Source organism: Schistocerca serialis, chromosome 1 (assembly GCF_023864345.2).
Source record: "Schistocerca serialis cubense isolate TAMUIC-IGC-003099 chromosome 1, iqSchSeri2.2, whole genome shotgun sequence".
NCBI classification, from domain to species: domain Eukaryota; kingdom Metazoa; phylum Arthropoda; class Insecta; order Orthoptera; family Acrididae; genus Schistocerca; species Schistocerca serialis.
The window spans coordinates 833865460-834009638 of NC_064638.1; the positions used below are offsets into that span (position 1 = coordinate 833865460).

The 144179-nt window shown below is 42.8% G+C and overlaps 1 protein-coding gene across 1 annotated transcript; it reads right to left on the reverse strand.

Annotated features, from left to right (window-relative positions):
* Positions 1-14265: 14265 nt before the first annotated feature.
* Positions 14266-102742, reverse strand: LOC126458341 (pyrimidodiazepine synthase-like). Its single transcript, XM_050095309.1, has 5 exons — positions 102602-102742; positions 55906-56237; positions 31603-31735; positions 31125-31240; positions 14266-14634 (listed from the first exon to the last, which is right to left on the reverse strand). Exons 1-5 carry the CDS (start codon positions 102624-102626, stop codon positions 14512-14514), a joined length of 729 nt encoding a protein of 242 aa, XP_049951266.1. The 5' UTR covers positions 102627-102742; the 3' UTR covers positions 14266-14511.
* Between the last annotated feature and the right edge of the window lie 41437 nt (positions 102743-144179).

Here is a 144179-nt window from a genome sequence, read left to right on the forward strand (position 1 = left end):
ACTGTAGCTTACGATGTGCTCAATAGAATAGCCATTAAGACAACACGGCAATAAAGTTAAATGGGACACATTTTTTAGATGTTAAGTAAATTATTATTTATTTGATGACGAACAGGGTTTTTCTTCTTTGCCATCATGAGGGTACCACATACAAGGAGAATGCGGTAAGCGTCATAACTTGATTTTCCAGAAAGTTAACACGGTTGAAGAGTGGTCAATATTAGCTAACACGTGTCTTGGCTTATCCATAAATACTTGACCGTCTCTCAGAAAACGACAGTCAAAGTTCTCGAGGTACTTTATGTGTCTTTGCGTGCGCAACTAATGAGTGGATGGGCAAATATCTATTAGGTACATTACATATGTAGAATTGTGGACATTTGGGAATGTGGGTCTCAAGGGAAGCGTGCAAGGGATAAGTCCCTGCAGTCGCGCTATCCATCTGTGCCCTCGGTGGCTCGCATGCATGCCGGCACGGTAGCTCAGCGTGTTCGGCCAGAGAGCTGGTTAGCCTCTGTAATAAAAAAAAATGAGTGAAAGGATCAACAAACGAACTTGAACGCATGTCATTTGACGTCCGCAACGACCATACCCGACGATCAACAACGAAAAAATGCAAAAAAATTATAAAAAATGGATAGAGCGTCTGCCATGTAAGCAGGAGATCCCGGGTTCGAGTCCCGGTCGGAGCACACATTCTCAGCTGTCCCCATTGAGGTATATCAACAACACCTGTCGGCAGCTGAGGGTTTCAATTAATTATCATTTGTGTCTCTTTTACCAATTAAATAGTTGAACTTCAGCGGTGGCACAACGGTTAGCATTGCGACTTCACACTTCTGCGCCCCATGTTCGAAATCTGATTATTATTTTTTCCCTTCATTTACCTACCCACGCCCGTAGAAAATTACTATACGAATTTTTCCCAAGGTATATTGAAATAACTTTATCCTTATTCGTCTACTAATTCTATATCTGATGAATGCATGAAAAAAAAAAAAAAAACAGAAATAAATGAGAATTATTTGATATTGCTTTCGGTGGAATTCCTGTATTGTATCTTGATTCATAATCAACTATAACCGCCAGTGTTAGGAATAGTGGTCTGTTATGCGTGGTTTGCCGCGAAATTATTGCCAAAGCATGAATCTACAGCATTATTAACGAAGTTTCTTTCCCGAGTGAGATTAATACGAAGAAATATCACTGTGGCAAACCTGCGTTTGCGCGATGCTCGAGGTATGTTCGAAATTTCTATGGTTAGAATGTTTCTACGATTGGTATCATCCGAGGGACTGCACCAAATCTTCTTGAAGAATAAAGATAAGAATAAAATACAAGAATTAATAAAAGACTTGATGTAAGAATGAAATGTAAGAAAATCAGAACTTAAAAAGATTATAACCCCCGAAAACACCACGCACACATTACGTAATAAATGTATGATATTGTGAACATCAGTTGTAATTTTATAGATAAAGTAACGCACTTGGCGCCCGTAACTTATAAAATCATTCGTGCAGTAACCTACGGTCGACATGGGTAAAAAAAATGATGATAAAATAAAATTAAAAGCAATAATCGGGTTTCGAACATGGGGCTCAAAAGTGAGAGTCCACGACGCTGGCCACTGTGCCACCATTTCAATTGAAAAAAAAAGGCATTTAAATCACGACGAAAAATTTGACCGCTGTTTTCTCAGAAATGGTTGAGTATCTACACATAAGACGAAGCACGTTTTCGCCTATTTTGACTCCTCTTCCTCTGAGTGAGGTTTCTGAGAAATGGGGTTATGGCACTTGGTGTTCTTCTCTTGAGTGTCGCAACTACGGATAAAATGACTGATTTACACAGGTATGTTTGTCTCTGTTTACAATACATGGGACGCTATTTAGGAGCCGGTTTCTTGTAGCCTAACTGGACGAGCAGGCTATACGACTTTGTTATGCAACACAATTCGAATAAACAGAAGTTCAAAGAAGTAATCTCATCCAAGTCAAAAACCTGAACAACATTTTCCTATGCCATAAAGATGGGCATTTAGAATATTGTAATTGCACAGGCCAAAGCCAGTGACCAAAGCCATAGCCAGTGCGTCGAGCCCTAGACTGGGCTCTGCCCATAGCAGGTCAACGACCTCTGTTGACAGAAGCACCCTTCGTCAATGGGCCAATTCCACACCAGGCTGTTTACCGCGAGTCAACGACCAATGGCCAGAATACTGGCAAGCCTTTTGGAAGTTTCTGTGCCATTAAGAACGTTCGGCGAGACGAAGGTGTGGCACTAATATTCCTTGGGCACGGACAGCCGCCAGACCGCCATATTTGTAACTCCTGAGGCCAGCGAGTCATTATCCGGAGAGGTGGGTCATGTTAAGACGCTCAACCTGTGCTGTACGCTGCCCTGAAGTCAACGCCGTAACTGTGATCCGACTGCCAAGTCCGAGTCTCGAACCTCCGACTACTGCCTGACTACCCAACCACTTGGCAGCTCTGCCCACTGCCGTTTCCGCGGGTCTACGTCCGGGATTTTCCTGTCGCCTCACGGCTCGAGGCACGTAAGAAGGACCGCCCAGCTTCGTCCTGTTGGGGTCCGTCAATGCCAGACGCTGCACCGCAGCTAATTAATGGTTTAGGGTTGGCCTCCCTGGAGCAGCAATGCCGGCTGTTGCGTCACTGGAACACGAGGCCACAACGTAAGAAGTCTTTATTTGGCTGCCGCGGGCTGCCGAGCCTAGGCAAGTGCCGTACTCGATGCCGCCGCAGCAGCAACTAGCGGCGGCATTCGCCGAGTCAGCACGCTGCCTCGCTGCCGTAATATGTACGGTGCAGTGGCGCCCGCAGCGCCTGAGACGCCAACGTTGGAACGGGATGACGCCAGGCCGCAGTCAGGACGATGGCGCGTACATGTTATTGTCCGAGCCTAACGGAATAATGAAGATATGCTAAGTTCACAGACTGTTTTGTTGCAGCCACCCTCTTCTGACTGCTGTCCCCTCACCAGCATACGAACCCAGGAGGTGGTAGTGGAATGCCTTCCGACAAACACGAAGGCGCTCCCGTCACCCAGCACCGATCATTGCACCCTGGACCTCTTGCAATACACTACTTGAAAATTGCTAAGGAACAGAGACATCTTTGGACAGGAATAATGAAAAACAGTGATGGGCGATATGGAACACAGTACATACATAATAAAGATAGAGCGGTATATTTATAACGAAAAATGGTACAGATTTCACGACATGAGAAATCAGGATAAGAAAAATATTTCGTTATGTTAAAAAAAATTATAGCAAAATTTTTGAAAATCGGTATTCCAGTTCTCGGTTAGATATAAAGAAGTATTTGGTATGGGACGAAAGTTGCTATAGAGATATCTCTACAAGAACGCAAAAGGCATGATTAAGAAAAAATTTGGACTCCAGCCAACAGAATCGCTTTTTGGTTAGGAATACATTCAGAAAAGACCATGCTTATATGGCCTTAATTAGCATGAACAGTTTCGAAGGTCTTGCAGTTTGTGTACAACATAAAAATTCGATTAAACAAAAAAAAAAAAACATCTCTGCAGGCCACATAGTCTACGCGAGCGAAGGAGCGGCGCGAAGCTAGTCCGCAATAAATTATTGTGTGATGTTATCTTTACGCTGTGGACCATGTTACAGCAGAGAAATGTGAATTGTAAAATTGTTTCTGAACATAGCTGACGAAGAAATAGTCAAGTCAGCTATCTAACATTGTGCATCAAAGTGAATTATTCCCAGCAAAATGATTCAAATGGCTCTGAGCACTATGGGACTTAACATCTCAGGTCATCAGTCGCCTAGAACTTAGAACTACTTAAACCTAACTAACCTAAGGACATCACACACATCTATGTCCGATGCAGGATTGGAACCTGCGACCGTAGCGGTCGCGCGGTTCCAGACTGAAGCGCCTAGAACCGCTCGGCCACCAACGGCTATTCCCAGCACACTGGTCATTTAAGGAGATGGCAAAATAAACATTTCTGTTCTTAAACTATCAGGACGAAAAGAATTCTACCAATTTTCCTTATCAGTCAGTCGACCGAAACCCAAATTCAGAGACCAAATGCCACACATTTTTAAAACTATCTCCTTCATATGAGTTCTACTCCAGCAAAGCTTCTAGAACACAGCGTCCAATCCTTACCTAATATCCACTCTGAAACGTACAAATCAACACACTGATTTCAACACCATACTTCCTGAAACGTAGAACTATAGGACAACACTTGCTTCTGGCCTGATTCAATAGTTTCTGATAACAAAAAAAGAGGAAATCCGTCAGCTATCATAAGAGATTTCTCAGGACTTCCAAAGGTTATCATTAAATGGGCAGTTAGCAAATTCTCCTAGTTAACAATCCTGTCATCCCATCGGCACAACTTGTTTCCTCAATCGAGCTCTGTAACTGAAGTTTTTCTTCTGGTGTGACAGCTGTACTAACGGCTTGAACAACAACTGTAAATTGTACCAAACCTACGATACATCGTACAATTAAGGGCAGTTCAAGGAAATAAAAACAGCCATTAATCTTATACAGCCTACGCCGAGTGAAACAAGAAAGTAGTTTACAGAAAAGTTGTGTATTTTTTTCGGCCAAAGATATACAATCACACAGGGCTAGAGTTGCGCTCTAGTAAAAACTACGGTTCCATCGTTTTGGTACCTTAAGAAAATGAGTAAAAATGGCAGGATTACCGGTAGTACTGGTAGCATCGGTAGAGAAAGAAATCTAAATGAATATATGAGAGAGAAACTGGGAGCCGACCACTTCTCTTTGTTTGTTTTACACACAATTAGATCCCGCACATCGTTCAGTGTTAATGCATTGTGTATTTTATATCCTTGAAAAAATAAATTGCATTTTATAATTAATAAAAATTAGTTGCTAGCGTAACTTCTGTGCTTTTATGTAACCAAAGCAATTACTTTTGATGCAAGTACAGCTTGTATACACAAGCATAAAAGATATACAGAACTATTACTGCGCCAGCCGGGGTGGCCGAGCGGTCCCATAGTGCTCAGAGCCATTTGAACCATGTGAACTATTTCTGTTATTTTGTACTCGATAGAACGTTCATCATGATCAAAGGCAAGAGTTTCCAGTTATTATTGACAAGTGTGAAAATTGTTTATGAATAACAGAAACATATTCTTTATAAGTTCGACGAAGTATTGAAATTGTTTTTTATGCTTTTCTTTTATGTCTTTTTTATTTTACCTTTTTTTGAGAAAATTGGGTTTTCTAGTGCTATTTGATAAATCTGTATTGTTGTTTTTATTTTTCCTACAAATTCCCTGCATTTCTTGTTATAAACTAACAATTTGCGAATAAAACCGGAATTAAATATTGACAATTTCAATTTTGCTATAAATACTGTTTATTTTTAAGTAACAGGTAGGAGGATAACTATGTAGAACGAAAATGTTGTGCAGGCTACGTAACGAATTATACATATGCTCTCTGTTTCTAGACGATCCACAGCTTCCGGTTTCAAGAGGAATCTAGCAAAACTCTGATCGCATGCGCAAACAGACCGAGCGAAATAGGTAGCGCCAAATAGGAATACAACACCTGATGCTCAAGTATCATCGTTGCTATCTTATTTGACCAAGGCTACTAAAGGGGGGCTCTGAGCACTATGGGACTCAACTGCTGTGGTTATCAGTCCCCTAGAACTTAGAACTACTTAAACCTAACTAACCTAAGGACATCACACACATCCATGCCCGAGGCAGGATTCGAACCTGCGACCGTAGCAGTCGCACGGTTTCGGACTGCGCGCCTAGAACCGCGAGACCACCGCGGCCGGCCAAGGCTACTAATAAAACTACCATCTACGTCTGCTTATGATAGTTTACGGTAGCCTACAACTCTAAGCATGCCAGAATATCGTATTGCCTCGAATTAACGATAGCAGTACACTGGTTTATGTCCTACGTTTGTCAGAAAATACGACGCTCCCAATCTGCGACATCTAGCGGTCCCGCAGGCCTGCTTATATAAGCGACGCATTGATTTACGCATCGCTGCTAAACAAACATTTTTGACAGCCACGCCTTCCGGTAGCAAGAGTTTATCACAGCAGTCGACGCCTGCCTGGAACCAGTACAGGCTGTCTCTGCTAGCGATCGAATCTATAAGGTACACACACCAGTACTGTGCAGGCTCGTTTGATTCTTCCCCTCCCTCCCCTCTCACAACATCCGTTTGCAATTCAGTCACGATCAGGAACTCCTCCCTGCTGCACCTGGCTGTAGCCCGGCCATGGGTGGTACCGCGGTTCTCACCAACTTAACAAGCATCGTCACCCACTGCAGAACAAACGCTGCCATGGGTAGCATTTTCTTGGTCTATTCGCGTTGAGTTTCAGTTGGTACGCTCAGTCTCTCAATGGACTCACCATTGTCGAGGACAAAGCGTTAGGTTTAACACTATTTAATCAACTCTGGAAATCGGCACTAATACTCGCCCTCTATATGTATGCCGCTGTAACCCGCAGCAACGTACATTACCTTCCGTTTCCGAAGGAACACTGGGCTTAACAGCTCTATTTCATTTCAGAAAAGCACTTGTCCCACGTCAACGCTACTTGATCACATTCTTTTACATATAGTGCGGGACATCAGTAAGCGAATACTATGCAAACCAATTTTCGTTAGAGTGGCAACAAGCAGCAACTTCGTTATGATTATCTGATTTCAAGACACCGTTGGAGTTTCTTTTGGTTGTTGATTTCAATGTATGTCTTCGTTATATATCACGATGTGTCAACATAGTACGTCGTCCACGGAACAGTTGTTTCTTCTGCGTGAGCAGTGACCAGATTTCACGAAGAGTTTCTTCTTCTTACCCTTCTTCGTTTCACGACAGTCGAATATATCGTGCCAGCCATCGTTATCGATAATAATCGATAATATTCTAATACATTTCAGCACTTTCACAACAGCTGTAGAACAAACTGAGGGTATCTTTTAATTGAGATTAATTACAGAATAGGAGTAACTCATACAGGTGTAGATACAGGGCTTCGACAAAAATATGGAAACCCGTGAGAAATGCTTGCCAGAAAATAAATGCAGATGGTATCCAAGGTCGGCCGCTGTGACCGATCGGTTCTAGGCACTTCAGTCCGGAACTGCGCTGCTGCTACGGTCGCAGGTTCGAATCCTGCCTCGGGCATAGATGTGTGTGATGTCCTTAGGTTAGTTAGGTTTAACTAGTTCTAAGTCTAGGGGACTGATGGCCTGAGATGTTAGGTCCCATAGTGCTCAGAGCCATTTGAACAATTTTTTTTGCCAGCCAAGCCCTTAAATGATGGTGTTTCATTTGACTATAGCGGCACCTGTGCTATGACCTCAGTACATTACATGTGTCAGTCGTGGTCAGAAAATAGTTGTGAGTGCATTATGTCAGAGTCAAGTGCATTCGAACACGGGCAAATTGTTGGTGCTTTCTTAATCAAGGGAGCCGAAGTGGTTGGTGTTTCAAGTGTCACCATATCGACGAGTTGTACCGCACACAAAGAAAGCGTAAAACCATCCTCTAAGTTATAGCGCGGACGAAAGAGTGTGTTGAGTGATCGTGACAGACGCTCATTAAAAAGTACTATGATAAAAAATAAGAGGAAGACAGCTGCAAAGGCCACTGTAGAAGGGAATGTCACACTCGCGAGCTCTGTCAGTACCAAAACAACATGAAGTGATATCCGTAAGCCGTGAATTTCAGTGCGATCAGGAATTCGAAAATCACACATCAGTGATTCAAATGTCCGTAACAGGCAGGACACGGTGCCGAATCCATAAAAGCTGGACTGGGAGCAACGGAAGCAAGTCGTTTGGTCGAGTAAGTCTTGTTCCACACTCTCCCAACTTCTGGTTGAGTTCAGGAGCCAAAAGTGAAATATGGTGGGTGTTCGTTGATTTGGAAAGCTATATCATGGTATTCCATGGGACTCACGGGTACTCTGCAAGGTCGAATTACTGCCAAGGATTATGTAGCCAGTTTGATTTATCAAGTCTACCTCACAGTACGATGTTTATTCCCAGTGGTGAAGCCGTATTCCAGAATGTCAGGGCCCCTGTTCACACAGCTCCAGGACTACTTTTCTGAGCTCGACAATGCATTGTCGCATCTTCCCTGGCCACCACAATCACGAGATCACAGTATTGTTGAGGCCCTGCGGTGTACTTTGAGGAGAAAGGTGCGTCATCGCTATTCAGTCCCTTCATGGTTACCTGATCTTGCTACTATTTTGCAGGACTAATGGAGTAAGATTCCCTTGAAAACCATACAGTACATTATTTATCCGTATCGAGACGGCTGGAAGCTGTTTGGAATATCAACAGTTCTCTCAGACCATATTAGGCATGGTAATTTGTTGTTATTGTTGTTGGTGGTGGTGTTTCCACATTTTTGGCCAACCACCATAGCTGTCACACAGTTCGCCATCAATATGCTTTGCATATGACATCTAATTCCTGATTTTCTTTTTTCAGAACCTCTCAGTGACTCTAAACGGTTGCCTGCTCTTTATCTGAACCGCAGAGTACAAGTTATGGCTGCGCGGAGTGGCCGCGCGGTTAGAGGTGCCATGTTACTGATTGTGTGGCCGCTCCCGGGCATGGGTGTGTATGCTGTTCTTAGCATAATTTAGTTTAAGTAGCGTGTAAGTCTACGGACCGATGAACTCAGCAGTTTGGTCCCTTAGCAGTTCACACACATTTACTAGTTATGTCGAGAGGAAAGTTCTGTTAGTTGGCTATGTTATTTTGTTAGATGTACGATATTAATGATACTCAGTTCTCTTGTGTAAATAAAAGGCCTTGCTCCGAAATCTACCCAAGAAGCATATTTACATGAGTAGAATCGCTGGCAGTACAGAAAGTGAACGTTAAAAAATGTCAATTTAGCATTTAGATGCGTCAGTTTTTTCGGTGGGACACATGGATCCACATTTTCAGTTGTACACATGCAACAAATAAGTGATCATCATCGTGTCACTAGCTCTTTACCGTAAAATTCGCATGACTGTACTTTGTTCCGAGCCTGCATTTGATGCTATATGTTATACCTGATGATAGACGAACCCCCTTTTGTTTTTCTTACTAGTTTTAGCTTTTATTTGTACCTTGTATATCCCTATATTATTCTCGGTGCAAAGTTCCATTAAAGTTCTACTTTTCTTAAACTAGCCCGGAATTTGACTAACAGCTACGAACCTTATAATTAGCATCCTACCTGTTCTATTCGTAATTTTTGTATGTTAAATTTAATCAATTATTTTCTTCTTAAATAGTGTTTTATAGACGTTGTGAATATCTGCGTTAGTAATTCTTGGAAAATAAACCTACCTCTGCCACCACGTTTTTAATCCTTCTCGAAAACTGGAAGCGTTATTAACAAAAGGCATTGTGACAGAGATGGAATTTTATTTACCCCACTTAACCAATGGTGGTGAAAATTCCTGTCAGGTCTTGCTCGCTAACTTTTGCTACCCTATAGCCTCGCTGTTTTTGCCCTCACTTTTCGTGAATGCTCTGCCCCTCGGGGTGCCAACATAATTCGTTTATTCTACAGAATCATTTTATTAAGGTCATTTAGTTTTAAAATTCTTTCCACTAGTAAACTAGCGTCATAACTAACATCTGTGAAGAAGTACTGTTGATTAAGCACGCAGTATTTAACGTCGTTAAACCTGTTTAACGTTAACTCTGAAACATTAAAAAAGTCTGTAAATTGTGAATACTCAGTTTCCTCGTACTCACTAGTGTTTCTAAGATTATAGTATAGTGTAGAAGTCAGCGAAGCCGCGCGGGATTAGCCGAGCGGTCTCAGGCGCTGCAGTCATGGACCGTGCGGCTGGTGCCGGCGAGGTTCGAGTCCTCCCCCAGGCGTGTGTGTGTGTGTGTGTGTGTGTGTGTGTGTGTGTGTGTGTGTGTGTGTGTGTGTGTGTGTGTGTGTGTGTGTTTGTGTGTGTGTTTGTCCTTAGGATAATTTAGGTTAAGTAGTGTGTAAGGTTACGGACTGATGACCTTAGCAGTTAAGTCCCATAAGATTTCACACACATCTGAACATTTTTTGAAGTGAGCGATGCCTCTCGCTTTGGTTATTAATCGCACACTCCTACGAAAAACTGTCCTGTGGTAACTTTGAGAATTTGCAAGATGAAGTATGAAAACAAGTTTCGACAGCCCAGTCGATGGGCTGGCAATTTGCCAAAGACGACGTGTAAAATAATTTGTAATGCAGTGGAAAGATATAACTTATCAAGTTCAGTCCATGGAATGCTATCAGGGATGCAACTATGATGATACCGCACTCATATTTACCGCAGTTTACAGTACTTGAACCTGTGGCAAAGAGTTTAGTAGCCGCACGTTACGAATCTAATGTAGTGGAGGATTTATTACACTACCTAGTCACTGTAGCTAAATTATAGTTGGTTGTTGTAAGTAACGTATTCAAATGCAACGTTTTCAACCAATAACATGAAAGCTGCAGAAATGTAATTAAGTTCCACAACAATTAGTTATTATTAGAGCTGACTTTAGTTTATGGTCGTTATGTTTCACAATATTACTTGATACTTTGAAGAGTTTACACCACCGGAACAAACATCTTTCCACCACGTACGTGAATTAAGAATCACAATAAGTCGCTTCAATAAATATCAAGTCAATGTATTATTTTAAGAGAAACGTAACATTGTTAAACAGTCTTTACTGTTAACAATATGTGGCCGATGAATAGGTGCCGGTTGACTCTACTTTCACAATAACTGTATGACATAGTTGGTGGAGTCATATGTTATTTTCACAAGACCTTTAACAGCAAAACCATGTGTACGTCATATTTCAAATGGTTCAAATGGCTCTGAGCACTATGGGACTTAACTTCTAAGGTCATCAGTCCCCTAGAACTTAGAACTACTTAAACCTAACTAACCTAAGGACATCACACACATCCATGCCCGAGGGAGGATTCGAACCTGCGACCGTAACGGCCGCGCGGTTCCAGACTGTAGCGCCTTTAACCGCTTGGCCACCACGGCCGGCGTACGTCATGTTTATACACGTGACGTAAGTCTTGACAAATGCCCGGTACAGATTGAAGTGTGGGTAATAACAACATAGGCTACAGTACCAGTACATCAAAATATCTTCTTTTCCCTGGCAATCTGCGAAAGTTCGCCCTGGACAAATTCTCATGTTCGATTGGCCAGATCAGAGTATTCGTCTCACAAATCTAATCACTTGTTGGCCACTTTTGTTGCTCTTGAGTAACGTCCTCTTCTCATGCTACAAATACACACTGGCAAAATATTGTTCCGTCTAAAAGTATTCAATGGTGACAAAATTTTCGTTTCAGACTATATGTTCCAATGCGTCAAACATATTATGCTCCTCAAACTGATTCATTGTACAAAATCAAAGCCTCTGCAGACCAAATGGAAGAACCCTTAAACTACAAAGGCATTATGGGATGCCTGCCTTAGACATTTTCTGGCGAAACACTTTCCAGTTCTTCGTTTTTCTCATATACTGAATAATTTAGTATTGGAGGGCAGCGTGGAGGTAAAAATCGTAGAGGGAGACCAAGAGATGAATACACTAAGCAGATTAAGAAGGATGTGGGTTGCAGTAGGTACTGGGAGATGAAGCATGCACAGGATAGAGTAGCTGCATCAAACCCGTCTCAGGGCTGAGGACCACAACAACAACAACAACAACAACAACAACAACAACTGGATAATTACATTTTCCTCGCCATAAATATTCTTACTGGTTTGGTGCACCCTGTCACGATTTCCTCTCCTGTGCCTCTTTGGCTCAGAGTAACATATCCAACGTCGTGAATTATATGCTGTGTTCATTTCACTCTGTTTGCCTGCACAATTTTTGTCCTGTGTAGCTCCCTCTACCACCATGAAAGTTAGTCCCTGACATCTTTCACAAAAGCCATTTCACTTTTTTTCCTTGTACTCCTCATTGATTTCATTTCCGACTGACATGTTGCTGCATTCCTTGCTTTCTCTGGATTTTTTTCTGTTTGATTCTTCCTGAATGAAATTCTGTTGCCTTCAATTTCTTCGAAGTTACCTTATGCCTCTGTGCGTGTCCAGTTCCTGTGACTAACCTTTTTACACATGTCCACCCTACTCAAGTGAACAACAGTAGGTACCTCAGGAGAAGTAACCATTAAATTTCGGTCGTGCAGCTGTATAAATTCTTTTCTCGTAATATTTTGGCCATTCACCTTTCGGAAATCTTCGGAGTGAGCAGACAGAAGTAGGTTATCAGTAGGCATACGTGCACATACCAATTTTGTGAGCTATATTCAAGATCATGATTTAACTCCATAGTCGACATATGACATAAAATTGGAGGGAAACCCCTCTCAGTCAATGGGACCAACAAGGATCAACCACCTCCTGCACTCCTTTTATAACTGAGACAATTGAGTGTGAAGGATTCACTCTGCAGCTGAGCAGCGCAGAGACAGGATCGGCCTGCGTCTATTTGTTAGTAACAGATTACGTTACATCACGTCACTTGAGTTGCACACCCTGGCATATATATATGTACTTATCTTTCCACAGTTTTACGTGTTTTCATATTTTCCAAATTTTACGTATGTTTCAGCCATTTTCGTTTTTTTTCAGATTTTCACACCTTTACGTATGTTTTCAGATTTCTCGTATTTTATGCAATTATGAAGTTTCTGACATCGGGCTAACGTCATGATGCTTTCAGGCAAGCACAATGCAGTATGTGCTTAAATTAGTTACCACTGCTATGGAACCACCCCTCCCCCAACTCCAACTCTTACAACTGGGGCAGACTGAAGCTGGGCAGCACGGGGAAAGCGTTTGGGCTGTGTCTATTGTTAATTACAAATTACGCTAAGTCATGTCACTCGAGGTCTATTTGTACTCATTTTTTCATATTTTTCACAGTTGCATACATTTTACCCAATTACTTGTGTGCTGCCCCGACCTCAACATCGCTTAGCGTCAACGTCATGACGACGTATCGCAGCATGATATCGCGTCACGACATCACGATAACGTCGCATCGCGACATCTCAACTTCATGATGCTTAAATAATGACGTCACGTCATATAGATGACTCCATAGCAAATTCTGTAAGCACTACCAATTTCTAACCGAAGATGCTTGGTGTACAGGGAACACCACACTGACAGACCAAACCCTCCCAAACCATCACTAATTTACTACATTTTGTGACATAGTAATTCTGATGCTTCCAAACAAAGATACAGCATTACACACCTAGAGAGGTGACCAGTAACTACAAAGACGTTTACCAGTTAGCCAGTTATTACCCTTTTTTTCTTAAGATGAAGCAACATTTCTTGTAAGTACACTTCCTATTCCATAATTCAGTAATTTCTTCACTTGTTTTCTGCTTCTCCATCCCATCAGTCAATGCTCAGTCTTGTGTCTTAAGGACAGGGGGCCATTGGCAACTTACAGTTTTACTACTTTTACTAGGAATGGGTCACAAAATGATGTCACTGAAATGTATTATTCAAAAAATGCTTAAAATACAGGATGTACATAAAGTCAAGGAACACAGTCGATTATTTGTTACACAAGAACCAAAAATTGTACAGCTATCTTACATATGTCATTTTGAAGAGAAACCTCGACAATTTTTTTCATGTGTACCGCCACAGCGTAGTTTGGTAATTTTCTGATAGAGCTAGTCGCAAACATGGCGAGTTCAAGTGCGGAGCGAGCTTTCTGTGTGTTGGAACTCGACAAAAAGAAGTGTGCTACAGCTGTTCGACGGACGTTTAGAACCAAGTGCGATAAGAAGACATCCACAAGGAAGGCCATTTACCACTGGCACAACAAATTCGTTACGACGGGCTGCTTGTGCCCGCCAAAGAAAGGTGGACGTCCCAGTGTGAGTGAAGGGAATGTGGAGTCCGCACGAGAAACGTTCGATTACCGTATTGACGTCTGTCGGGTCACTCATGGTTCACATACCGAATGCTTGTAAAACTTTCAGAGTTTCTCTTCAAAATGCAGCATGCATGATATCTGTACAGTGTTTAGTTCTTCTGCAATAAATAATTGAAAGTGTTCCCGCACTTTATGCACACCCAGTATTTTAATGCAGGCAAGCATACCATTAGCCAAGTAACTTAGTCGTTAGGCTACACTCCTGTTCGTACTATTAAATTGTAATTAATAATACGCATCAGAATTTTGCAATAATTTTATTCTTCCAAGCAGATGATACAGTTTCTATAAATATGTAAGAAAATCTAGATAAAGCGATATATCTATTACAAGTTGATTAGAATCATGCTGAAGCAGTTTGGTTCCCTCGTTGCAGTACTAGCTAGACAGAGCTTGCAGCCATCGCAGCGGCCACTACTGTCCCGCCGCCTTATTGTCATGTTCTTGTTCTTCTCGGGCGCCCTCCCGGTCAGGTAGACGGTCGAATTCTAGACGCTGTCGTAGTCGAGTGTGCCGTCTACGTAGGCGCTGCTGAAGCGCGCATGCCGCTCCGTGTCCACGGCCTGCGCCTTCACCGCTGCCTCTTCCTTCATGGCGTCGCGCCACGCCAGCTGAAACCGTACCAAGTAATTAACTGGAGGTACTTGCAGATGCGACTACTACGAGTCATCGGCAACTGTTGCTGCAAATGAGAGTCTAAAAGCTAAGCATTATGGACGATGAAATATTGTATTGTGTGTTACATAATTCTGAGAGAAAACACAGAATTTAACGTAGTGGATCAAATGCTATTTTAGTTCATTTTTAAACATCTGCTAGGCATTCTCAGAATCACAAATTAAGGCAAAATATACGAGAGGTGTTCGGTAAGTAACGCAACAAATTTTTTCTCTGCCAGTTTCGTTTGAAAAACTTCGGTATTTGCTGTGGGACATTTCTTGCTTCACCCCTTATAGTTTCGTGAAGTTCCGATAGCTGGCGGCGCTATATGTAACCTTCAAAATGGCGTCTATTACGGGGGTGCGTTCCAAGCAGAGGAATACCATTGTGTTTCTTTTGGTGGAAAACCAGAGCTTCACAGATATTCGGTGGCAGTTGCTAAATGTTTCCAGAGATCAGTGCAACGATAAATTAGTGTAGTGCACTAACCTCAAGAAATTGAAGGAACGACTTCAGTTCGCCACAAAAATACAAACGAACGTCTCTTCCTCCATTACTACGCAAGGCCTCACACAAGTCAACGAACCCGAGAGCAGGTCACGAAACCTCATTGGACTGTTTTTCCTCATCCACTCGGCAGCCCGGATCTCGCACCTTCCGACTTACACCTGTTTGGCACATTGAAGGATGCTCTCCACGGGAAGTAGTACGTGGATGATGTGGAGGTTATTGATGCAGCGAGGCGTTGGTTCCGCCGTCGAGTAGTGGAGTGGTAAGACGCGGCCATACAGGCCCTCCAGTAAGATGGCGTGAGAGTGTCACATTTACCAGAGATTGCATTGAAAAATAGAATTTCGTAGCCAAAAGGGGGTGGGGGGGGGGGGGTCGGGGGGAATAGTATGGTATATTGGACTCCTGAATAAAACCTGCTTTCAGAAAAAGTGTTTGCATTACTTATGGAACGCCCCTCTTAGTTACAGACAAAGTAAGTGTACCAGGCAGTGAAACAGTATTGCATGCATTCAATCAGCAGCTGATAACTTAATCAAGTGCTACGGGAGATGTCAATACAATATGCCATAGAAACAGGCTTTGAACTTATCGCATAGATAAGTCATTCCACAGAACTAAAAAATGGCTCCAAGCACTGTGGAACTTAACATCTGAGGCCATCAGTCCCCTAGACTTAGAACTACTTAAACCTAACTTACCTAAGGACATCACACACATCCATGCCCGAGGCAGGATTCGAACCTGCAACTGTAGCAGCAACGCGGTTCCAGACAAGTGCCTAGAACCGATCGGTCACAACTATTTGGGAGACAAAGGTATGGTGCTTCTTGGCGTTTGTTAAATTTTAGTGCACAGCGCGTAAGGCTGTGATAGACCGCCCGGTTAGCCCGGCGGTCTAACGCACTGCTTTCTGGGCGGTAAGGCGTGCCGGTCCCCGGCACGAATCCGCCCGGCGGATTAGCGTCGAGGTCCGGTGTGCCGGCCAGTCTGTGGATGGTTTTCACGGCGGTTTTCCATCTGGCTCGGCGAATGCGGGCTAGTTCCTTTTATTCCGCCTCTGTAACACTATGTCGACGATTGCTGCGCAAACAGTTTCTCCACGTACGCGTACACCATAATTACTCTACCACGCAAACATTGGCTTACACTCGTCTGGTGTGAGACGTTCCCGAGAGGGTCCACCGGGGCCCGAACCGCACAATAACCCTGGGTTCGGTGTGGGGCGGCAGTGGGGTGAGTGGACTGCTGTAGCCTGTTGTGGGATTGTGAACCACTGAGGGCTATGGCGAGGGCGAAGCCTCTCCGTCGTTTCTGGGTCCCCAGTTTCATAGCATACAATAAAAGGCTGTGATGATTCGCGTTGTCCTATTTTTCATTCGATCCTTATTGCCAGCACGTACGACCTGAGATGAACGCGGTCCAGAGCAGTATTCCATCATACGTCGCACAAGCAGAAAGCTTTCCCAGGAACCTCGTACGCAAACGAAGTACAGTGCACCAGTATCCTACAAACAAACTAAAGTCTTCCGTTTGTGTTGTATTCCAACTCTACCTAATCTGTATCATTTAAAATTTCCGAATCAATAGAACGTGCCCGAGGCATGTAACTTTCTCGCAACGTTTCATCTCAGACTCTATGAAGATGCTTTCCGCAGTCGGAGAGGAAGCGTTAGGAGAAAGTTTTGTACACCGACCATAGCCTATCAGCCTGGAAGTCCTAAGTGACGTCGGTACCAGCCGTGATAGCTGATGTACGATCTATATAATCTACAGTAAACTTTCTACAACTGGTATTTTCATAACGTGTCTGTCTCTAGTTGCGTTCCAATCGCGCAGTGTAAATCGCCAACATTTTTGTGTCTCACGGGAAGTTTTACTTCATATTTCTGTACATTAGTAAGTACTTGCCTATCTTTGTTGCTGGAGATCTGTCGGTATCCGACATATTATTGAAATTCTCCACAGATAACTCACACATATGCGAGAGTTCTGAAATTGCAACTATCAGTATCTGTTAAGCCACGAACAAATCAGCAGCAGAAAGTCTTATCACAGTTAACCGGGGCGCACTTCAATTTTTTCTTATGAATGTGCCTTCGCCCATGGAAATGTTCGGTGATCCGCCTATTAAACTCCTCAAACAAGTTGAAAACCTGGCTATGTGTCACGTGCAACTCTTCATTAGTAAGCCCCCATGCAGACACTGTATTACCCTGTTAGAAAATCATATTTGAACAGTTAACTATACATTGCCCTCAATTAGTTGATAGTAAACTTTCTTCCACATCTATACACTCAGAATTTGAACGGGGATCCACCTCATTCTCCCCCTCCCTAATTATGTTACTACGATTATCGTTTGCCACACTGACTGTTCATACACATCTCAGGTACTAGGTAGAAATGCATAATCAGAAAGAGCTAAGTTGGGATATTCAAATGACGACGGGAAGGATGCTTAAGAGAATTTACTACAAGATAGCATCACTATACAACCTCAGTTCTTCTCGTATTATCTAAAAAATTCCATTTTGGCAGCGTATCAGCTTCTCTCAGTAGTTTCAGTTAATTTATGAAGATATGCTTTGTAACGAAAGTGCGCTCCTCTCCCCCCCCCCCCTCCACACACACACACACACACACACACACACACACACACACACACACACACACACACACACACACAGCCGGCCGAAGTGGCCGTGCGGTTAAAGGCGCTGCAGTCTGGAACTGCAAAACTGCAAGACCGCTACGGTCGCCGGTTCGAATCCTGCCTCGGACTTGGATGTTTGTGATGTCCTTAGGTTAGTTAGGTTTAACTAGTTCTAAATTCTAGGGGACTAATGACCTCAGCGGTTGAGTCCCATAGTGCTCAGAGCCATTTTTGAACACACACACACACACACACACACACACACACACACACACACACACACACACACGTCTGTGTGTCAAATGGATTGAATGGTTCAGAAGGACGGCTGTTGCGAAAGTTAGTGCTAAAGTTCATTAGAATTGGTGAGCATTTGTGAAACTCCTATCCCGTTTGTCTGCTTAAACGGATGAGATGTTATTAGCTTTCTTACGCAGTAAGGTACGTTATTAGAATCTGACTAAGTATGTAAGGGCCTAGAGAATATACTATATTGCAAATGTCATGTGACATGCTGGCTACATATCTTTCGAGAGTCGCCGAACCTATCACATCTGGAAAGACTGCTCAGTTACGTTATTTACAATAGTTCGAGGAGGTGGACAAACGGCAACAGAGCATGCTATGAGTAAGCAAAATGAAAATATGGAAGATTTCAGGTATTACTCTGCTGGTTTAACGTCGTTTCTGCTGTTTCTTCGATTTGCAGCTTGCAGAAAAACACTAACAGCTTTCTCGATGAGAGCTGCTTGCAAATAACGACTGCGGGCACAGTGGCACTAGTTTGCTGCATGATTTACGGAGGAGACTAGGGGTTTCAGCATACAGGATAAACCGAATGAAGCAGTGCCATTGCGCAAGCTGTCCAGACCTTCAGTCCAATGAGACTTGTGTGTGAGTGTTTAACAGGGAGAGAGGGTACGGCAAGTTGAGGCCAACAGAGTTTATTAGATTCAGCCGCTTTACGTGCTAATAGGGCAGAGGGGCCCCTGCCCCTGTTCTCCCCCAACCCATCTGTCACTTTTGGTCGCGCGTCTGCGTTCACGTAACAGTTTCGTGTTACAGCGCGGTGCTGCAATATCCTCTAATTCTGCTTCCCTGTCATTTTCTAACATACTGTGTATCTATATACCGACGATCTTTTGGTCCAACGTTATCAACAGTTGAAACCTTTTATAAAATTAAAGGTAGTCCATCGTACAGCTTTTCGCTATGGTTTGTTGCTTCCGTAACTGCAGTTACAAAGCGTTTTTGCCGGCCGGAGTGGCCGTGCGGTTCTAGGCGCTACAGTCTGGAGCCGAGCGACCGCTACGGTCGCTGGTTCGAATCCTGCCTCGGGCATGGATGTCTGTGATGTCCTTAGGTTAGTTAGGTTTAATTAGTTCTAAGTTCTAGGCGACTGATGACTTCAGAAGTTAAGTCGCATAGTGCTCAGAGCCATTTGAACCATTTTTTACAAAGCGTTTCCTCGAGTCTTCCGAATCGCATACCTAAGCCCCCATCTGCTGACATCGTGGCCATACTTCGCGGAGCTATGAAATGGTTACTAAACCTGCTCTCTATGGAACCTATTAAGCCTCTCAAGACTCTTCTAAATCGTTCACACTAACAGAAGTGTACCATTTTACTTTTAGTATGCAACACTCACACAAGTTTTTATTAAGTATAATAACCATGTCAGAATTACCTTGTATTACTGAGAAAAAGCTACGAACGTTTGTTACAGGCCCTAACTGGGTCCTCCAGTATTGTCACGCCGCTGTTTTAAGTACGTTTACATTAACGTATATTCTGGTTAGAAGGTACCAAGACTTACAGAAACTGATAGACGGCAGAAGATAACACTACAGCAACATAAAGTGGGATTTCAGTGAGAAAGAGGACCGAAAATTAAAGAAATATTCTTTCGTGGAAGACTTTGTATATAGTGGAAATGTCATACAGTAGTGAAGTTTGCCGTGAAAAACGACTTGACTGTGCCACACATTCTTTCAGAAAAGTATATACAGAAAATCGACAGACAAATGTAAATAAGCGAAGAACGGAAGAACTAAACGGAGCAACCTTGAAAGTCGATTGAATATCATTGTAATCAGACTAGGTTCCATGAATACACAGAATACAAAATAGTAGAAATTAGCAGTGAAGTCATGAAAACAGTTGGATGAAATGATAGTGGTACAAGAAATCTCTATTGACATTTCTCACAACTAACTTTCCGACGAGTCTGATGGTTTACTCTCACTTTATTACTGCTTCTGACTTATGAAATTCAAAAGCGGACTTTTAGCGCGAAAAGCGTTCAACAGCTGAGGGCTACTCAGCGAGCAATGCGGAGATGTATGTTGAGAATTACTAGCAGTGATAAGAAAACAGACTGGAATTTCCCAGCAAGGTGAACATGTTAACCGGCCGTAACGAGAACTAACTAGTTTACGTCACTAGGTCACATTCCAGTTCAAAGTAGTGCGTGATTTTACCTGACAGTACGAGTGCGGAAGGCGATGGCGGAAAATACCTTCCTCTAGGGCAGCGACAATCTAACTTTTCCTACAAGGGGTTGGGTAAAACTGTGGAATCACCACGAACACCACACATTACCATACCTAATAAGGTGTAGGAATACAGGTAGTATTCAAAACAACTTCCAATCGTATCGGAATGGATAAATACAGTACCTATACCGTTTTCTGTAGTATTTCATACCATTCTTCCTCCAAATTGGGTCAAGTTCAGGTAACGATGGAAGTGGATATCTATCACTCACTCTTTCCTCTGGAGTAAATCGGAAAGGCACAGTAGTTCTGAGATATGTTGACTGCTGTGACCAGGGGAGATGTCACAATTCATCCTCGTGCTCACAAAACAAGACCTGGACGATACGAACTGTGGTATCAGGGGCTCTGTCGTCTTAGAACACAGCCTCATTATTTGGGATCAAACGTTTTGTACATAGGATGGCCCTGTTCAGCCAAAACTGACAGTAATACAGCCTTATAAAGCAACCATGGGGCCCGTGGTATACCATAATATGACTGCCGAAATCACGAACACCAGCCATCTTTTACTCTTGGAACGTAAACTCGGCCATAAGTAGTGATCAGCGTAAAACAGGACACATCCAACTGCAACACTTCCCTCCCTTGCTCCTTAGTCCTGGTTTTTTGGCTTCAGGACCACTTCTTTCGTGTTTTGGTGTTGACAGGGTTTTGCGAGTGCGACATTCAGTCTGCAGTGACTTTTGCAGCTGTTGTCCTCTTATTTTTCGTCACAATCACTCAACAAGGAACACCTCCAATATCTTTCTTGCAAAAGCACCCATATGAGCACGAACTATTTTGCCACGATCGATTTCAGTTGGCTCCGACATAAGGCGCGCACGACCACGCAGAACACTGCTCTGACCACGACTGACTTGCGACGTATTGAAGGCATCGCACACGTGCCGTTTGTGGTCAAATACAACAGTGCAACCTGGAGGTTTCTCTAGCATCTGTTTCGTTGGTTGAGTGGGGGAGGAGGTCCAAACAGTGAGGTGGAAGAAACCAAGCGAGGAACACCGCTCAGTCGAGTCAAGGTGTAGGATAAACGGGCAAACAAAAAGGTAAAAGGAACATTGGGGCAGTAGGAAGAGGAAAGGAGAGAAGATGGGAGGTTAATAGGGAGAGCAGGGACATTCCAAAAACGCTGCAGATGTCGTGCCACCAGCACCACCACCGATCCTACCTGATGACACGTGCGACAGGCCTGTGGGGACAACACCAGGGGAGAAGAAGACAAGAAAAGAGGAAACAAATTGACATAAAAGACCCAACAAAACGTAGGGGGGGAAAAAGGGAGCGGGAAGAACGATGCTAGTGTGGAGGTAAGACCAAGGCCTCCGCCGGGAGAGGCGAAACTTATGTGGAGATGAACTAAAAGTGTTGGATATGCATTCTCTCTAAATGACCACACAGTCACTTTGTATCACATGCACTCGTAGCACCTATTTTCGGCCTATTTTGTATCTGTATCGATATTTGTGTTATTTTGTGGTGTTGCTTATATAAAATGTTGTAGCTGTCATGCAAATTCTTTGACTACATATACATATTTCATTTGTGTGAAACTTCTGAACGATGTTGTTTAAATTGTGCTTTGTGACAGGTATGTAGCCTGGGCTGAGCAGTGCTGTGGTTAACACTGCGCTAGCAGTAGCGGACCATTGTGGCTCATGTTCCTGGATTTTGAGGCCCGAATAGCTTAAGGGCAGTATTTATGGGCCTCGGATGCTGCATCTGGTGATACCGTTATCATGGCATGGTTTTTGGCACTATAAAACTACAATTACTACGCCACGAAGATACGTAACAGGGCGAGGCCAACAGTATTGTTACGACTGCGTCGCAGCCAGGTTAACAGCTACTGCAAATTGCGCCACCAGTGCAACCAGTCTTCCACTGATTTGTTTATATTTGGCACTCTGTAAACGGACCAGGTATTTGTGAAATTTGGTTGATTTTAATAATAATCATGGTGTTGCTAAAACAATTTTACACCTGTGATTATACCAAATCAGAAACATGGACAGGAATCCTATCCTAGTGAATTTAATTCCGAGTGTCCTAATTTGTTATGAGAAAGTGACTGAACTTGAATTCAGTGCTCTGTTGTCAGTTGCATAGCCAATTATATTTTTGATTAGGTCAAAAGACTGAGTATGAAAGCACATTGGTTATTTAAAGAATTATAGTTTGTTGTGCTTTACTTAATAATTAATGATAAGAATACTCTCCATTTCTTATACATACTGGTGTAGTTATGTTAATGAGCATGTTTCTTCAAACCATGGACGTTTAAGGCTCCTCATGTACAAAGCTAGTTAATGAAGCTATGCAAAGGCTCCTCAGAGCCAGTGTAGTCAGATTTGCATTTCGTTCAGTTGCTTCAAACCGAGTTTAAGAAGGAACAATTTACTGTGTCGTCTATTCTAATGCAAGTTGGTTAATGCACAGGCATAGAGACCCTGTACTAAGCAATGAAGTGAAGGAACAGAGTATGATCATTAGCAGACCCCCTGATTTAAATTCAAAATCATTTCAAGCTTTTCCCTGTTCAATATTGCTACTAGTTTCATGTGCCAGTAATTTGTTTTATAAACTGTTGCACCTAATTCATATAAAGTACATGCTGAGAGGCATATGTTGCTGTTTAACGTCTCACTGCCCATTTGTTTATCTGACTTACTAGTTAGTAGCACATTTATCTGCAAGGTCAGCTTTCTGTGTTGTATGAGCAGATTCAAGCAAAGGGTTTAGTGTGTGTGTGTGTGTGTGTGTGTGTGTGTGTGTGTGTGTGTGTGTGTGAAGGAAGGTTAGGTTAGCTTAGCCTTAGCACTGTCATCATCATTTTACTTGACACAAGAATTCCTCATTAGGCTGTTGACCGGTTTTAATATGTAATGTTACAACTTGCTTTTGTGCTGGGAGAACGACTGTTCCTGACCCACCTGTTTACTGTTAGTTATACTCTACTGGAGTGTTTCAGAAACTAATCCCAGTTTAATTATTCTGTTTCCATTAGGTTATATCACGGTCAAAACTTCCAAAACTTCTTTGCAGAAGTATAACTTCTGCATCGATTGCCATTTAAGATGGTCGGTGGTAGCGTTGCACACACTCACAAGTACTAAAACTAATTAGGAGGCAAGAGAGCTAATGAAATTAAAACACAGAAAACAAAACACAGAAAAACTAAAAGAAAAGCACAGCGAAATGTGACTGGCTTATCACTTACAAAAATCTAGGGTGAGCCAACCACGCTTTACCACATTAAGAACATAACCCTAAAATCTGATTAAAAACGTTGGACAATTCACAAAACTTTAAAACCCTAACCACATTCGTTTGTTCATTACATAAAATAGACGGCAAATACACCACAGTCTGCTGGTCGGAAAATAAAATGCAGCCAAATAAAATGTGGCGCACCGTGATCTGCACGCCACAAGCACCACGCATTGGAGGGTCCTCTCGCCGGAGTAAGAATGCATGTGTCATAGCGCTGTGGCCTGTGCGAAGACGAGTAAGAAGGACCTCGTCCCATCAACGTGGCTGGAAGGAAGTACTCCACTGCCGAGTTGTGGGCTTGATGACACGGAGCTTGTTATTGGCCACTGCCAGCCACTCCTCTTCCCATCGACACATTACACTCTACCTCAACAGCGAGGTGGCAGCATGCAGGAGGACAGCACACAAATACCAGAGGATCACGACACGCCTCCTTGGCTGCTCGATCCGCCATTTCATTCCCTGCTATTCCCATGTGCCCTGGTACCCAGCAGAAAGACTCATTCCCCAGTCGTTTTGGTTTTAGAAGGGCATCCTGGATATTCTGGGTTACTTTATCTGCTGAGCACAAACGTTGGAGACAGTAAAGGGTGCTCAGAGAATCTGAGCAGACGAGAAATCCAACACCGGGACAAAGTCATCTGCTCAAATGCTCGCAAGATCACATGTAATTCTGCGTCAAACATGGTAAATTCTGGAGGCAGTCTGACCTTGAGGACACGATCCGGGAAAACGACAGAGCAACCAACAGAGTCCCCCTGCTTCGACCCATCTGTAAAAACGGCTACATGGCCGTGGTACTCATACAAAATATCAGAGAATATCGCATTAAAAATGGAAGCAGGAGTGCTATCTCTCCTGAACTGCACAAAATCTAAAATCACTCTGGGCCTGTCCAGCAACCAGGGCGGCAGGCAGTTAAAACCCTGGATTTGGGATCGTACTGGCTCCACACCGAGTGACTTCACAACACACTGCACGTGGATCCCAAATGGCAGTGTGGCTCGTGGACGGTTGGAAAAAAAGGCGTTCCAGAGGTGGACGGGCAACAGTATGGTGTGCGGGTGAAGTTGCAGCTGCGAGGAACTTACATGCATGACGCACCTAGAGGAGCTGGCGCCGGATGATAAGCAGCGGTTCCCTACAGCAGCACAGATGCTAAGTATGGGACTTGTCCGATAAGCAACCGTGACCAGCCGAATCCCCTGATGGACAGCGCCAATGATACACCCATAAGAAGGCCTCGCTGACCCATACACTGTGCAACCATAGTCCAGCTGCGAATGCACAAAAGCCCGATAAAACTGAAGGAGACCCATACACTGTGCAACCATAGTCCAGCTGCGAATGCACAAGAGCCCGATAAAACTGAAGGAGACGCGCCCTGTCCACTCCCCAAGACCTGTGCCTAAGGCACTTTATGATGATCAGTGCCTTCAGGGTTCTGGGTTTCAAGTCTCACAGTTGTGGTAACCACAACAATCTAAAGTCAAAAATGAGGCACAGTTCGAGGAGGAACACGAAACAGCAAAATCGTCTACAAATGAAAAGCACTGTACAGGACTCCTTACCATAGGTGTGATACTGTTGATAGCTATGGCAAAGAGGTAAACACTTAAAACACTGCCGGCCATTATACTGCTGAAAACTATTAGACAGCCTGTCACCAACTCATGCCCTAAAAAGCCACTGAGACAGGAAAGACCAACTGTTGGCCTTTGTAGTCTGGTCCCTTCAACGCCACAAACCAACCACAAACACCAGGAAAGACCAATGAATATGTGGAGATGGCCACGAGAAACCCATTGATGCAGTTGTCTGAGAATACAGTGTCTCCAAGTAGTATCGTATGCCTTACTTATATCTAAGAATATGCCGATACAGTGATGCTTATGGAGGAAAGCCTGCTGAATAGCCGCCTCTAGGGGGGTCAGATTGTTGAAAGTGGGCCGAAATCTTCGGAATCCACACTTAGAGTGGCTAAGGATTTTCCCGTTCTAACGACCAGACCAGACGACGGTTAAACATTCACTTCAGGATCTTTCCTACACTGCTCGTTAAGGCAATACTCTCATAACTACTGGTATATGCTGTCCTTTCCTGGTTTGAGGAGAGGGATCAGAATTGCTTCCCTCCACGATTTGGGGAAGTTTCCTTTCTGCCATATTAGATTAAAACATTTCAGAAGAATTTTCTTTGACGGCACTGGCAAATATCTAAACATGCAGTACCAGATTTGGTCGTGACTGGTTGCAATGTCACGAATCTCAGTCAGTGTCGATTCGAGCTCCCAAATGGAGACGGGGGAGTTTTAGACCTCAGAACTGTTGAACCTGATGTCAAACTTTTCCCTCTCTACAGCCGCACGATAGCGACGAAGTGCCAGATCCTGGCTTAGATTGGCAGTAGTTTGTGCAAAATGTTTGGCCAGCTTCTGTGCAATGTCTCTGGGAGTTGTTTGGAGGCACCCCTGTTTCAGCACTGCTGCTATAGGTAAAAGGCTGTGTTTACTGGAAATCCCCCAGATCGCTTGTCGTATTTTTATAGAAGAAGTCGAACGATTGATGGAGTCGAGGAATACTTCTCATGACCTTTTCTTACTATCCCTAATGATGCATCAAGACGTGGCCCTCACGACTCTAAAAGCGCTAAGATTGTCTGCTGTTGGTCGGCATTTAAAATGTCAAAGCGCTGCACGCCTCTTCCAGACCGCAGAATTGCACTCATCTGTCCACCAAAGTACTAGTCACCTAGGATGACATGGGGACTGTGGGATGGAGAAGTCAGCAGCATGATGGATCACTCTTGTGATGTGGTCCACCCATCCTTGGACACTGTCGCAGTGTTCGAACAGAGCCAGCTGGCTGAAAAATGTCCAGTTAGCCCTGCTGAATATCCATGTTGGGGGGCTTAACTTCAGGTGGCGAGCCATTTACTAGGTGAAGGAGTATTGGGAAACAGACACTGGAATGAATAACCTCTCATAGAAGAGAGTTGGCGAGGGCGGGAGAACAAAGAGGTTGATGGCTGAGAATGGCCCAGTAGCAGTAGAGAAATGTGTGAGAGTACCCATGTTGAGGATGCACAGCTCCTGAGACGTCATAATGCCCTCCAAAATCCGACCCCGAGGGCAAGTATTGGTCAAGCCCCACAGGACATGGACATTGAAGCCTCCCAAGAAGAGGAATGGTCATGGGTGTTCTGAGCCTCTGAGTCTAGTGCATCTTGCAGAGGTAGATACAGTGAACAAACAGGGATCTTTCGACACACATGAATTTGAACTGCAACTGCTTGCAAGACAGTAGCCAAGGGGAGAACAGGGTAGTGGTGTGTATTAGGGTGAAACACTGACACATACCTTGGTCCATTCCCTCGATAGGTCACCCTTGTGGTATCACCCTTGTTGTAAAGCGTATATCCCTGTAGTGCAGGGACATCTGTATCTTTAAAACGCGTTTTTTCGTAAGCAATAGCACAAGAGACATGCCTGGGATAGGAGTTTCAGTTCCTCCACGGTGAGTCCTGAACCTACTCATGTTCCACTGTAGTACTGAAGCCGTGTCATCGGTGAAGTTTAAATTTACCCATATCTTTGCACTAGGGACATGAAGCACTTTAAGAGTGAGGGGGAGTGGCGGGGCTGCCTGGATCCAAGGCATCTAACTCCATGATATCTTCCTCAGCAGTCAGACAGGAAGGAATGACATCTGACAGCGATCGGAACAGGTTTTGACCTGAATGTTTTAAGCCTTTCCCTGCACCCTGTCCTTTCGAGGATGAGGGTGAGAGGGCGCCGAGAGGCACTCTGCTATTCTTATACCTTCTGGATGCTCGCTGCACAACTTTTGTTGGTCTTTCCTGGTGCAGATGCTTGGATTGCTTTGTCCTTACAATTTTTCCCTTGACATGTACATGTGAAAGTACAGGTGCCTGTGGTGCATACAGGCAAACTAGGCGTCATCTGTGTCGAAGCGTCTGCCTTGGAAATAGGTTTATGCACCATAGAAGAATATGAGGTGGCAAAGACGGGGGATTTCGTCTCATTCTTTTTGGCTTCGGCTTAGATGATCTGCCTGGTAACTTATCTCCTGTATTTTGCATCTGTCAGCAAAAGCAGGGCAGTGTCGGCTCCAGACTGGGTGGTTCCAGAGCAGTTGAGGCAGATCACCGGAGACGGGGAGTCAGTCCCAGCGTCTTGAGCGGCTTTTACACAGTTCCCACAGATCGCTTCACCTACACAGCGTATGGTTGTATGGCCGAAACGCTGGCGTTTATAGCACCGCACAGGGTTTGGAATGTAAGGCCGAAAATTAAGTCGAAGGAACCTGTCCTTAAGATGTTCATGCAGTCTCGGAGAATTGAATGTGACAATGGAAGTGGCAGTCTTTTCAATTGCTCCATTATGCCTGCACGTTTTGTTGCTTCACATCGACTATTCCCTGGGATGCTCATTCTTGCTTCAGTTCTGATATGTCCATGATATCTCGGCATGTGAATGCCCTTAGCGGAGTTGAGAGAGGTGTGCATCTCAACAATGATATAGTCAATGTCTGGGACTTTTGAAGAAGGTCTACCTGCTTTGACCTGTTTCGACCAACAATGAGCCATTACACAATCGTATTATAGATTTTAATGTTCGAGCAAGGCCTTCCAAACCCTTATGGATATAAAAGGGACGCTTTTTCAAATTTCCCCTCCTTCCTCTTTATCACCAGGAATACATGGTTATTCATGACTCCTTGACCCCTGTTACTGCAGCTAAACGTATTATTATTATTATTATTATTATTATTATTATTATTATTATTATTATTAATATTATTATGAGGACTAGCCCCTCTCATTCTTTTGGCTGAATGGGTGTGAATACTCCCAGGCGATACTCCCTCCCCACTGGGAGGAGAAGATGATTTCGAAGGCTCCATCTTGGTTCCACGAGCAGCAATTGAAATAAGGGTCCACTTGGAGCCCCATGTCTCATGTGCTTGAGTAAGCACTATACAACTAGGGTGTAGCAGGTTCCCCAGAGGTTGCCCACTAACGACTTTCCACCGCAACAGCCAGGCATCCCATCAACGTGCCGCACACCTTGAGAGGGTGTTTTTTTTTCTTTTTTGGAGAGGTTTATCCCGTCCTAGCGATCCAGGCAGTGAAGCCAAGATCCCCGTTCCCTGAGAGACACAACATTCCACCACCGCGCTGCACAATGATGGCTGAAGCATGCCCATAGCTTACAGTCACGGGGGACTGGCAGCACTTACCAGTCCCCAGCGCAGGATCCCTGGGGTCGCCAAGCCCCTGAGGTCAAACAGAAAACGACGATACATTCCACATGATCGGCAGATTTAGTGCCATCATTGTAAAAAAAAAAAAAAAAAAAAGCAGCATTCTGGAACTCCATTAGAAGCAGACAGAACAAACAATGGAGCGCCATGGGAGTGATGGAGGCTTTCAGACCCTGGAAGATATTCTTTCAAATCTGGGGCCAATAAATGAAGTGGATGGGGATGGGTGATTTGGAGGGAATTGGAGAAGGACAAGCAGGGGAGATGGAATCTGTGGCAGAGAGAAGTAGAGCCTAACCAGTGAATCCATGTGAGGGCAGGCAGTTTGGGGCCTACATTCCAGAGCTGTGGAAAGAATTGGAGCGAGCACAGGAAGAGTGGTTAGTGATGACATAGGAAACCAGGAGCTGCACCACTCAACGGAAATGGGAGGGATCCCTGTCAACCAGAAGACTATTGACAGGGCTAGTGCACTGGTGATTAAATGGGTACCATGATGGTGAACTGTATCCAAGAGGAGCATCATGGAAGGAGTAGCAGATCCGTAAGCTTGTCAACAATAGCCCACATGATAGAACTAATGTTTGATAAAGACAGTGAAGGGTTGAATGATCCGGTCGTGAGAGGTGTGGCAAGGAAGCAAAGCATATAGAGTTTACGAAAACAGAACCTTCAGAATGCAGGTTGTCAAAAAGAAGACTTCAAGAAACACAACTGGGTGCCATAGTCGGGAGTTGGGTGTCGAGGCAGAGTTCTGGGGCAGGATGGACCGTATTATGGCGACAGAAACGCACCACCCTCGACTTAAGGTGACATAATTGGAAACCATACGAGAGTTTCCACGTGCAAGCGCACCAGATGTCATCCTACAGCTGTCCTAAGTGAACCTTTGGATTGACGCTACTTCGGTGATTTACGTATAAATTTCGATATTTTTATGTTCACACAGCTTTTCAGTAGTCTCCCAAGACTGACTGGGCTTGCCAGTTTCCCAGAGAGAAATTTGAGGCGGTCACTTGCAATGAAATCCGCGACCCCTGTGTTATTAGCCAAGAACGCTAACCACTACAACACTGTCAGTTTACTTATGCTATTGCAATAGTAGCTCTTACTACTGTGACATTAGCTTCGTCCTCTTTTAGAATACTGCTGCGTGGTGTGGGATCCTTACCAGATAGGACTGACGGAGTACATCAAAAAAGTTCAAAGAAGGGCAGCATGTTTTGTATTATCGCGAAATATGGGGGAGAGTGTCACTGAAATGATACTGGATTTGGGCTGGACATCATTAAAAAAAAAGGCTTTTTTCGTTGCGACGATATCTTCTCACGAAATTCCAATCACCAACTTTCTCCTCCGAATGCGAAAATATTTTGTTGACACCTACCCACATAGGGAGAAACGATCACCACGATAAAATAAGGGAAATCAGAGTTCGTACGGAAAGAAACAGATGTTCGTTCTTTCCGCGCGCTATACGAGACTGAAATAATAAAATTGTGACGTAGTTCAATGAACCCTCTGTCAGGCACTTAAATGTGATTTGCAGAGTAGAGGTAAATATAGATGTAGAGGAGACCAGAAATGCTGTATGTCGCACCAGAACATACGTGAAGACTACTGGAGAAGAGATACTTTGACAACGAGTAAACTGTAAATACAACAAAGTCAATCAACATAGCTTTGAATAAAGACACACTATCATCATGGCAAATGGGTGCTACCAGTGAAGCGTCTTTAACAGCCGATGTGAGTTTTACCATACATTTTTTGTCGTAAATGGACATCCGCTCACGTATGAAAACGAAGATGGCTGAATAGATGTCGCTTTTGTCAAGGTTCTCTAAATGTCACACAGCTCAAAAGCTGTTATTCTCAATGCCACCAGACATATGCCCAACTTTATGGGTTCTTAATGGTTTGTCAGATAGTGAAATGTAATATCAAGGACAGTGTACCGTATCTATCCAACTCTTACATATCTTCCATGAGAAGTTAACTGTCGGCCGCTGTGGCCGAGCCGTTCTACGCGCTTCAGTCGGGACTGATGACCTCAGATGTTAAGTCCCACACTGCTTAGAGCCATTTGAACCATTTGAATTTGACAAGGTTACTGGCTGGTGGTTGTTTGCTGCAGCAGACACTTGATGTTAGATACTCACGAGTTTTGGGAATTTGTCCTTGGGGAAGTTCATCTCCTGCTTGTTGATGATGCTGGGCACCTTGGCACGCTCAGCCCACGGCCAGATCATGTAATCCAACATACCAGGCCTGGTACCTGCAATGAGAATCATTGTTTCTGTTTCATCACCATACGATGTCTTACACACAAACTACCTTCAGACTCGTGCTACTTATACAAGGAAAACAGGAAGAATCTATAAAACCCGAACAAAAGCTACATCGAGGCAAGCTGTTTAAAAAATATCAATAAATCCAATTTTTATGTCCACCAAGCTGATAATTGTAACTGAATTACAGATACACAAAACAAAATCCATAGCCTACGCACATGACAAAGAAAAGAAGAAATACAGACGGCTCTTCTGCAACAATTAGAGGGGATGAAGGAAGTCTATTTTGCTGCGTTAATCATTTCAAAAATCTTTTCACGAAGTGATTATGAGTGCGTGTACTGACCTCCGAAGAAGGTGTTACCGCCAGCAACCAGCTCGTCTTCGAAAGGTTGCAGAGCAGCCACGATCTCCTCCAGGTAGTCTCCCAGCGGCCGCTTCTCCTTGCCGTAAACTGCCTCGTAGAAGATCTTCGTTACCTGCAAATAAAAGTCTACATTATAACAAGCAGAGGATCCAACAGAAAAATGTCTAGAGCACTGGCATCTATATGTAATATTGCAGATTTTGCACGAATCATCATACAAGCGCTCTTTCAGGTTTGGAAAATAGCTTTTGTCGTGCACTTCACAGTGGTTTACAGAGAACAGATATAGATGTCAAGAGAAATTTTGGTTTATAAGATCTGTTTGTAATGTATGTGGTGCAAATAAACGAGGCATTAAAGAAAATTTCTATTGGTTGGTGGGTTAAGAGGCTTAACAGCGAGACAGTCAGTCCCACAGCCAAGAGTTCATCTGAAGACGTCTGATCGAATTATGAAAGTACATGGTGATAAGATCGAGGCACTGAAAACAATAGTAGTACCAAAGCTGAGGATTGGATTGCTGCAGTTATGGGGACTAAACTGAAGTCATCAGTCCATTCTAGATGTGTCAACCCATGGAGAGTCCTCAGAGTAAGGACACAGGAGACAAATTCTGACGAACCCTATTGTAACAGTCAATAAAATCCAGAGAGAGAACCAAGTACAAGTGAGAGAGGGATAAGAGGGTGAAGGCGGGCGAGTTGTTCTGCTCAGAAAGCAGCTGGAGGGTCTGGGACACACGTGACGGAAGATGGACACACTTCATCCGACCAATGTTTCCTCGCGCTCTAGTATTAGATAAACAATAATGCAGGAAACTTTGTAGAATCTCAGCATAGAAACCAACGACGATGTGAGAGTAAGCCAACAGACATAAAAGAGTAAGTATAGTTAAAGGAAGGTGGAAAGGATAGGAGCCAGGCGAGACCACTGAACAAGAGCAGCCTTGGCCTCCTGAGTTGGATCAGGTGAGAGTGCACCCCTCTAGTCCCTCAAGTGGCTGATGAGGCCAATGTGCTCTACCTCGTGAGTAAAACGTAAAACGAGATCAACTGTTCTGCCACCTTCCACTAGCACCAGCGCAGCGAGTCAGCCAGTTCTAGTTTTTACTGTATGATGGCTGAAATAGGGCACTCCAGTAGGATGTGGGCCTGTCAGACTGGTACCAAACCAACACTGGAATGGATCCTCACATAATAGAATGTGGCCATAGATTAGACTTAAGTGGCCAATGTGGAGTCAGCAGAGAACGGTAGCTTCCCTTTGAGAAGCAGGGAGGGAGGACTGGTACATGGGTGATGTGGCCATTATTGCTCACAGTTTCTTTGGAGAAACCAGGGCACAGCAATGTGAGTTCCAAGCCTCCAACAACCAATGGCATAAAGCTGACCAAAGATCTGGTTCTGATACCCCCATCGCCAAAGTAAGAATCCTGGTAGCCCACCGCCAACCCGTCAGCAAATTCTTTCCCTGGGATCTCAATGTGACTGTCGAGACAAAGACAGGCAACCCCCCCAGCTTTATGGAAGCCAGAAAGGAGCTCTTAGATAGTCATGACCAAGGATCTCAAGGGTAGTACTGGTTGATTGACTGAAGACTTCTACTGATTAAGAACGTCTTTCTGGTGCAATGACGAACATGCTTGAGGGCTCGACTCATGGCCACCAGTTATGCAGTAATTTTACTGTATACATTCGGTAGGGAACGTTGTTCATTGCATCCTGCATATGTGTAGACATAACTGGTTCGTCCATTGACCAAAGAGCTGTCAGTGTATATCACTTCCAAACGCAGTAATGCATCAATGATGGTCAGCAAGAGGCGCCGAGAAACAGTGACATGAAAAGAATCTTTCAGTCCAAAGGATACGTTGAGACAGATCCGAGGAAGGGTGCATAGCATAGGAGCATACATGAGTCGTTCCTGACAAGAGGCGACCGTGGAGAAGTTTTAGTTCAGAGCAAAGACACTGCATCTGAGCTGTGATTGTGACTCCAATTCTGGGCCGCTGTTTCAGGAAAAAGTTGTCCAGAAGTGGAGCGATGGGGGTGAGGATGGCAGCAACTGTGTATCACAGAATTCAGCAGCATTTCTTGGCATCCTATCTGTAGTGATGGGAACCCAGCCTCTGTCAGTTGTTCACAGGGTTAGTCAGAGCCACCTGTTGCAAGCCAGACCCAGGCAGCAGAGTCCATCGCTGAACTATGTGCCAGACAACCAGAATCAAAACTGGACAGGTTGAAAGCTTTTTACAGCTGCCGATATGTAGAGTAGTCTGCACACCAGCTGCCGTTACTGAGGCAGTGGAGAGTATTAAGATGTAACCAGCACATTCATATAAGCTGGCCAATATGGGAAAGGCATGTCAACTAGCTATCTATGACTGATTCCAAAAAGCGATAAAACTCTACCACATTGAGAAACTGGTCATCAAGGTAGAGTTCTGGCTGTAGTTGACAATACAAAAGCATGCATGATACATGTCTTGGTAGCTGGAAACAGGAAGCCATGTGTGAGAGCCTAGGACTGCACCTTTCATATGGCACTCTGCAGCCAGCATTCAGTAACATCCACGCTGGCAGAGCAATAGTAAATGCAAAAATCGCTAGCATATGGGGGAAGGTGACACTATATCAGCATGTGCAGCTATTCCACTGACAGCCATTAGAGAAAGGGGCACAATCAATAGAGCCCTAGAGGACCCTATTCTCTTGTATATGGCTGAGTATTGTCGGGAGCACTAACTTGAAATCTGAAAGTATGGTGTGACAAGAAGTTCCACACAAAAATTGTGAGTGTGCCCCAGAGACCCTAATCTCATAGGGTAACAAGAATGTTATGATGCCACATGGGGTCATAAGCCCTCTGCAGGTCAAAGTTGATTGGACAGTAGATTCCAGGCACACCAAGTTGTCAGTAGTGGAATGATCCTGGGATAGACACTGACATAATGTTGGTAATACACTTTTAGGTATTTGAGCATTTGGCTGTGGATGTGGTCTGGCTCTGGGGCCACATCAGCACGAAGGGCTAGGACCACTGAGGAATTCCCACTCACTAAATGGTTGAACCATATGGCTGTAGGTGATGTGCATTGAAAGATAAGTGAATTCATTCCACTCTTTGAGGAAATGAAATGCAGGCTGACAGTTCTCAGACATACAGGCTAGAGAAAATTGCAGAGAAGTGCATTTGGCGACAACATCTGGGTCAATGTAGACAATTCCATTCAGGGAGACACCAATAAGACTTCTGGGGGACTTGTTTCCTTAGCGGCATGAAACCTTTGCCCAAACCACGAAAGAAGGGGTACATAGTGAAATGATAGCAGCACACTGTTCCTAATGTTATTGTTTTTTTCAATTTATTAGGTGACAGACCTGGGCACACCACCATTAAAAGAAAATAAGGTGATCCATTGATGGATGTGATTTACAGCGATGGAGAGCCCATCTGTGACCTTTAATGCCCACAGTGATTTCTGATCAAGTTAATGTCTTCCAATGAAAGTATACAAAGGAATAGAGAATCGCTAAGTCTGCTGTCAATAGAATAGCTGCAATTGTGCTCTAGTCAAAAAAGCTAAGGGCGATGGCAGAGGCAAAGGCGTCCTTGTCAGCAGTGTTGAGAGGCCATCCAGGTTGACACCCAGGTGAGTGATGCTGAGGAGGGACAGGACTATAGGGAAATTAATGCCAGACAAGTAGTCGCGGACTCTCAAGTGGGTTGAGGGAGGGACAACACCAGGGCTGCAAATGTGAAGACCAGTGACCAAGTAATCCCAATACGCACATTCAACTTTGTGTGGACCCAGTATTGAACAGAAAAGATAAAACTCTTAGCACATTTTCAATAGCGTTACTATGGCCAGTGGTCTTAGTACCACCCCAGAAATGGTTGTGGGCATTTAAGTCACTCGAACTGGGAAAGACTGGGCGAGCTGAGAAATCCATACAGAAAATTCTATGTGAAACACTTAACTGTCAGGAGGGTGATAAACATTACAGACCGTAAAATCCAGAGACATCCTCACACAGACTGCCTCAGTCTCCAAAGACATACAAAGTGGCTCTTGCTCACTGTAAAGAGTCCAAAATATATGTATAAGTTCTGCCTAACGCTCTGTCTTAGTCAACACGATTATTAAAGTAGTCCCAATAGCTGTGGAGGATAAGAGGTTCACAATGCTGGGAAGCAGGTTTTCTTGAGAGTAATGTAGGAAGCAGGGGAAACTTAAGAGTACGTAGCTCAGCCAGATGGTGGAAAAACCCGCTACAGTTCCACAGGAGGATCATGCTGTTACTATCCTGTGGGACCAAGAAGGTGGGTCATACAGTAGGGTCTTCCAGTTGCAAGGGTATGACATCAATACACATCAATTCTGAATAATGTCATATAGGGTGATATGGTGCCACAGGGGCCACTGACACCTTTACCTGAGGTACTGAGATATAATGTATGGGGGTACAGTAGCACTGGGACTACCAGTACCTCCATCTTTGAGTTATGTGTTTCTAGGATATTTTTATGTTTGTGATTGTCTGTCCTAGCCTGACTTCAGATCAACCAAACCCTGGTAGGTGAGCATCCTGAGTTACCCCTTTGTAATGAGAGATGCTGGAGGAAGGGTTGCAACTTTGGTGGCGAGTTGAGTTCGACATCCCTAGCAGTCAGCAGGTGGGAAGTTGATGCTCCCAAAGTGGGTGTAAGAGAAACAGTAGAATGGGGCTCCCAAGCAACAGTTAATGGATGTAGTCAGCTGGCCCCAAGAACCCAATGTGGTAGGCATGAAGGGCGAGGATAGCACTACTGGTGAGGGTGACATATCCATAGTGAATGTCATTGTCATATGTAAATGATGAAGACGATCATATTTCTTCTTGGCCTCCTGATACACGACTTACTCAAGGGACTTGTATAGAGGGACTGATAGGGCTTGTGTTACAATATGAAAACATGTGCCCAGATCTCATGCGTTGAAGCATCACATGTAAGGTTCCGGAAGGTATTGATGCACCATTGCCTTGACCTCTTCAGGTAACAAGCACTCTTCGAGGACCAGAATGAAGACACGAGTATCAAACCTATTGTCATCTGGTCCATGCTGGATACAGACAGAATGCACATCTCGACGCTTCACATTTACACTATAAAAAGAGGTCTTAGTGGATATGATACCCTGTACAATGCTGAGACTTACGGGGGACGGGGGGGTGGGGGGGGGGTGATAGTTGCAGAAATGTCCCACAGCTTTTTACAGGCAACATTCGCAGCTGAGCAGAGGATGCCTTTCTAATCAGAACTGAACCACTTGATTTCCAAAATCGCTGCTGTTTCTGCCCCAAATCCATCGTCATCGTGAGCATCATCGTCATTGTGATCATCATGATCATCGTCATCATCATCGTCATCATCATCATCGTCATCATCATCGTCATCATCATCATCGTGATCATCATCGTCATCATCATCATCGTCATCGTGATCATCATCGTCATCGTGATCATCATCATCGTCATCGTGATCATCATCATCGTCATCGTGATCATCATCATCGTCATCGTGATCATCATCATCGTCATCGTGATCATCATCATCGTCATCGTGATCATCATCATCGTCATCGTGATCATCATCATCGTCATCGTGATCATCATCATCGTCATCGTGATCATCATCATCGTCATCGTGATCATCATCATCGTCATCGTGATCATCATCATCGTCATCGTGATCATCATCATCGTCATCGTGATCATCATCATCGTCATCGTGATCATCATCATCGTCATCATCGTGATCATCATCATCGTCATCATCGTGATCATCATCATCGTCATCATCGTGATCATCATCATCGTCATCATCGTGATCATCATCATCGTCATCATGTTGATCATCATCATCGTCATCATCGTGATCATCATCATCGTCATCATCGTGATCATCATCATCATCGTCATCATCGTGATCATCATCATCATCGTCATCATCGTGATCATCATCATCGTCATCATCGTGATCATCATCATCGTCATCATCGTGATCATCATCATCGTCATCATCGTGATCATCATCATCGTCATCATCGTGATCATCATCATCGTGATCATCGTGATCATCATCATCGTGATCATCGTGATCATCGTGATCATCGTGATCATCGTGATCATCGTGATCATCGTGATCATCGTGATCGTCATCATCGTGATCATCGTGATCATCGTGATCATCGTGATCATCGTGATCATCGTGATCATCGTGATCATCGTGATCATCGTGATCATCGTGATCATCGTGATCATCGTGATCATCGTGATCATCGTGATCATCGTGATCGTCATCATCGTGATCGTCATCATCGTGATCGTCATCATCGTGATCGTCATCATCGTGATCGTCATCATCGTGATCGTCATCATCGTGATCGTCATCATCGTGATCGTCATCATCGTGATCGTCATCATCGTGATCGTCATCATCGTGATCGTCATCATCGTGATCGTCATCATCGTGATCGTCATCATCGTGATCGTCATCATCGTGATCGTCATCATCGTGATCGTCATCATCGTGATCGTCATCATCGTGATCGTCATCATCGTGATCGTCATCATCGTGATCGTCATCATCGTGATCATCACCGTGATCATCATCGTGATCATCACCGTGATCATCATCGTGATCATCACCGTGATCATCATCGTGATCATCACCGTCATCATCATCGTCATCATCACCGTCATCATCATCGTCATCATCACCGTGATCATCATCATCGTCATCATCACCGTGATCATCATCATCGTCATCATCACCGTGATCATCATCATCATCATCATCATCACCGTGATCATCATCATCATCATCATCACCGTGATCATCATCATCATCATCATCATCACCGTGATCATCATCATCATCATCATCATCACCGTGATCATCATCATCATCATCACCGTGATCATCATCATCATCATCACCGTGATCATCATCATCATCATCACCGTGATCATCATCATCATCATCACCGTGATCATCATCATCATCATCACCGTGATCATCATCATCATCATCACCGTGATCATCATCATCATCATCATCGTGATCATCATCATCATCATCATCGTGATCATCATCATCATCATCATCGTGATCATCATCATCATCATCATCGTGATCATCATCATCATCATCATCGTGATCATCATCATCATCATCATCGTGATCATCATCATCATCATCATCGTGATCATCATCATCATCATCATCGTGATCATCATCATCATCATCATCGTGATCATCATCATCATCATCATCGTGATCATCATCATCATCATCATCGTGATCATCATCATCATCATCATCGTGATCATCATCATCATCATCATCGTGATCATCATCATCATCATCATCGTGATCATCATCATCATCATCATCGTGATCATCATCATCATCGTGATCATCATCATCATCGTGATCATCATCATCATCGTGATCATCATCATCATCGTGATCATCATCATCATCGTGATCATCATCATCATCGTGATCATCATCATCATCGTGATCATCATCATCATCGTGATCATCATCATCATCGTGATCATCATCATCATCGTGATCATCATCATCATCGTGATCATCATCATCATCGTGATCATCATCATCATCGTGATCATCATCATCATCGTGATCATCATCATCATCGTGATCATCATCATCATCGTGATCATCATCATCATCGTGATCATCATCATCATCGTGATCATCATCATCATCGTGATCATCATCATCATCGTGATCATCATCATCATCGTGATCATCATCATCATCGTGACCATCATCATCGTGACCATCATCATCGTGACCATCATCATCGTGACCATCATCATCGTGACCATCATCATCGTGACCATCATCATCGTGACCATCATCATCGTGACCATCATCATCGTGACCATCATCATCGTGACCATCATCATCGTGACCATCATCATCGTGACCATCATCATCGTGACCATCATCATCGTGACCATCATCATCGTGACCATCATCATCGTGACCATCATCATCGTGACCATCATCATCGTGACCATCATCATCGTGACCATCATCATCGTGACCATCATCATCGTGATCATCATCATCATCATCGTGATCATCATCATCATCATCGTGATCATCATCATCATCATCGTGATCATCATCATCATCATCGTGATCATCATCATCATCATCGTGATCATCATCATCATCATCATCGTGATCATCATCATCTAAGACTGATTATGCCTTTCAGCGTTCAGTCTGGAGCATAGCCCCCTTATAAAATTCCTCCATGATCCCCTATTCAGTGCCAACATTGGTGCCTCTTCTGATGTTAAACCTATTACTTCAAAATCATTCTTAACCGAATCCAGGTACCTTCTCCTTGGTCTGCCCCGACTCCTCCTACCCTCTACTGCTGAAGCCATGAGTCTCTTGGGTAACCTTGCTTCTCCCATGCGTGTAACATGACCCCACCATCTAAGCCTGTTCGCCCCGACTGCTACATCTATAGAGTTCATTCCCAGTTTTTCATTGATTTCCTCATTGTGGACACCCTCCTGCCATTGTTCCCATCTACTAGTACCTGCAATCATCCTAGCTACTTTCATATCCGTAACCTCAACCTTGTTGATAAGGTAACCTGAATCCACCCAGCTTTCGCTCCCATACAACAAAGTTGGTCGGAAGATTGAACGGTGCACAGATAACTTAGTCTTGGTACTGACTTCCTTCTTGCAGAAGAGAGTAGATCGTAGCTGAGCGTTCACTGCATTAGCTTTGCTACACCTCGCTTCCAGTTCTTTCACTATGTTGCCATCCTGTGAGAATATGCATCGTAAGTACTTGAAACCGTCCACCTGTTCTAACTGTTCTAACTGTTCCTCCTATTTGGCACTCAATCCGTTTATATTTCTTTCCCACTGACATTACTTTCGTTTTGGAGATCATATCATAGTCCTTACATTTCTGATCTAGCTCTGAAATATTACTTTGCAAACTTTCAGTCGAATCTGCCATCACAACTAAGTCATCCACATATGCAACACGGTTCATGGTGTGGGTTCCTCTAGTCATGACTTAGTTCATGAACCACGGGCAACGTATGAGTGGCCAAGTAAGTGGTCCCGACAGTCGGGATACCAGTTACTTTGGAATAAGGCTGGGCATCTGGGACATATTCTGAGTCGTGGTCACCTTTGGGCTCATACGGCAAAGACTACCAAATCCACTGGTTAGTCCCTCAACCGTTAGGGGTAAAACCTAATGGGACTCGGGGCAAGTAAGGCTAGCAACCTGCTTCCCTGGTACTTTAATTATGATGCTGGCAACAATCAGAAATGCCTCAAGGTGCTCAACAAAGAATAATGACTCTTTGGTGAAAGAGGAACATCCGTCAGTCCTAGAGCAAACTAAGTATTGTGGGTAGTATTTCTCCCCTTGCCTCCTAGCTTAACGTTCCTTCCACGGCATTGTCGGGGAAGGAAATGTTATGGGGTCATATCCTCCCATATTACAGTTTTCCTTTGCTTCAGAAGAAACTGCCCAGCTTCATTTGCCTTTCATCCGCTTTGCTGCCACCTACTCCAAATAGCTATTCTCCCCACAGGTGCCACCCAGTCAAAGCAAAAAACACGATCTGGCTGGTCAAATGTTTCCTGTGTCCACATGCCCAAGCCACGATGGGCATATGCTCCTTGGCATACGTGAAGAGTTTCCAGCTCAGGAACCAATAATGCGATCCCTGCGTTGTCAGGGGTTACAACCCTGCAGGTACTTAAGGACACGCCCGCACACGTACACTGAAAGCGAGGGTGCAAAGATAGAAAGACACTACGTGTCGAACGAACACAGTGTTGGGAGATCTTCCTTGCACGATCTGTACTTCTGTAAAACTTTGAAATTAGGTCAAACAATGAGGATCATATCGCTGATTTCTTCGGGAATGCAGCAGAAGTTTCGCTGGGAAGACTACGCATTCTCCGTATAGTTCCGATCTCCATGCTATTTCCGTAGTTTTGGAACTCTGGAGAAAGACATTCGTAGCCATCGATTTGCTTCCAACGAAAAGGCTCAGGCCTGGGTATGATTATGGATACGTAAGCAAGTGCATGAGCAGATCTTGCATCACAGTGGGATCGTGTGTTAACAGTTGCGATTACTTCTGAAATAATCAGTTTACTTTTTTTCATATGTGTCGTTTTCATTTAACTGCTTCCTATACAATATAATTTATGTCATGGCAGTTAGTAGAACGACACTGCACTGTGGTTGACACAGACACACTTATTAGGCACACTTATTAGGCACACTTATTAGGCACACTTATTAGGCACACTTATTACGCACACTTATTACGCACACTTATTACGCACACTTATTACGCACACTTATTACGCACACTTATTACGCACACTTATTACGCACACTTATTACGCACACTTATTACGCACACTTATTACGCACACTTATTACGCACACTTATTACGCACACTTATTACGCACACTTATTACGCACACTTATTACGCACACTTATTACGCACACTTATTACGCACACTTATTACGCACACTTATTACGCACACTTATTACGCACACTTATTACGCACACTTATTACGCACACTTATTACGCACACTTATTACGCACACTTATTACGCACACTTATTACGCACACTTATTACGCACACTTATTACGCACACTTATTACGCACACTTATTAGGCACACTTATTACGCACACTTATTAGGCACACTTATTACGCACACTTATTAGGCACACTTATTAGGCACACTTATTAGGCACACTTATTAGGCACACTTATTAGGCACACTTATAAACGGTACGCCAACATGACAGACTTTTTGATAATTTAGGATGAAAAGGAGAAATTAGAGTTTAGCGTCCTGTTGGGAACTAAGTAAATGGAGGCAGCACAAACTCAGACAAGCTTAGAAAAGGATAGCCACCGTGTCTCTCTCACAGGACTCATCCACGATTTTGTCTTCAGCTATTGAGGGAACCCGTCGAAAATCCAGAATCAATGTATAGAACCGCCCCTCACTCTCCTCCTCCTCCTCCTCCTCATGTACGCTAGTCAAGTATTTTAGCCATTTCACCAACGCGGCCGGTCGTGTCAAAGGATACCCATGCTATTTCGTCTCCAGCGTAGAGGAATACATTTTGCAACAGCCCTAAAACAGTTTTCGATGGTGATAGCTACCCGAAGCTGGGAATATGAACATGTTTGTGATTATTTACGATCCTGACGGCTCAAAATATGGCTAGCTCTACGAAGACTCAGCAGCGACAGCATTCTGAGTTGAGTGAAATATTGCTACATTTACTGTTTATAGTGGGTATTTCACCGCCAGCGACGCGTTATGGTGAATGCAAACTAATTTCTCCCGCAGTATCGCGTGATATGAAGTTCCACCACCAAGCGAAAACTTCAAATGGGTAAACTTTGCTTCTCATACGCGCAGTTCTTAAGTGAAACAGGCTCGTTAAATAGCTTCGAAGTTTTTAGCTTCTTATGGAAAAGCTATACTATCTCGTGAAAACTTCTCCAGCGAAGTATTACCGTTAAGCAATACTTACATCGTCACGCATTGGTGCCAAGCACTGGGAGTAAAGAAAAATATATACGTGCTGCACACTTTAGACACGTGCTGCATCCTTAACGCATTCTACGACGCCTAAACTTGAGATCATAAAAAGCATTTCATTAACACGTGGGTTTTCCGACATTTAAAAGTACGAATGTGTATTTGTATTACCGCAGAAGCCTGAAAAGCATTTACTCTGCCTTAAGGATGCTTTCTGGATTATATACACTACTGCCCATTAAAATTGCTACACCACGAAGATAACGTGCTACAGACGCGAAATTTAACCGACAGGAAGAAGTTGCTGTGATGTGCAAATGATTGCTCTGAAAAGCTATTCACACAAGGTTGGCGCCGGTGGCGACACCTACAACGTGCTCACATGAGGAAAGTTTCAACTGATTTCTCATACACAAACAGCAGTTGACCGACGTTGCCTGGTGAAACGTAGTTGTGATGCCTCGTATAAGGAAGAGAAATGCGTACCATCACGTTTACGACTTTGATAAAGGTCGAATTGTACCCTATCACGAATGCGTTTTATCGTATCCGCGACATTGCTGGTCGCGTTGGTCGAGATCCAATGATTGTTAGCAGAATATGGAATCGGTGGGTTCAGGAGGGTAATACGGAACGCCGTGCTGGATCCCAACGGCCTCTTATCACTAGCAGTCGAGATGACAGGCACCTTATCCGCATGGCTGTAGCGGATCGTGCAGCCACGTCTCGATCCCTGAGTCAACAGATGGGGGCGTTTGCAAGACAATAACCATCTGCACGAACAGTTCGACGACGTTTGCAGCAGCATGGACTATCAGCTCGGAGACCATGGCTGCGGTTACCCTTGACGCTGCATCATAGACAGGAGCGCCTGCGATGGTGTACTCAACGACGAACCTGGGTGCACGAATGGCAAAACGTCATTTTTTCGGATGAATCCAGGTTCTCTTTTCAGAATCATGATGGTCGCATCCGTGTTCGGTGAACGCACATTGGAAGCGTGTATTCGTCATCGCCATACTGGCGTATCACCCGGCGTGATGGTGTGGGGTGCGATTGGTTACACGTCACGGTCACCTCTTGTTCGCAGTGACGGCACTTTGAACAGTGGACGTTACATTTCAATGTGTTACGACCCGTGGCTCTACCCTTCATTCGATCCCTGCGAAACCCTACATTTCAGCAGAATAATGCACGACAGCATGTTGCAGGTTCTGGATACAGAAAATGTTCGACTTTTGCCCTGGCCAGCACATTCTCCATATCTCTCACCAATTGAAAACGTCTGGTCAATGGTGGCTGAGCAACTGGCTCGTCACAATACGCTAGTCACTACTTTTGATGAACTGTGGTATCGTGTTGAAGCTGCATGGGCAGCTGTACCCGTTCACACCATCCAAGCTCTGCTTGACTCAATGCCCAGGCGTATTAAGACCGTTATTACGGCCAGAGGTGTTTGTTCTGGGCACTGATTTCTCAGGATCTATGCACCCAAACTACTTGAAAATGTAATCATGTCAGGTATAGTATAATATATTAGTCCAATGAATACCCGTTTATCATCTGCATTTCTCCTTGGTGAAGCAATTTTAATGGCCGACGGTAACAATATGCATCTCTAAGATTTTCCGCATTTCGCAATGCGCTCGGAGTAACAGGTGCCGTTTCAACTGTCAGAAAGATTTGGTAGCTACATGGTGAAACACTTTTCCCACACATATCGTTAAGGTTACTGCATTCTACTGCTGAAGGCTAGTAGCGGTACAGAAGCCCATAAGAGAAAAGTGAGAGTGAGAAGACTAATCCATTTTCTTTCCCCGGAGCTCCCTAGTCTTCCAATTTAAATCTGCCCGACGCGACTTTCCTGAGTTCATAAAACACAATGATCGCAATAATTGCGGCATAGGGCGAAAACTCATTGCTATTACTCTTAACATTAAAAGTGCTTTAACTTCACTTGTGTCTTAATACTATTGAGAAAGCTAAGGTGTGGCGCTCAACTCGTGAACGGGTTCTTGGCCTGACTGCAGGCTTCAGTAGAATTTTTCGTTCGCGGTGACACTGGTAGGGGGAAATTAGCGAGCCCATTGCCCTGCCCATGATTTAGCCTGGGAAACATCCCAGTTATACAGTTTAATAGTAGGTCGAGTGGACCTGAGGCCGTCTTGGAGGGACTGTAACGAGAAGTGGTAAAACATGAGCAAGAGTGCGCTGACTGTCTTACTTCTGCATTCTTTCAAGGGAGTTTAGCTGGCAGGACACAACAGCGTACTGCGTATTCGTCCGCGCGACCGAATACACGTAGGTCAGGGGGGAATGGGGGAACACTTGCTTTCAATAGTGCCAGATCGATGCAGTGCGGTTAATTAGGGTAAGGCCATTCAAGACGTTTACTATGTTCGATACATCCATTGTCCGGAACGTTAATTACGTTCCTAGAAATTCCAGTTCAGAATTATGGGGGAGATTTGTGAGTAACAAAGTCAGAACTAACGCATGGCAATTCAGAAATAGCATACCACAGTTTGACACTGGATACTAGAACTGAAATTTCGGTGGTGAGTTGCAAAATAAAGAAAAACACCTCTGCTCAGTAGCCATCAAACGACTATGCACCACAAATGTTGGCATGGTGAACATAGATCAGCAATGACTGGAAGAGGATGAGATGCGTTGCATTGGCTACTTTCTCTACTGCGAGATGTTGCTCTGGTTTTTTTGCTTGTTTTTGTTTTGTTTTTGGTTTTTTGGGCCAAAACTGCTATGGTCATTAGCGCCCAGTCTGCGACTTATGAAAAGGTAAAAAACGAAAATGGAAACCAGCAGAAATGGGAACGAAACTCAAAAAATTGGAGAAACTAAAAGCAGAGGGAAAGCTTAAAAAACCACTACAGAAAGGGGTTGGTTGTCCCCAAAAAGAGCTTCAAATGACTGACACATCTCACTGGCACTAATAACTCGAGAACGCGATCGGCTGAGCGCGTGTCATCTGCTAAAATGGACGATATTTCAGGCGACAGCTGTATACGGGCGCGTAACGGGGTAAAATAGGGACACTCAAGTAAAAGGTGTCTTACCGTCTACAGCTAAGAGCAGTGGGGACAAAGTGGGGGAGGATCGCCGCTTAAAAGTTGTCGATGGCTAAAAAGACAGTGCCCTATCCGGAGTCTAGTTAAAATTACCTCCTCCCGACGACGCATTCGGGAGGAAGAGGTCCAAGCACAGAAGAGCTTTCACGTCTCGCAATTTATTATGGGGAAGTGTCGACCAATGTGCATGCCATAAAAGAACAACCCGACGACATAAAATACTCCGTAGATCGGCGAAAGGAATCGTGCGAATAGCTGGCCGAAGAAGAGAGACTGCAGCCTTGGCCGCTATATCGGCCGCCTCATTTCCACAGATACCAACGTATCCTGGGATCCAGAGGAACGTCACCGAGACGCCCCCCAAGTGGAGCAAGTGGAGGCAGTCCTGAATCCGGTGGACCAGAGGGTGGACAGGGTACAGAGCTTGGAGACTGAGGAGAGAGCTGAGAGAATCTGAACAGATAACATACTGTATCCGCTGATGGCGACGGATGTATTGGACAGCCTGGAGACCAGCGTAAAGCTCCGCAGTATAAACCGAACACTGGTCGGGAAGCCGAAATCGATTTGGGGTGTCGCCAACAATATAGGCACACCCTACACCAAACGATGTTTTTGAGCCGTCAGTGTAAATAAATGTGGCTTCCTTCATTTGTGCACATAGAGCAGAAAATGCCTGACGATAAACAAGTGAAGGGGTACCATCATTGGAAAACTGAAAAAGGTCACGGAGCAGGCAGGTCCGGGGACGGAGCCAAGGTGGTGCTGTACCCCAAGTTGTCAAGAAAGTTTTAGGAAGGCGGAAGGAAAGAACGGAGCAGTTGACGGAAGCGGACTCCCAGTGGTAGTAGGGAGGAAGGGCGGCCTGCATACCCTAAATCCAAGGAGGCGTCGAAAAAAATGTCATGGGCCGGATTAAGAGGCTTGGAAGACAGATGGCTAGCATAACGACTTAGGACAGCTTGCCGATTGGACAGCCGAGGTTCAGCAGTCTCAGCATAAAGGCTTTCCACAGGGCTGGTGTAAAAAGCTCCAGACACTAAACGTAATCCACGGTGGTGGATAGAGTCGAGACGCCGAAGAATAGACGGCCGAGCAGAGGAGTAAACTATGCTGGCATAGTCCGATTTCGAGCGCACTAAGGCGCGATAGAGGCGGAGAAGGACCACTCGGTCCGCTCCCCAGGAGGTACCATTCACGACACGGAGGGTGTTTAGGGATCGCAGGCAGCGAGACGAAAGACAGGAAACGTGGGAGGACCAGCACAGTTTTCTGTCAAACATAAGACCCAAGAATTTAGCGACGTCCGAAAACGGAAGGTTGACGGGTCCTAGATGTAAGGAAGGTGGGATAAACTCCGTACGACGCCGAAAATTAACACAAACGGTCTTACTGGGAGAAAAGTGGAAGCCTGTTTCGATGCTCCAAGAGTGGAGGCGATCGAGACAGCCTTGAAGACGTCGTTCAAGAAGGCTGGTCCGTTGAGAGCTGTAGAAGATCGCAAAATCGTCCACAAAGAGGGAGCCCGAGACATCAGGAAGGAGACAATCCATAATTGGATTTATGGCAATGGCAAACAGTACAACACTTAGCACGGAGCCCTGGGGTACCCCGTTTTCTTGGGAGAAAGTACGGGACAGAGTCGTGTTCACCCGCACTTTAAATGTGCGTTCTGCCATAAATTCGCGAAGAAAAAGGGGCAACCGACCGCGAAAGCCACAAGAGAACAGTGTGCGGAGGATGCCTGTCCTCCAACAGGTATCGTATGCTCTCTCCAGATCAAAAATATTGCTACTGTTTGGCGTTTCCGGAGAAAATTGTTCATGATATAAGTGGAGAGAGCAACAAGATGGTCAACTGCATAACGATGCTTTCGGAAACCGCATTGGGCAGGTGTGAAAAGACTGCGGGACTCCAGCCACCAAGCTAAACGGCAATTCAACATACGTTCCAAAACCTTACATACACTTCTCGCGAGAGAAATGGGGCGATAACTAGAGGGGAGATATTTGTCCTTTCCAGGTTTCGGAACAGGAACGACGATAGCTTCCCGCCATCGTCTGGGAAAAGTACAGTCGGTCCAAATTTGATTATAAACGCGAAGGAGGTAACGCAGACTATGGTATGATAAATGCAGCAACATTTGGATGTTGATACAATCCGGTCCTGGGGCGGAGGAGCGAGAAGAAGAGAGTGCATGTTGGAGTTCCCGCATGGAGAAAACAGTATTGTAGCTTTCGTGATTTTGAGAGGAGAAAGCAAGAGGTCGCACTTCCGCTGCACGTTTCTTCGGCATAAATGCTGGCGGGTAATTTGAAGAGCTCGAAATCTCAGCAAAGTGTTGACCCAATGAGTTAGAAATTGCGACGGGGTCCACTAATGTATCATGCGCGACAGTGAGTCCAGAGACCGGGGAGAAACTAGGCTCGCCTGATAACCGTCGAATCCGACTCCAAACTTCCGAGGAGGGAGTGAAGGTGTTAAATGAGCTAGTAAAGAAGTCGCAGCTTGCCTTCTTGCTTTCGCGGATGACGCGACGACACCACGCGCGGAACTGCTTATAGCGGGTACAGTTGGCCAGTGTAGGATGGTGTCTGAAAACGCGAAGAGCACGTCGCCGCTTACGTATTGCGTCACGGCATGCCTCGTTCCACCAAGGAACTGGGGGGCGCCAGGGCAATTCGGAGGTGCGAGGTATTGAACGTTCCGCAGCTGTAAGAATAACGTCTGTAATATGAGTGACCTCATCGTCGACGCTAGGAAAGTGACGGTCATCGAATGTCGCTAGAGACGAAAAAAGTGTCCAATCGGCTTGGGCAAACTTCCAGCGTCTTGGGCGCATATATGGCAGGTGTGGCTGCAATCGAAGGACACATGGAAAATGGTCACTCGAGTGTGTATCAGCAAGGGCGAACCATTCGAAGCGCCGAGCTAGCGGAACAGTACCGACCGAAAGGTCCAAATGAGAGAAATTTGTCGTGGAGGCAGACAAAAATGTAGGGTCCCTAGTGTTGAGGCAAACAAGACCCGCTTGGTGGAAGAAGTCTAGCAATACTGAGCCACGCGGACATGGATGTGGAGATCCCCAAAGTAGGTGCTGGGCATTGAAGTCTCCAACCAGCAAATAGGGTGGGGGGAAGCTGACCAAGAAGATGAAGGAGATCAGCTCGTGCCATTGATGTGGACGATGGAATGTATATAGTACAAAGAAGGTGTATCCAGAAAGGCAAAGACGGACAGCGACTGCTTGGAAGGAAGTGTTTAAGGAGATTGGGTGATAATGGAGAGTATTATGGAGAAGAGTGAGTCCTCCATGTGCTGGAGTGCCTTCAACAGGGGGGAGATCAAATCGGACTGACAAAGCCGTCGTGGGGACGCAGCTTTGTTTCCTGGAGACAAAAGATGACCGGCGAGTAGGATCGTAGGAGGATCGTCAATTCATCCCGATTGGCTCGAATGCAGCGGATATTCCAATGGATAATGGACATAGGGTGGACAGAAAATGGAAGAATGTGACCAAGGTTGCCGTCAACTCAACGACTGCTCAGAGCTTGCGACCGACAGAATGGAACGGCACTCAGCCGAAGGCAAAAGATTCTGATCCATAGATTGTTCAGGAGCAGCTCCTGCCACCAGCGATCGGCTGGTTGATCGGCTGCCAGCAGTGCGTCTCGGCGACACAGAAGACGGCCGAGGGCGGTTACCGCCAGGTGGTGCTGTTGATGAGACACGCCGTGGCGGAGAAGGAGAGGAACTGGGCTTCTTATTAGCCTTCTTGGAAACACGATGTTTAGATGAAGGAGGAACCAATGGTTGTGAATTTGGGGTACGTAAAAAATCTTCACGAGTATGCTCTTTTTTGGAAGTCCAGGTGTCTGACTTTTGGGATCGAGATTTAGCAGAACCTGATGAAGGGTGAGCCATAGATTGAGCAGGCGAAAGTGGTGAGGTTGAACGTGCGATCTTTGCGCTGGCCGATCTGACGATCATGTCACTAAAGTTGAGATCACAAGTCTGCAGCCGGCCGGTGTGGCCGTGCGGTTAAAGGCGCTTCAGTCTGGAACCGCGTGACCGCCACGGTCGCAGGTTCGAATCCTGCCTCAGGCATGGATGTGAGTGATGTCCTTAGGTTAGTTAGGTTTAAGTAGTTCTAAGTTCTAGGGGACTGATGACCACAGATGTTAAGTCCCATAGTGCTCAGAGCCATTTTTCACAAGTCTGCATGGCCGCCTCCTTTGTTGGCCGAGGAGAGGCAAGGACAGTGCTGTATTTTCCTGTCTGAGGCACAGTGGGCTTTCGACTTGCGAATAATTTTCGAGCAGCAAAGGTCGACACCTTTTCCTTCACTCTGTTTTCCTGAATGAGCTTTTCGTCTTTAAAAATAGGGCAAACTCGAGAGGAAGCAGCGTGGTCACCCATACAGTTGATGCAACGGGGGGATGGAGGTGGACAAGCACCCTCATGGGCATCCTTGCCACACGTAACACATTTGGCCGGGTTGGAACAGGACTGGCTGGTATGATTGAACCGCTGGCACCGATAGCAACGCGTAGGGTTTGGGACGTAGGAGCAAACGGAAATTATCTCATAGCCCGCTTTTATTTTCGATGGGAGTTGAACTCTGCCAAATGTCAAGAAGACAGTATGGGTTGGAACGATGTTCGTGTCAACCCTTTTCATAACTCTATGAACAGCCGTTACGCCCTGGTCAGACAGGTAGTGCTGAATTTCCTCGTCAGACAATCCGTCGAGGGAGCGTGTATAAACGACTCCACATGAGGAATTTAAAGTGCGGTGCGCTTCAACCCGGACAGAGAAGGTGTGGAGCAGTGAAGTACGCAGCAATTTTTGTGCCTGGAGGGCATTGACTGTTTCTAACAACAAGGTGCCATTCCGTAATCTGGAACAAGACTTTACAGGACCTGCAATTGCGTCGACACCTTTCTGAATAATGAAAGGGTTGACCGTGGAGAACTAGTGACCTTCGTCAGACCGAGAAACAAGGAACTGTGGCAACGATGGAAGAACTGTCTGTGGCTGAGACTCAGTGAACTTACGTTTGTGAGCAGACATAGTGGAAGATGAGGAAACCATTGTGGAAGAATCCCCCATGATTACCGGCGTCTCCGATGGCGCGCTCCTCCCTTGTGGGAGCCCTCTCTGAGGGCACTCCCGCCTTAGGTGATTGTTCACACCTCAGGTCACACCTCCCGAGAAACGGACGGAGGGACCAATCGGCACTTTCGGAAGGTATCAGCTCAGGTAATCACCCCTCCCTGGGCCTGGCCGTTACCAGGGGATACGTACGTGTCCTACCTGTCTACCCGGGGTGGGGAATTACGCGTTACCCCGTCACCAGCTATGCACGAAAATGCGTGGGTCGGCCTTCAGACACGAACAGGGAGCAAGAAAGGTAAAAACAAAGAAAGGAAAAGGAAAGAAGAGGTCTCAAACGCCGCAGCGGAGAAAAGGGTGAAGAGAAGAGGTAAGGAAAAGAGAAGGACAAAGGAAGGATGAAGACATGCAAGCAGAGAAGGCGAAGAATGCGTTACATTTACGAGCGTCCATCTCTGGACGTAGGCACAAACCATACTCCCAGAGGGGGAGAAAGGGAAGGAAAGAGCCAGAGATGAGGGGAGGGGGGGCGAAGATGGGGGATAGGGAAGGATGTGGAAAAGGAAGGTATGCAGCCCGGAAAGGAAGGAGGGCCACATTAGCTCGGGGTCTCGTGCTCGCTACACACGTATCCACAAAAGAGTTGTGGACCCCCTGGGGGGGTGCTCTGTGGTGATTGTAACGTCAAAGCTCTGTATTGATCACATTCATTAGTCTCCGAAAACGCTTTACAGGCAAACATTTTTTTGGATATTGTAGGTCGCTAAGCCGCAGCAGTAGTGAAATAGTTTATTCCAGAGTATACCCTATGACAGTGTCCAACTTCTCATAATTTTTTTTTTTTAGAATGAATGGTTTTATGAACATGTAGATGTAATTCAACACTCTCCACCAAATCAGCAGGTCCGAAGTTTATGGAGCATATGTGTCACAAGTAACACAGTTAAAGATGAAATCTTATTTTACCACACAATATTTTCTTCAGCTTCCTAATAGGGTATGCTCTCTAAATGGACAATTTTTCTCTGTGACATGGTTCAGTTGTTTATAAACGATATCGAAATTTAAAGCTACAGTCAGCATTCTTATTTAACAGCACCCAATTGCACAAAAAACTATATAGAAGCTGGAAAAATGTAGTGAATGTAATTTACAATTACTGCATAAGGATGCTGATTGGGAGTCTGAGAAGTAGTACGGTAGGAGTCCATCAGATAGTTCCTACTAGTGACGTAACGTGTGTTTATTCAAAAACTGGTACAGTGGAAGTTAGGGAACTTCCTTATTCAAGTGAGTGAGGAGCTGTTCTCGCGAAACCTGTCATTTTGATCGTTCGCTTCTCACGAGGAGACAGGATATGAAGAATGACACACGCAATTACCTTCCTCTGTATTCTACAGGAGCATGAAGAGTCAATTCGGGACAATACACGCGGAGGTGACAAAAGCCATGGCATAGCGACATGCACATACACGGATGGAGGTAATATGGTGTACGTAAGGGGTAAAAGGACAATTCTTTGTATGAGCTGTAGTTTGTACTCAGGTGATTCACGCGAAAAGGTGTCTGACGTGGTTATGGCTGCACGACGGGAATAAGCAGACTTTGAACGCGGAATAGTGGTTGGAGCTAGACGCATGGGACACTTCACTTTGGAAATCGTTAGTGAATTCAATATTGTACGATCCACAATGTCAATAGTACTCTACGAATACTACATTTCAAGCATTATCTCTCACCACGGACAACGCAGTGGTCGAAAGCTTTCACTTAAAGACCGAGAGCAGCGGCGTTTTCCAGTTGTCACTACTAACAAACACGCGAAACTGCGTGAAATAACCGCAGAAGTCAATGTGGGACGTACGACGAACGTATCCGTTAGGAAATTTATAATTTTTTTATAAATTTATATATAGTCAAGAGGCAAAATAATTTATTTCCAACCACTGACTGCCAGTTGTTTTGCTTCAGTTTTCCTGGAAATCTTGCAAACTTGTTTTTCCCAGTTTGAGTTTATGCCAAGTTCAGAGTACTTGTGGTTCCATTTGATGGTGGTATCAATCAAAAATTATCTGTGGCATCTTTCAGTGTGCCACAGCCCCTTACGCAGTCCGTATTTGTAACATTTCTCAATTTTTTTTGTAATTCGAATATAGCCAAATCGTTTCCGGACCTGAGCGCAAACATTCAAAAGATGTGAAATGGCCATTAATTTTTTTAAATTAACGTTTTAGGGTGGAGTTACCCTTTAAAACGGAAAGTAGCTGTTTTTAAAGGGATGAAAAGTAACATTATGGTTGGGTTAGGAACTTCAAAGCGGTCAGACACATGGACATGAACGTTTCAGTGCGATTGTGTCTTGATACGCTTAGTGTTCTATTAATGTGCTTCAAAACCTTTACCACAAAGAAAAGATTCAGTCACCAACATTACAATAGATTACATGCAAAAGAATATGCACACATGTACATTTTGAAGAATAGTGTAAAGCCGATGTAAAAGTGTTCATCATATGAGAGCAGAGGAATAATGTCTATAATTTTTGCAACATTTTCACTATCAAAATACATTTTTGTTTTCAGGAGGAATACTAGAGCTTGTCTTGGAATTAGAATACTTGGAAAGTGGGGCCAGACATTCATTATTTAGTGAAAAAGAAAATAATGTTCATTGACATTCTTTGTTTTTATGTTTAATGTTTGAATAAAAGGGTCTTTGCAGCATCAAAATATTAAGAGAGATGATTAATTTCATTCTCATATTTGTGCTTTCGGACATGTCCGAAAGAACAGATGCCATCGTCCACCATGAAGCTCGTTAGAATGAGATTACAAATTACAATGAAATGAATACCCCTACTTGCATACAGTCGTTGATATAAGTCAACGGGGACAGTTGAAAATGTGTGTCCCGACAGAGGTATTCATTTCATTATAATTTCATTCTAAAGAGCTGCATGGCCACCGATTCTGACATGCCCGAAAGAACAGATATCTTCGTATATATTTCTAGTTAAGGCTCTCCGATCATTTGACCATCTGTGCGGATGCACAAACAGTGCCCGAACTCTTGCGGGAATCGGCAAAAATGATTATCATGGGCAGGGGCACTATGAATATAGTGGGGGACAATAAAGTTGGAAATGTGGGTCTCACGGGAGGCGTGCTAAAGACAAGTCCCTGCAGTCGCACTATCCTCTATGTCTCCTATGTCCTCGGTGGATCTGATGGATAGAGCGTCTGCCATGTAAGCAGGAGATTCCGTGTTCGAGTCCCGGTCGGGGCACACATTTTCGACTGTCCCCATTGACATATCAACGCCTGTATGCAGCTAGGGGTATTCATTTCATTGTAATTAGTTCTCATTATATAGAATTTCATAGTCAATTGTCACTAATAGAACAGTCTTAAGAATAAATTGCCACAAAACGCATTAATGAGCCACACTGAAGCGATACGTGCTTGCTCAAAGCTGTGGGATGGGCACGAGCCATCTCTGACGAGCAGCTGTGCCGAACTGATAGACTTCTTAGTATCCCTGTGCCTGGAAACCCGGTTATTCCTGCAAGAGCCCCAGGGCGCGTGCAAATGCCACTCCATGCAAGTTTCCCAACCCCATGAACATGGAACTGTTGAAGCTGGTGGTGATTAATGATTTGGACTATTTACATTGAATGGACTGAGTCCCCTGGTCCACCTGAACCGACATTGACTGGAAATAGTAATTTTAGGCTAGTTAGAGACCATTTGCAGCCACAATCGGACTTCATGTTCCCAAACAAAGATGCCATGTACCAGACCACAGTTGTGTCTGATTGGTTTGAAGAACATTCTGGATGATTCCAGTGAATGTTTTGGTCACCCAAATCGCCCAACATGAATCGCATCGAACGCTTATGGACGTAATCTAGATATTTGTTCGGGCACAATTTTGCTCCGTCAACACTTTCGCAATTAGATACGGCTACAGAGCCAGCATGGCTCAATATTTCTGCAGGGGAATTCCAACGACTTGGTGAGTCCATGCCACGTCGAGCTGCTGCACACCGCTGGGCAAAAGGAGGTCCGACAGCATGTTAGATAATATCCCGTGACTTTTAACCTCACTGTATTACTACTGCTAAGGAATAAAAAACTGCAGCTATCTACTGTCTCGCAAACGAAATTAAAATTGTGGATGTGTCGAACCACTGTAAGTTACAAAAAGTATGCATCAATTTATTGTTGCGTGCTTGGACAATCAACCCAGGTTAGCCGCGTCAAACGGTAAACACACGCGTCGTGTTGTAGTTTTTCTAATTTTTAAGACTTTTGCTCGTGCACGTACCCGTAAGAAAGATTGTTGGAAGTTTTCGAAAATAATTCTTGAGTGCAATATCTGCACAGCAGGATATGTTTCAGCCTGTGAGTGAGAAGAGCTCACCTTGCCAAAGTCATCGATGAGCTTCTTGTGGCGCGCCTTGGTGTCTGCGTCGGCCGGCCAGAGTGGTGGTTCGGGGAACTTTCCGTCCAGGAAGTCGGCGATGTCCAGCGACTCGATGACGATCTGGCCGCCGCCTGCGTCGAGCGCGGGCACCTTGCCCTGCGGCTGCACCGAGGTGAGCCAGTCGGGCTTGTCCAGCAGGTTGATGTTGACGATGTCGAAGGGCACGCCCTTGGCCGCCAGCGCCAGCCTGGCGCGGTGGGAGTACGGGCAGAACGCCATCGAGTACAACCGCAGCTTCTCGCCTTCCGGGGGCGCCGGCTGCGCGTCACCTGTCGACGAGTCTCACGTCACATACAGGTCTACCACTAAAGCCTTTTACCACATCGAGTAGCATTTCTGTTAATAATCTTTTTTACATGTCACAGCTCAAGATACAACTGCTCCACGTTTCTTTTTACAGACTTTCGTAAAAACCCGAACAAAAGCGCAAATCCGTTTCTCACTCTCCACTATGAACTGCCATTGTGCTACTCGACCCTTAAAACCGTAGCTCATACTTTTACTCCTGGTGGGAAATACCACGTGACAATTAATGGACCATAATTTCTGACATGCAAATTATTATTACAGGACCATTATCATGAACAACAATTTTATATAACGAAAATGAATTCGTAAGGGTTTCAAGTCTGTGCGAAAAGAAATATCCCAACAAATATGAAAAGAATTTACACTCTAAACAAATAACGGTTGATGAATCAGAGGATAACGTCTAGTTAGAGTAGATAATTACGTATTACCTGCTCCTGGTAAGGTACAACTGACCAGATCTAATTCAAATTGTGACAAGGCCGTGTAGCACGGCTGCTACCATTATACCATTACCTGACCACTACTTGAACGCTGATTCAGATCTCTAAGTAACAAGGATCCAATTGTTAAAAAATTGATGCCTTTCGGTCATGTCCTGTCGTTATAATACCAATAACAAGCTTCACAAAAAGTTGTGACATTATAAATACTAAAAATTATACATTATATATTTATAAAGTCCGCTGCTTCAGTTTAATTTCTCCACTACAATGAGTCTATTTCGGCTATAATTGCCATTATCAAGGTCTAATTGTTTTTGACTCATCCCAGACAGGTTCAAAATCAAATGTGTGTGAAATCTTATGGGACTTAACTGCTATGGTCATCAGTCCCTAAGATTACACACTACTTACCCTAAATTATCTTAAGGACAAACACACACACCCAGGCCCGAGGGAGGATTCTAACCTCCCCCGCGACCAGCCGCACAGTCCACACAGGTGGGTACTGTGGCTTACTGTACCGGGTACTATCTGTTTAGTATCTCGCTTATTAAATTGGTTTCTGTGACTGACTGTACTTTAGGGAATTTGTGTCACTTTGTTGGTCCTTTTCACATCACTGGATGCTGTCTAATGTGCTGTCAGACATTCGTTGCAATACAAGTATAAACTAAAATATGTTGGACAGCATCGACTGATGTGAGAAAGGACCAACAAAATCTCACAAGATCGCTAAAAAACTGCAATTTAATAAGTGACAGTAACCACCGAAGTGACGAACGTAAAAAACATGGCAGTTACAGCCGAAATAGGCTTACTGCGATAAAGAAATTCAATTGAAGCACCGGACATTGTAAATATGGAACAATGTCATTTCAAGTCATATCACGATGTGGGCCCAGAAGAGCGTAAATTCACAGAAATTATCGGGTCAAGTGGTATGTCGACGACCTCTTTGAGCACCGATATTAAAGTTTCCACGTGATAATATACTTTGTATTAAGGTAGTTTCTGGTATTCTGACGAACAGCCTTGCCCGAAACGCATCAATTAAGTTTTATAACATGTGGGCCTTTGCTGTTTAGCGTCCTGAACCGAGCTCAGTTAACTTCTGTTCTTAATTGCCGCACATCTGAGTGCGGCCAGTTCCAGCTTCCACAGTCTGAATTTAAGAGAAACTGCGTACTCTGCAATTTGAAAGCAATGTTTTCCAGTAGATTTATTTTCATTTCCATAACTTTTCTAATCGTGCTATTCTCACTAAATCAGTTGCACAGATTCATTGATTACGTGTTTATTACACATTCCTGTAAAGTGAGTAACTTAATATATTTTTCTAGTGTTCAACCGGATCATACAATCGTTTAGACAGTATTTCAGCGGTCCATCTTACCACCATTTTCAGGTGAAGACGTTGTTCAATAATATCGCTGGAACTGATTCGTACCACGGATGACCAACAGCGCGTGCCTCGTAACTATTCGTATTATCTAAGACGACCTTATTATTACAATGGGGTTCTCACCTCTGGTTTCAGAAAGGAGCCTTTATTTCATTAGCATGCTGCCATTGCATTTGCAACACGTAGTTTTCACTTTTCTCGTTACATTTGAGGCGTTTCGAAACAAATTCTATTCTTTTCACTTCTTGTGTACATCAAATCTGTGCTATCAGTTAATAGAGAATCCTATATCGCAGCTATTACTATTTGATAATTTCCTTTGAAATATCTACCAGCTTTCGCCGTTAAAACACTACTCTTACAATGAAGTTGCTGCCTGCCATTGCTAATATGATAGTTTTCGAAGCCGGCCGCTGTGGCCCAGCGGTTCTAGGCACTTCAGTCCGGAAACTCGGGCAGCTACGGCCGCAGTTTCGAATCCTACCTCGGGTGTGGATGTGTATGATGTCCGTAGGTTAGTTAGGTTTAAGTAGTTCTAAGTCTAGGGGACTGATGACCTCAGATGTTAAGTCCGATAGTGCTTAGAGCCATTTGAACCATTCTGAACAGTTTTCGATTAAAATTGATAAATGTGCTGATCTAGACGCTGTTTCTCACTTAAATGTCCCTTTAATATTGTGTTGATAAAGCGTCATACCGCCGCCGCCGCCGCCGCCTACTGTTACTACGTGTGTCTCACTACCTGAAGACACTACAGCAGCCGACTTGTGTAAGATGGACACTGAAGGCTACATGCTATCAGTTACGTTAATACTAATGTATCACGGAAATAGAATGGTGGGGGGATGGCAGGAACAGTTCTTAATGTACAGTGTATCTTCTGTCACAGATGTGCCGAGTAATTCTTTAATTCCCTTACTTCGTTGAAAATACTTATTAATATGGCGTTTGTAGATCATTCCCAATTAGCTAATTTGCCTTCACGTAGTCTATTCTTAATTTTATAAATTAGATCGTTGATTTTTTACCTTTTGCTTACCAGAAATAATTAAAAATGGCTGACATAGGTCACCAACGTTACTGCCACCCAAAGAGGGACAGCGAAGAAAAGCAAACCATTTTGGTACTTACGATCACTTTGAGGTATAATCACAGGTCTCAAATGGCAATTTTTAAGAACATTTTTCTTTGAGAACAGTGGGTTCATTCATTACTTGAAAATGAACATGAACGGCCACAACCTCAAGTAACTTTTTTATGAGGTTATCGGTTTCGGTCTGATTTAGATTATCTTCAGATCTCACACTATGTTGGTAGAAGATGACTACGACTCCACGAACCCTAACTGCTCAATTAGTGTTCGTGGAGTCGTAGCGCCTGCTCCGTTCACCGCCACGTCTACCAACATGGTGTGAGGCCTGAGGAGGGTCTAAATCAGACCGAAACCCGTAACATCATAAAAAAAAGTTTCTTGCAGTTGTGACTTCATGTTCAACTGGCAATGTCAAAACATAGCTATTAATATTTCGCTTCCAGCAAAATTCATTGTTTTTCGCCGGTCTCTGCTATTCAAGTCACATACGGTAATAAGATTGCGAGATACTACATCACCTACGCAATACTAGCTTTATAGAGCACACAGCAAATTTTACGAAATTATGTTCTTCGAAACCAAACGCGTCCACGCTTAAGACGCACAGTTAAATATACCTCCATTCTGCTATGGGACGAAGTAGAGTTGGTCCAATCGATTCCTACAGAGTATTTTTAAAAATAACACTGCATCTCTGCCGCGAGATCAGACATCTGTCTCTCTCACGGAACGCCGGAAATGAAGTGCCACGCCCGGGACAAACGTCAAGTCGATACGGCTGCTGGTGTACCACTGCGAGCGAAACTACAGCACGCCACAAGAAAGGTGTTCTCGGCAGGAGAATATACACTGACGGAAATAGAAACCCTTACAACACGAATACCTTGACCGACAACTAACAGACGGTCTCTTAAGTCTAGGGCCATGGGATGTTTATTAAATTTTCTTTGTTGTGTGAGCTTATTTTCAGTACAGAATGAAGCCATTTCTACGTATGAGTGGTGTGAGTACGTGATGACTATTGGTTTTCTCTAAACCTGTTGGAACTTTTCAGCTACAGATCGGAACATAGCATGTTCAGAAGATGTGCACCAGTTCCGAGGGATAGAAGACGCCGTAAAACGTCAGGTCTATTTTATGGTCACGATTTCCTTTCAACCAATCACTAGGCGATCTGGTAGAGTGGCTTAAACTTTTCGGTAGTAGACTCGCGACTATAAGTGTTACGAAAATAGACATTTCTTCGCATGCTGTCGGTTACCAGGAATCTCGCTTCAGTATCTGGAAAGCTCTATCAAACATCGGGATATCTACGTTAAATTGGTCGTCTTACACGTAAGACTGATTCACCTCTAAAAAACATCTGTATGTCTATAGCACTAGCACCAATGTGACAACAGATATTCCGTTCGCTTGACGTCTAGTTTCTAGGCATTGCTACGTTCTCTCCTGTGGCTAATCTTTGTGTAGATTAGATGCACAGCCACCATAACCAATTCGCAGTGCACATCAGAGGATACTTTCTGTACCATGTAGCAGGGTTTCTATTGGTTCCGGATGGGTTCCAGATGCGGACGAACGTCAGCTGAAGCAGTAGTGTTTGCGCTGTAATTAGCATAACCTTGTCTTCGCGGGCCCTACGAGAGCGATACATGGCTGCCCCTTTTCATGACTGCTTTTATCTACTCATCGACCTTGAAAAAATTAAAGTTATGAAAGTTGTTTAATATTTTCAATGAATTTACAACTAACAAAACTTTAGAAACTTGTCGCCGTAAGGAAAGACAAAAGAATGATACACCAAAATCTAAAACATCAAATCTTGGAATAGGTCCAATCATTTGCATTAGGAACATAAGAGCATTGTACAAACAGATCACATGGACCGTCGAGTGTAGTACAATGGTATTAGTCGTGACGAGGACTCAGAGCAAAAATATACCAAGAACAGTAGGTATGGGTCCTTCCTGAACCACCAGACGGGAACAGCGTAGGATTTTAGACGGAATCTCCCAATAGACGGATGACGACAGCTGAAATACGCGCAGATGTTACAAGCGGAGTGTCACCACGTATCTTTGGGAACATATTACTAGATACCGAGCTGAACTATCCAGTTTCCATGCCTCTAATCGCTGACACGATACGACACACAATAGAACTGCATGGTGTTGGGCGACGTAACTGTGATATCTGGAATTTTACCTATTGGGTATGACAACTAGAGTGACTGTTCAAGGAAGGGTAAATGCGCCACGGTATGTGGCAAGAATGGTAAACTGTCATACTCTTTGTCAAGCATACCCAATAGCATAATCCACTACAAAAATGCAAGACCCTATATTGCATTTTACACCACATACGCCTTGAGGATCCTAGACTGACCTCAGTCCCCTGATTTGGTTGATTCGTTGATGGGGGAAGGGGGGAGAGAGAGAGAGAGAGAGAGAGAGAGAGAGAGAGAGAGAGAGAGAGAGAGAGAGGAGAAGATCAAACAACGAGGTCATCAGTTACAGTCAAGAGCGCCAACTATTCAACAGAGGACGACACACAAAATAGAAAATTGGGAGTGACAGAAAGGAGGCATGTGATTAAAACAGAGTAAAAGAGAGAAGAAAAAGTAGCATGGTCAAGGAGGTACGGTAGGGAATTCCCAGACTTAGCATATGGCGGGAGATGCACCAACTTCAACCAGCATGCCCTTGGTCTGTAGATGTATCAGAAACTTGTAGCTGAAAATAAAAACCACTTGACAGAGGAAGTGGAGAACCAGTTCAACCATCCAAGAATCGTCCAGCAATATTAGAGGCAATGCGACTGGAAATCTGTACTTAGCACGAAGGGCCAAAAGGAGGGGGTGTTCCACCAAGATATCACAACGATGTGGGGGTGGCTCGTTACATAAAAGGAAACTGTGGGTTAATCTAGTATGAAAGATGCAGATACGACACAGTAGTGTGGACTCCCTCCACGAGAAGTAGAAGGAAGAGCACCATGCCGCATTACTCTTCTTGATTGTGCAGAGTTTATTAGATGGGGCAGTAACCCACCAGATGTCATTCCATTTCCGAGCGAGCACAGATCCCACACGCACTTGCAAATCTGCATCTGCGATCGGCAAAGTTAAGAGGGAGTGAAGAAATGCTGCTGTAGCCAAATGGCTGGCCAGTTCATTTCTGGGATACTTACATGACTTGGGATCCAGGTAAAGACAATGAAGCAGGGAATATGACGAAGGTTAGTGAGAAGATCGTGAATAGCAGAAACCGAAGAGTGGCAAGAATAGCATTGGTTGTTAGCCTGGAGACTGCTCGTTGACTCGGTACATACTAAAACACGGTCAAGGGAGGCCCCCCTTAATAAAATGGAAGGTTCTGCAAACAGCTGTCAACTCTGCTGTAAACACGCAACATGTACCCAGCAGCGAGTGGCGTTCCATCTCAGTAGGAAATGTGAAAGTATGTATTGTCTGATTTACAGTTTTACTGCCATTGGTGTAGAAGATGGTAGCACCCTGGAACACTAATTGGACATACCAGACGCCAAAAGTTCATGGAGGAAATATCCTTTAGGACCTTCAGGAGTCTGGTACCTTGGCGATCAGCAGTCCATGTCCTAGGCACCATGTAAGAGGGAGTACATAAGAAAACGTTGGGAGCATGGTCCATGGAGGGATGACGATCTTGGCAGAGGAAAGCAAGGCACATACCAACTGGTAATCCAACCTGGTATCAAGAAGACAACACCTCTCATAGGCAAAGAGAATGAGATATGTGGAATGACCAGGGAATTGTCCAAAGGCGATTGCATAAGAGACCAAGAGTTGATACCATCAAGAAGAGGGAAGATCCCTGGTTTGGCAAGGAGACTCTACAGGACTAGTCCAGAAAACACCAGTGGCCAGATGCACACCATGATGGAGGACTGAGTAAAAATTTAGAGTTGGAGAAGCCACCAAGCCATAAACCTGGCAACTGTAGTGCAATTGGGACAAAACGAGGACCCACTGAAACATTAAGATTCTGCATGCAGATAATCTTCAACTGGCGAATAAGGAGAATATGGAGGAGTCAAGTCAACTTTTATCAAAAAGGGGCCCAAAAACGAGACTGTGTTACAACATTCAGTTGGTGGATACCTAAGAGGTCAAGGTGGAGTATGGTATAATGGCAAAATGCTTGCCCCAGGTTTTCTATATGATAGAATCAAACCATGGGGATCAGGCCATGCAGAAGCCCATCACATGGCACATTAGAGCTGGTGTTCTGCAGAGGCTACCAAGTGGTAGTTATACCAAACGTAAAAGCTTGCTGCTGTGGCCGAGCGGTTCTAGGCGCTTCAGTCCGGAACCGCGCGACTGCTACGGTCGCAGGTTCGAATCCTGCCTCAGGCATGGATCTGTGTAATATCCTTAGGTTAGTTAGGTTTAAGTAGTTCTAAGTCTAGGGGACTGATGACCTCAGATGTTAAGTCCCGTAGTGCTTAGAGCCATTTGAACCAAATGCAATAATCGACAACGTACCATGCAGGGATGATCAGTGGCTCAGCAGTCACTTGGCCATTGATGGTGATTAAGAGTGTGACAATCTAGAGCGCAATGGGACACTTTTCTTGGCTCTATTGGGAGGTGAGAAGTGTCAACTGACCCAGAACAACTAGCAGTATAAAAACTGATGATTAGTAAATAGTAAGGGTCCTCGAACAGCCCAGTCACGGAGTGTGAGTAAAATGTGGTGGCACTAAGGGGTGTCATATGCCTTATGGAGGTCAAGAAGATAGACAAGGTGTCATCCTTTAGAAATAGCCTATCAGTTGCTGTTTCCAACCTAAATAGCCGGTTGTGCACTGCCCCTCCCTCGTGGGGAAAGGAATCATGATGTACAGGTGTGTCATGAAACCCCATGTCCCACTGCCTAAGAGGCACTTCTAATATTCACACTTCAGGCAGATGTCATCGTGCTGCGTGGCAGACCCTAGATGCAACAACTGTGAGTGATCACTCCGCAAAGGTAGTCCTTGTGAACATTCGGCTTTTGTGTATAACTGCATCGATCATCACCTTCATGGTCGCCAGTTTGCCCAGTTTTCAAGAAAGAACAGAAGATCCAGGAATACAAATCTATTGACTGCATGTTGTATACAGAGCCATGGAAGAAAAACGAACCTCTACATTCTGTAGATATGATTAAAATAACACTATCTCGACCATTGCCCCTCTTACCTTAACCTTCCCCAAAATAGATCTATCACCCTCCTTTCCCATGGTTCCTGTGATATGTTCTTTAGGAGCTACTTCCCACACCCAGCCAGAAAAATATTCAGTGTCCACCAGTGACAGGGTTCTCCCATAATTACTTTATCAGCAACTCCCCACACCCCTCCAATCACTCCACCCACAACTGGATGCCTGACACTCAAGTATCTGAAGGAGCCACAGCCTTTGGGTCCCTGTGCTCAGTGCAGATTGCTCTTGAATGAATCTTGCTTGCCAAAGGTTGAGGCGGGAGGAGGCAGACAGGAGGATGGTAATCAAGAAGAATCGGGACACAGCTCCTCTGGTGCCCCTAAAGGGGCCAGATCTCCGCATGCAGTAAGGGTCAGAGCCGATGTTTGTGGTTCTGTCCCCACTTGTGACATGCAGTGATCCTGTGGCTTGACAAACACTTATAGCCCCCTTCATAGCTAACCTGACCACGAGTCACGTGATCATTCAGTTGAATTTTGATTGGTACTGCTATCACCTTCCTGAACTTCAGTACCTTCTTTCCTCTTTCACACTTTGCATTGCTCTCCAAGAACCACACTTCACTAATGACCATTCTCCAATACTCCGTGATTATTTCGCGTTCTGTTAGAACCATGCTGGTCCTGGTCCCCAAGGAGTATCTGGAGGGATCCGTAGAATGGATTTCCCTTTCATACATCATTGGAGGCAATAACAGTGCAAACGTCCTCCTCCAGCGATTACTGTTTGCAGCATTTACCTACCTTCAAATTGACCTGCTTCTCACAGACCATGATATGTCTCCTCAATTATGGTTCTTCTATCCATTTCATTTTGTCCTAAGGCACCTTTCTTGTTAGTCATTTAATTCTCTCTTCCCTCAGTCTTTTGGCTTTGCTACATTGGTCACCGCATGACAATCTTCGCATTAGTGACCACTTTCTGGTGATGCTGTCGTTTCCTTCCCACCACCAGACGGAGCCAACTGGCCTTTGTATACCTCTGCTGTTAAATTCCCCATCTCTCTGTTGAACTTCGTCGATGAAGTTGTGCAATGTGCCCGATATTATCGTCCATGCCACTGGAAATACGATTCCCTTCCTGATATTGGTATTGAGAAAGGGTGTTTCTAAATAATTTATCTAAATGTTGGCTAGCAGGCTAGCTACTCAGCTGCCCATTGCAAGATCATCTTCCTGTTCATAAAATTTGTTATTAGTGCTGGAGTAGTTATGTGAAACCACTGACTGAAATTTCAAAGAACCCAAATTTGAAGTAGACATAGTTTTATAATTAAGTTATTTTTAATTACCGAGACATTCTTTTACTGGTATATTTGTGCACAAGCTAAGTATACCAAAGGATGTGAATCCGGCTGTGGTTGGTATGGGAATATCTTTGATGTTTTCTGAAAGGTCATAGCTTTCGTTTACACAAAAGCTACCTTCAAATTTGAAGGCTTCAGTGAGGATCTAAGTTATAACTGATTTTTGTTGAAAGGGTTTTACTGCGAGTTCACTTTCGGACGTACATGGTAATGTTCTTTTTGGGTCTTTGAATGTGATCGAAGTTCTTTGATTGAAGGGTTGATCATTGTGCACTCATTTTTCAGTTGAGGTTAGGAAGAAGTCTCACTCTTTGATGACTTTTTGAGCTTAGCCTGTAATTTTATGGTTGGGTCGAAATTAATTTCGTTTATATTGTTTCTTAAAAATTACTACTGCAACCCTTCATTTGTCTGCTGTAACTAGAAGTGCTTTATTCTCCTGGAGTACTATATTGGAGATCATTTGACTCTTGTAAAAATTTGCATTGTGTCTTGCTTGTGCGAGTTTTTCGATTAGCCTATTTTATTACCTGCTTCACATTTATTGCAATTATTTAGCTATGTTATGTGCAATTTTAGTTTTAACAATTACTTATTTACTGTTATCCTTATTTGCTTTAGGTGCAATATTACGTTTTAGGCCCTTGTTTAGAAGGTTTTGCTCAGTATCATTGAAAATTATAGATGTTGAATTGGTAACTTTATCAAAGAAACAATCTCCACGAGATGGTGGAAGTTTAAAAAATCAAATGCACCTCCAAAATTTCATACAACGCCTGTAATTTGAGAGGATATAAGTAATAATTGAAAGAGAAAATCTTTCATTTTCCATTAACAACATCTTTAGTCCTAAATAATTAAATGTCTAACAGTATAAAATTATTTGTCCTGTGAAGTACCTTTTTACAGTAACTCCAGAAGTTTGGCAATCTGTGCACACATCATGCTCTTTGGCACAGCGAATCAGCAGCAGCCAATGTAAACAAATGTATCCGCCATATTTTATTTAGTTCAGTCCAGTATTCAGCATCGATTGTGAAAGAAGCTCAAACATTTATCTTATGTGGCGAAGGGCTTCTCATTAAGTAAGTACAATGTATAGAGCACATGTAAGTATGAAAATATGTAATCACAAGAATTTTGTTATTTTTTAGGACACAAATGCAAAACTCGCAGAAAAGTCAACGCTACCATCTGATGATGGGATCGAGCCCGAAACTTTAAATGGTACACTATTTCAAAATAACTTACGGCTTCTTCATTATTTATCGTCGTTTTCTCTAACCAAAATGTGTGGAACATGTACCTTTGCTTCATTTATACTGTTTTCGCAGAGATAACTGATTTTGGCTGACAGTTACCCCATATAAACCATGCAGCACCTCTAAAGGTTCCTTTTTCGGTTTCCTCATCTGCAGAAGCCAGTAATGTAATAATAAAAGACACAGACAGACAGACACACACACACACACCAGATCTTAGTTATTTTGTGTCTTTGAAAAAGCATGACAGAAAATTTTAGGAATTGTTCAGTATCGTCCCTGATACCTCCCGGGTGAAATGAACTCTTATTTCACTGAAGCCATAACCTTATTTGATTTGTGGGAGGCTACGCTCACCTCCTGAGTCATGCTATCGATTGCGGAGAGGCAATGGGTGCGGCGCGACCATCGGAACCGGGGGAGGGAGGGAGGGAGAGTGGGGGGGGGGGGGGGGAGGGAAGCGCGGCAGGACTGACACCCGCTAGTGCGACAAGACAACTGTCTTATTCTGTAACAAATGTTTCCTTGGACTGGCTGCCCGAGATTCACTTTAGGTGCACTGCGAAGAAAGAGACGCATTATTTCTGCAAGCTACGAATTAATTTTAATGTTTATCTGATCGAAAAGCGAGGACTAAACAGTAAGTTAACTGTTAACAAAAACCCTGACTTTCTCTCCTAGGTGGAAGAGCTTTCACCTAAGGTAAGCACTGGAGGCAAGGAGGCAACGAATATACGTTCGCCTGTTATTCCTTCATTACTTGCTGCCTATATTGTGCTTCCGTTAGAAAATGTAATACAAATAAATTTGCCTCTGACTTAGCATACGCAACGATGGAAGTCAGCCGCTATGTTACCTAAGCAGTTTAAAGCCGAGTAATTGAAGTTATTAAGATCGCTTGAAATATTTGTAGGGAAGTATTTTCTCCATTTCACGCAAGTATCTTGACATCGTTACCAGTTTCCCACACTGATCAGTTCGCCAGCTTGATCTGCAGTCTCCCAATGGTATCCCACGTTCTAGCGAACTGCATGCGTGTTAAAGTAACGTTCTAAAATATGGCGTTTCAGTCTTCGATCGCTATTCTTTATTTTTAATTGCCGGTTTCGGGCTAGCTGCCCATCCTCAGATCATATATTGCAGTTACAGAGTAACTTGTCCGTACAGAACAATCGAAGACTGAAACATCATATTTTATTTAATGAACAATCGCGGAATTCCCATTAAGACAATCATGTCTAGTTTTGATAAAGTAACGTTCTTCCTTGAAACCAGGCAAGAGAAGGTCGCTTGGTTCCGTAGAATACTCTTTCCCCTCAGAACTTTCACGCTTCTCAGAGTACGAGATGAGAGTCAGTGCAGCTCGCAATGACGTGAATTACTTTTAAAGCAGAGAACATTCTGAACTCTTACAAGACCTTTACAATTCAGAAGCGCACAAGGTAATTCCTATAATATTTTCATTGCGGTTTTGACTTATTACAATATTATTAACTTCTTTATGTTTCTAATGGTAGTTGCTATATTCTGTTTCTAATACCTTGCTAGAGTTTTATCTGAAGTTTCTGCGATCGGCTGCCGCGGTTGTGATTGAAAGCAGGCCGCACGAGCCGTCCCTTATCAACAGGTGGTGTCGCGGAGTGCTTCATTCCAAGATCCGATGGAAAGCCCCAAAGCGATGCTTGTAGGCATCAAAAAACTATAGAAAGTTTATTAACTGTTCCTTATACTGCGTGCTTCCACACAAACTTTTAATCAGCATCTGTACGAAATTTTATCTCTATCCAAGTGTGTGTGTGTGTGTGTGTGTGTGTGTGTGTGTGTGTGTGTGTGTGTGTGTGTAGGGGAGGAGGAGAGATTTAGAATCATAACTGCACCAAGAAGTCGTTTCTATTATTTGCACCAATCGCTTTCTCCCCATCAAGAAGTGGATCTCTTAAAAGTGAATCTAGAAGTAACTTGTAAGCTTATGTGAACCGTCCTTGCCGCTGTGTATGGTCGATAGTATTTTTTTCTCTAAACTCCGTCAACATTGCAGCATTTTACAATTTCCACTGTATTTCCTCTACATTTTTGCACCAAAAATTCTGCAATTTTCCCTTGGTCCAGATTTGACGTACATACATTCATCAGCCAACATATTGTTACCACTGCCTGTTGCGAAATTGAATGCCACCTAATGCTCATGGCCAGAAATGCGTTCCAAAAGACGTACATTAACTTTAAAATGGAAATAAAAGATATCTAATGCAAGTGTCACTGAACGCACATATGATAACACATCAGGCACTGTATTGTACTGCACAGGTATGTCGAATTACTCGTAAATATCCTGTATAAAGGTGGGGGCCATAATTGACAGCCGAGCAAGGGCCGCCGTGAGTCCTCTGGAGCAGAGCACGTGAGGGGTGCCCTCCAACCCCTCCGGTAATCAATGAGGCCAAAGTGTCCCACCTCACAGGAACAAGAAGTACCCACCTTTGGCGTCATCCACTAGGACCAGAGGTAGCATATCAGGAAGTTTAAGATAACGCCACAAAGCAGCCAAATTTGTGCTGTCTAGTAGGATGTGCCCACCTTTAGGCAGGCACCAAATTGGTAGTAAGGTGGATTCTCATGTCAGATTGTGGTCGTGGGTCAGCCAAGTATGTCGAGTGGATAGACAACAAAGGACAGTGGATTCCCTGCAAGAAGCGCAAAGGGATGTCTGCCACAAGCTGAGGTCGTCTTTATTGCCTTCAGAGTGAGTTTGGGAAATTCAGGGTGGGCCAGCCCAAGTTCCAGATCTCCAAAAAATTGATGGCGCTGACTCAACTGAAGATCTAATTTTGGGACCCCCATGTAAAACTGGCATCCTTGTAACCAACTACGCCAACAGATTTGCACCTTGATTCCCTGAGATCCCTACATGTTCAGGGGTCTAAACAAGGAGGACCAGCTTTCCAGCTTGATGGGTGTCAGAAAAATTCCTGGAGAGGCGTGACGAGAGTAGCATGGTCTATAACTGAAGGCTGTTCAGGGAGCCGCTGCATGGTTAAGGCCTCGTTTGATGGCCAATTCTACAGTGAAGGCACCACCCATTCAGCAACGAGAGTGTAGTTCACTGCACCGCGTGCGCGTGTGGTGGGCATATGTGATTGCTCGTTGACAAGAGGTGACAGTGGTGAAGTTTGAGTTCAGAGCAGACACTTTAGTCGACCTACAATTGTGATACCTGTTCATAGTCTCCGTTGTGGAAAGTGTCTCCCTATTAAGAGAAAAGGCACAGTAGTCATGATGTAAAAATGCCTTGAACCATGTTTCGACTATGGTGAGGAGTTAGTCACCAGAATATTGCCGGATTGACACAAGCAAGCAATGCTCATGACTGGTACAGGGATACTCTTTTAATCAAAATTGACCCACTCCTCGTTTTGGAGATGGCTGCAGCTTCCCTAAACTTGTTCTCTGTATTCTCTACAAAGAATAAAGTCTTTGTGGCCAAAAAGGCATACCCATCTGACCATTTATTCCTCCCACGTTTTAGCCAGAGAAGGGAACGTTTTCGGGACGTATTTCCTTCTGAAGGGACAGCTAAGGCCCTATGATCAGCTAGAGAAAGCATCCGCCATGGTGCCACTAATTCTGAACATGTGCTCTCCCCATGGGCGCCACCCAGTCTCAGGAACAGTTATCTGGCTATTAGTACATTGTTCAGATTTAGCGTGCCCCAGTCACGATGGGTATGTACTCCTCAGCATCCATGAGGCGGTTTCAGCTGAGTCACCAACAGTGCGATCCCTGTGTGGTTAGGGAACTACTACCATGCTGGTACTTAAAGTAGGGAGGTAGTGTTGCAAAGGCTGGGGCTCCGTGGTAGCCAAGAAAATACTCACACACGAGTTGTGAGCCTTCTGGGAGCTATGAAAGCCCTGAAAGGAATAACTGCTCTCTAAGATCCAGCACAGGTTCAGAAACGTGTGTTAAAGTGTTTTTTGATGTATGTTAGCGTATATGTAAAGAGTAGGGGCAAGTCAAAAGTTTCGTTCATCCTTATTTATTGAAAGACTCACTGTACCATACTCTCTACTGATAACCACAATTTCGAATACATTCAGAAATAGCTTTTTACAGATAGGGCCATGCAAGTTCTCCTTGGCGGAGAAGTTTCAACAAAACCTAGGAACATCTACCATTGTGACAGTATCAATAATGTTTTCAGCATTCATGAAAATTATCTAAAAATAAAGTGACAGTATACTGAAAATGTGAGTGGCGTGGAAAGAAAGTATATTTTGTGAACATTCAAAGCACGTCGACCGTGAGACGTCTGACTTACAAGAAGGCTGTTGCAAGGCACGTGCACCATAAAGCGCCCTTCCCGCTGTCTTCTGCAGGAGGCGGTGCCACCTGTCCGGAAGCCTTCGCCGTGCGTCTCATAAATCATACAACGTAAATCGTTTTGTGGCGCGGTCATGTCCATCACGGACTTCTTATTCCTCCCACTCAAGTAGTAGTGTTACTTACATAGAGAAACATTGCGTCAGATGCATATACAACCTCAGTGCGTTAGGTTTCAAGATCTGTCGAGCAGTTGAAAGCTCTCGTCTGGGCCAAACACTGCAATTTCCATTTTTCAGCGGCAATAGGGTCATCTTCGCATAAGCCAAATATATTCCACCATGCCGCCATCAAATATTGGTCTTTCGTCGTATATATATCGTAGCCCTCGACATGGGAAATGTCATACGGGTTCAAATCATCCGGCAACTTTGGCTTTCCCAAATCATTCAGGAGGGAAACCTGTTTTCTTCTGATAGTGCCAGCATTTCCTTTGTTATGAACGCGACATCGACCGAGCAGTAAACGTCATGCTCATTTCCTATCGCTGTAGAAGCCTTTTTCTTCGTCTCCCAGCACTCAGCCAGATTTCAGGGAAGCGGGACACAACTGCATTCCAAATTAAGTTTGATGCACATTCCATTGAAACTTAAAGCTACCTATCCGCAGGGTAAGATTAAGATTCAAATGTTCCGCCGTCTCTAGGGACTATTATACAGCGCCGTCAGGTAACCACCGACAAGACACACACACACACACACACACACACACACACACACACACACACACACACACACACACTTTCAATTATTTTCCGGACTTTTTATGGCGAGATAGTGTTGCAATGGTGGTTAATACCCTGAGTTACAGCACCTCTGACAAACTGAGCGAGGATAGGTCACACGAGGTTCTGTTTAGCTAGAGAACAAATTCTTTTTAACCTGGTGTTTGAGCAATGCTCGTTAGACTTCGTAAAATTCTGAGAATTTACAACAATATTACAAAAAAATACTGTTAAAATAATTTTAGGATCAAGAAGAAGAAAAGCAGATAGAGTTTAACTTCACTGGACAGCGAAGTTGCTGGAGACGGAGCACAAGCTCGAATTTCGAAAGAATGGGAAAGGAACTCGGCTGTGCTTTTTTCGAAGAGAAATCCTGTACATTGCCTGGAGTGGTTCAGGGAAAGTATTGGGTTGACACACAATTTCATGGCGTTTCTCGTAAGTTTAATGAACGCAACAGATACTCAGAGCGTATGTTGTTGTTGTAGACGTCTTCAGTCCTGAGACTGGTCTGATGCAGCTCTCCATGCTACTCTATCCTGTGCAAGCTTCTTCATCTCCCAGTACCTACTGCAACCTACATCCTTCTCAGTCTGCTTAGTGTATTCATCTCTTTGTCTCCCTCTACGATTTTTACCCTCCACGCTGTCCTCCAGTACTAAATTGGTGATCCCTCGAAGCCTCAGAACATGTCCTACCAACCGATCTCTTCTTCTAGTCAAGTTGTGCCACAAACTCCTCTTCTCCCCAATTCTATTCAAAACCTCATTAGGTATGTGATCTACCCATCTAATTTTCAGCATTCTTCTGTAGCACCACATTTCGAAAGCTTCTATTCTCTTCTTGTCCAAACTATTTATCGTCCATGTTTCACTTCCATACATGGCTACACTCCATACAAATACTTTCAGAAACGACTTCCTGACACTTAAATCAATACTTGACATTAACAAATTTCTCTTCTCCAGAAATGCTTTCCTTCCCATTGCCAGTGAATATCCTCTCTACTTCGACCATCATCAGTTATTTTGCTCCCCAAATAGCAAAACTCCTTTACTACTTTAAGTGTCTCATTTCCTAATCTAATTCCCTCAGCATCACCCGACTTAGTTCGACTACATTCCATTGTCCTCGTATTACTTTTGTTGATGTTCATCTTATATCCTCCTTTCAAGACACTATTCATTCCGTTCAACTGCTCTTCCAAATCCTTTGCTGTCTCTGACAGAATTACAATGTCATCGACGAACGTCAAAGTTTTTACTTCTTCTCCATGGATTTTAATACCTACTCCGAATTTTTCTTTTGTTTCCTTCACTGCTTGCTCAATATACAGATTGAATAACATCGGGGAGAGGCTACAACCCTGTCTCACTCCCTTCCCAACCACTGCATCCCTTTCATGCCCCTCAACTCTTTTAACTGCCATTTGGTTTCTATACAAATTGTAAATAGCCTTTCGCTCCCTGTATTTTACCCCTGCCACCTTCAGAATTTGAAAGAGTATTCCAGTCAACATTGTCAAAAGCTTTCTCTAAGTCTACAAATGCTAGAAACGTAGGTTTGCCTTTCCTTAATCTAGCTTCTAAGATAAGTTTTAGAGTCAGTATTGCCTCACGTGTTCCAATATTTCTACGGAATCCAAACTTATCTTCCCCTAGGTCGGCTTCTACTAGTTTTTCCATTCGTCTGTAAAGAATTCGCGTTAGTATTTTGCAGCCGTGACTTATTAAACTGATAGTTCGGTAATTTTCACATCTGTCAACACCTGCTTTCTTTGGGATTGGAATTATTATATTCTTCTTGAAGTCTGAAGGTATTTCGCCTGTCTCATACATCTAGCTCACCAGATGGTAGAGTTTTGTCAGGACTGGCTCTCCGAAGGCCGTCAGTAGTTCTAATGGAATGTTGTCTACTCCCAGGGCCTTGTTTCGACTTAGGTCTTTCAGTGCTCTGTCAAACTCTTCACGCAGTATCATATCTCCCATTTCATCATCTACAACCCTTTCCATAATATTGTCCTCAAGTACATCGCCCTTGTATAGACCCTCTATATACTCCTTCCACCTTTCTGCTTTGCCTTCTTTGCTTAGAACTGGGTTTCCATCTGAGCTCTTAATATTCATACAAGTGGTTCTCTTTTCTCCAAAGGTCTCTCTAATTTTCCTGTAGGCAGTATCTATCTTACCCCTAGTGAGATAAGCCTCTACATCGTTACATTTATCCTCTAGCCATCCCTGCTTAGCCATTTTGCACTTCCTGTCGATCTCATTTTTGATACGTTTGTATTCCTTTTTGCCTGCTTCATTTACTGCATTTTTATATTTTCTCCTTTCATCAATTAAATTCAATATTTCTTCTGTTACCCAAGGATTTTTACTAGCCCTCGTCTTTTTACCTACTTGATCCTCTGCTGCCTTCACTACTTCATCCCTCAAAGCTACCCATTCTTCTTCTACTGTATTTCTTTCCCTCATTCCTCCCATTTGTTCCCTTATGCTCTCCCTGAAACTCTGTACAACATCTGGTTTAGTCAGTTTATCCAGGTCCCATCTCCTTAAATTCCCACTTTTTTGAAGTTTCTTCAGTTTTAATCTACAGTTCACAACCAATAGATTGTGGTCAGAGTCCACATCTGGCCCTGGAAATGTCTTACAATTTAAAACCTGGTTCCTAAATCTCTGTCTTACCATTATATAATCCGTCCGAAATCTGTCAGTATCTCCAGGATTCTTCCATGTATACAACCTCCTTTTATGATTCTTGAACCAAGTGTAAACTATGATTAAGTTGTGCTCTGCGCAAAATTCTACCAGGCGGCTTCCTCTCATTTCTTAGCCCCAATCCATATTCACGTACTACGTTTCCTTCTCTCCCTTTTCTTACTACCGAATTCCAGTCACCCATGACTTACATTTTCGGCTCCCTTCACTATCTGAATAATTTCTTTTATTTCGTCATACATTTCTTTAATTTCTTCGTCATCTGCAAAACTAGTTGGCATATAAACTTGTACTACTGTAGTGGGCGTGGGCGTCGTGTCTACCTTGGCCTCAATAATGCGTTCACTATGCTGTTGGTAGTAGCTTACCCGCATTCCTATTGTTTTATTCATTATTAAACCTACTCCTGCATTACCCCTATTTGACTTTATATTTATAACCCTGTATTCGCCTGACCACAAGTCTTGTTCCTCCTGCCACCGAACTTCACTAATTCCCACTATATCTAACTTTAACCTATCCATTTCCCTTTTTAAATTTTCTAACCTACCTGCCCGATTAAGGAATCGGGCATTCCACGCTCCGATCCGTAGAACGCCAGTTTTCTTTCTCCTGATAACGACGTCCTTCTGAGTAGTTCCCGCCCGGAGATCCGAATGGGGGACTATTTTACCTCCGGAATATTTTACCCAAGAGGACGCCATCATCATTAACCATACAGTAAAGCTGCTCAGAGCCTATAGTCATCAATAATATATTTTCCTTCACTATGTACAACATTCTGCCAACGCTGGGTAACTTTTCGATTCCACGACTATAGGTGAACTCTTCGAATCATGTTCGGAGAGCATTTTCATCCAGAAGGTAAGTTTCTTGAAGGTTGTTCGATGGAGAGCGAAGAAGGTGAAAATCTGAGGGCACAAGATCAGGCGAGTAAGGTGGGTGCGGGATGACTTCACAAACCAACTCCTGTATAGTGCTTTTTGTCAGTCTAGCAGAATGTGGGCGGCCGTTATCATGGAGTAACATTTCATGCAGTGTTCCTGGTCGTTGTCCTTTGACTGCGTGTGCAAGACGTCTCAGTCGCTGAGAACAAACGTGAACAGTGGGGGTTAAACCCGGGAGAAAAAATTCTTAGTACAGCACACCGTCGCTGTTCCACTAGATGCGCAACATTATCTCTAGTTGATGTGTGCAGGTCTTTTTAGAGGAAAGTGCTGCTTTGTATAGGCTCGACCATATCTTTCTTTTCATTATATTACTGTAAAGCCACCATTTCTTGTCATCAGAAAGGATACAGGAGAGGAACAGTCGGTGTTCACGAGCCAGTCGATGACGAGCAAGCAGAGATGCACTTATGGACACCCGCTGATTTTTGTGATTTTGGCTTAGAGCTTGCGACACCCAAACGGTAGATTCTTTAACCCGTCGTATTGCATGCAAATTCGGTACGATGGTGAAATGGTCACAGTTCATCACGTCTGCCAGTTCTCGAGTACACTGACTTGGAGTAATGCATTTAAACGCATCAATCAAACCCGGAAGACCTTCCTGAAAGTGAAGAGTCATTAATGTCAAAACCATCGTCCTCAAAACGAGGATGATGTTTGGACTGTGGGGCGCTCACCTGCGTGGTTATCAGGGCCCGTACAAATTCCCAACCTTTTCTCAGTCCAATATTGCCATGTGCATGAATGATGATGAAATGATGAGGGCAACACGAACACCCAGTCATCTCGAGGCAGGTGAAAATCCCTGACCCACCGGGAATCGAACCCGGTCAAAACGAGGAAACCATTTCCTTATTTCCTTGCCGTGCCCTGTCCAATGGTAAATGTTTCTGCCTGCCTCCGCTGCTCCCACCTCTCTATTGAACTCAAACGGAAGACTACGTCGGAAATGTTTCAATTTCTCTATTTTCTAGCGTCCACAGCTCCACTGACTATCTTCATATGGCAAAATGACAGTACGTAGACTCACATTGCAACAGCGAACTACAAGCAAAAAATCACATTCGATAAAAAAATCCATAGCAAACAGAATACCAACATGCAAAACAAAAACGCTACGAAATTATGCACCAACCTAATATAACAAGGTATGACTAATCAGTCCTGGGCCTCCTTACATGCTTGACACGTTCTCAGCGATGACCGTGCAACCTTACCTAGCACCAAGTTGGTAAAATTCATATCGTGAAAGGCTTAACCATTCAATCCGCTATATTCTGGTGCTAACTGGACTAATGTACACGACAGTCGTTGACATGACCTCAAAGAAAACGTGAGGGTATTAATTCAGGCGAAAGCGCTCACAGCGCAGGTCCTGCTTCACTTATCCGATGTTCCTCAAAGTCGACAGTTAGCTGTGTCGCTCTTCCTTCCCCTTCACCCCTACAGCAATGATCGCAACTCTTTGGTGAGCACGCGATTAACAAAAACTAGACGTCAAGCTTTTGCAGTACTAGTCGTATACTTCCTCGTCTTCTGTGCTCCTCAGGGGCGCAACCATTACAGAGTTCCGCTCTTGGTACAGACCAGCGCCGTCAGTTATTACTGCAACCTCTGGGCACGCTTGGGTGACCACTGTTGAGTACCACTGGAACGTTGCTTATCGGAGGGAACGGGAATCTTAGCGTAACCGACAGAGGTGCGAGAAAGTATAAATATCAACGCTTAAAGACTTCGAACAGGAATAAAAATATAAATCAATATTACGAGCCAACGGAGAAGGACGCCTATTAAGAAAGTCACTAGCGGGCATCTCTGGGGATCCTGCCGCACCTCGGTTGTATAAAGCTTACAAGCAAGTGAGGGCTCTGTCTAGGTGGACCTTTATATTTCCAGCAATTCCTAGTATCAACGCGGTCCCAGATCTGAACAAAATACTCCCATCCGAATAGGTGTACAGTAAAACAGGAAAAATACCTGACATGGAGTTTGAATATTTATTCCACTTTGTTACGAATTCCTCTGACGTAACAGAACACTACCTAAAACGCACAAAGGTTCACGAAACGTAAAATTTTTTTATTAAGTATTCTACATAAACGAAGGTACATAAACTTTCGCTAAGTCAAACCCGTTAAGCGACTAAGAAATGGCAATTAAACCTAATGTAAAGTTTTGATCGTCAGAATTGAGCTGCACTTAGTAGGCAATTCAAATGAGGGCATTATGACGTGGAAATTTACACACGACACAGACCCAACAGAGCTGCTGAAGGAATGAGAAGCAGAAGGAATTATCTTAGTATGTGTTATAATTAAAAAGCTTGCTAGAATGACTGAACTGGCGAATTTGTGTTTCCTGTAAGTACACCTTTGTTACCAAAGTATCTGAAGACAGGCTTCGTTCAGCAGAAAGTAAGGCTTGTTATCTAAAATTGTCCAAGGTTCTTTAAATTCCAGAGGCTTCGCCATACTACCTTGCCATACAAAGGCGGTGAAAAAAGCAGATAAGCCTCTGATGAGCCTCTGATGAGCCACACACAGGGTGTCTTGAGCGCACAGGTAAGCATCCAGTCTGCAGCTTGAATTGCCCTAAGTTTACTGAAGAAAAGGAATTCCTTAAAATTATATAAGGCGCATATCATATGCTGAAGCGCAGCAGGCCATACAGCCTCCTACCTTTAAAACCTCATTTGCGTCCGCACTCATGAACCAGCTACAATGCAAAATCTCGTACTGTCACCATCAGCTGTAAGCAAAAGTGCATGTGCAAGGTTGCATCTGTAAAGTTCCGCGCTTAGCTCCAATTCGATTAAGGCGACTGAAGGTACCCAACATTCGCTCACGACTGGAAAAGAAGCGAGCGAAGATAGCGTCGCCCAAGTTAAAACTATACCACTCATCGCATTAGGGGGAACCCTGCAATCTCAAGTTAACCAAGGATTAAGAAAGCTGAACGAAAGCTATGTAAGCATAGAACTCAAACAGCTTCCGAAATCGACGTAGATGTGCCAGTAACAGAACCCTCCATTCCTCCTCCTCTACTGATTTCTTGCCAGATGCAGAAGGAAAACCTCTTTGAAAGATCACACTTATTTCATTGCAATTTGGGTACAGGACTCTTACGGAGGAACTACACTACGTACAAAACTTGTCTGTATGTATACAAGAGACCCACTTCAACGCCCCAGATTCCCGAATGTTACGAGTTTTGTAGGAAGTATGACCCTTTTGGTCAAAACGGTCAAGGATGGAACTGCTATGTTTCTCAGTGACTCCTGCCAACTCTCGCCCGTCTCCCATAGCACCCCAAGCTTCGACTATCAGCTCAGGTTCCTCATGCACTCAGCGTACTGTATCTGTGCCCCCTCATAAAAAGGAGCCAAAACGTTCTTGCAACCTTTATTCGAAAATCCCCCCGACTCATCTTGTTGACGCCAACGTACTCCATTAGCTTCCGGGCTCTTCCGGCACCTGGCCTAGAGGTGTAGTTTTAGAGTATTTACTTCTACCGGAACACTGAGAAAATATATCGGCGTCACTTTGGGGTCTTTGTCAGATCTATCCTTGTTAGGGGTGTCTGAACGATGGCAGCCGAAAAGCTTGCTCCGTAAGGTTAACTGGACTACATACAGCCAGCCGACTGACACAAAATTTCAAGAGTGGGTGGTGCATATGCCAGAGGTCATTTACAAAACCGTTGTTTCATCCATTCCGAAAGCAGCTGCGCTGTGAATATTCGGAAGCAGTCCATCTGGACAAAAGCTAAGAGGGCTTCATACAGAAATAGCTTCAGCCAGGGATATTTTCAAGTGTAGCAAAAAAGGATTATGGCACGAGTTTCTGTGCTGTACAAACCCTTTCACATCGACAAAAGCAGAGGAATCATTTGCAGGAATTCAGTGAGGTCGAATTGCAGCACCATTCCCTTTCAATTATCGAACAAACGCAAGGATGGCTGACGGTGTTTAGTCTATCTGGGATTGCAGAGCAGTTAAGACCTTAGACGCCAGGAAGGCATATGGACCAGACGGTATCCCAGTAAGATTATATGTTGACTATGTTACAAATATAGCACCATTCTTATCCATCATCTATCGGAGATCATTGAAACAGCAGGAAGTTCCACGGGACTGGAAGAAGGCCCATGTCATAGCAGTCTATAAATGTGTAGAAAATCGGATGCGCATAATTACTGGCCAATTTCACTGACATCGATTTCTTGTGGAATCATGGAAAATATTTTGTGTTCAGACATAATGACCTTTCTAGACTCAGAAGCTTATCTGCAGAAACCAGCACGGTTTTAGGAAACAGCGGTCATGCGAGACACAGCTGGCCCTCTTTGTCGATGATCTACAACAGGCTCTAGATACTGGCTCCCAGGTTGATGCCATATTTCTTGACTTTCGAAAGGTGTTGGACTCAGTTCCGCACTGTTGCTTACTCCAAAAAGTGCGCGCTTACAGTCTAACCCACGACATGCGGTTGGATAGGAAGTTTTCTAACAGACAGAACATTATGTCGTCCTGAATGGGAAGACTTCAATAGAAACAAGCGTAACATCAGGCGTGCCCCAGGGTAGCGTAATAGGTCCGCTGCTTTTTACGATTTACATAAACGATCTGGTTGATGGTATTGACAGCGGCATTAGACTGTTTTGCCGATGATGCTGTAGTCTACAGGAAAATAGTATTACACCAAAATTCTGATCAAATCAATGAGGATTTGCAAAAAATAAATGCTTGGTGTAATGACTGGCAGTTCTCTCAAAATTAGTAAGTGTAATCTACTGCGTATAACAAGGTGAAAATCCTCAATGTACAAGTACAAAATAAATGCCCAGTCTTTCGAAGCGGTAACATCTGTCAAGTATCTGGGTGTGACTATTCGAAATGATCTCAAATGGAACGTTCAGATTACACAACTAGCGGGCAAGACGAACTCTAGATTGCGGTTTATTGGTAGAATCCTGAAGCGATGTAGTCCTTCAACGAAGGAAATTGCTTACAATACGTTAGTTCGTCCAGTCAGAGTATTGTTCGTCAGTATGGGACACTTACCAGTCGGGTCTGATTTAAGAGGTCCAAAGAAGAGCGTTAAGATTCGTGACTGGTACATTTAGCCATCGCGAGAGCGTTACAAATCCCAGAAATTTTAAGTGGGATACACTTGCAGATACACGACGCGCTAAACGGAAGGGGCTGCAAACTAAATTCCGAAATTAACTTTCAAATCGCGCAATGATCACCATTCAAAGATAAGGTTCAAATGGATCTGAGCACTATGGGACTTAACTTCTGAGGTTATCAGTCGCCAAGAACTTAGAACTAATTGAACCTAACTAACCTAAGGACATCACACACATACGGGCCCGAGGGAGGATTCGAACCTGCCACCGTAGCGGTCGCTCCGCTCCAGACTGTAGCGCCTAGAACCGCAAGCCCACTCCGGCCGGCCAAAGGTAAGGGAAATTAGAGCTCGTACTGAGGCGTTCAGACAGTCGTTTTTCCACTCGTGTGATCCGCGAGTGGGACAGAGGGGGAGAAATATGACTTTGGCGCGAATTCTGCCCTCCGCCACACACCGCTTGGTGGCTAGCGGAGTGTATATGTAGATGTAGAATTACTGTAGCTAGTAATAGTATTTATTCTAGAACACGTAGCCCAGAAAATTCGCATTAAATTCTTCCAAATAAGCTCAGCCAGACAATATTCCATTTTCTGACTACATTGTGAAGCCGCAAAGATGATGCTCGACTATTCCAAGCAGAAATATTTACAGCAGTTTATTAAAATTTTAAGGCTGGAAGTAACACTGTGCTCACCTGGTATAGAAGACAGTATATCACGCTACATCCCAGTTTGTGGCCAAAAGATGGTTCAAATGGCTCTGAGCACTATGCGACTTAACTTCTGAGGTCATCAGTCGCCTAGAACTTAGAACTAATTAAACCTAACTAACCTAAGGACATCACACACATCCATGCCCGAGGCAGGATTCTAACCTGCGACCGTAGCGGTCGCCCGGCTCCAGACTGTAGCGCCCAGAACCGCACGGCCACTCCGGCCGGCCTGGCCAAAAGAAACTCGTCTTGAAGTTGTCAACGGAATTTCAACATACGGTCGCTACGCGTACACGCGCCGGGAAACCATCTAAGTACCATATTTAAAATACATTAGGCTTCCTGTATGGGAGGACTAACGAACCGTTAACCGTCGTCTTGTCTGGATTCTGGAAGTCAAGCTGAGTAGGCGATCCAGTCCACCTACACGCTCTTATCCCACCGACCGAAAGAAACTATATGAAAATGGGAAGAAAGCCAGTAGTTAAACAGGAAGCAGCGATCAATAAAGGCTAGCATTCGACCCTTTGGGTACGTCCTCCCAACCAGAGAGACAGAAGGAAAGTCTTACACTAAGTCACTTTCTTAGAGGGCTCAGTACTTGCCATGTAACTGTCTATACACCATAGTTACTATGTGCGTTTATTTCCTAACAATACCGTAACCACTATGGTTGTCAAGTATGTGTATGAAATACTACTATTTACCTGGAATATTTGGAATTGACAAAGTTTAAAAATGTTTATCCGAGCCTCTTCCTTAGTTTGTTAAGAGGGCTATTTTTCTGTGGAACAGTTACGGATTCATCCATTTCATATCAAGCGATCAGCTAATATGCACCCTGTACATGATCCGTAACTAGACATTCAGGTTTCGGAATACATATTACACGTACTGTGTGTGACTGGTCGTGGTAAGCAGCAGATCGCTTTTACAGTGTCCGGCATGTTAACAGATTTTGATTTTCCTGTGTTTCCCAATGCTCAATATCTAGGGATATGACAGCTATGATCATTCGAATTAAAAGAAGTCAAACACGGGCTCGAAAATGCACACCTTCAGAGCTGTGAGCACTTTTTTCAGTAGAATCAGGGTTTCACGGTAGTGAACAAGTATTCATAGTTCTTAGGTATGCATTTTAGAGCTAGTGTTTACTAAGCCTCTTTTTGCATCGAATGATCGTTCTTACAGTATCCCTGTTCAATTAATGCATTTACCGCTCAATGCACATAGTAAAGCAAGGAGCAACGGTGAAAAGCAGAGATCTGTGGAATAAAGTATAATGCTGCTGTTTTGCATTCCTCCGTTGTTCTTCCTGAGACATTCACACTTCCTCAGAGGGATAGAAAGTTGAGGACAGTTGGAGAGAACTTCACAAATACAAGAATTTTGGTAGCTGTAGTGGAGTTTATTGTATCCCATAACCTACGCAAGCGCGAGGGGTGTCCCATTTTCACACGAAGGGTCAATATTCGCAGGATGGAGTGATAGTGTTCCCAGAAATTTAGGCTGTCGAACACATGCGAGACAGCCCCTATACTGGGATGAACTTTTTCCTCATCAACGATAAGATCTGTTACAGCTTTAAGTTTTTTTATTTCCTAAAATAAACACCTGGTTTTTAAAAAACAAGTGTCCCATCTTCAGGTCCATATAAAACGTGAGCACTTAAAAATCTAAACAGCGGTTAAAATAGTTCCTCCTCAATTCGTAACTAGAAGGTACTCTTCGATGAGCCCATGGATTGACAATTCACACGCTGTTTAAAGCTGTGAAGAATCGCGAGATATTGCTACTGATTGCCCGATTAATTGCAAACGTAATCTGTTTATAGTATTCTAAATATTCCTTCTTCGAAATTAAAATAGGTTATGGATAATCTCTTTGATATGTGACCATTTGGAACTAAACACTCAGCTGTAGAAGAAATATAGAAGAATTCCATGTGCGCCTTTGTAAAGAGCTAATCTATTTATGATGTTTTAGGATAACCTAAGGAAACCAAAATTAGGATTACACGGCTGTAATTTTAATCTCTTCCTCAAGAACGGAAGTACAATATCTTATCCATGTCTTAACTATGTGGCCATATCCCTTCCCCCAAGCATATTTATTCTAGGAGGGTATCTCGTAAAACTGTGACCGTATTTCAGACAGCACATCTAAGTACATCACGTGAATAGATTCTTCAGTCATTTTCAACTGGAGCTGTACCTTTTACTCTCCGCTGACTAATAGTTCTCATTAAGACGCGCAAAATCTGCATACAAGCTAGCCCTCTGAAGTCGTCGAGATATTGCGGAATATGACAAACGTTCGAGATGAAAGGTTTTCCTTGGTAGTAGGTGATGGACGACGCGCAGGTGCTAGACTTTAGCTCTTTGCTATTGATGGATGACTTACTCAGTGAAACAGGCTGTTGGACGCGTAGTAGAAAGTGACTGGGCGTGGCACATTATCTTAACGGGTACATATCGATTACGTTCGACAGGTTTGATGTACGTCGTGAAATGCTGGAATGGTAAATGGAAGCCGCTAGTGAATTAATTTATTAACAGGTAGCCAATACCCACAGAGAGTGCTATTGAAGTCTAAAATCACAATTTAACATCTGAAGCATTTTTGGGGAGACAGGTGACATTTCGTTAGTGAATATAAAAGACGAAGAATGAACAATTTGCAGAGGCGTGTACGCTGTTTTAAAACATGAACTCCGTGTGGTAGAACGCTATTAATTCTGACCCTTGTCTGTGATGGTCATTAGCCTTGCTGAGTTGCGTGGTAGCGTGATAAGATCTTAGCAGTCCAGCTTTCATATTTATACAGATTTGGCAGAATAGACAGCAAATTTGGCCTGAAAATACATCGGTTTCTATTTGAAGGAAAAATTTTGCTCTTGTTCCAGTTCTCATTCAGACGACTGGTTTGATGGTGCCCTCCATGCTATTGTATTCCGTGGGAGTTTATTCGTATCTTCATAACTACAACAACCTACAAGCATTTCAATTTTATTGTATTCGTGCCTTTTTCTGCAATTTTTACCGCCACGCTTCCTTCCATTGCCAAATGTGTCAGGAAAGTTTAGCCTCAGAAGGCTCTGTCACGTAACACCATTCGTAGCCCATAGTCTTTGACAAGAAACCCACAAGAACCTTAAAAACCATCAAGTTGCAATAATTCGCATTAGGACCAAAGGCATTCAGTACATATCAGCAGCGACATTTCTTTCTGCCTCTAAGACGCTGCAATATCTAATTAGTGTTCCACGCGTTTCTTGATAAAATATTTGAAAATGCATTTGAAAATGTTTCATAGCACTTTTTTGAAATGGCATGACAGTTACCGATGTTTCTGGTTTGCTGTCTATAAAACAGAGAAAATAGTTTACAGTGAAAAATCATTAAGCCGTGTCCAGGACGGTTTACGTAATGCAGATGTGACAAAACATATTACTGTAGGAAACTGTGCAATTCAAAGTGTTGTATAATGATGGATTTTGGCAAAGAAATTGGCTTGCACGATTCCGTACCGGAATAGCATTGCCATCTTTTTCAGAAAATTTTGGTTAACCAAGAATAATTTAAGTATTTGAAGAATACTTGCGAGCTGTGGGATCCTCACCAGATAGAACTGACTGAGTACGTCGAAAAAGTTCAAAGAAAAGCAGCACGTTTTGTATTATCGCGAAATATGGTAGAGTGTGTCACAGAAATGATGCAGGATTTGTCTGGACATCATTAAAGAAAGTCGTTTTTCGTTGCGCCCTTATCTTCTCACGAAATTCCAATCACCAACTTTCTCCTCCGAATGCTAAAATATTTTGTTGATACCGACCTACATAGGGAGGATCCATCACCATGATAAAATAAGGGAAATAAGAGCTCGTACGGAAAGATAAGTGTGCCTTCTTTCCGCGCGCTATACGAGATTGGAATAATAGAGAATTGTGAAGGTGGTTCGATGAGCCCTCTGCCGGGCACTTAAATGTGACTTGCAGAGTATCCATGTAGATGTAGATACGAGTGTAATATGATGCAACTAACTTGAGGACAATAACCCAGATAAATGTAACGGATCATTTTCAGGTAACTAAAATTTTGTCTTTAGGACCACCTTAGAAATGAGTTATTAGAAATAGCAGCGCTAATTTTAAGGATTATATGGTGCTGGATTATTTATTGGTGCCAGTTTTAAGTAATGCGGACGTAAATGTATAATACATCATGTCGGACAAAATCCCCTTTTGCTCCCATTTCTGAGAGAGCGAGGAGCCATTCACTACTTGTCCGGGTGTAGCCGCTGGCAGTTGGCGTCAACTCCAACGCCATGGGCGTGCACAGCAGCGCGGCGCGGCACGGCTCTAGTATAGGCTGAATCGCCGCTGACGTCACACAGTGGTCGGGCAACAAGTGTCGTCCAGCACAACGAGAGGCAAAAAATAAAAAAGAGCTGTGCGAACTGGGGCGTCGGCGCCGGCGCCCGCAAAGGCTCCGGTCTAGTCCCACGGCCTGCCGCTGGCGCCTTCAGCACAAACACTAGCTCGCGACCAGCTGCCACTGGCGGAACCCTATATCTTTCTCCGACTTCGTGCTCTGAGCTCACTGAGTCCTGTACCAGGGGGCTGTTTATACATTGTGTATACTCCGCAAGTCACTGTACAGCGACAGGCGAAGCATACACCGTATTAATAATCAGACACTTTTAGTCACATTTCAACATGGAGCGAAGGAATTTGCTCTGTCTTTGAGCATTAATCTGTTACTTTCTTAATCCTTCAACGAGATAGATGAGAGCAGTGTATGTATGACATGTCTAGCACTTTCTTTCAGTTTACGGATGAAATTTTCATAACAACTCTGCTTTCTTCAAGTTCGTTCAACATCTCTCACAATTTCGCAAGGGCTAGCGCGACCTATCACGATCCTATAACCGCGTCTCTGGTTTCGTTCGATGTCTGCTTCGTGACTATTTGATAAGGCCCCCATACAATGGAGCAGTACTCACGAACACTTTATACTGACCACTTGTCTGCGGTTTCCTCCTCTTCCATAATCCTCCAAAAAAACCATTCTTCCATTCTCGTATCTACTACCGATTACGACTGATCGTTTTATTTCGTAAGTACTCTTAATACTACCCCTATATACTTAATCGATGTGATGCGCTCCAGAAGTTTACAACTAAAATTTTAAGGTGATTTTAGTGGCGCTTTTGATTTAACAATATTGTTTTCATTTATCAACATTTAAAGAGATGAAATTCATAACACTGTTAAAATAGTTTGTCCTTCTGCACCACCATCAATACTTTCTTGTACACAATATGGCAGTGTCACTGATGGTCAGCACTGTTGACCCCGAGTCCACTCTACAGTTGGCGTAACCACTTAAACAGTTTTCCAACTAAACGATTCTTTAGTTGTGGGTGTAGTCAAAAGGTACCGAATCTGTATGAGCAAATTTCCAAATCCAATGCTCCTATAATGAAAGCACCCTTGGGGCAACAACACTGTTCTGGTTTAGCACTATTTTTTCCACCCATATGGTCCAGAATACTAGTGTGCTATTGTTCAGTTACTAGTAGTAATTTTAGGGAAATCAATAAGAATCTTTTCAAGATAACGCTGATCGTAACATTTACAGTAGATTAACCGTCTTTGCTGACTGTCCCAAATAAAAAATAAGTACGCTCAGATACTGTGATTCCGGCTGTACCTTCTAACCGGGCCGTGATTAGTGACAGAAAATGTTTAGACTGCATGTTTTTGTTGAGTTGGAATGCCAGTTCAAGTTTGTTTCTTCTGAACTATTGCGTTTTCTGCAGAGTATTCCAGCTGATCCACTCTCCAAGATATTTGAATTCTTTGACGATCTCAATTTTTTCCTCAACTTTTCAAAGGAATTTTGAGACCTATTTTTTCAGCTTATTTTTGTAGTTCGAGGGTCTGTTCTTTGGCTTCTCCCCAGATGTGAGCTAGTACGCCCATATTAGGGCTAGACGATTGGCTTTGAAGCCTTTGGTTTTTGTTTCTAGTCGGATTCCACTATGGATCTTTGTGTTCCACTCTACTTTTTCTAGGGTGGAGTTAAATAGTTTTGAGACTATGTTCTTGCCGTACACATCTCAAAAGGGTCAGAGTTCTCCCATGAATGACACTGGAGCATGTATTAGTAAGGCTTTCCGATTTAGTTCGTGGTTTTGTTATGTAGGTTTAATTCTTTTAGTGTACAGAGATATACCTGGTCTATTGAATCATATGCTTTCTGAAAGTCAGTGAAAGTGATAACATACGATTTTGGCCTTTATTTTTTGTATGAGATTTTTGAGGTTAATTCGACACCCTTTAAGAAGCTATCTCGAACATGGGAAACATTGCTCTCACTAAAGCCACATCTAAGTGAATTGCAACTTGATTACGTGGCAATCAAACTTAAGTTCCAAAAAATGGTTCAAATGGCTCTAAGCACTATGGGACTTAACATCTGAGGACATCAGTCCCCTAGACTTAGAACTACTTAAACCTAACCTAAAAACATCACACACATCCATGCCTGAGGCAGGATTCGAACCTGCGACTTAAGTTCCACAAAGAAATCCAAATTATCACAGTCCTCAGAGGAGACAACCTAGATTCTGATCACTAGATTTCTAAAATAAAACAAAATCACCCGAGTAAGGGAAAACGAAACCAGCTACCCCAAAAGAAGAAACCAGGTATGTTTTTTGCTTTTGGTTATCGGAGCTAATTGTTCGGATTTACTTATTAGGCTTTCTTTTATTTACCCTAGTTTTGGTTTTGCATGGCTTCAGTTGCGATGGGAAACTGCTTTGAGGTTATTATCTTTCGTGGATTAAGAAAGGTAATAACCTCCAAGGAGTTTCCCATTGCAACTAAAGCCATGCAAAACCAGAACTAGGGTAAATAAAAGAAAGCCTGATAAGTAAATCCGAACAATTACACTCCTGGAAATGGAAAAAAGAACACATTGACACCGGTGTGTCAGACCCACCATACTTTCTCCGGACACTGCGAGAGGGCTGTACAAGCAATGATCACACGCACGGCACAGCGGGCACACCAGGAACCGCGGTGTTGGCCGTCGAATGGCGCTAGCTGCGCAGCATTTGTGCACCGCCGCAGTCAGTGTCAGCCAGTTTGCCGTGGCATACGGAGCTCCATCGCAGTCTTTAACACTGGTAGCATGCCGCGACAGCGTGGACGTGAACCGTATGTGCAGTTGACGGACTTTGAGCGAGGGCGTATAGTGGGCATGCGGGAGGCCGGGTGGACGTACCGCCGAATTGCTCAACACGTGGGACGTGAGGTCTCCACAGTACATCGATGTTGTCGCCAGTGGTCGGCGGAAGGTGCACGTGTCCGTCGACCAGGGACCGGACCGCAGCGACGCACGGATGCACGCCAAGACCGTAGGATCCTACGCAGTGCCGTAGGGGACCGCACCGCCACTTCCCAGCAAATTAGGGACACTGTTGCTCCTGGGGTATGGGCGAGGACCATTCGCAACCGTCTCCATGAAACTGGGCTACGGTCCCGCACACCGTTAGGCCGTCTTCCGCTCACGCCCCAACATCGTGCAGCCCGCCTCCAGTGGTGTCGCGACAGACGTGAATGGAGGGACGAATGGAGACGTGTCGTCTTCAGCGATGAGAGTCGCTTCTGCCTTGGTGCCAATGATGGTCGTATGCGTGTTTGGCGCAGTGCAGGTGAGCGCCACAATCAGGACTGCATACGACCGAGGCACACAGGGCTAACACCCGGCATCATGGTGTGGGGAGCGATCTCCTACACTGGCCGTACACCACTGGTGATCGTCGAGGGGACACTGAATAGTGCACGGTACATCCAAACCGTCATCGAACCCATCGTTCTACCATTCCTAGACCGGCAAGGGAACTTGCTGTTCCAACAGGACAATGCACGTCCGCATGTATCCCGTGCCACCCAACGTGCTCTAGAAGGTGTAAGTCAACTACCCTGGCCAGCAAGATCTCCGGATCTGTCCCCCATTGAGCATGTTTGGGACTGGATGAAGCGTCGTCTCACGCGGTCTGCACGTCCAGCACGAACGCTGGTCCAACTGAGGCGCCAGGTGGAAATGGCATGGCAAGCCGTTCCACAGGACTACATCCAGCATCTCTACGATCGTCTCCATGGGAGAATAGCAGCCTGCATTGCTGCGAAAGGTGGATATACACTGTACTAGTGCCGACATTGTGCATGCTCTGTTGCCTGTGTCTATGTGCCTGTGGTTCTGTCAGTGTGATCATGTGATGTATCTGACCCCAGGAATGTGTCAATAAAGTTTCCCCTTCCTGGGACAATGAATTCACGGTGTTCTTATTTCAATTTCCAGGAGTGTAGCTCCGATAACCAAAGCCAAAAAACATGCCTGGTAGGCAAAGAATGTGACAGACTAAGCTAAGAAAAGCACGGCAGCAGTGGTAGTTACAGAAAAATGAAATTTATTTGCAGAAACAGCGTCTCCTACGTGAATTCTCAGCACTGCCTGCTTTCAAAAGAGGAACGTCTCTAGTGACTGTCGCCGACAGTTCGTAATGGCCCTGATAACCCCTCTTCGTGCCCAGTAGAAGTGCGTGGTGGAGCACTAGACAAACGTCTCTCCCGTACCACCCCTGCCACTTGCCACTGCTGGGAGAAACGGGGCGTGCCGCCGCCACCTGCAGTACGCAGAGTGTACCGTCTGGCCCCCGCTCTGCTGACTGCTAATGGCAGCCTATGAAGGCGGCAAACACCTGGCCGCCGCCGCCACCACCACCACCACCACGGGAAGCCGTACGGCTTGCCTTATGACGGCTGTCCTCGCACAAATCGCGTTCCTTACGACTGACTGGCAAAACGCATCGGCGATGCCCACAAGGAATCGCTAAGCAGTTTCGAAAATATTTTGCATTAATTTTTTAATGTTTGCAGAGCATCCAGTAGCAAGTTGAGATGTTGAGCGAGTCTTACTCAGGATGCAGCAGTACTACCCGCGAGATGGAATATCACATATTCCTGCTCTTGCACACACACTTTAAATAGCTCAGAAAAGCTACTATCTTTTCAGCAGCTAGACTCCACAAGTCACTTTATGGTGTGTGATATAGTGTACTTTGTATACTAACGTCGCTTCATTTTCCCTTTCCAGTCGCTAATTGTGCCTGAAAGAATGACTGCCAGTAATCTCCCTAATTTTCCCTTCGTCTTTTCGTGAAATATACTTAAGAGGAAGAAATATTAGTTGACACTTCTAGGTACATACTCTCTCCGAACTTTAACTAGGGCACTTAGTAATGCTCTATGTCTCTCTGCCACTGGAGTTATGTGACGCTTTCTCGCTCATTGAACGAAAACTACACATGCTGCTCTTCTGTGAATGTTCATGTGTGTCCTACCTGCTAAAATACCCAGACTAACGAGGAATACTTCATTATCTGTCTCACTAACGTTCTGTAAGTTACCGCCTTCGTGGATTGACTACATATTGTAATGAATTTACTCTCTGCGGAACTTTCGCATTGTTAACAGGAATGTTCGATTCCGTATAAATTCAGGGAAGAGTCTGTTTCATGTTTTCTTAAACTATATATTTCCTCATCCATAGATATTTCTGAACATTTTTGATTACCAAAAGCCATATACCTGTCAATGTTTTTCTTTCGTTATTCATATCAACATATTTCATAGGTACTATGTTTTACCATGAAACTTAAATGATCAGAAAACAAATTTGCAGTGAATATTAATTGTTGAGCTTCAGTTTTCATACAAACAAATTTTCTGTCTGCACTTATAATTTCTGATTTTACTATCGATAACGAAATCTTTTTATAAAATAACAGCAGACTTCTATTTTTCGTATTGTCGAAATTTAAACCTCTTCATTCATCATTAAGCTTATAAATGCTCTATTTTCAGAAAATGGCATACATATTAAATCTGAAAAAAACTGTTTCTTGAGACAGTCATGCTAGCATTAATTTGGACTATTCACTTTTCTAGAAGGTACTGGACGCTGGAATCTTAATATGTAATGTATTTTTAGCATCAAGCGCATCACAGTTGCGCAAGAGTTGGATGAGATTGTGTCAGGTAGCGTTAGAGCATTTGTAGAGTGTGATAAATGTTAGACTGACCGATTATGTTCTTTGTGTGGTGCAAGAACGTTCGACAATGTACTTTTGAAGAAGAGTTTATTATGCAGTTATAATGTGTGTTTCAAGAACATGCAAATATTAGAAGAAATGGTTAACAGCAACAATGTTCCATCGACTTGTCACTTAAATGAATCCTGGACGAACTCTTTTCAGTAAGTTATACATGAACAAAGGAAGCAGCCCTGAGACACCAACTTTCGAAGGTAAGAAATATTTATCTATAAATATAAAGCACTTTCTCTAACAAATAATTTAAAGGTTGTGTAAACCGAAATAATTCGACAACGTAGGAATAAATATTCTGAACTTTCGTAATAGATTGACACCTAATTAAGGGATAACATTATGACGTACTACGGATTATGCCAAGGCATCTCTGGTATCCACCTCAGCTATGATCTGTTTCATGTGGCCGTTCCACTTTAAATCACTCAACATATATATTCTCAGATCTCATGGATATGCCTGTTCCCAGCGGCTGTTCGGCAACTGTGCAATCCTAAAACAACGGACCTTTCCGCCTCTTTATACGGTATTTTATGGTATACGTAAGCTCACAATCCATATGTCAAGTAACTATCCTTTGCAGGTTTCTGTCTTGCTTCGATTTTCCAGCGTTGCGACTGCTATACATAATACACAACATTTTCGTACTCTTAGGCCCAGCAGACAAAACATTTGCGACTGTAAGAGTTACCGCGTAATCCCGTGTAACACCGCCATTAGCCTTGATTTATGTCTTCAACTCAGCGAGTAATATCAAATTTCGGGGGTGCTGAATGCTACACTTCACTCGTTTTTGCAGATAGTTCAGACGCTAACAGATTGAAGTCAGGTGATAAACTTCTCCACTCCAAGTGCTTGATGTTCACCAGATCATTAAGGTCTCCGTGCAGCTCTATGAACACATTTTTGAAGAGAGTAGTGTACACAGCCTACTACTCAATATGTGGAAGAAAGGTCAACACTTCGTCACCGAGAATGTTTAAATATTGTTATTTGACATGGTCAAACTGGATGTGAGTGATTTGTGTTTACTGGAAGCCCTGACGACGGCATCGGTTGATCTTCTGCCTGCTACGATATGGGCATTTCATTTGCAGATGCCGTGTGTCATGAGCTATCTATGTTGTTGACGTTTATATGTGGAACTTACTTGGTAATTGACTTACACGATGAATTCGAAAGTCTCGTACAGCCAACATTATACATTGTTCTGGTGGTACACCTTTAGAGCAATAGTGTCAGTTGTCTTCTCGCTACTCCCATTTGGAGAATGATTTTATTATACGTGGCGGCAACAGTCTCGTGAACTTTGGTAAGGACTGTAATCTCAACGTATACTTTCCAGTTCTGTATTCATGCACTAGCTGATAACCCCAGCGCTGCCCGGGTATTTATTTATAGCTGCACCCGAAACTTCGTACGAGTTCATTTTTCTTTACTTATAAAGGTTCTTTGTGTACAACGTTTGAAGTAGTACGATTGGGGACATGAACGAAGAGCTTGTTTGCATCACTAACATGGGAGGGATCCACATAAAGCTGACCGTGGGAAAGGCAACACACTAGGGTTCACGACTGCAACACAAGGTATGTGGCCTTGGGCCTTATGGTCATGCCGTAACATATGCTTACGGGGAATTTCACACGTTTAAAGCGAAATGGTAAATTGTTAGAAATAAGCAGGATCTGGCATACACCCCACTTCCCGTCTAAATTTCCGCTTCTATGATATGTTGAAGGTAAGTCACTTGAAGACACTGAGTGAGGGTTCTGGGGAACGATAGACTGCATGATGCTCTCCATTAGACTTCCGTTGCGCCTCGCTTTCGGAAGGAGTCTCCAAAGAGCGAGTTGAAGCCCGCTGTTCTCGAGCCACAGCAATTCTCAGCTTATAATTTTCATTGGACTTTAAACCACACAGTCCTCAGTCTCTCGCCTCAGTATTTATTCAGAAAGACTATTGTTTTCCAAGCCATTTTCATTGTAAGCAAATCGAAATCAAAATTTAAGAGTAGTTATCGAAATCAATGCCAACTTAAAAAATTCAGTTTTTCTAGCACAGAATATATTTATTTATTTATTTATTTTACCTGGCAAGATTAGGGCCTTCAGGCCCTCTCTTACACCTAACCAGGCATACTCAGATTCAAAAAATTTCAGTTTCTACAGAACATTAAGGACATATAACATGTTATACAGTATTAATGTTAAAGAAAAAAAATAGAGATTATAAAAGTAGTACAATGAGAATTATAACAATCAAAAAATAATTATAACAATCCAGAATAATAATAACAACAATAATAATAATAATAATAATAATAATAATAATAATAATAATGACTATGTATATGAAAGTAAACATATTTTTCTAAAAACCTATCTGAAGAAACAAAGTAATGTCGTTAGGTTTTTAAGGATAAGACTGCAGCGCTTAACTTTTTCAGTGACCTGAACCTCCGAAAACACTTATGTCACTCAGTTAAAGACTAAAAACGCCGCCGGCCGCGGTGGTCTCGCGGTTCTAGGCGCTCAGTCCGGAACCGCGCGACTGCTACGGTCGCAGGTTCGAATCCTGCCTCGGGCATGGATGTGTTTGATGTCCTTAGGTTAGTTAGGTTTAATTAGTTCTAAGTTCTAGGGGACTGATGACCTTAGACGTTAAGTCCCATAGTGCTCAGAGCCATTTGAACCATTTGAACTAAAAACGCCATGTATTGGTTCTTTGGTGTATTACGCCGTGATGATGAAACATCCGAAACACTAAGCTGAGTATACGGTTTTAGATGAAACTTTAAATCTAAATACCTTTTTCCGTGATCTCATTTTGATCAAATAAAGCCTATATATTTTCTCAAGCTGTGCTCAAATTACAGATGAAAACCCATGAAAATTCGTCTAGTGATTTTGGAGATAAGCGTGTTCGAACAGACGACGATTTTGATCTTATTAAGAGAATGAAAATAGATACCAGCGTGATTCAAATATGTCTTAAGCAATTTTGCATCATTTTTATCAGATTGTATAATAAGCAATACGGCTTAAAATTATGACAGTGTACCCGCCCCCCTCCCCCCACCCCAATTAGTGATTCACATTGAACAATTGTGGTATGTGCGATAAAATTATTTTATACAAACAGTTTATACATTATTATTTTCTTATACCCAATATTCTATTTATTATACATCTGAAGATGTATAATTTAGCTGAAACTAGTTATCAATAAAGAAATTATACTTTCGATCTTGACTGCAAGGATTTATCTGAATCCACAATTTTCAATGCTTAAATAAGCGACCTGAACCATGCACACGGTAATTTGCACGAGTCGGGCCAAGCTTTAGTATGAAAAAAAAAAAAAACACTACACGCGTCCAATCAGCTACTGTGTAGTTTCTTAACGTGACCCACTGAAGACTTGCAGCTTTATCTGCTTCTGCCAGTATGGCCTCATGCTAAGTACTGGACTTCAGATGTCCGTTCCATACTGTTTCCCTCGCAGCGTTCACTCAAACTGATGTAGATGCACTTTCACTCACTGATAGTGAGGATTCTTAGTTTGAAAGCGATTTCACTCACAAGGCGCAACAGTGACTGCCCTTGTCGACAATGGTATAAAAAAAGAACACAAACCACCTCTGGCCTGCCCTACACGCTCCACACAGTAGGTTGACAGCTTCGTCGGGTCGTCCGTGCGCTACCAATTGCAGCATTCGAAGAGGCAAAATTGCGATTAATCTACATCTACATCTACATCTATACTCCGCGAGCCACCTTACGGTGTGTGGCGGAGGGTACTTATTGTACCACTATCTGATCCCCCCTTCCCTGTTCCATTCACGAATTGTGCGTGGAAAGAACGACTGCTTGTAAGTCTCCGTATTTGCTCTAATTTCTCGGATCTTTTCGTTGTGATCATTACGCGAGATATATGTGGGCGGTAGTAATATGTTGCCCATCTCTTCCCGGAATGTGCTCTCTCGTAATTTCGATAATAAACCTCTCCGTATTGCGTAACGCCTTTCTTGAAGTGTCCGCCACTGGAGCTTGTTCAGCATCTCCGTAACGCTCTCGCGCTGACTAAATGTCCCCATGACGAATCGCGCTGCTTTTCGCTGGATCATGTCTATCTCTTCTATTAATCCAACCTGGTAAGGGTCCCATACTGATGAGCAATACTCAAGAATCGGACGAACAAGCGTTTTGTAAGCTACTTCTTTCGTCGATGAGTCACATTTTCTTAGAATTCTTCCTATGAATCTCAACCTGGCGCCTGCTTTTCCCACTATTTGTTTTATGTGATCATTCCACTTCAGATCACTCCGGATAGTAACTCCTAAGTATTTTACGGTCGTTACCGCTTCCAATGATTTACCACCTATGGCATAATCGTACTGGAATGGATTTCTGCCCCTATGTATGCGCATTATATTACATTTATCTACGTTTATCGGACCATGTTACACGCATCCAGTCAGCTACTGCCCAGATTAGCTGCTTGAAAAACCTTAATGACATTCAGCTTTATGAGCAACCGTGAGCGATGGTCTTTTCAGAGGTACCCCACTTCACATGTGTTTAGAAATGCAATACCGTTCGCAATGGTCGCTCGGAAATTTGTTGAGATGAAACTGCGCGTGACAGCATTCTCGAGACGCTGTCGGCAGGGTATTTTTTACGACCACCCTTTTTATGCTATGTCACATGGCACTAATCTTTGACACTCTGAAGTCCGCAGTTATTCACCGACACCTCCACCGAGGTCATTCACACGGTGGTCATTAGTATGTCTCAACATAATAGCTCCCTTATAATTCTGTCGCGGCCCCATACCGATCCATCTCACTTCGCTTATTCCGTACAAACCACTAGCATATTCACACCACTACTGCTATGACTCACCCCGGCTGCTGCCAGTTCTGCACAATCCACATCGCTCCATAGTGGCCTACCTGTGTGCTCTTGCAGGGAGTCGACCAATATTTGGTCCAGCGGCCTTACATATAATTCAACGACACAGCTATGGTGTTGTCAGTCCCTTCTGTCGACTAGTCAAGCACTTACTTCCACACAGTAGTCAAGCATTTACTTCCATTCCTGTGCGATTCGAGGAGACTGAGTACACTTTAATTTTTTCAGCTTTTTTTGTGCTGTTCCGAACAGAGGGAAGAGAGACGTAAGTCACCCCTCTGATATCATCTGGTCACTTCGGTGATTCTCCTGTAGCTGGGAATGCTGTCTTTTTGAACGCGCATCCTTATAATAGACGTTTCTTCCGTACAACGCATTTAGTTTCAATTAACAATTCAAGCCTTGCTGGGAGAGAAACTTTTACATATCAGTTCTCTGGATTGATCTTGGTTTGGCAATTTTAAAATACTATCAACTTATACTCTATACCTTTAGCAGTTTTTCAGGTTGGCTGCGGACATCGAAGGATTCACACATTTCAGAGCACTCTAGCGTGACATTCACGAATTTCAATTCTAACAACTTAATACATCACTAATAAAGTCTCGACTTCAGGAGGACACTCCTATGCATATGCTGGAGTGGCCACCTCCCCGCCCCGAAACAATAGCTTTTGATCAAGGAGCTTGTTACTTAAAGTAGAACTACCACAAAACTGATCGTATGTGAGACGGATGCCAAACGGATCCTTAGGAAGAAACTTCGGCAAATTTAGTCCACCCAGTAGCATACAAAACCCTCGTTCGATTACTACTTTAATACTGCTGGGCAGTCTGGGATCCGGTATTGATAGAGGACATATAGAAGATCCAAAGAAGAGCAGCGCGTTTCTTTACATTTTCATTCAGTAAGCGCGAAAGAGTCACAGAGATACGAGTCGTCACCAGCGGCAGATGGTGCGAGACGTTCTGCATCACATCTGTGTTTACTGTGAAAGTCCCGAGAGCATACGTTCCTAGAAGAGTCAACTAATACTCGTATATTGGTTCCTCCTACGTATATCTCGCGGGAAGACCATGAAGATAAAATTAGAGGGATTCGACCTCACACGGACGCTTACCGGCAATCGTTCGGCCAGTGAACCAAACGGTACTGGTACAGGAATAGGGAAGAAATGACTGTGGTACACGATATACCTTCCGCCGAACACTGTAGAGGTGCGATTCCTAATAAGGCTCAGCGACCGACCACAACTGCAGGAGGCAAAGTGCAACGCTCTCTCTTTCAAACAGTTTGATTCTGACTTGCTAAGTAGGCACATGTCGATTGTGACAGTCATCTGCGATTACTTTGTAAACTATGTATTGCCATTTTGATGTCTTATTACGATCAGGTACTTTCAGTGCAGCCTCTATAGGTCAGGCTTGAGAATTAAACAATTGGTTCGAAAAGAGACAACATATGTACTGCAACTATGACAGATTCGTTAATGAACACTTCATGAAATATAAAAAAAAATTGCTGGTCCTGTATCAATAAAACTAAGAAAGTGAAAAAAAAGGAATATAAAGACACTTTGTTTAATAGCCCAAAGAGTTTTCCGTCACTCGACGAACATGGCATAATCTACAGTAAAACATTTGCTTACCTCGTGATACATCAACTCTTCTCGAGTTAGCATTCATCATGCTATTGTCTAACAGCAAACACTTCGTCTCCAGTTAGGAAATGGAGTAACATCACAGCTGCGCCCGGCAGACACTTCGGTGAGAGGTATTAAACTACTTTACTGTAACTTTCTTCCCCATAGCCCACTTTTGAAATATCCCGTTGTCCCATTATTTTCCGTAGGCACCAACATTAATCCCTGAATTTACAGTTTACATCCACAATAGCCAACAAAACAATTGAAAAATCATTAACTAACGAAACAACGATCCACCCTTCTTTGGTGCTCTTAAGCGAACGTGTTTTGCACAGCTGCGTTGGTGGTATATTCCACTTATGCTAATTCTTTTCGAATACATCCGAAATCTGATTCAGTGGATGATGGTTTCAATACAGAAAGGAGTCTTACTGTTAAAATGTTCAATATGTTTCACAATTTTTGATACGTAAGATGGTGATATACGATATTCAAACTTCTTTACCGGCAGCTTCACCAGTGTACGCTCATGACATTCCGCATATATTTAACATATTCCACATATATTCGTATGCATATTTCGCTTGTTTGTCTAGCGGCCTTCGCAGCATAAATACATATATAAATTAATCCTTGTTCCACAGGTCATGAATACGACATTTCGTAATGATGTGGAACGTGTCACTTTAACATAATTTTTTTTTACACAAAATAATTTTTTTTCTTTATTTGTTACGGTTAGTACTTAATATTTCTTCATAGCTCAATGTGTGTATTATCTCCTGAAGTGTGTCGCACAGTGATGTGAGTTTGTAGGTACATTCAGCGACATGTGGTTGTTGGCCGCAATACATGTCGTCAATAGTTAGTAGTAGAGAACTAATAAATTAAAACGTCATGTATGATGCGGCAGTTTTAGTGCATTTACTCAGTGGTTAACTTTCCTTAAACCATTTTGAGAGGGGTGTCACAGGGAGAACATTTCAAACCTTTACAAAACTATCAATATCTGATGCGGCAGTTTTAGTGCATTTACTCAGTGGTTAACTTTCCTTAAACCATTTTGAGAGGGGTGTCACAGGGAGAACATTTCAAACCTTTACAAAACTATCAATATAGTCTGGTGCAAGTGACTGCTCTCATTCTCAAGTTTTGGATGAATAAACTTTAGTATTTGCACGTTGTTGGCTACACTACTTTTTCACCTCCATCCCCACCCCTTTTGCAGTTAGCCGGTTCTTAATGCCACAGCGCTTCTTTGGGACAAACTGATAAAGGTGGGACAAAGTCAAGAACGGGGCCCAGCGACCATTTTAGTAAATATTCGTAGATCTGTAGTTAGGCTGGCTAGGTCGCATGAATCGTCGTGCAGCTGGTGAAGAATGACTATTGATCAAGTATGCATGACGCGTTTCGGAATTATTTCCATCTTCAGAAATGGAAGTGCAAAAGTAGCGCAAGGACAAGAGCGTTACTAGTTTACGTAGTATTAGATGGCACTGCTCATGATTTGTATACCAAGTTTACTTCAAACTGATCGTGTAGTTTAGCAGGGGATGTGGAACATACATTTTATGACATATCTAGATAGAGGTACTCCCAGCTTTCGTCTTTTACTTGTATGTAACAAGTAAACAGCTTCCTCTTCCCGTAACAACGGAATAATCGCGCTAGAGTTACCAGACATCTTACGTCGCGTAGTTCTTACAAGCGACTGCATTGCTTGTGTGTCGCTGCGTACCTCAACGCACCGACAGCGTTGCTGCCCGTCTTCTGGAGTTGTGACCGGTCGCTGTCGCCCTGTTCGACATCGCACCGCACCGCACCTTGCATATGTCTTGCGGCGTACAGATGGAGATGGCCGCGGCCCTGCACGGTGGGCAGGGCTGCCCAGCTGCCCTGTGGCTGACAGCTCGGTGCGAGTCGTCAATGCCCGACCTCCGCAACCGCTGGCGGCGCTTAACGCGACAGCCACAGAGGACGTCGCAACCGCTTCGCCGAGCTAAATGCCGCTCAAGGACAGGGGCAGAGAGAGCACAAAAAATTCCTCGACGAATGAATCACGAACTTCAGTGAGAGCCACTCAATTGCTCGTTTGTCACGTTTTTACTATCAATTTTGGGGGAAGGCGAAAGTTGAGTAACGAACAGATTTGTCAAAAGTTATGAGTGAGCGAACTGCCGGGTACTGTCCTTCCACTGACCTGACAGTACTAATTTAACAGCGGACTGCATTGTATCAAGTTATTTCACACCTAAGGGTTCGCTAAAAAAAATTCGATCCCTCTTCTCAACGCTATTTGCTCTTATCCTAGCAAAATTGCTCACACTATGGCGTCATACTGAAGATATTTTTCAAACACTGCGTATGGTCGGACGATTCTCCCAATCCAGAATGAGATTTTCACTCTGCAGCGGAGTGTGCGCTGATATGAAACTTCCTGGCAGATTAAAACTGTGAGCCCGACCGAGACTCGAACTCGGGACCTTTGCCTTTCGCGGGCAAGGGTTCGCAGGAGAGCTTCTGTAAAGTTTGGAAGGTAGGAGACGAGATACTGGCAGAAGTAAAGCTGTGAGGACCGGGCGTAAGTCGTGCTTCGGTAGCTCTGATGGTAGAGCACTTGCCCGCGAAAGGCAAAGGTCCCGAGTTCGAGTCTCGGTCGGGCACACAGTTTTAATCTGCCGGGAAGTTTGATTCTCCCAATATTTCTACTGTAAATTTTTCGATAAAATCAAACTTCATATACCTAGGCAGAGCCTCATGGTGGCATGAAAACTCCAGTTATCAGTTTCTATGTTCGTCCATCCATCATACGTATACTATCGTGTATAAATAAGAAGACTTCAGCCTGCAAATTGCAGAGATCTGGCTCGAGTCCGACTGAAGCACATTACATATATTTCGAGTGCAAATGAAACTTACGAACTGCTCTTTCGCTGGTATGCTACATAAATAATACTACGGTATTATCTTTTACGACATATTTGTTTATTTTCTAACATCGAGTAATCAGCAAGGCTAGTCAAAATATATATATTTATGTTTGCGTTGCTTTTTATTAAGCGTATCGATTTGTATCCTCCGTTCTAAGAGTCATGTCGAAACGTATACAGCAAACGTCAATGAGTATACTTCATTTCATCAGCACGTCGTGGTAAAATTTTGATAGTTTAGTACTCTGTTGTGTACGCTCTGAAATAAGATTGTCAGACAGTAGGAACAGCACTGAAGATTAAGTGAAATTTCAAATAAAGTAGTCTCGAGTGACGTTAAGAACTGAAAGACTTCATGTAAATTTAAAAAAATATAAGTCAGTACATCTCTTTTATACTACGGCGAATACAAGTCTTGAATGTTTGCTTTGTTCCCGTGGAAAACGCAAGGCTAGCTAACGAAGGAGAACTTTCTAATGCAAGACTGGTTAGTCGCGAAATTCCAAAATTGAATAGCTAAATAACTATTTTCGCGCCAGACTAAGTCTAAAGCTATCATCGAATTTTAGCTATGAACTTACTGTCTTATTCGTTAATAAATTAGAGTAATCTAGTGGGAAACAACCTAGTTTCCGCCTCTGTGAGGTTTCCTCCAAGTCCACGAACTGGCAGCTCCGCGCAGTTCTACCTGCTGCTGCGGGAAATACCCAGCTTCCAGACAACAGCTGTACAACCTACAGCTGATTGCCGTCTGACTGTCAGGACTCTTACTTCATTACCTCAAGAGCTGTTCACGACAGAGTAGCGTCCACGTTGATGCTTCGACCTTGTGCGTAGAGCGCGCGAGACTTAAAAGGTGCCCAAGAATAAACTATCCGCAAGTTTTCCGAACTGATAAATTCCTAGAAGTTCGGATTATCTGAGCGAGTGAAGCTAAATCTACATTTGCATAATGACTATGCCAGTTCAAGACATTTCGTTCACCATGTCTGGGAAACAGATCACAGACGACGAAAATAAATTAGCAGAGAATAAGCAGTTACGTTCCTGCCGGAAACCAGCGCCACCCTAATAACTATATAAATAAATCTATGCTATTATTGAAAGAAATCGCACAATTTATTTATGCCGAAAGTGTGCTGTGAATTCACGCCACCTTAGAAACATTGACAAGCGTGAGGAAAAAAAAATTAGTTTCTCTTCACTTTTGCTCTGTAATTGCCATCAAAAGCCAAGTAATCAGACGGAAGACGTCCGCGGCCAGCGTACTCACCCTTCTTGAGGTGCTTGGTGCTCATGCTCGGTGCGTCCGCGTCGGCCAGGTGCGTCGGACGATCTGCAGTGGGGTCCGCTTGCAGCTGCTACTAGCTCCGCGCCACGCCGCCGCCTTCCGTTGTTATCGACCTTGGGCCGACCGGAGCGCCGCTAGCGGCAAACTGCGGACGCACGGCACGCGGGCCGGCGGAGGCCTGCCACGAGAAAATCCGCCGTGTTCCGCCGGTACCGATTTCCGTTCGCATTCAGCGACTTCGTGCCGCTGCTGCCAGTGTTGCTTCACGTCACACTTTCTAGCGGCTCAACAGTACGACGACCTGACAGAGACGTGCAATGCGCCTGCAGCGAGAGGCTACACCATGGAGAGGAAATTGGTCTTTTTTTCCCTTTTTCACCTTGCTCTCTTTGTATTCGCAGCCTCCGAACACAGAATCACACGGTCTTGCGTGTACGTTCGGTAGTAGATACTCATGCAGCCTCACAGCAGTGATTTTCTCTTGTTGGTGAACACATATCTGTTCCTCGGCATTTGCATTCCTCATGTAGCTGTTCATATACGTTACGAATACGAAAAATATTTTAATTTTTTATTTCTGCAGGGCAGCAATGTTTTTATTAGGCATTTGGTGATGTGAACATTGTCAGACATACCTGAGGTACTCTGCTGTGGCAGTTGAGAAAAATAAAAGCTTATAGCATTGTTAGTTGGGATACTCGTCTAATAGGATAGGGTTTCCCTCTTCCACGCAGACTCACCCTTCCTACGCGGTACTGAGAGTCTTTTTTTAGTGTATCTATTAAGAGTAGATAATGGGTGTCAGTGTAAGGGCCTACTCAGGATCTGAGCTGGGAAGGAGGGGCGGAAAACAACGATATATCGCGATGATTAAGATGCTGGAAGCACTCGATTGTGTTGCTCTTAGTTTTCCCACTATCGAACTTTAAAAATGCACATAGGAGCAATATCTGGACAATCCTCCAGATCACATTCTTGAGCTGCAAAATCAAATGCCACTTGAATCACATCCTTGAACTCTTCAAGATGTGTGGGAGTGTGGCCGGCCGCTGTGGTCGAGCGGTTCTAGGCGCTTCAGTCCGCAACCGCGCTGCTGCTACGGTCGCAGGTTCGAATCCTGCCTCCAGCATGGATGTGTGTGACGTCCTTAGGTTAGTTAATTTTAAGTAGTTCTAAGTCTAGGGGACTGATAATACTTGGAGCCATTTGAACCATTTCTGTGGCAGTGTTGTGCCCAGCTGCTTGTCAGGAATGTTGAAGCATAGGTTTATACGATGGTTATGAATAACACAACTCATTTTCGGTGTGAAAATCCTATTTCCTAATTTAATGTCGAAGTCACTGCGGAGAATCCATATCTTATTCCTCATGCACATATATTTTATATTGCCAGAAGAAATATACATCCAAAGGCTATATACATTTTGTTGTTTTTGGTGGAATGATCATGCATTCTATGTCTTTACCAGCAAATGCGTCATTTACTATTGTTGTATCCTTGCGCGCTCTCCATGCATAGCCGGTCGGTGTGGCCGAGTGGTTCTAGGCGCTTCAGTCTTGAGCCGCGCGACCGCTACGGTCGCAGGTTCGAATCCTGCCTCGGGCATGGATGTGTGTAATGTCCTTAGGTTAGTTAGGTTTAAGTAGTTCTAAGTTCTACGGGACTGATGATCTCCATGCTGGAGGCAGGATTCGAACCTGCGACCGTAGCAGCAGCGCGGTTGCGGACTGAAGCGCCTAGAACCGCTCGACCACAGCAGCCGGCCTCACTCCCACACATCTTGAAGAATTCAAGAATGTGATTCAAAGTATTTATACCCCTGGTTATATGCGACATTGTCATTAACGACTTTCACGAAGAAGAATTTTAAATGGCTTTTTGACATTTTCCCGCTTTTTCTAGCCTGCAAATGTACGTATGGTGGAAGATTGTCTTTAATCGCCTTTTTAACCTTCGGGCCGAAAGTTTTTTCCTGAAGACAAATATACAGTTCGTTTGTTAGGTGCCCATTCACTGAAAGTCCAACATCTATCATAGAACTATGACACGTATTTTTTACAGACTGGACGAAAGCAATTGTTGATTTTTATCCTTTTTTATACAGTGTCGCACCAGAAGTTAGTTGATAATTAAATCCACTCTGATCAGTGTTTCAAATGCAGTGCGGCTGTGTCTGGAAACTTATAGATTTCTGGTATAGTTCTTTGTCAATACTGGCCTCAGACTGGCGAACAGCTTGGAATTCTTCATCTCTGGCTGTTATGAAAGCAGTGATGCGTCTACGGCACATTCTGTATTCTTTCTTGAGACATGCTATCAAAGCTGCAAGACATTAAACGGTGTGTGCCCAATTTCTGTTACTTTTTACATTGCCTAAAATCACAGGTGCCAGTAATGGATAAATTTTCTTTCAAAAATGGTTCAAATGGCTCTGAGCACTATGCGACTCAACTGCTGTGGTCATAAGTCCCCTAGAACTTAGAACTACTTCAACCTAACTAAACTAAGGACATCACACACATCCATGCCCGAGGCAGGATTCGAACCTGCGACCGTAGCGGTCGTGCGGTTCCAGACTGTAGCGCCTTTAACCGCTCGGCCACTCCGGCCGGCAATTTTCTTTCATTCCTTGCTATGTGAAACTGGGAGGAATGTGTTGTTTTACCTCCTGTTCTTTGATTGCTTTCTTCCTTTGAAATGGATTATCATTAGCCCTTTTTCTTCACATAATCAAATGTTACTTTGATGTTCAACGTGCATTTGTAGTTGTATGTCTCTCTACTAACGAGTTGCACGTCGTAATTTTGCTTGGAGATGTTCGACAATCATCATAAATACTTTTCAAGACATTTTTCCGAAAATTTTGTTAAACTACTAACACTATTGTATTTATTTTCTGCTGAAGGTTTATAATCAGTATAGCAATTAGCTTCTCTTTGGGGAGTACCATTTCTGCCACTGCCATTGGCTCTAGAATATTCAACACTTCTAATCGAGTTATCGTCTATACTCTATAGAGTCGTTTCCTTCATCGGCTATCCTATCCAATGTAACTTCAGTTGATCATTCAAATGAATATTAGTGTTCTGAGTAATAAGCTCCAACAAAAACATTGCGAAAGTGTCATTATCCTGTCCTATACCGTCTTCCGTTAGATAACGCCTTAACTTGGATGTCACAATATTTAAAGCGTTGCAAACGTTAATGGTTTCATGTAAACGTAGGCTTCCGCGGCCATTGTCTCAGTTAATAAATTTTTTTTCTGGGTTTGTGACCGCGTTGTCAATATTTAAAACTACCGACGTTTCGGTCACTGTTGCAAGTGACTTTCTTCAGGGTGTTTTACAGTGACCGAAATGTCGACAGTTATACATATTGACAATGCGGTCACAAACCCAGAAAAATTTTGTTGACTGCTAACTGTTCCATTCGTTTTTTGCTGTGTGTGTATGACAATACTGGCACACGTGTACTAAACACGTCACCTACTTTCTGAAGTACCTGAAAGACTGACTTGTTAAACCCCCCTCCCCCCCCCCCCTCCAAGACTCCAAGTGCTGCTGTGTGTAAACCAAGAGCAACACTGTCACGCACTGTCGCAGGCGTGGTTAGAAATTTGAGATGGTTCTGTGTACAAATATGTAACTACAAACTCCTATTCGAGCCAGGAGACGTCCCTTGTTAGCAGAGGATACATAGAAACACTTTCACACTATTTCTTGACCGTTGCACTCTTCAATAGCACTTGAGAAGCAAGAGCACCTACATCTTTCCGTACGTGCTCTAATTTGTCGTGTACTATTACGATTTCGCATTCGATGGAGAAACTTTCCGAATGAAATTTCTTGAAATGATCTCGCCGCAACGAAAAACGCCCTTGTTTCAATTACTGCTACCCCGACTCACTTAATAGTCCAGGAAAATTGGGGGAAAAATTCGTGTAGTCGCAGACCTTTGTACAGTGGTGGGAGGGAAGTGTCATGAACAACATACTAGAGCTTTCGGGTGGGGGGCTTCACTTATGTTGAAATATCTTAAGTTCCGTAACTTCTGGGTGACCCTACTGCACAGGGAAACAGCTTAAGCCTCTTCAGATGCTGGGAGAGCTGAGGCTGGTGTAATGCATTTGATATCCCTCACGCTGCGAAAAGTACTCCACCTAGTGACAGCGGAGACAATGACGTCGCCACTGCCGCATGATTGGCAGCATGTTACACTTGGGGCAGTGTCTTCAGAGTGGTAAACAGTTGACAGCTCCAGTTGTTGAACGGTTTTAAGGAATAGCTCACTTAACAACAGCAAACATGTACTCATTTAACTAACTGAAAATAACTCTACTGTACAAACGCCTGTTCAGTGAAATAATTTTGTCTACTCACATAAGAGAACTGGAAAGTGATATAGTATGTCCGTAACTTAAAAAGTGAACAGTGCTCGTTGTGAGGTAAGCAGCCTTTCTCGGAAGAACACTACATTTCCCATACAGGATGACTAAGAATCAGTTTCCTCCTAGCAGGTTGCAAAGATTTGCACAGATTCTGTTCATATGCATTTCTTGCGTTAGTAACTTACATCTACATTCCATGTAGTATTGACACATTTAGTGGAAAATAAACGTCCCCCATAGCACGTCTGCGCACTGCGTCGCCAGTGATTCATAGGCTGCTCAGCAGGGGATTGGTCTAGCGTTGCGAAACACCGTGTAGTTGCTTCTTGTGACGTGGTGGGGTACACAGTGGCGAATCTTCTTCTCCCTCGTTAGTTTGCAGACCTTGGAACTGCATGACCACATTCCGGCGATCTACCTTCCTTCGCTCTTCTATCCTCCATCCTCGCGCCCCTTCACCCAGTTATACCCCCAGAACGCAATTTATTCCTTAATATGTCTCTACTACACTTAGATGTGTTCTTAACCCGTTTCATTTCAAAAATAAACACAAATTCTATACAATTAACACAGTATTTTAAGTAATCTGTGATAATCCCATCCTTTGCAACGAGGAAACTATTAGTTCTAGAGAAAAAAATTAGTAGGGACTTTTTTATTGGAAATTTAATGTTGTTTTACTGGGAAACATTTTACTAGAAGCCGCAGTTTTCGAGTTCTTCAAGAAAAACGTAAGAAATTGACCTTTAAATAGCCCCCCTCCGCTCATTGCTCCGCCACGACAACGATCAGACCCCACAGGAGGGTATTTTTAGTATGTCGTTCATGGTGCTCCCCCCTACCACTGTACAAAAATTTGTGACTAAACGAATACACCCCCCCCTTTGCCTTTTCTTTTTTTTGTTTCCTTTGTATGGGCTATATTATATCCATCACATTCTGTCCCCACTTTCGCTATAATACAAAACGAAATGCTCTTCCTTGAACATTTTCGATGTCCTTCGTCAATCCTATCAGACGAGGATCTCACACAACAATACTGCAGAAATTTTTACGGGGGCAGGGAGATGGGTAGAGGGGGGGGGGGCATGCTTTGTATAAATAAGTTGGTCAGTTTAGATACAGGTCAAGCTATAAGAATGAAATTTTATAATGGCCACAGATGGTTATTCGCTCAACATAATGACGTAATGAATAAGAACACAGTAATCCAGATTCCAGGACTCTGGGGGGCGGGGGGCGTTGCAAGTGCCCCCTCTTTCCCCACTTAGGGGCACCTATGAGGTAAACAGAATGCGGACGGGCATAGTGTAAGTAGTCTCGTAGTAGAGTTGTTGCACCTTCTAAGTGTTCATGCGACAAAACGCAGGCTTTCGTTCGCCTTCTCCATAACATTTTCTGCGTGACGATTCCAGTTTTAGTTGCTAATAAATGTAATGACTAGGTATTTAGTACAATGGACAACCTTTAAATTCATATGACTGATCGAGCAACGAAAATTTAAAGGAATGTTTTTGGCGTTCATGTGGAGGACCTCACATTTTTTGTTTTTCATGGTGAATTGCCACTCCTTGCCGTAACTGCATGCTTCTCAAAATTTCTGAGATTTTTTTTTCTTTTTTTTCTTTGCGAGCCACTTTACAGTTGATAGTTGATGGCGGAAGTTACATAGTATGCTAGAAATAGCCCGCCCTTCCCTTCTCCATTTGCAGATCGTAGGAGAGGGGGAATGGGAAGAGGAGGGAGCGGATTAATGTTTAACGTACCGTCTATAACGATTCGGGAAAGATGGGAAAGGAAACCGGCCGTGCCCTTTCAAAGGACTCATCCTGGCATCTTCCTGAAGCGATTTAACAAGATCATGGAAAACCTAAATCAGGATGGCCGGACGCGGGTTTGAACCGTCGTGCTCCCGAATCAGAGTCAAGTGCGGAAAGGGAAGAGAGAGAGAGAGAGAGAACGATTATTGCTGTCAATATGCGTAGGACGTTACTTCTCGTATCTCACCGTCATGGTTGTTACGCTAAACGAACAAGCGAGAAAATTATACGTTTTTTGTTTTACATCTCACGGTTGTCCGCTATATTTTAAGTAGTATTACTCCCCAATGGTGTTTGTTGATCTGTGACACTCTCTCGGTAACAAATCGAACCACTAATGAATTACGAAGCTCTGCTGGAATCTTCTCCATCCCATGCGTTAATCCGATTTGGAGATAGTACCGGATCAAAGAACAATACTCAACAATAGATCGGTTAATTACTCTTTTTTACTTTTATTCCAGTGAGGCATAGTCCGACGTCTGCCCCTCACGTCTTAATTTATGGAGCTCACACAAATTAAGCTGCTCCTGATAGACGCTGCAGTCTGGAACCGCAAGACCGGGACGGTCGCAGGTTCGAATCCTGCCTCGGGCATGGATGTTTGTGATGTCCTTAGGTTAGTTAGGTTTAACTAGTTCTAAGTTCTAGGGGACTAATGACCTCAGCAGTTGAGTCCCATAGTGCTCAGAGCCATTTTTTTTGCTCCTGATAGACACTCATAGGTATAGTACTGTTATGGCTTGCTGTGTGATTAATCGATCGTTTAGTGAAACTATCTCTATTCTTTTCGTCTGTTTACTAACGTGACGTCTTCGTCGTGTACCCTGAAGGTAAGCTGCTAACCTTCGCATGAGTTGCTCATCATTTGTGAGTGCCTCTGCTTTTCATGGCAACCCCCTAACTTCGCCTTACTGTATACAACTACGTCGATTCCGTGGAAAGCAAGAGAACCAGTCATTATAAGCCAGCTTATTTTTATTGAGAAATATGTTGCTAAAATTTGTTCCGAAGATCCGGAAAAATAATCTGTGAGCGTATTTCTACATGAACATCTAACTCTGACGCATTTGTGTTCCATAGCATAAAACTGTTGCTGAAACTCAGTTCGTGTTGCGCTACATTAGCAATTATTTTTAACACACTCACCACTCAAATTCTTAGAATGTGTCCTTTTACCTACTGTTTCCTTCTGTGATATTAATGACTGTTAATGAAAAAAAAAAAGTCTCACAGTGATCAACCTACGGTCCATATACAAATGAAATGAGATCAGTCATATTCAAACCAAATGCTAGCCTTCTCTTTTCTTCTCATACGACGTGAAGGAGCTACTTCATGCTTAGAAGTTCCACAGCGAAAGTTGCCGAGTCACATTGAGGCCGTTATCGGGTTTATTCCTGTCCCGGAATGCCACAAGGGGTGCAATGAAAAACAAGCCGACACAACAAAAATACACCAGTCGAGAAATTACTTTCTTTCAGTTTGTCGCTTCACTGCTCCTTGCAGCAGGCTGTGAAGTTGTCGTTCCAGACATTTCTCGCTTCCGTGGAATGCTAAATAACTAGCTTGTGTGTTTTACTTTATCTTGTACAGTAAGCTCGCTTGATTTTTCCACCTGTTCTGCTCCGCCTCTGAGGTTCTCTAAAAGGTCTTCTATGTCTTTAATTTCCTTTAGAATTCCGTGTTCCTTGTCCAGCGCACTTCTATCGACGAAATTCAACGTCTCAGTTGCTTACTGCTACGTCAAAACAAATTACGAAGAGAACATTCATCAGCCCTCACGTCCACCTCCATAAATGGGTGGTCAGCGGGGCAGAATGCTATGCGGGAGACCTGGGTTCGATTCCCGGCCGAGTCGGATATTTTCTCCGCTCGGGGACTGGGTGTTGTGTTCATCATCACTGGCATGCAAATCGCCGAAACGGCGTCAACCATAAAGACCTGCACCAGGCCAGCGATCTATCCAACAGGAGGCCCGAGCCACGCGCTCATTTCGTCAGACTCACATATGACACACAAAGTTTCCCAAGAGTACGTGTATCGTTTTTCCTTGGGTATTGTGCATTTTTTATCCTAATGGATTGGGTATCTGAGAATTGCTTGGGCATATAGCGAAATTTAGCATGCATAGCACTCTGAACTTTGGTACTTACCCCACTACTGCTGTGAGGCTGAGAACGAAGCACCATTTACGGTTACGAAACTCCTAACTTCTCTGCTACAATGTGATGGAGAATGAGGCTACAGTTACGGTTATTGAACACCTTTGGCTTTTCCAATAAATCAAGTACCCTGCACTGATCAGAAGAGGTGGTGAGCTTCTGAGTGACACAAATATTGCACTGCATCCTTTATGCGTAGTACGATTTTCTGAAGATAATATGAAACATAAAGGACGTTCAGAGCAAAGATACACTCGTAAATTATTAGAACTAGTGCCAGACAAAGTTGTCTCATAGCTATATTAAACTATGGTGTATGGAATTCTACCGAAGAACCGCTAGACTGTTCAGATATGTTTGTTGAGACGTTTGATGTGAAAACCTCATGCTACAATCGCCCAATACCAAATAACTTAGCACTGGTGTGCTAGACAAGCAATACCTCTGCAACAACGACTGGGCGGATTTTGATATGAGGGTAATTTCACGTACATAGCAATGTGTAACCTACAGATAATATAATGTAACAACCTTCAGGCAAATGGTATATACTTTTATCAGAGTGTTGGTCAGTATTTAGTCTGATACTACAAAGAAGGTTAGTTAAAGATGATAAAGACAATTGCCATGATAACAGAGTATAGCAACACTTCTGTAGTTGGGATTCAGATACAAGCGACTGCCAACCAGGATCTCGAAAAACTAGCCTCTTCATATGATACGATATGAACTTGCTAACCTGCATCATATCTAGCGATTGAGCTGCTGATTTACATAATCAGCAAAATCGATCTAACGTTACTCAAACATTACATCATCATACGCAAAGTTTACAGACGCCACTTAACTTTTAGATGGTGAGTTCAGATGGTGAGTTCAAATGGTGAGATCATATGGTAAAGTCCATCGCCGGCCGGTGTGGCCGAGCGGTTCTAGGTACTTCAGTCTGGAACTGCGCAACCGCTACAGTCGCAGGTTCGAATCCTGCCTCGGGCATGGATGTGTGTGATGTCCTTAGGTTAGTTAGTTTTAAGTAGTTCTATGTTCTATGGGACTGATGACCTCAGAAGTTAAGTCCCATAGTGCTCAGAGCCATTTGAACCATTTGAAGTCTACCATCTATTGGCGAAAACTCTTCCAAAATGTGTTGGAGGCCGTGTGTAAGAATCGTTTTATGGTTGTCTTCCACCATTCTGTCAAAAATTACTACGGGCATTGTGTCCTGTACATCAAACTTGGATAACATAATCATCGAAGATGAAGTGTAGTGTATCACCTCCATCCAACAAGCGTTGTATGAGGAGTCACTGTGCCTATTCAACGTTAAAGCGCCCTGTGAGATAATATTAAGGAACTTGAACGGATGTAGCTGTATTATGTTGAAAATGAAGCTCTTGCAGTGCACATTGTTACTACAGCGATGTTTTTGTGAAAGATAAGGGCCTTGAAAGAACCGCAAAGGTTCTACAGGTGGAAAAGAATTAGGAGATATAACTGTGTGAAGTGACAAAAGACCTTCCCCACCTTTTGGTGACACACTGCAGAAAGTGGTAAGACTGAGCATTCCTTCGTATATTACAATAGTGGAGTGGTTGAATGAGTTACTTTGTGCAGTATATTTCTCTCACTCTAGAGAGGCTGCCTTCACTAATGGGTTCCTTAGTACTTACAGTCGCTTGTCGATTAGCAAAAAATTGAATAATTCGATTAATCTAGTTTTCATTTATTCTACAGTGATGACTTAACACTTGTGAGACACTCTTTAAGACGTGAAAAAACGCCATTCTACATTTCCCAGTGACGTATCCAGATAAAGCACCTGATGTGATGGTCTGGAACATCACTGCATGTCGTGAATATTTTAGTTAATCCAAATTAAGAGCAACCGCTAGATCGTATACGTGCTGTTGACTGTGATGTTGTTATTTTTTTTTTTTTTGTAGTGATGTGCTGTATTTCAAAACAATATCACGCATGGTAAGAAATGCTTGCTACTCCTTGGTACACATATGCCGACGCTCCACTTGGCACATGCTCCATTGATGAAGCCTGTGAGTCCTCTATCGCGACGCTCCTACTGTAGCCAGCGCAAACGAACATTGAACTCGACAGAAATTGTCTGATATGCAGTTTCTCAGAGACAGTTTTAGATTTGGTTGGTTTGATTGATGAGATGCATAGAGGCTTTATTGATACACCATATCATTTAATACATCACTCTTTTTATACATGTGGTATTGTATTACTGCCCCATAAAGCGAGCTCGCTGCATCACTGTAGGCAGTAAATGGACTAAGTTACAATATTATTATTCCTCCACTATGTAACTTTCATGGAAGTACTATATTTCTGTGAGAGTGAATATTTGACAGAATTACAAATCTAAAGTGATGAGATTCAATAATTGTTAATTATTACTATTCACTATTCGTTGGGAAGTTTCCAGGAGAGGGGCCGAATTGTCGACCTTCTGTGAAGACATTTGAAAAGGAATGTGATAAGTCCCAATCACTCAGAAGATTTTATCTTCAGTTATTAACTTACTTAAGGAACATATATTATAGTGGATTGATAACTCCTTGTGGGAAAAACTGCAGGGCAGTTAGTGTACCTCTTTGGAAGATATGGTGAAATGACATCCAGTCCCATACACTTCCTAACTGATTCCTTATACCTTCAAGAAATGAATCATTTCAAATGAATTGAAATTGGTTATTGAGCCATGCCACTAAAGCCAATATTGGGCAGTATTTTTGTGCTAATAGTAAATACATTTTTGCTCAACTGCTAGTGTTAAATATTTGATTAGTAAATCAATGACAGTTCTGGAAAACCTTCAAAAATCGGTTAAATTATTAAATTTTAACAGTTAATTTTTAGGTTCTTAACACTTTTCAGAAATCGGCTAAAATATTAAATTAAAATAGTTAATTTTAGGTTCTTGACAAAAGATTGTTTAAAAGTTCATTTTGAAAATGTAGTCAAAATTTTAAATTTAATAGCTTCCTGACATACTCTACAGGCAATTTTAACAGTCATTTGGATCAAAGATTTATACTAATGAAGCAAATAATATGTTGCAGAATTTCCATTTCAAGTTTAATACATTTATTCAGAATTTTTTAATTATTTTATTTTACAAAGACCATGTGTAAAGTACTTATTCCATCTTGTAATATATTTATTTTTTTAACATCAGAACTTTAAACAATCTTATTACATTCAGTAGTATATAATTCATATTTGAATTTTTCTATATTTTATTTTGTCATTTCAACAATTTTTATGACTCTTGATAGTAATTTCATTCTGTATAACAGATTTCTTAATTACTTAACATTTTTATATTCCTTACCATCTACTCTATAAACATACACTGTTGACCATAAACTAACATTTTATAACATGATTTTTACACTATATTCATCTTTTATTTTTCCCTAAAACTTTTTAGTGTACCTGTGGAATTTCATAACTATTGTTTGTTGTGTATCAGTTGTGTCAAATTGGTTTATTATCAAATTCATGAATTCATAAAAATTTTCAGCTCTTATATCATAAACAAGAGAATCTGTACCCATCTCACATAAAACAATATTTCCCCCCTATTTTGGTTTCACAGTATTATAATGATAATTGTACATTTTTATTTTCGAAATATCTAAAATATTCACTCCAATATAAACTGGTTTATTGTGTTGCTGTTCTTTTCAGATGAATCGCTTCTGGATGTCCATAAAATGTCATTTTATATTCATAATTTGGTGTATTTTTCTGAATCTGTTATCGTTTTACTATTCTGTCTATTTCTAATATTTGACATGGTTTTACCGAAAACGGATTTTTTTTTAGAATAATGTAAGAGATTTAAAAAAAATTTGTCAAAATTTTCAGCTACCTTTTTTGTATTAAAATCAGTGTATTTTTTACCCAATCTGATTTGTTAAATGCTAAAATTCTACAGACTTTTGTTAAATTTAATCCAAGATTTAGACCCCATTTAAGATTCCTATAATCTAAAACATACTTTTCTTTATTATAAAACCACCTATGGGTGGTTGAGATAAATCCTTGTGTAAATTGTGCAGTTCAGTTTGGTATTTTAAATCAACCTCTAAAATTTGATGTTTTGAGTATTTTTTCACCATTGTCATTTTCCAGATCAAGCCATTTGAAATATTTAATCAATAAAAATTGAGAAATACACCAATTATATAAATATTCTTATTCAAATGTGTTACATGATGTGATTGATTTTCTGAAAGAATATTTATCATATATTCATTATTAACTTCAGTGTACCTTTTGATACTTTGAGATTTCCCCTTGAATTCCTTTTTCAATAAACAAAATCATGTCATAATCGTTTAATAAATCTTATTCAGTTTTAGTCATTTTGAACGTGGTGCCCCAAGATAAACCTGGGACAGAAAAAATACCAAGGTGGATCGAGTTTGTCAGATTTAATGCAACTATCTCTAAAATTTTCGAAAACATGCAGAAATATTTAAAAAAACAGATATATTATACAGTTTTGAATATTCTTCTAAATTTTTTGTACTGAATATTCCCAAAACTAATTTTGCACAATTATAATCTTCATCAGAAATACTGGATTTGTTAAGTCTCAGATAAAACGTTCTTTTTAGGTAATTATGTTTCTTTTAATGTTTCTTTAGAATCCATACATTTATAAGAATAAACACGTTTTTTTAATTATTGAATCTAATGGCTTACCTTTGAAACAATTTGATGTTTCTTTAATTTGTTTTTTTTTTATTAGTTGAAAATTTATCAAAACTTGAAGCCATAAATTTAAAAGTATCTAAAAATGTTATAGTTCACACATCTTCAACTGTTTTACTAGAGAAAATATATATTTGCTCTTTATTTAGAATAGCATTAACTTCTTTATAATCTATTGCAAACACTTTGATAAACAAATGACCATTATAATTTGTTACATGATGAATACAAACTGGATTAAAAAGGATTTTTGTAATTAAGATTAAAATCTACATGAACTCTGTGTCAGTGTTTTCCTGTAAAGTGATAGTGATCGATTACTATTTCTTCGACAATGGTAAATTTTTCTTCAGGAACAAAACAGGTTTCTGAATTTTTGTTATTTATTTCATCTTCTTTAGTAATTAGTAGAGGTGCATTTTGTTCATATCATGATTTATTTCACTCAATTCTCTTTTTAAAGTTTCAACAAATTTTTACAGCAATATCTTTGTCAACAAACACAACAGGTAGTTCATAATTATCATTAGAACATTTTATATAATAACTGAAAAAATTGTAAATGCTCTTGATGTTTATTAAGTCTTTTCAGGATTTTGTTGACAAGTACTAATTGTGGTGTCACTGCCAGACACCACACTTGCTAGGTGGTAGCTTTAAATCGGCCGCGGTCCATTAGTACATGTCGGACCCGCGTGTCACCACTGTCAGTGATCGCAGACCGAGCGCCACCACACGGCACGTCTCGAGAGACGGACTAGCACTCGCCCCAGTTGTACAGACGACGTAGCTAGCGATGCACACTGACGAAGCCTCGCTCATTTGCTGAGCAGATGGTTAGAATAGCCTTCAGCTAAGTCAATGGCTACGACCTAGCAAGGCGCCATTAGTAGTTTATTGCCTGAATCTACAGAGTCTCACTTGTATCGTCAATAGCGATGTACAACAAGGATGGATTAAAGTTAAGTATTCCAGCAGCTACGTACTTTTCTTTATAGCATTCATTACGTATCCTGTTTCAGACCTCACGCCATCCTTCGTGAGCTTATAGCGTGCATTGCGGTCCCCTCAAACCACACTGTGTCGGCACTTCTGTCGACGCATCACTAATGTTATATAATAAACAAACAAAATCAGCTTAAAATACATAAGGTACATATAATGACTGATTATAATTTTTAAATTTCACTTGTTACCCTTTTTAAGCATGTTGATTTTTACTTCTTCATATTTTTTTCAATCATATTCGTGATTCTCTAATTTGTGAAGTAATATTGACCCTAAGACTTATATTAGAAGACAAGGTAAAAAAAGGTAAGCCCACATTTATAGCTTTTATGGTCTTACATGAAACTTCTGACAATGTTGATGGGAGTACAGTCTTTTAAATTCTGAAGCCAGCAGTGGCCTTGTACAGTACAGGTAGCGAAATGTTATTGTACAGAATCCAGACTGTAGTTATAACAATCGAAGGGCATGAAAGTGAAACAACAGTTGAGAAGGGCGGGAGACAGGATTGTAGCCTATTCCTAAAGTTATTCAATCTGCACGCTGAGCAAGCAGTAAAGGAAGACGAATAACAATTTGGAGAAGGAATTAAAGTTCAAGGACAAGAAATAAAAACATTGAGGTCGACATTGTAATTCTGACGGAGGCAGCAAAGAACTTCTACGAGTAGCTGAACGGAATGGACACTGTCTTAAAAGGAGGATATAAGATGAAAATCAACAAAAGCAAAACAAGGATACTGCAATGTGGTGGAATTAGATCACCTGACACTGAGGAAATTAGAATAGGAAATGATGCACTAAAAGTAGTTGACGAGTTTTGGTATGTGGGCAGTAAAATAACTGATCATTGCTGAAGCAGAGAGGATATAAAATGTGTGAATGACAATGACAAGAGCCGGCCTGTGTGGACAAGCGGTTAAAGGCGCTACAGTCTGGAACCGCGCGGCCGCTACGGTCGCAGGTTCGAATTCTGCCTCGGGCATGGATGTGTGTGATGTCCTTAGGTTAGTTAGGTTTAAGTAGTTCTAAGTTCTAGGGGACTGATTACCTGAGAAGTTAAGTCCCATAGTGCTCAGTGCCATTTTTTTTTGACAATGACAAGAAAAACATTTCAGAGGAAGAGAAATCTGTTAATATCAAGTCTTAGGAAGTCTTTTCTGAAGGCATGTGTCTGGAATGTAGCCATGTATGGCAGTGAAAGATGGGTAATAAGACGTTCAGACAAGAGGAGAATAGCAGCGTTTGAAATGTGGTGCCACAGAAGAATGCTGAGGACTCGATGGGTAGATCGCTTAAATATTGACAAATTACTGAATAGAAATGAGGAAGAAAGAAATTTGACTAAAAGAACGGACCAGCTGATAGGACACATTCTGAGGCATCAAGCAATCATCATTTTAGTATTACAGAGAAGTGTGTCTGGGTGTGTGGGGGGGGGGGGGGGGGAGGGGATAAAAATTGTGGAGGGATACTAAGAGATTAACAGAGCAAATGAGTTCAAATAGCTGAGGGCTGCAGTAGTTATTCGGAGATGAGTAGCGTGGAGAGCAATCGTTAAACCAGTCTTCGGACTGAAGACATAAATTACAATAACAATTTACCATCATAAACGCACAGAAACTGCGTAATGATTATGACAGGTTCACCACAAGAATGATGTAACTCATATCGCCGACGTAGTTTTGAATATGTGTACGGAAAATTAACCTCGCGCATGTAGCACGGTTTGTCGGAAATCTCCGGGGACTCTGTTGTGTTGCTTTGCATTTTTCTATATTTAATGGGTTACCGTGCCGTGTAAAATACTTTTTTTAAACAATATCGGCTATACGATTCTGTGCTCTCACTCTGAGGTTAATTAACATTTATCTGCAGTTGTAACGGTTAAAAACGTGTCCTAAGACTGTAATAACAACTCGTTGAAAATTTTACATTCCATACCGAAGCCTTTTTGTTAGGTGTCCAGAAGAAGTTATACAGAAATAAAGGGTCTGAAAGCATTTTTTGTCTCACCGACATTTACAGTACACGCATTTCTTTCGACCATAAGTTTAAGTATTTCTGTTTAATATTAATACGGAGACAAGGGAAAATTTCTGGGTCTCGTACGTCATAGGTCTCCTTGAGGGAGATTGCAGCACAGCGGTCGAAGCTCCGAGTTTTGGAGCATAAGTTTGGAGTGGATTATAATGTGGCCTAATCATGTAGAAGATTTTACCTTCAGGAATCGAATATGAAAGTCTTATATTATTGACTCTCGTAGATTTGTTACCTCCATTTTCGCCATAGTTTCCCCTTACGTCATTTCCCTTTATGCAAAGTGTTTCCAATGAGTAGATTGGACTCGACCCGTTTTCCAGTGACAAATTTCTTTAGAAGTGGAAGGATTGGGAAATCAGATCGTATCTCCTGTGGTGAACAATGTGGATGTTTCGACATTTCTCCAATTGGCAAAGCACCTTTATTAGCAGGTGAATTGTCCTGATGAAAGATGGAAAGATGTTGATTTTTTCATAGCGGCGTTTAGTTCTGACGGTCAGTAAGAAGCATTTTCCAAGTATTTCTTTTTTTTCATTTGCTGAAAGTTAATGGGATTCTATTGCATGCAGGGACCGCTTGCCATAAAATTTGCGGTATAACGATTCGACTTCGCTTTTGTTGGCGCACAGCCGCGGACTTTTGTTATAAATCTCATTTTGTTCGTTACTGGTCGTTGTATTTGTTCGTGGCGGACGTCTCATGATGCTTGTTCAGGTTTATCGTTGATTCATTCGGTCAGTGTTTAAAAAAAAATTACAGACGGCACTTATCCCTCTGACCCAGCACGCTGAATTAGTCTTCCATTCACTGCTTTGACTTGAGCTCCGTTTCTGATTTGAAGTGATGGACCCGCAACATATCCGCCATAAGAAAGGGGCGCACAAGGTGAGCAGACTTTTTTTACGTTTCAAATATTGCTTAATAATTCGTTTTCGCAATTTCTTCCGAATATAATCACCAAACACGAAAACCATTTTTTTGTCTTAGTTCTTCATATAAAACTCTCCCTAAAAGCCAACAACCTTAGCTATGTCACTAATCTTTAATTACCTACATCACATTATCGAATACTGCGCAATTGTGTTTGAAGTATTCGATAGGAACAGAGCCACGTTTGAATTCACCGGATCATTTATTTTGGTACTTCTGTCTATCAATCTGAACGAATCATACACTCAATATAAAAAAATATCAGGTTCATGACTGCGTTATATTACTACACAAGATGGCACAACGGAGTAACCACGTAACCATGTTTTTTTTTTTTTTTTTTTTTTTTTTAAATCAACGCTATTTTCTTCCCACATTGACAAATTATCTCTTACTTCTCACTTTGTCTTGTCCCTTTGACTTTATGATCGCCGAAATGAGGTTTTGTGTCACACCTTATACGTTTGTGTAGATCCGTAGCCGGTAGGTTTGGGATGGTTATCTGGGCGAATGTGTAGACGACGGTTGCAGCTGTGCATGCCAATTGGATAAAGTAGTCAGAAGTCAGTAACAGAGCTAGTTGAGTGGCTGGAGTGTCTCAATAGATTGTATGAAGGTCCCTTGTGTGCAGAACGAGATGATGAATGGAGCGCCGGCGCAGACTAAGAGATGCCGCTGCTTGCACGTTTAGGGTCCATCAGTCCTCGTCCCAGATGACCTGCAAGTGCATTAAGTACGTGTCCCCTTCACGGAATAGCCAGACACGTGCAGTTTCAATAGTGTACTCACAATAAGGTCCTAAGTCTCGGACAAATATACCACGGAAATTTCATTTTTGACGCTACCCACAACGTCATGTGAATGACATGTGGGCGTCATCATTTTGCCCCCTACCAGACGTGACACAAATATGAAAAATAAAGAACAAATTTTGCGAAGCTCTACCACACCGCCTGAGCTGGAGTGAAATTTGATTATGACTTGAAAAGTGCATTGTGAGAAATAAATAGCAAGAGGATTCCGTCTATCGACAAAATACGGCAGAAGTGGAATTTCACACACCATACAGAAAAGAGAGAAACTGAAAACAGAAAAGAGATAAGCGGAAGACAGAGGCTGTAGAGAGAACAATAGGAAAAAACAGAAGGAAATAAAAATAGGCAGACAATAAAGTATCGATAAATCGTCTAGCAAAATGTACAGCGATAATGTACCTCAAAATTAGATAAGCAACTCTATGAGAATATGTGTAGCTTCTAAAAATTACACATTTACTTGTTACAGTAACTCCTTGTTCAATTTAGAATGACATTGCTACATTTACTCACTAAATATACAAGCTTTAGACCAATTTAATATTCCTTGTGATCTTTCTACAGACTATTATTGCAGATGTTACATATCCCAAGATCAAGACACATTGGGAAATATCAACTGGCCTGTAACACAGTTATTGAAGGATTTACAAATCTAATCCTGTACTTTCAACTGACTCAGGTGCACACACAAGCCATAAGCTAGTAGTGGTAACAACAATATTAATAATAATAATAATAATAATAATAATACAAATAAGAATAATAGTTGTAGTAAAACAAAAAATATGTCAATTTCCTTGACGATGAAACAGAATATTGCAAACTATCTTAGGTAGCGACCAACGAATTGAGTAAAATCGTCGATGCCAGTTAATAGGACACCATCTTATGGACTGAATGCAAAGGACATAAGAATCTCAAGAATGATTAGGAAGGCAACAGTGTAGGTTTCTTAGGAATGATATTTACTGGAAGTGCAAACGTGCTAAATCCGAATTGATGAGAGAAACATGCGAAGGTATTAAAGAAGATATAACTGTAGGAAAAGATCACATGGTCGATATGACTATTATACATAACTTTCGAGAAGTAAAATAATAAGGTACTAAACCACGAGGTTGCAGTGCAAGATTTGCGTGTAATGAGATTTGGCTGGGGACTGAGCAAGCATGGGCTTCTATTAAATATCCTTTTATTAAAGAAAATATCATCCGCGGAAAAATCCTCCTGGCGGAATACAAGAAAAGCGAACATGTTCCTCTGTAAAAGCCAACACGGACAGAGACATGGTAAACCAGCTAATTCAATCCTCATCCCACCTTCCTCATCAAAAATTTTTGCATGAGAACAAATTCACGCTCTTTTAACACAGAATATTCTAAATCCATTTACGCTGTCTCTTTTTATAGTTTAGCCTTCATGCACAGCATCTCACTTCCAATGTCTACCCACGCCTCTCTCCCACTGTGTCCTTTTTCGCCCATTGATTTTCAATATATCTCACTGCCACTGTATTGTCTCTTTCTTACACTTTTTCCTTTTGTCTTTCTTTCCCACTGCCACTGTCTCCACCATACCTCAGCAGTTCAAAAATTCTGGGAGGGTCTAACTTATTTTTTCCGCTATACCCACATGTTTACATTTTGGTACAAAATGAATTGCCCCTCTCCCCAACCAAGTGGATGCTCGCCACTCATCTGTATTTTCCATTTCTACTGACTCTTCTCCCTTTATCTTCCCCTGCTTTTGTCTCCATCCATCTTTCTTTCTCTTTTAGTGCCACTGCCTCTCTCTGACTATCAGTATCTCCTCTCTGTTTGGCACCCTCTCCCATTGTCTTCAGCGATCTCTGTTTCTCTTTCACTGTCACTTTCTCCCTCCCATCATTACTACCTCCTCTCTCTTTCTCTCCCGTCGGCACAGTCTCGTCTCTCTTCCAACGTCTCTGTCCCCTTGCTACTCTCTTGCAGCACAAAAGAGCTCGAATATGTTCACATCCAAAATTTTTACTGTCAGTGAATAAGGCGAAAGAAGGATTGAGGCAGTTGGATCGCCAGTTTTCTGTCCGAGTCTTTCAAGGAGGAACATGTTCGTCTTTTCCTGCTCAGATAGGAAAATTTTTCGGCTGGTTCCCTACTTTTCCGTGCTGCAGAATGGTGCGATTCTTATATAAAACAAATTCAATAGGTCAGTGAAATTTTGACAGTTTATTTGTATACTTAGATATGCTGTGGTATATCGAGAGGTAGTGACAATGGAAAATTGTACTGAAATGCAGGAGGATCTGCAACGAATTGACGCATGGTGCAAGGAATGGCAATTGAATCTCAATGCAGACTAGTGTAATGTGCTGCGAATACATAGAAAGAAAGATCCCTTATCATTTAGCTACAATATAGCAGGTCAGCAACTGGAAGCAGTTAATTCCATAAATTATCTGGGAGTACGCATTAGGAGTGATTTAAAATGGAATGATCATATAAAGTTGATCGTCGGTAAAGCAGACGCCAGACTGAGATTCATTGGGAGAATCCGAAGGAAATGCAATCCGAAAAGAAAGGAAGTAGGATATAGTACGCTTGTTCGCCCACTGCTTTAATACTGATCAGCAGTGTGGGATCCGTACCAGATAGGGTTGATAGAAGAGATAGAGAAGATCCAACGGAGAGCAGCGCGCTTCGTTACAGGATCATTTAGTAATCGCGAAAGCGTTACGGAGATGATAGATAAACTCCAGTGGAAGACTCTGCAAGAGAGACGCTCAGTAGCTTGGTACGGGTTTTTGTTGAAGTTTCGAGAACATACCTTCACCGAGGAGTCAAGCAGTATATTGCTTCTTCCTACGTATATCTCGCGATGAGACCATGAGGATAAAATCAGAGAGAGATTAGAGCCCACACAGAGTCGTAATGACAATCTTTCTTTCCACGAACAATACGAGACTGGAATAGAAGGGAGAACCGATAGAGGTACTCTAGATGCCCTCCGCCACACACCGTCAGGTGGCTTGCGCAGTATGGATGTAGATGTAGATTTATATACTTTGGCAAATATAAAAAACAAATAAGCGCGCATAATATAAAGTTCAAACAAAATCATTTGGTTTACTTTTTACTCGTGATTCATTCTTTAGACGTTCATACAGAAAGCCATTTTCCCATTTTCTAAAAAATTTATCCGTTATCAAGATATGCCCCTAAAAGAATGATTTTTGTGTACCCAAATACACCAGTTATGGGAATGGCCACTGCAATAATTTCTACTCATGGCAAATTGAGGAAATTTTTACCATATTTTCTTAAAATGATTTTCTCGGGAACCTTTCAACTTTTTCGTTTCACGCTCCATTACCGAGATAAAAAAAAAATAATGTGTGTGAAATCTTATGGGACTTAACTGCTAAGGTCATCAGTCCCTAAGCTTACACACTACTTATCCTAAATTATCCTAAGGACAGACACACATACCCATGCTCGAGGGAGGACTCGAACCTCCGCCGATATCAGCTGCACAGTCCACGACTGCAGCGCCCCAGACCGCTCGGCTAATCCCGCCCGGCCTTACCGAGATCCAGAGGTTCAAAGTTGCCGTACTTATGTACGTGAAATGTGCACGTAATTTCCGGTCTTAGGAGTAAATATAGTTTCAACGGATGTAGTGAACAAGTACAAAAGGTTATAGGTTCATCATAAGGGTGCTGTCATTTAACTATGTTTGTAGCCAGCAGTTTTTATCCAATAAAGTCTTACGATGCTCTGTTTCTGTGTAATGGTCACTTCATGTCTGTACGAATATGACCAAAGTGATACTGCACTGCCAAAAATGGGCTAAAAGGAGTGTTAACGTGCCTGAAGAGAATTTAAAATGACTGGAAAAATTATGAAATATTGAAGAGACTGCAAACCAAGTAAAACAATTCTAATAACACGTTTACTCTTTTAAGATACAAATCATAAGCTGCGCGTTTTCGATGAATCACGATCGAATCACCACAATTTTTACAGGTTTCGGGTAGTGAGTAAGCTTTTGGCGGATTATATTGATGGATTGACAGTGTAAGTTTGGCAATTATGGCGCTCTGATTGAACATTTCTGGAGACGAGACTGTCGTTGACATTTTAGAAGGGACTGCGAAGAGAAGAATGACCAGAAGTGTTGTTTAGGTCTAAGGCGCTCATACACTCCTGGAAATGGAAAAAAGAACACATTGACACCGGTGTGTCAGACCCACCATACTTGCTCCGGACACTGCGAGAGGGCTGTACAAGCAATGATCACACGCACGGCACAGCGGACACACCAGGAACCGCGGTGTTGGCCGTCGAATGGCGCTAGCTGCGCAGCATTTGTGCACCGCCGCCGTCAGTGTCAGCCAGTTTGCCGTGGCATACGGAGCTCCATCGCAGTCTTTAACACTGGTAGCATGCCGCGACAGCGTGGACGTGAACCGTATGTGCAGCTGACGGACTTTGAGCGAGGGCGTATAGTGGGCATGCGGGAGGCCGGGTGGACGTACCGCCGAATTGCTCAACACGTGGGGCGTGAGGTCTCCACAGTACATCGATGTTGTCGCCAGTGGTCGGCGGAAGGTGCACGTGCCCGTCGACCTGGGACCGGACCGCAGCGACGCACGGATGCACGCCAAGACCGTAGGATCCTACGCAGTGCCGTAGGGGACCGCACCGCCACTTCCCAGCAAATTAGGGACACTGTTGCTCCTGGGGTATCGGCGAGGACCATTCGCAACCGTCTCCATGAAGCTGGGCTACGGTCCCGCACACCGTTAGGCCGTCTTCCGCTCACGCCCCAACATCGTGCAGCCCGCCTCCAGTGGTGTCGCGACAGGCGTGAATGGAGGGACGAATGGAGACGTGTCGTCTTCAGCGATGAGAGTCGCTTCTGCCTTGGTGCCAATGATGGTCGTATGCGTGTTTGGCGCCGTGCAGGTGAGCGCCACAATCAAGACTGCATACGACCGAGGCACACACAGGGCCAACACCCGGCATCATGGTGTGGGGAGCGATCTCCTACACTGGCCGTACACCACTGGTGATCGTCGAGGGGACACTGAATAGTGCACGGTACATCCAAACCGTCATCGAACCCATCGTTCTACCATTCCTAGACCGGCAAGGGAACTTGCTGTTCCAACAGGACAATGCACGTCCGCATGTATCCCGTGCCACCCAACGTGCTCTAGAAGGTGTAAGTCAACTACCCTGGCCAGCAAGATCTCCGGATCTGTCCCCCATTGAGCATGTTTGGGACTGGATGAAGCGTCGTCTCACGCGGTCTGCACGTCCAGCACGAACACTGGTCCAACTGAGGCGCCAGGTGGAAATGGCATGGCAAGCCGTTCCACAGGACTACATCCAGCATCTCTACGATCGTCTCCATGGGAGAATAGCAGCCTGCATTGCTGCGAAAGGTGGATATACACTGTACTAGTGCCGACATTGTGCATGCTCTGTTGCCTGTGTCTATGTGCCTGTGGTTCTGTCAGTGTGATCATGTGATGTATCTGACCCCAGGAATGTGTCAATAAAGTTTCCCCTTCCTGGGACAATGAATTCACGGTGTTCTTATTTCAATTTCCAGGAGTGTACTTTCTGATTCAGTGGTGGGGGGCAGAAATGCGTATATAACGAGAAGCTTGCGTCAGGGTAGATGTTTTCTCTGTGGTAATGTGGGTCATTTTGCTAAGGATTGTATGGAGTCGCGAGACTGGCGCCTAAGATGTTGATGCCGCCGAGTTGTGCCGAGGCGTGTTAGCCGCATTTTGCCGCCGGATGGCTTGTCGTAGGGTATACTAAACTAAATGCCGCCCAAACAGGCCAATAAGGGCAACGGTACCGATCGGCCGCCGTGTCATCTCAGACCAGAGGCGTCACTGGATGCGGATCTGAAGGGGCATGCGGTCAGTACACCGCTCTCCTGGCTGTACGTCAGTTTACGACCGGAGCCGCTACTTCTCAGTCAAGTAGCTCCTCAAGTTGCCTCACAAGGGCTGAGTGCATCCCGCTTGCCAACATCGTTCGGCAGACAGGATGGTCACCTACCCAATAGCTAGCCCAGCCCGGCACGCTTAACATAAGTGGCCTGACGGAAACCGGTGTTAACCATTGCGACAAGGCCGTTGGCTCGTAGGGTGTGTGCAATTGATAAAGTGCTTGTCTCTTTTTGTTTGTACAGCCTCGGTTCGGTACCGGTTTTTGCTTTGCTCGATTCCCGTAATAATGTTGCTTTAATTGATTACTGCTGGTGTTGTAGGTATCGCCGGGTAGGGAAATTTTCTACTTTGCAGAGCGTTTGTAGGAACTGCAGTTCTGTTTCAGGTGATTTATTCAATGTTGAAGGGCAGTTCCGTATTATATTCAGAATTGGAGACTTCATGTGGCCTATAAAATTTACTGTCGGTGAAGGGCTTATTACGTAGGTATTGTTGGGCTGTGATTCTTTGCGTGCTAGTCACTGTGTGTTGTGTTCCAGATCGAAAAGAGATATGGATTAAGTACTAATGTCGGGATATCTGATGTATTCAGTGTTTGGCTGGTGATACTAAATGCGACGTAGATCACTTAGCCGAAATGGAGGCCAAGTGGTTATTACATTGGCTAGATGAGATTCCTGACGTCTTGACGGACATTTTAGTTGTTAAAAACAAGATGCAATACAGTTTCAACTAACTAATTATTTTCCAGTCTGGAGACTAACTGCTTTCACTATAAAACTTGCAGAACGTACGTACAATCATAAATCAGCTTGTAGACGATGGCATTATTAGGCCTTCTGTCCAGTTATTTAAATCACTTGTATGTTAAATTATATGATTCAGTCATTGCTGCTTTTAAATAAATTTCGATGTTAAATGAATTAGTGGCGCCTTTAAATATTTATTTGGGTTTTAGACTATCACATCTTTTCATTGGCGCCTTTAAAACTTTTTGTTTTATAGTATTTGATGTATTGCAGGTAATTTAAAAATAATTTGCCGTGTGCTTAACTTAACAATTAAATGTTCTGATGTTACCAGTGTGTGCCTCATGTCTGTGATAAAATAAATTGTAATGTTTTTTTCTGCCGAGTTTATACTCAGTCGCTTAGCATTGCCAGATCCCTGCATCCTAACCATCTGAAACAGTTTACTGCCCATGTTTCACTCCTGTACAAGACTACACTCCATACATATACTTTGAGGACGGACTTACTAACACTGAATCTTATAATCGATGTTAACAATAACTTCTTTTTAGGAAATGCTTTACTTGTTATAATCATACTGCACTTTATATCCTCTATCCTTCGGCAGCTCATATTGCAAAATTCATCGACTGTTTTTAGTGACTTATTACCTAGTCTAATTTCCCCAGCATCGTAACGGAACGAAATTCACAGACATACAGGTAATTTCGTGAGTACCAACAAGGAAATGATAAAGGGTGATTCGTGTTCACAAAATACACTGAAGCACCAAAGAAACTGGTGTAGGAATGCGTATTCAATTATAGAGATAGTTAAGCCGCGCGGGATTAACCGAGCGCTCTAAGGCGCTGCAGTCGTGGACTATGCGGCTGGTCCCGGCGGACATTCGAATCCTCCATCGGGCACGGGTGTGTGTAAGCTTAGGGATTGATAACCTTAGCAGTTAAGTCCCATAAGATTTCACACACATATAGAGATAGGTAAACAGGCAGAATACGCTGTGGTCGGCAACGCTTACATAAGAAAACAAGTGTTGGCGCAATTGTTAGATCAGTTACTCCTGCTACAATGACAGTTTATCAAGATTTAAATGAGTTTGAACGTGGTTTTATAGTCGGCGAACGAGCGATGGGGTACAGCATCTCCGAGGTAGCAATGAAATGGGGACTTTCCCGGACGATCATTTCACTAGTGTACCGTGAATACCAGGAATCCGGTAAAACATTAAATCTTTGAATCGCTGCGGCCGGAAAGAGATCCTGCAAGAATGGGACCAACAACGATTTAAGAGAATCGTTCAACGTGACAGAAGTGCAACCCTTCTGCAAATTGCTGCAGATTTCAATGCTGAACCATCAGCGAGTGCCACCGTGCGAACCATTCAACGAAACACCATTGATATGAGCTTTCAGAGACGAAGGCCAACTCGTGTACCCTTCATGACTGCACGACACAAAGCTTTACGCCTCGCCAGGGCCCGTCGACACCGACACTGGACTGCTGATGACTGTAAACATGTTGCCTGGTAGGAACAGTTTCGTTTCAAATTGTATCGAGCGGATGGACGGGTACGGGTATGGAACAACCTCATGAATCCATGGACCCTTCATGTCAGCGGGGGACTGTCCAAGCTGCTGGAGGCTCTGTAACGATGTGGGCTGTGTGCAGTTGGAGAGATATGAGACCCATGATACGTCTAGATACTGCTTTGACAGGTGACACGTAGGTAAGCATCGTGTCTGATAACCTGCTCCATTCACGTCCATTGTGCATTCCGACAGACTTGGGAAATTCCAGCAGGACAATGCGACACCCCACAAGTCTAGAATTGCAACAGAGTGGCTCCAGGAACACTCTTATGAGTTTAAATACTTCCGTTGTCCACCAGACTCCTCTGACAAGAACCTTATTTAGCGTATCTGGGATGCCTTCCAAGGTGCTGTTCAGACGAGATCTCCACCCCCTCGTACTCTTACGGATTTATGGACAGCCATGCAGGATTCATGGTGTCAGTTCCCTCCAGCACTACTACAGACATTAGTCGAGTCCATGCCGCGTCGTGTTGCGGCATATCTGAATGCTCGCGGGGGCCCTACACGATATTACGGAGGTGTACAAGTTTCTTTATCTGTTCAATGTATATGATCTCGAGGTTAACATCTAAAGTAGCATGTGGCTATTTACAAACGTCGCAGTTGTGTAAGGGGAGGTAGCAACACCAGGAGACTAGTTAACTGCAGAAAGAACCGCAAACCACTCATGATTGCTGCAAGAATTGGCAGTTGACCATTAATCTAAAGAAATGTAACGTATTACGCCGAAACATGAGAGGTTATTCGCTACTGTTCGATAATATTATTGGCCACAAGTCTGGAAAGTGTTAGCAAGTGAGCAGCTGGGAGTGGCAAGGTGCCAAGCCATAAAGAAACGTAACATTTCATCAGAAAAAAAACATTTTATTTAAAATGTTCTCCAACCTTTTGTTATGAATTCCTTTTAACACGTGAAATTTGGAAAACATAAGTAAACACCAGTTACCAATAAGCCGTCAATATTTGAAATTTAAGCAATTTTTAGTTAAAGTTTGCAATCGTGACATTACGTAGCCCTTCTGTCTCAAATTATTTCAATAAGGCACAATATGATTTCAGACTTTACTAAAACAAACAGAAAAACGTTTCACTTGATACGTGTTGCAAAAAAGTCAAGCATGACTAAACATTTAATCAAAACAAAAATTAACAGCTGGAACTAGAGCAGATCAGAAAAACCACTGACCAACTATAAAACAAGTAAATATAACCTTTACGCAGAGCACAGAAATATCATTTCAATTCCCAAAAGAAGGCTGTGGCTGTCTTTTTAAAAAAAAAATGGAATTCAAGTAGAATGAAAATCTCGCATGCCAGTTCTATAACAGAGTGTACAAATAAAAACTAAACACTAGCTTCAAACAATACAAGTAGTAGAATTGAACTTAGATTTATCCTGATTACAAATAAATTGCAGAAAACCAGCACAAACAGAATTCATAAATCAACAATCGAGCTGAAACCTACCGGACAGGAATACCTGTGATATAAACACATAATGTTTTGGTTAGGCAAGTTGGAACCAGTAAACTTTTTAGATAAAATCGAGATTAACCCAAAGCTACGAAGAACAGGATAAAAAGTCCTCAGGTGGAACGGATAGCTCGAAATAACTGTTCGTACACTCTGCACACTCTCAGCACTTTGCACTTTTCTTAGATGGCCATCCTTCAGTTATCCACGGTAGACTGAGACTGAGCACCATTAACTCGGCGCGGTAGAGTCTGCGCATGCCCCCTGGCGGAATGCGAAGCAGGTGGTTCATTATCTACAACGTAAAGAAATTACATCACTCTTTCGATACCATATCGAATCCCCACACGGGTCAAAGTCATCGGAAACAGTAACTATCCTAAAATACTTAGGAGCAGCCATCTGAAGCGACCTGAAGTCGAATGCCCAAGTAGAACAACAGATGCAAGGGTCAGATTCATTGGAGGAATCTTAGGAAATGTATATCCTCTACAAGAGAAGTGCTTACAAAACACTGTTCGACCAGTTCTTGAGTATAGCTCATCAGGCTGTGATTTTTACCAGGATGTATTAATAAAAGAGTTAGACAAGATTCAACAAAGAGCTGCGCGTTTCGCCGCGGGATCGTGTAGTGAGCGTTAGAGCCTTACGTTAGAACCGACATTGCAAGACAGACGTTGTGCATCACGAAGAGGTTTACTACTAAAATTCCGATCGATTGTGTTCTGGAAACATTCAGCAACGAATTACTTTCTCTTACATACGCCTAGGTAAATGACCCCAAAGAGAAAAATGAGAGAAATTAGACCTCAAAAGGAGCTTTACCGACAGTCATTCTTCCCCCCGGGCATTAAAAAATGGGCCAGAGAAACAAGAAATAGTAGCGATGCGATACTATCCACCACCAAACGCCGAACGATGGTTTGTGGAGTCTATAGGTGTAGATGTAGATGCAGATTAGATTATGTTGCGAACATTAACTAATACGCTTTTAGAGGCACAACCAACGTAATTTTAGTTTAGCTGAATATTCACTTTCACTTTTAATCTAATGGTTTTTAGAGGGTCAAATACTCTCATGGGGCAATCCCATTTCTGAGATGTTACTGGATATCGGTCGATAGTGTGATACAGATTTAACACTTTTCAGAAATGTAGGAAAATGGAATCAAGTTACCTTCCTTGCACGTGGCAAGATACTGTGTTTGAAGAAAGCACTTTTCTTTTGCATGGGTGGTGTTTTTTGAACCCGTAGTAGTTCTTCGAGATAAATTCATTTTTCTTGATACGTCTCATGATGTTCGAGTTTAGAATATGTCCTAGGGTCCTGTAAGAGACAGACTCCACATGATATTGCTTGTGTTATGTGTATTCATCCTTTCGCCCGTTTGTCTAAACAGGAAAGGCGCGTTCTCTTTTCTCTCTACTGAACTCTTTGCTGCGAGGGACTAGCTCAGTTAAGTCGATGTAAAATCAAATAGGTAAGAGTGGGAACCTGGTGCTTTGTTCCCTTTTCAGGAGTTTCTTACTGACTCACACTAACGAGTATTCGTACTGCAACAGTACACATATTGGAATTTGTACTGCAGTCAGACAGTACCACGATGGTAGGATCTCCATGCATGAATGCTTTTTGAAATGTAGAATTTAATAGTTTGGCTTCCACCCTGCTCTCAGTGTTTTAACACCGAAATGATGTTTGAGACTCTGGATGGAAGGTTTCGATTCATTGGTTAGATTATGTAGAACTATAAGCCGTTGGTTTTAAGGACACAAAAGTCGCCGAAATGGTGTCCAGTTGAAAGGCTTGTTCCAGGTCTCGGTGCCAAATGACATTTTCTTTTAGATGATAACATTTTCCTAAAATTGTTTCGGCAACATGTGATTATAGAAACCGTTGTTGACTTAAGGGGAGTTAGAATGGAAAAAATTGTTTTCTCACATTTTCGGATTTTTATCTCATTATAAAATTCGCAGTTTTCCGAATGAAATGACATATATATCACTAATAAACTCACATGTGACGTATTTTATTTTATTTTTTTAAAATATAATCTACACCGGTTGAAGATATAAAAATTCTTACGTGCTTTACTCGAGATTTAATAAAATGGGTAATTTTTTATACAGAAGGCTGGAGATTGCTGTGTTATAAAGGTTAAATTACGTGTTTGTATTGGTTCCACTATCAAAAACAGTATCGTATCGTTTCATAGTATAAACACGCATTGTTTGTCGGACTCCTAACCTTTCTCCGAGGAAAAGTTACGAACAAATTGGTGAATTTCTCAAAAAGAAAAGTGTGACGCCAAAACGAAGTGTTTTTAAGAAGCGTGGGTTTCATGGTAATAGATTTTCGAATAAAGGGAAACATTGTGTTCAACATGTGGCGTGTAAAGCTACAGACAATGAAATACAGGCAAACTCGTCAGTTTCTAGAGAAACACCCATTAGCTCTTCGAAGATTAAAATAAAACGTTGTGATACACAGTTTTCTCAAAACGAAGGTGATGTAAATGGTAGGTTAGGTTATATTCTGATAGATTTACACCTTCTAACAAAGGGGTTAGTTGAATGTGTGTGTTGTAAAAGATGTGGAGGGCCAGTTAATTTACATGAAGACAGTGAGGTATCAAATGGACTAGCCAGGAACCTTATCATTAATTGTGCCAGTTGTAAATATACTCATTCATTTTGGAATTCTGATAAGTGCAAAGATAATTATTTTGAAGGAAATGTTAGGCTGTTTTATGGATTGAGAGCTATTGGCAAAGGAAACACTATATCAAATACAATGTGTGCGATCTTGAATATGCCACGCCCACCTTATAAAATCGACAAGTATGTGGAATTTATTGGATCTGCTGTGGAATCTGTTCCATATGAGTCAATGAGGGGTGCTGCAAACGAAGCTGTTGCAATAAATGATGGTATGACTGACATACCAGTAGTTTTCGATGGCACTTGGCAGAAGTGTGACTACAGTTCTAAGAATTCTGTTGCTACAGTGACCAGTGTGGATACTGGAAAGGTAATAGATTTCCATTGTTATAAGTGAAAATCAAGGAATGAAGATGGGCATGTCTGTGACAGAAATTGTGAAGGAACAAGTGGTGGTATGGAGGCCTCTGTAGCTATTGAAAATTTTAGTCGATCTGTGAACGAAAGGGGAGTGTGTTACACTAAGTTCTTAGGTGACAGACTCAAAAGCATATAACAGTGTAGTAGCCGCTCAGCCTTATGGTGAGAAGATTGTCACAAAACTGGAATGTGGTGGTCATGTCCAGTAGAGGATGGGCAGCAGGTGGAGAAAATTGAAACAAAGTTTGGGATACAAGAAACTTTCTTAAACTTCCTGGCAGATTAAAACTGTGTGCCGGACCGAGACTCGAACTCGGGACCTTTGCCTTTCGCGGGCAAGTGCTCTACCATCTGAGGTACCCAAGCACGACTCACGTCCCGTCCTCACAGTTTTACTTCTGCCAGTAGCTCGTCTCCTACCTTCCAAACTTTACAGAAACTTTCTGATGGTAAAACCATAAGAGGCAGGCTGACAGACAAAATGATTGATCAACTACAGCAGTATTATGGGATGGCCATTAGAAGTAATACTGAGGATTTGTAGAAAATGAAGTAGGCAGTATGGGCTACCTTCTTTCACAGACTGTCAAGTGATGAAAAACCAGTACACCACCTTTGCCCTCCCGGACCTGATTCTTGGTGCAATTACCGCAATGCCCAGTACTCAAACAGTTCATACAGCCATAAACATTCCATCCCAGCAGCAGCCATGGATATCATACAACCTATTTACAGAGACCTCGCAAATCCTGAATTACTGAAGAAGTGTCTGAATGGTAAGGCTCAAGACCGCAATGAGTCGTTCAATAATCTTATATGGACTCGCTTACCAAAAAACGTTGTTATTGGAATGAAGGGGTCAGCGATGCTGTTATTGCTTTTAATGATGGTAGCATTGGTAGGCAGAAAGTGCTACACCATATGGGAATTAATCGTGGAGCAAACTGCATCAGAGAACTTAAACAGATGGACAAGGTTCCCATTGATAAAGCAGAGTATGCAGCACAGTTGACCACTAAGGGGTCCAGAAAGAAGAAAAGAAGAAAAACATGAAAAAAGATCAAGAGTATGATATACAGTACGGTACAGGGTCCTTCTGAGTGACTAAAAATGAAAAAAATTGAACACATACTAAATGAGTTACAGTCTTTTGAAACTTTAGAAGCCGTTCCGGAAAATTTACATTTTCTGTTGCATTTTTCCCCAAGTCACAGAAATCACTTCGAGCAGAGTAGTCAGATTTTTAGAGAGTAATAACGTACATATCCTGAGTCTACTGAACTAACAGAAGAACATAATGTTACGTGTAATTAAAATTATTTAGAATAATGTACCAAAAAGCACACAAAATTTCACCACATGATTAAAAAATTGTATTTCCGAAAGCAGTGGCTGAAATGTAATTATTGTATTTCAGTAGACTCAAAACATACAGTTTAATGTCCTCTAAAAGTTTCTTGTCAATGGCTACAGTGGTCACTAAAACACAGAGAAGCCAAGTCACTAAATTTAACATTGTCGGGATAGGGCATTCCAACTCCCCTTAACTCATTGGTCTCCATAGTTGCTTTATGTTCTCTATATCACATTCTCAAGACTTTCATTGGAAACGATGGATTTCTGGTTTTGAAGCAGTAACCGAATGGCAGCAGTAAATCAAAATTGATCCTACCATCTTTCATTACCTTACGTGATGTATAGTTACTTAGATTGTGACTAATAAGGGGTATGAACCTTGTCCACTTGACCAGAGATCTTTAACTTTTGTCAGATCTGAACTAAATGTTCCAAATTTAAGGTTCAATTCATATGTGCTTCCTTGCATTTGTTTTTCTCTGATTACAGGATTCATACATTTTGAGTTACTCCTTGTGACTATTTTTGCCACGTTTTTTACGTCCCTTTCTTGTCTGTCCAGTACAAACTTTTCAATTTATTTCATATTAACTTTCCTATGAGCTCTGAAATAGATGACAATCAAATATGCTGTCTTCCTAGTTGGTCTGTTCGGCAAGAAAGATGTGGGAATTCCTGACATCTAGGCTGTCCTGCATGACCACAATGTGGATAGTATTGGAAAGCATTTTAGCAGTATACCTGCAGACTCCCCCCCATGAACCATGGACCTTGCCGTTGGTGGGGAGGCTTGCATGTCTCAACGATACAGTTAGCCATGCCGTAGGTGCAACCACAACGGAGGGGTATCTGTTGAGAGGCCAGACAAACGTGTGATTCCTCAAGAGGGGCAGCAGCCTTTTCAGTAGTTGCAGGGGCAACAGTCTGGATGATTGACTGATCTGGCCTTGTAACACTAACCAAAACGGTCTTGCTGTTGTGGTACTGCGAACAGCTGAAAGCAAGAGGAAACTACAGCCATAATTTTTCCCGTTTACTGTATGATTAAATGATAATGGCATCCTCTTGGGTAAAATATTCCGGAGGTAAAATAGTCCCCCATTCGGATCTCCGGGCGGGGACTACTCAAAAGGACGTCATTATCAGGAGAAAGAAAACTGGCGTTCTACAGATCGGAGTGTGGAATGTCAGATCCTTTAATCGGGCTGGTAGGTTAGAAAATTTAAAAAGGGAAATGGATAGGTTAAAGTTAGATATAGTGGGAATTAGTGAAGTTCGGTGGCAGGAGGAACAAGACTTTTGGTCAGATGAATACAGGGTTATAAATACAAAATCAAATAGGGTTAATGGAGGAGTAGGGTTAATAATGAATATAAAAATAGGAGTGCGGGTAAGCTACTACAAACAGCATAGTGAACGCATTATTGTAGCCAAGATAGACACGAAGCCAACGCCTACTACAGTAGTACAAGTTTATATGCCAACTAGCTCTGTAGATGATGAGAAATTGATGAAATGTATAATGAGATAAAAGAAATTATTCAGGTAGTGAAAGGAGACGAAAATTTGGTAGTCATGGGTGACTGGAATTCTACAGTAGGAAAAGGAAAAGAAGGAAACGTAGTAGGTGAATATGGATTGGAGCTAAGAAATGAAAGAGGAAGCCGCCTGGTAGAATTTTGCACAGAGCATAATTTAAACATAGCTAACACTTGGTTCAAGAATCATAAAAGAAGGTTGTATACATGGAAGAACCCTGGAGATACTAGAAGGTTTCAGATAGGTTATATAATGGTAAGACAGAGATTTAGGAACCAGATTTTAAATTGTAAGACATTTCCGGGGGCAGATGTGGACACTGATCATAATCTATTGGTTATGAACTGTAGATTAAAACTGAAGAAAACTGCAAAAAGGTGGGAATTTAAGGACATGGGACCTGAATGAACTGAAAGAACCAGAGGTTGTACAGAGTTTCAGGGAGAGCATAAGGGAACAATTGACAGGAATGGGGGAAAGAAATACAGTAGAAGAAGAATGGGTAGCTTTTAGGAATGAAATAGTGAAGGCAGCAGAGGATCAAGTAGGTAAAAAGATGAGGGCTAGTAGAAATCCTTGGGTAACAGAAGAGATACTGAATTTAATTGATGAAAGGAGAAAATACAAAAATGCGGTAAGTGAAGCAGGTAAAAAGGAATACAAACGTCTCAAAAATGAGATCGACAGGAAGTGCAAAATGGCTAAGCAGGGATGGCTAGAGCACAAATGTAAGGATGTAGAGGCTTATCTCACGAGGGGTAAGATGGATACTGTTTACAGGAAAATTAAGGAGACCTATGGAGAAAAGAGAACCACTTGCATGAATATCAAGAGCTCAGATGGAAACCCAGTTCTAAGCAAAGAAGGGAAAGCAGAAAGGTGGAGGGAGTATATAGAGGGTCTATACAGGGGCAATATTCTTGAGGACAATATTATGGAAATGGAAGAGGAGGTAGATGAAGATGAAATGACAGATACGATACTACGTGAAGAGTTTGACAGAGCACTGAAAGACCTAAGTCGAAACAAGGCCCCGGCAGTAGACAACATTCCATTAGAACTACTGACGGCCTTGGGAGAGCCAGTCCTAAAAGAACTCTACCATCTGGTGAGCAAGATGTATGAGACAGGCGAAATTCCCCCAGACTTCAAGAAGAATATAATAATTCCAATCCCAAAGAAAGCAGGTGTTGACATTTGTGAAAGTTACCGAACTATCAGTTTAATAAGTCACAGCTGCAAAATACTGACGCGAATTTTTTACAGACGAATGGAAAAACTGGTAGAAGCCGACCTCGGGGAAGATTAGTTTGGATTCCTTAGAAATGTTGGCATACGTGAGGTAATAGTGACCCTACCACTTATCTTAGAAGAAAGATTAAAGAAAGGCAAACCTACGTTTCTTGCATTTGTAGACTTAGAGAAAGCTTTTGACAATGTTGACTGGACTACTCTCTTTCAAATTCTGAAGGTGGCAGGGGTAAAATACAGGGAGCGAAAGGCTACTTACAATTTGTACAGAGAGCAGATGGCAGTCATAAGAGTCGAGGGTCATGAAAGGGAAGCAGTGGTTGGGAAGGGAGTGAGACGGCGTTGTAGCCTGTCCCCGTTGCTATTCAATCTGTATATTGAGCAAGCAGTAAAGGAAACAAAAGAAAAGTTCGGAGTAGGTATTAAAATCCATGGAGAAGAAATAAAAACTTTGAGGTTCGCCGATGACATTGTAATTCTGTCAGAGACAGCAAAGGCCTTGGAAGAGCAGTTGAACGGAATGGACAGTGTCTTGAAAGGGTATAAGATGAACATCAACAAAAGCAAAACGAGGATAATGGAATGTATAAGAATTAAGTCGGGTGATGCTGAGCAAATTAGATTAGGAAATGAGACACTTAAAGTAGTGAAGGAGTTTTGCTATTTGGGGAGCGAAATAACTGGTGATGGTCTAAGTAGAGAGGATATAATATGTAGACTGGCAATGGCAAGGAAAGCGTTTCTAAAGAAGAGAAATTTGTTAACATCGAGTATTGATTTAAGTGTCAGGAAGTCGTGTCTGAAAGTATTTATATGGAGTGTAGCCATGTATGGAAATGAAACATGGACGATAAATAGTTTAGACAAAAACAGAATAGAAGCTTTCGAAATGTGGTGCTACAGAAGAACGCTGAAGATTAGATGGGTAGATCACATAACTAATGAGGAGGTATTGAATGGAATTGGGGAGAAGAGGAGTTTGTGGCACAACTTGACTAGAAGAAGAGATCGGTTGGTAGGACATGTTCTGAGGCATCAAGGGATCACCAATTTAGTACTGGAGGGCAGCGCAGAGGGTAAAAATCGTAGAGGGAGACCAAGAGATGAATACACTAAGCAGATTCAGAAGGATGTAGGCTGCAGTAGGTACTAGAAGATGAAGAAGCTTGTGCAGGATAGAGTATCATGGAGAGCTGCCTCAAACCAGTCTCAGGACTGAAGACCACAACAACAACAACAACACTTGCAGACTGACATGGTTGAGCAGAAAGGGGGCCAGATTGAGATGGATAGTGGCAGTGAGGTATGATAAGGTGTACATAAACATGTGAGGAGGAGATGGACAGAGAGACTGGTAGAGGTGGAGATGTACGTAATATATGTGATGTACAAGGGTGAAGCCATGGTTATAAGACTGGTACTGAAATAAATATCTTATAAAAGACATAAATTAGTTTTGCTTCGTTCTTTATTTAATTTTTTAGGAAAATAACAACCAAACAAATTGTATTATCTGGCGAAAGAGACACTGAAATATAACTGGTATTTAACATGCGTTTTCTTATAGTCTAATCATTATGTTTAAGATCCATTGAAAATTTCACATACACACAAGATAATGAAACAGAAAATATCTACATAAATAATAATCAATTTTTAATACACCACATTTTCAAATGTGCCTAAAAAGTACATAATACTTTATCCTAGCTCCTAACATTTCCAACCATATACAGATAACCCTGAAAATTTGTGATCATGACTTTTTAATAGCAATGAAAGTACTTGTAACACTAAAAACGACAAACTTGTGGCAAGTGCAATACTGATTAACGCCTCAATAGCTCATCTCCTTACTGTTATTTGCTACATGCCACACACGTTTTTCGAGTTAAAATTTTTCAAGTACTTTCATAGCTACTAGAAAGCCACAATTAAAACTTCTTGGGAATGTCTCTATGGGGTCTGGAATCTGTAAGGGACTAGGATAAATTATTTTATACTTTTCAGTCTGATGTGTAAACGTGTTATATTAAACATTTATATTTAATTAATTATTTCTGTTAAAAATATGCAGAGTGGTTGACGTCTTTACTTTAACTTTTGAGAAAAACAGATCCTCAATACTATTCCATATTTAACGTACTGGAATGCGCTCTGAATTGGTGTAAACTCTGTTTTACATTTAACTACCCATTCTTTATACCCATATATCGAAAACCATCTTTAAATTACGTAATATGGTTAGTATATTTCGATCTGAAACACTAAGACAATGCAGCAGTCTGTATTTGTATCTACACACTGTTTGGTAATAATAATTCCCCTGCCAAGCATATATATTCTGAGAACAAAGATATGCTACAGTTCGATAACCCTAACTTCGGTTTGACTCAGTTTTTTCAATGAATATATTCCCAGTCCGAAAATATTAAACTTTCTTGGGACTGAGAAGCTTATGTCCATGAATCATCATGATTTTAAAAAGCATCGCTCGTGCGAAACTCAGCTTATCCTTTTCACTCATGTTATACTGCGAACTATAGACGAAGGGCAACAGGCAGATTCCATACTTCAACATTTTCCGAAAGTATTTGACACGGTGCCCCCAACAGGCAATTAACGAAGGTGCGAACATGTCGAATGGTCGACTCCGGTTTATTGGGAGAATTTTAGGGAAGAGTGATTCACATGTAAGTGTGACTGTATATAGGACAATGGTGTGACCGATTCTTGAATACCGCTCGATTGTTTGGGATCCGTACCAGGTCGGATCAAAGAAAGACATTGGAGCAATTTAGAAGTGGGCTGCTAGATTTGTCACTGGTACGTCTGAAGAACACGTTTTACGGAGATGCTTCGGGAACTCAAATGGGAAGGCGACGTTCTTTTCGGGATACACTTTTGAGAAAATTTAGAGAATGGGCATCTGAAGCTGACTGCCAAACTATTTTATGGCCGCCAACATACATTGGGCATAAGGACTGAGAAGATGAGGTACAGGAAATTAGGGTCCATATGGAGGCATATAGATTGTCGTTTTTTCCTCGCTCTATTTGCGACCGGAACAGGAAAGGAAATGAATAGTGGTAGTACAGGGTATACTCCGCCACTCACCGTACGATGGCTTGCGAAATATCTGTGTAGAGCTAGATGCATATGTAGATGTAGATGGGCAATCTAGTTAGTGGCTTGGAAGTTACTGAGTGATTATATGGGAGCCTGTTCGAAGGGGACGTGCTGTTGACTTTGTGACGGTATTCGTCATTTATTATTAAATAGGCACTTTCAAAGGGAGCGTGTTTCGGTAAGTTTGTGATGGTGACAGCTTGATTTATTATGTGGGCCTGCTCAAAGGGAGCTTGGGCCTGATACTAAGGTTATTGGTGGTAATGCAGCAGATAGTGTTTATGTCTAGGAGTCCTATAGATTTTCCAGTATCAAAGGGTGTACTACTTGGTGAAAATGGCGCTAATGTTGAATGAGTTAGTGAACTGCTAGTAACGAAATTTTCCCTGAGGTAAACATGCATTCCGGAGGTGGAAATCAGTAGTATTTGGATATATAAGAGGTAGAGTAGGTTACAAAAAAGAAAAAAGAAAAATACGAAAATAAAGTAAATTTCTCAGTGATGTAATCTGTATTATTTATTATTAGTGTGTACAATTGTAAGGATGGATTATTGTGTACCTTGGATAGATGTAATTGTTATTTTGGGGGTTTGTTCAGTAAAACAAAGGAGATTTGTTGTACACAAGAGGATTCTGATGATTGTATTGTACGAGCGAGTACACTTGAATGTATGAAGGAAGCTTATGTGGGGCAACGAAAGTTGCTTCCAGGCTTGAGGCAGGTTCTTGGGGATGGTGGCCACTCAAAGTGGCCAAAATTCAAGTGTTGTCTTAATAAGGGAAAATATTTGTGTAATTTGATAAAAAAGAAAAAAAAACTTAAGAGTTTAAGAAAAATGTATGCAGTCACCTGGGACTTTGGGTATTTGCTGAAAAAAGCAGATAATTTATGTATTTAAATAATCTGCATTTGTTTGAAGTTCGTCTGTGCACTTTGCCCTGTGATTTAAGATCTTTCACTTGTGAGCCGATACAGTGGACACATGGTAAACCAAGAAGAGTTTTAGTAGCCTGATCATTGGGAAGCCATGGGATCAAAGTTACAGGCAACTGTTGACTTGGTCATTTGTTTGACGGTTGTCAGGACATGGCTTGGCTAGTGAGGAGTACAATGCACTGGTAGCAGTACTTCAGTGTGAGAGAGGTGATCTGCTCATGCACAGATGGAGCTGGGACTCAAGCAGGAGGCCCATGCTGTGGAAGCAACAGTGATGGCAAGACCAGTGAAGTGATAGTTTACATAAAAACTCGGCTGAAAGCCTCATACGGAACATAGAACAACTCAAGGCTTAAGGTCTGGTTAATAAAAAGTATTTACAATGGGCAAAATCAACTTTTTTGTTTTTTGTTTTTAACTTTAGTTTTAATTTAAGATAGCTGAAGGCCTTATCTTAACATTAAAACAAACTAAATTAATAGACAAATGGTTCAAATGGCTCTGAGCACTATGGGACTTAACTTCTGTGGTCATCAGTCCCCTAGAACTTAGAACTACTTAAACCTAACTAACCTAAGGACATCACACACATCCATGCCCGAGGCAGGATTCGAACCTGCGACCGTAGCAGACGCGCGGTTCCGGACTGCGCGCCTAGAACCGCTAGACCACCGCGGCCGGCAATTAATAGACAGCTGAAGGCCTTGCACAGTACTTGAGACTAAAGGAAAATCACAATCTAAAACAACAGAACAATGATGCTCAGAAGTGCTCCAAGGGTCGGCCTGAGAAGATAAGTCTAATGTAAGTTAAGGTGATACAGGCAGCCAAGCGTAATACTAAATAATCAGATGGCAGCCCGACCCAGGGTCGGCTGAAGGACCGACCAACAACCTAATCAATTCCCTACAGCCTGACCAATAGTATGACAACGGAAAAATCAGCGAGGACGAAGATACCAGCAGCATTATGTTTTGAAAATTCGAGTCTAAATACAGTCAAGACACAATAACCACTCAAAAATATGAACAACACTAAAGGCTATCGAACTACACGCCGTGCCGGACAGCATCAACATGGCGAGGAAAAACACACTGCCCGGAAACTACACTAACGACCAGAGCAGGTAACTGGAACGTTAACGGTCGCAAGGCAGAAGATACCGCTGGTGCACTTCACTAATAAGTATCAACCAATTCAATAGTTAAACACCATACAGCAAGACGGCTGCAAAATTTCGCCGACTCCAACACACCATACGTTGCTGCTTGCGGGAACGGCCCAGAGAGCAACAACTGGCAATGAACGAAGAAATGTCACAGCAGTTGAGGTTTCATAACAGGATAACTGATCACTCAACTTCAGTGTCCAGCTTCGGTGGGTGACGAACTTTGTAGCTCTCGCAGCTAGTGCCTCACAAATTCGATCATGCGTGCATGCCGCCAATGGCCCCGGCCTGACCCCGCGTCATGGAGACTTCCTCGCTGCTCTGTCCCAACCAAGGCCGGCCGGAGTGGCCGTGCGGTTCTAGGCGCTGCAGTCTGTAACCGAGCGACCGCTACGGTCCCAGGTTCGAATCCTGCCTCGGGCATGGATGTGTGTGATGTCCTTAGGTTAGTTAGGTTTAAGTAGTTCTAAGTTCTAGGCGACTGATGACCTCAGAAGTTAAGTCGCATAGTGCTCAGATCCATTTGAACCATTTTGTCCCAACCAACTGACTGCCACATACACTATACACGGAAATATAGCAGTCACACCAAAGCTGGTACAGCAGTACTTGTATCGATAAGCGCTGCTGCTGCCACTGATGGAGGCTAGTGAGCAACTCGTTATGGCAGTAACTCAGGGAGAAATAAGACGCCACTCGATTGTGACAAATGCCAAAGAACAAGGCATCAACGCGAGCCGGCCATGGCTCAATAAGATTTGACTGCGTTTTGAAAGAGTAGTTAGAAACTGATATTAAAAACAAAAACAAAAAATTTAAATAACGCAGTGTCGAAACGGAAACTGGAAATACAGTAAGACACTTCACTAGTGTACGTGGATTAAAGCTATTAACGATTTAAAAAGAGTGAATTTTACAACAATTATGAATGAAAGAATATTTTAAATTTTGATCAATAATTTTAATGAATATGATTTACATGTTAACATAAATGATTGCAATCAGATGTGTTTGGTTAGAACTTTGAGTAGAGTAGTTGTATGTGACTCAAGAAGCTGGGAGCATGCAAGCATGTTTTCGGGGTCTTTTACCAGTGGATGCTGGTAGTGTAAAATCGTTCAGGTGGCGAAGTGCCACTTGGATACATGAGCTGAGTACGTCATTTTGGAAGTCTGTTTTGGCACTAGGATAGAAATACACTAAAGAGCCAAAGAAACTGGTGCACACGGCTAGTATCGTGTAGGGCTCCCACGAGCACACAGAAGTGCCGCAACACGACGTGGCATGGACTCGGCTAATGTCTGAAGTAGTGCCTTAGGGAACTGACACCATGAATCCTGCAGGGCTGTTCATAAATCGGTAAGAGTGCAAGGGAGTGGAGATCTATTCTGAACACCACGTTTGAAGGCATCC

Bases quoted from the DNA above. Each gene is read 5' to 3' on its own strand.
- LOC126458341 (XM_050095309.1), bottom strand. From the start codon at position 102,626: ATGAGCACCAAGCACCTCAAGAAGG. The intron at 31,241-31,602 runs GTCAGTACACGC...TTCTCATTGCAG, and splicing joins CGGTAACACCTTCTTCGGAG to GTACCAGGCCTGGTATGTTG. The intron at 14,635-31,124 runs GTGAGTATCTAA...GTACGGTTTCAG, and splicing joins AGGACAAATTCCCAAAACTC to CTGGCGTGGCGCGACGCCAT.